Source organism: Archocentrus centrarchus, chromosome 13, assembly GCF_007364275.1.
Source record: "Archocentrus centrarchus isolate MPI-CPG fArcCen1 chromosome 13, fArcCen1, whole genome shotgun sequence".
NCBI classification, from domain to species: Eukaryota; Metazoa; Chordata; class Actinopteri; order Cichliformes; family Cichlidae; genus Archocentrus; species Archocentrus centrarchus.
This window is the reverse complement of record NC_044358.1, coordinates 35958801-36061075: the sequence shown is the minus strand read 5'-3', so window position 1 is coordinate 36061075 and position 102275 is coordinate 35958801. Positions and strand designations below refer to the sequence as shown.

General features: G+C 40.4%; 5 protein-coding genes and 1 pseudogene across 6 annotated transcripts; 3 read left to right on the top strand and 3 right to left on the bottom strand.

Annotated features, from left to right (window-relative positions):
* Positions 1 to 986: 986 nt before the first annotated feature.
* mmp13b (matrix metallopeptidase 13b) lies at positions 987 to 3998 on the bottom strand. The gene is made up of 11 exons (XM_030744004.1): positions 3896 to 3998; positions 3618 to 3728; positions 3236 to 3363; positions 2992 to 3140; positions 2770 to 2895; positions 2512 to 2667; positions 2276 to 2396; positions 1965 to 2098; positions 1721 to 1880; positions 1516 to 1619; positions 987 to 1431 (listed from the first exon to the last, which is right to left on the bottom strand). Exons 1-11 carry the CDS (start codon positions 3995 to 3997, stop codon positions 1331 to 1333), a joined length of 1392 nt encoding a protein of 463 aa, XP_030599864.1. The 5' UTR covers position 3998; the 3' UTR covers positions 987 to 1330.
* Positions 3999 to 15431: 11433 nt separating this feature from the next.
* Positions 15432 to 29538, top strand: mmp20b (matrix metallopeptidase 20b (enamelysin)). The gene is made up of 12 exons (XM_030744301.1): positions 15432 to 15495; positions 23898 to 23972; positions 24069 to 24202; positions 24802 to 25040; positions 25929 to 26077; positions 26378 to 26503; positions 26611 to 26769; positions 26869 to 27019; positions 27253 to 27386; positions 27808 to 27964; positions 28503 to 28606; positions 29167 to 29538. The coding sequence occupies exons 1-12, from the start codon at positions 15432 to 15434 to the stop codon at positions 29265 to 29267; spliced, it is 1593 nt and encodes a 530-aa protein (XP_030600161.1). The 3' UTR covers positions 29268 to 29538.
* Positions 29539 to 29734: 196 nt separating this feature from the next.
* mmp20a (matrix metallopeptidase 20a (enamelysin)) lies at positions 29735 to 37164 on the top strand. The gene is made up of 10 exons (XM_030744006.1): positions 29735 to 29902; positions 30544 to 30794; positions 33657 to 33805; positions 33914 to 34039; positions 34359 to 34520; positions 34640 to 34751; positions 34832 to 34974; positions 35183 to 35339; positions 36283 to 36386; positions 37064 to 37164. The coding sequence occupies exons 1-10, from the start codon at positions 29792 to 29794 to the stop codon at positions 37162 to 37164; spliced, it is 1416 nt and encodes a 471-aa protein (XP_030599866.1). The 5' UTR covers positions 29735 to 29791.
* A 3935-nt stretch (positions 37165 to 41099) lies between these two features.
* tbrg1 (transforming growth factor beta regulator 1) lies at positions 41100 to 47777 on the top strand. Of its 2 annotated transcripts, none has more exons than XM_030745422.1 (15): positions 41100 to 41110; positions 41540 to 41677; positions 42345 to 42402; positions 42511 to 42593; positions 42880 to 42916; positions 43275 to 43337; positions 43823 to 44059; positions 45232 to 45302; positions 45492 to 45733; positions 45825 to 45961; positions 46115 to 46261; positions 46393 to 46490; positions 46651 to 46761; positions 46906 to 47051; positions 47286 to 47777. In XM_030745422.1, the coding sequence occupies exons 2-15, from the start codon at positions 41559 to 41561 to the stop codon at positions 47372 to 47374; spliced, it is 1638 nt and encodes a 545-aa protein (XP_030601282.1). In that variant the 5' UTR covers positions 41100 to 41110; positions 41540 to 41558; the 3' UTR covers positions 47375 to 47777. The 2 variants fall into 2 exon arrangements, with proteins under 2 accessions (XP_030601282.1, XP_030601281.1); XM_030745421.1 differs by lacking the exon at positions 41100 to 41110 and adding an exon at positions 41117 to 41391.
* Positions 47778 to 57268: 9491 nt separating this feature from the next.
* Positions 57269 to 64240, bottom strand: LOC115789919 (sialate O-acetylesterase-like). The gene is made up of 10 exons (XM_030743500.1): positions 64073 to 64240; positions 63479 to 63640; positions 63030 to 63184; positions 62523 to 62661; positions 62040 to 62208; positions 61828 to 61910; positions 61618 to 61751; positions 61269 to 61423; positions 60190 to 60379; positions 57269 to 59043 (listed from the first exon to the last, which is right to left on the bottom strand). Exons 1-10 carry the CDS (start codon positions 64218 to 64220, stop codon positions 58774 to 58776), a joined length of 1605 nt encoding a protein of 534 aa, XP_030599360.1. The 5' UTR covers positions 64221 to 64240; the 3' UTR covers positions 57269 to 58773.
* A 6835-nt stretch (positions 64241 to 71075) lies between these two features.
* LOC115790500 (sialate O-acetylesterase-like) lies at positions 71076 to 76461 on the bottom strand (annotated as a pseudogene).
* Positions 76462 to 102275: the final 25814 nt, after the last annotated feature.

Here is a 102275-nt window from a genome sequence, read left to right as displayed (position 1 = left end):
GCTGGCAATAACAGGCTGGAGGAGGAAGCTGCTGCGTGTAACACACCAGTTTGTTTGATTTACAGCAGCCGATGTTTAGACTGAACATTGTTTGTACTAAAAGAAACCAGAAACCAAATCAGAGTATAATTTTTTTTTTTATTCTACACTGAGGAATGGATTAGGGCACTTTGTGGTTTCGAGACTGAAATCTAAGCAGCAAGTATTGGCATGATTTAGCATATTAATTCTGCATTGCAGTCATTTAATCTGTCCCAAAATTACCCTTGGGATTCTGATCAAATCAACCTTTTTTTTTCTCTCTCTCTCTTTTTTTAAGAGGACCTCAAACCTTTAATAGGAGTGCCCTCTAGTTGAAACTGTAAGTAACTACATGTAAAATTAGTTTCAAAGCTCATGTACAACAGTCAGTGCCAGACAGGCTGCTAAATATTGTTTTCAAGGCATATATAATAAAGTGAAGATGCATGCAGTAAAGGAGCTGCTGAATATTGATGTAATCATTAATGAAGTATTTTTTTAATAATTGCAATTCTGAACCCTGCTTTTCTGAACAGCATTGTCTCTAATATATACAAGCCAGTAACGCTCTGCAAGCTTGACTCATTGCTTGAAGGATCCAGAAAACATTACAGATGCTTGGAAGAGGATTATGAATAAACCTATTAACAGGTTCTTCTGTCTGACTGCATTTTATTGCGCATGGTCGATTTGTTATGTGTAACCATGCAACCTGTGATTGTAACAGATGTCCAGCTGCTTAAGCTTTTGGGCCCACTGATCACACCACATTAACAAAATCTATCAGTAGGAGGAGAGTTTTGAATCAATATGCAAACAAAGTTACCCCCCCCATCCTGTATGCCAAAATAATGATAATAATAATCATAAATAATAATACCAAAACATGACTCATTTCTTAACATCATTAATCCAACTTTATTTTCTCATTGTAATTCAACAAACTTAGAAAAAAAAAATCAACGGAAACACAAAGACTGTTTAGTCAATACTGAGTTCGCAGAGCAGTGAAGAAGCTTAACGAGAACATCCTGATGTCCGACATGAACGTTAAGACAAATATACTCTTGTAAAATAAATATAAGTTAAAAACTCCTATAGAATTTTCCAGCATTCTGTGTCCAGCACTATAGTTAAAATACAAATTTTCCCTCTAAAGCACCCATTTCCCTGCTCATATATTGGGCTGTGTCTTCCTCTGTCTCATTTTGATATGCATTTACATGCAGAGTTTGCATTGTGTGTCTCAAATCATTATAAATCACTTTATATCATTTTAAGCCGCGGCTGCGGCCTGAAGTCTGTCTCATCAGCAGTTGAGGATGGAGTTGGCTCTTAGGATGCGAATAACCTTCTTTGACCTGTAACTGTACTCGTACTGCAGGTGGTCATGGAAGAAATACAATTGTCCTGTAAAACAAAGATAACTGTTAGTACAACAGAACATCTTATCCTGGGATGCTTTTCTATACTGAAAGTGAGACTTCACATTACCATAGTGATAAACAGCAGCGTCGACCTCATCCTCCATTCCGGGAAAGTCGTCCTCAATGGATCGTGGATAACCACTGTCCATGGTTCCTGCTGCTTCATCATAGCTGTGGGTGATACATAACCATTTGTCATCCAATACTGTTGAGTCTGCTCCCCAACAATGCTGCACTGTGACCACTGGTAGCGTTACTGTGTCTCCACATACCTCCAGTATTCTTCATCGGTGAAAAGCAGAGTTTTCCCGGTGTCCTTGATGTTCACGGCTGCATCGATTTTCCTAACACTCTTGGGAAGACCAAGCTTGTGAATGTATTTAGGGTAACCGTCCACAAGGTTGTATCCATTCAAAGCCCACATTTTGATTCCTGGTGAAGCACAGAATAAGTTTAAGGTGTAAATGCACTGTCCTGTCTACTTAAGATATGACCAGAAAGTATTAAAAAACTCACCACTAAATATGATGACCAAATCCTTCTCTGGGTTCTCGTAAGAGGCATCGACTTTATTGGGGAGGGACGGCCATGTGGACTTAATCAGTGTCAGTTGAGGCGCCACCATCTGAGGATGAATACGCCAGTAGTAACTGCAAGAAAAGCGTGAAAATACAGCAATGATGAACATACACGGTGCATTTACAGAGCTTTTATTTTGGCAGAAAAAATGAACTCTTGTTCACGGATTGTGTCTAGTGGTTATAGATTAGATAGCAAGGTTAGATCTGTCCAGAGTGATGAAGAACCTCATCGGGCTCCTGCAGTACCTGTCTTTGAAGATGATGGTTTCTCCTCTGAGCTCTGTGGCAGCATCAAAACTCAACGTCGGGTCGCACCTTTTTGGGGCATCAGGCCTTGGCTTCACTTTCTTTGGGTTTGGGTTTGGACCTGTGATTGATTGACATCTGACATTAATGTTCTGTTCACATGATAAACAAGTCCTCAGTTATCTTGAAGCTACGTTTACAACCAAACTTTAAATCAGATTGGGGTCTCCTCCTACCATAGAGATCTTGAATTCCTTCAATGTCATCTTCAGACAGCAGGTAGCCTGTAGCATAAGTGTAGATGGGGTACATCAGGGCACCTGGGTCTGAGGAATGGGACATCCCCAGGGCGTGACCCAACTCATGAGCTGCCACTACAAACAGGTTGTAAGCTGAAAGAAAAAGATGTTGAATCCAAAATATTGTTGTTTAATAGTAGCAATGATTAGAATAACATTTAGTTATTGCTGAAGTTTCTTGTGCGTAATTCTTACCTGATGAATCTTTGGTCCAGTGCTCATCCTCATCAAAGTGAGTGTCCCCTCCAATGCCTTGGCCTGGAGGGTAGGCATGAGCCAGCAGACCATCAGGGCCATCAAAGGGGTTGTAGTCTCCGTGCTCTTCAGAATAAAGGGTAGACAATGAGACAATGAAATGCACCACTGCAACTCCTAAACTCTTACAATAAATCATAGTTCAGTCCAAGCTTTTTGTACCTCTTGATCCAAAGCTGATCATGATGTCAGCATTGCCTTTGTAAAGCTTCTTAAAAATCAGAGGAGTAACGGCAGACCAAAGGTTGAGAGCGCGGCGGATGGCTTTGTCTACATCTGGCTTCTTCAGGTCTGGAGTGTAATTCAGTATCCTGAAACAACAGGCATATAGAAAGCTGGTGAATAAAATTACTCTCATACAAAAATACCTTTGTCACCTATTAAACTGTATCAACCGAATGCATACCTGAATGTGACGTTGGTATTTGGCCATTTGAGGTTTCGAGGGAAGTGGTTGTACTCGCCGATGTCTGGAACACCACATCTGGCCTGCTTCATCACATCTAAAGTTTTGTCATCTATATTCCCAGTGACCTTTACAAGTAAAAGAGGTGGAAAATGTATATTTCTTATAAATGAATATAAAGAATATTTCATATAAATACATTTATCGCCAGAGTCCCCATTAGGACTTCTCTGCTTCTGCGCAGCTGAAAAGAAGCTGCATTCCCAGATGCTAGTCAGCTTTTCACTGGTAACCCTTTATCTAAATAATATTTTTTTCATTTCTTTGGAAATTGCTGGTGATGTTTTTGAGCAAACATATTCATAACTGTGAATGTAATCACCTCCAGTCTAAAGAATCTCTGCATTTGCTTGATCTTGTGTTGAAAGGAATCGGACGGCGTGCTTCTGCCTTGGAGGCCAGCCGGAGCGCCATAGAAGCGCTGCAGGTATTTCTGTTTGAAACAGAACAAACAAACAAAAATAAATCTTGTTTATGTAATTTTTCCTTGTCAAAGCTTCTTAAAAATCAGAGGAGCAACGTAGACCAAATATTCACATTGGTTGTGACAGGAAAAAAAGCCAGTTGAAAGTTAAATAAAGACCGAATAAGCGCTCTTACCTCAGCTAAAAGCCGGTTGCCAACGTCCTCGGACTCCAGAGGCCGAGCAGAGGACCGAGCGGCCAGCGCCAGCAGCAGCAGCGGGAACAGTACAGCTTTCATTCTTGTTGGCTCACAGTTTTTCACTGGGGTGAAGAGGCTCAGAGAGGTATTTATACTGTTTTGAGACCACTTTTTTTTTTTTTCATCTGGTCTAAGTGATTCATGTGAAAGCACCTACCCACTTCCTCTTCTGCCAGTTGAGAATGTGCTGGGAGTCATAAAAATTACAGGATCTGTGGTCTGAATCTCCTTTGAACTCTGCTTTGATAACACATTTCCTATTTCCTAAATGACCACAAGATATTAGGCAACAGATTCACATGGAAATGTTTGTAAGGTAAAATTGTGCAACCGTCTTGTATTTTCTTCCTCCTAATGTGGGAAATTTTAAAGGGATGCCTTTTAGGCAGAAAATACTGTCAGCTACTTTTTGATAAAGACGTCATATCACTTATTATTCTCTGTGCATCTTCTTCAGTTAGATGACAGGAAAGTGCCTGACTATAAACCACAGGGGATTTTGTGAATTCCGGCCTCATGATCGTCTGTGTCTTATTTTAGCTGCACGTATTTTAGGATACATGACTAACAAACGCATTCAGAGAGAAAGAAAAAAAATATGTGATGAAAACACAAAAATCCAATTTAAAATGTGATTTACATTTCATGTGACTGTATGTGACATAATGTGATTGTGGCATACAAATGTCCTGTATTTGAAATCAGCTCTTTCAGGTAGACAGTACTGTGCAAAAGTCTTGAGCCCCCCCCCACCCCCCCCCCCCCCCCCCCATTTCTTTATATTTTGCTTGGAAAGTGGGAAATGGGAACATGTGTAAACATACATGGAAATGTAGTATATAAGGCAAAAACAGAGTTTGTGCAATTCTAATGAGCTTTAAAGTCAATATTTGGTGTGACCACCTTTATTCTTCAACACAGCCTGAACTCTCTGAGGCAGCTTTCTTCTCACGTCTTTAAGTAGTCTTCAGGAACAGTTCTCCAGGCTTCTTGAAGGACTTTCAAAGCTCTTCTTTGGATGTTGGCTGCCTTTTGTTCTGTTCTCTGTCAAGATGATCCCACACTGCTCCATGACTGATATTGTTTCAGTGTGTGTATTTCTTTCCAGGTCTGCTTTTGCTGCATTGTCAGTGCGTTTGGGGATCACTGCCACGCTGAAAAATGAAGCCACTGCCAATCAGATGCTTTCCAGATGATGTTGAGTGGTGGATCAAATGCTGATGGTACTTTTCTGCCTTCATGATCACATCAATTTTGATAAGAACCCAAACCACAGACTGAAATGCAGCCCTAAACCATGACAGAGCCTGCAGCATGTTTTACGGATGGCAGTAGACACTCACTGTTGACCTCCTCTATGCACATCAACAATGATTTGAACCAAAAATTTCACATTTAGATTTATCACACATCAGACCTATTACCACTGATTTTCAGTGCAGTTCCTGTGTAATTTGGCACACCTCAGCCTTTTCTCCCTGTTTCCCTTCCTTAAAAATGGCTTCTTGCATGCCACCATTTTTGAGGAGGCTTCAGTGAACAGTAGATGGATCAGCTGAAGGTCCACATGCATCACTCGTGTCCTGTTTAGGTCTTTGCTGGATACCCTTTTCCCATTTTTTAAAGTACTTTCAGTTATTGTTCATCTCCTGTAGATAGTGATTTTAGGCCTCCCACTTCTCCTTTTGGCTTTCATTTGTCCAGTTTCCTAAAAAAAATTTTCAGGACACAGTGCATACCATGCCAAAATGGTAAAATTTGGCAAGTTTCAGCTTTTCACACTTTGGGAATCACCTTGTTGTTGCAAAAAAAAAAAAAAGAAGAAAAGAAGCTATTTTATGTCCCTCAAACTGTGCCTTCTTTGACATTTTTGCATAGATCCAACTAAAGAAATGGAAATTAATTCTGTGCTTTTGTGAGAAAGTGGTAGTGGTCAGGTACAAGAACTGGACAGAGAGAAAAAGTGAAAAAAAAAGCCAAGATCTGAAGAAAATCTCAAAAGTTCAGAAACCCTGGAGAACTATCGCTGAAGCCCACTTTAAATATGAAAAGAATGTCTGGCTCCTTGGAAAATAATATAAAGATATAAAGAAAATATAAAGAAATAAAAGCTAGCACAAGACTTTTGCACAGCACTGTAGCTGTCAGAATTACGCGGGACAAATTGACTAATCTGGCCCCAGAGACGCAGATTCTGAGGAACTGTGCCGAGGATTTGGTCACAGCTGAGGTTTAGTCATAACCTGCTCACAACAAAAATATGGCACATTAAATTCAGAATAATTTACTTAATAATTAAGTACAACATTGAGTTAAAATAATATACAAAAAACAAAAACAAGATGACTGAGTTATTGTTACTAAAGACTGCAATAACTCTTTGCTTTAACTATTACAAACCAATCATTCTTAAGTGTGTAATAATCAACTTTGGGTCAATTTGTTCCAGTTTGTTGGTAAAAACAACCACACAACTGCTCCAGATTTATGAGTTTAGTTCAATAATTTCATTAGCATTTTAGTTTCACCCTGAAACAACAGAATTTCTAGCAGCAGTCACCTGAAAGCAGTCACCTTTCATCAGCATACATTTATGCACACACGGACTGCATTTCAGATATAAAATCAATCCTATTTTTGTTCTAGAAACAAACAAATATTTTTAGATTAATCACTTTATTCACTGCTACTCATTCAACGGCATCCTTTAGGTCAGATGCAGCAAATTTGAAGGCCAGTACAGACATGCTGGCAGCCTACAGCTGCTCTACCCTACTGGTGTCTGTGAGCAGTAACAAAGCTCCTTGTGCAACAGTGGAATTCTTCAGGCAAGGAAAGATGACTCCAAGATCACTCAGACTCTAAACTGGGAAACAGCTGTACTATCCAAAATCAAATTATATAAATAATGACAGTCATACTTGGTAGCAACACACTTTTGGAAATTGGCTTGTAATAACAATATTTTGTAAGTTTCAGCAAGTTTTGCATTCAACCTGCTGCATTATTGGAGAAAACCAAATTTTACAGGATCATTTTCTTTAAGAAGTTCAGGTTTTAAAGGATCATTGTGGCAATAGTTTGTGCAACAGTATCTATATTCTGATTTTTTAAAGATTATTAATTATTAATATTAATTACTGATTATTAGCCCCCCCCCCAAAAAAAAATAAATAAAATAAAATAAAAAATAAAATAAAATAAAAAAATCACAAATTACAACATCTGGTTTAGAATTAAAAGTAAACCTAAAAAAAAAAAGGCTCATTAGTAATATCTTGTGTAACGGTAACAATGATAACAAACACTGTGGCCACACACCAACATCCATATTTGGAGTAGCATCATGGTTTTCAGATGGCGGTCGAATGCTCTTGACTCATTTTAGGGGAAGTTAGCAGTCAGGGGGATTTCTGGTGTATTTAAAAAAAAATAACACACACAAACACTCGCATAGACATGTAGACATCACTGACATAACTTTTTTAAAATTAAACGTTTTTCTTTCACATTAAATGACTGAGGAGTCCTGAAAAACCAGCCTGATCGAAGATTTAAATCTGTTTACCTCAACTACACAGAACATTAAATGATATAATGGTTTTCTTACCACAGGAAAAAAAAACCTAAAAAAACCCACCAAACCCTTTGACCTACATTGCAGTATGACAGGGGACTTGTTAACTGGACTGAAAAAACCCTTTAAAGCGCACTGTTGGCCTGCTGCTGTGTGAGCATTTTAGGTACTTTTTAGGTGCTGGAGTATACAAAATCTTAGAGTATCATATTATATTGTTCAGCCCCTTCTAGTCATCCTATACAGGTCACACACTGTTCAGAAATATACAGGGTTCTAGCCAGTGGTTGATCGCCCGGCGCTGCGCCATGATGAGGTCGTCTTGCAACAGGCTGAGATTTTCACTGGATCGCAATTGGACTTAGCAAGCGGGCGCGCACTCCGCACCCTCCTCCCCATCGCTGATACCAGACCGATTTGGTTTCTCTCACTAGATCGCTACACTATAGTATTATTTCACCGCAATTTGCAATCTACCTGCACGGGTGATCTCACCACAGTCCTGTTCACGTTTGGCCACAGAAAGCAAAACGGTGACCAGTGTTAATGCGAGAGCGAAGAAGTCAAAAATGTGAGCACAAATGACAATTTTGAGCTTCCTATTAAACATGAATCCCCAGGAGTTCAGTGTTGCCAACCTGGCGACTTTGTCACTAAATTTAGCAACTTTTCAGACCCCCCTACCCCCCGTGACTTTTTTTTCCAAAAAGTGACAAATTTAGCAACTATTTCCGGTGACTTCAGCTTGATTTATTTGATAGTTTTGCAGTGGAGAGACAGGAAAGCAGGAGGAGCAATGGGGGAAGACACACAGTAAACGGCAACTAGGCCTGGACTTGAACCTGCGCTGTCTGCACCGCCACGTGGCATACATGGTCATCCGCTCAACTGCTGAGTCACCCTGGCGCCCGACTTCAGTGCCTTTTGGATATAGCCCGGAAAGCTGAAATCCTTATTTAATATGGCTACGATTAATGGCCCGCTGGTAAATAGTGCTCCCACCACTTATACTACAGAACAAATCCCACTACGCACTGCAACAGCTGCTATGCAGGTCAAGACCTGTGCACTAACCCGTTTTCCAGCGTTGCCAATGACACATTGATCGGTGGTCAGTGGCAGGTCCACAACAACATTGATCAGCACTTTTTACACTGACATTTAAGCTAGCCTGACCCCCAAAAATGGTCAAATGAAAAGTGGACTTTGGTTGTGGGAGAAGATGCAGAGAGAGACCTGCACAGGTGAGCCGACAGTGCATCACACACCAGGAAATGCTGAGCAGCAAAGTCCTGAAGACAGAAAACGCCATAAGCACCGGAACACAGACAGTGAACTTTATAGGAGTTTTGGTCTTTTCTGCAGGAAATACCTTCTGAATTTGGTGATGTGCCTTATCACACAGGTGCGATGAGGAGCCTGAGGAAATTTGTCAGTTCATGGAAAGTAAGAAAGAAATGGAATAAGAGAGAAAATCTAAACAGCTTGCTGTTCCTTGTTTTCTGGACTTTTTTCTGATATCACATGAAAACAGAAAATTTGTAAATTTTCATCAGCTTGAAATGTTCTCCATTCTCTGGTGTTGTTTTTGAAGAAAAATACTATATTTTATTTAATGTTTTGAGGAAAAAGTTGCTGTATTATGGCCATTCAAATTCATATTGCTGATTAAAATATTTTAAATTTGAGACTGTTCAATAAAGGTTAATCCTGTTTGGCCCACGTCTTAAGACTGTGTTTGCAATTTTGGCCCATTCTGTGATTGAATTTGACACTCCTGGTGTAGACACAGCGCTTGTACCGCATCCCTTCGTACGCTTCAGCATCGCCCAAACCTTGCTTAAGATCAGGGAAGTGGCTGGAAGCTGATCAGCAAAACCATTCAGCACATCATGCGTGTAATTAATGAACCGCTGCTGCTTATAATACAAATAATTAATCCAGTCAATGTTCTCATTGATTGTACACCACCCCCAACAGAAGACAGACTCAAACTCTGCAGCAATCTGATTGTGAGCTTTAAAGTTATCTGGCATGGCTCCATGGGAACCCCAATGGAGGCAACCACTACCTAAGGTGAAGGTCGGATTCTTACACAGAACCACTCTATCAGATCAGTAGCTGCACTACTTTAACCACAGTGGACCCCTTCAAGAACGCAATTTCAACACAGTATCAGTCAAGTTGGAAGTGACATCACCCCATACAGATGTGCAGTCAGCGAGTGGATTACCGTCATCAGGAAGACCTGTTTTCTGACAGGAAAATGCAATAGAAAAAATCGACAAGCAGGCTGTATAGTTAACTAGTTAACTAGCTGAAACCAGGCATTGTCCTTTATCCACATCTGAGCAATGCAGTCCCCAATAATGGTGTCAAAAGAAGGAGTCACACTTCTGCCAGCCCTAGGGAAAGTGAGGATTAATACAGAAGACCAGTCAAACCCCAGCAGACATAAAAATGACAACAACAACAAAACACATGGAAGTAAAACACAATGATCATTTGTTAAGTAAGCTTGTTGTTGAGGATGACGTCAGTGTTCCTTCATGATCCAGTGTTAGTCACACCACTACTAAGTGGATGTAGCTCGTGTACATGTATTCTCAGGAACTTGTATATGTGATATGTCAGTGTGTGTGAGCCGTGTCAGCGTACACTCAACACGCTGTGTAGCAAAAGGTCATTCTTTTGGGCCTGTGTTGTTGTTCGGGAGGATAAAAAGTTGGTGTGCAGTTCTGGAATCCCCCTGCAGTGACTGGCATCAATTCAAATGACTCTCTCAGCAATTATGATTGCAGCATGCATGATGAGCAGCACTTAGAAGGGTCACTACCAGCGCTGGACCTTCAGTGTTTCCTCCTGAGCTCCCAAACAACCAGTCAGTCCCCAGGTTTCAGATCATGCAGAGTGGAAGAGAGGGCATCTTTGACCTGTTGAGAAACTTGTGAAAGAACAGAGGATAAAGTCCTACAATAGGATAACATAGCATGCTCACAATAGTCAGTTAATGGGAGACGTTTAGGTGGTGGGCCCACACCCAGTGCAAGAAGCCATCTAAACAAAATTTCAAAAGGACTAAGACTGCATCACCCTTTTCTCCTCATGCGCAAGTAAGTTAGGACCAGTGGCAGGCCTTTGGTCCAGGGTAGACCTGGGAAGACAGCATCTCTTACCTGCAGTAGGACTGAGTTCAGTGAAATTCATCATGACATGATCAAAGGGCTTTCAAGGAAGTGGATATGCAGCAGGTGGTTTTGTCCTGTCTCCCTCCCCTGCCAGGGGTTAAAAGTGAGTTTTTCTTTCCCACCGTCACCAAGTGATTTCTCAAAGGGGGTCGTTTTGATTGTGTGGGGTTTTCTCTGTATTATTGTAGGGTATTTACAATATAAAGTGCCTTGAGGAAACGGTTGTTGTGATTTCACACAGTACAAATAAAATTAAATTGAACTGACCTGAAATGAAAATAAAATTCTTAGTGTGCAACAGAGAGAATGGTAAGGAGACTATTCAAGTGTTATTTCACATTACCTGAATTATATCTATAGCTGTCACGCAGGGGAAGGAATGGTTTCTCTTTATTGTTTGTTGCATGAGAGGGATTTTAATCTTTTATAGTTATGATTTTTACTCCATTTTCTCATTGAAAAACTTTGTTTTTAGTTTTATTTCCTGTTGATGTCTCATCGTAATGCTGAGTTATTTACACCTGCATGAGTGCCTCTGGGAGGACTCGACTGTTAGCTAATCAGGGCAAGCCCCTTACCAGCCAGGGAATATTAGGGAATATTTGGAGGGATCACAGCAGAATGGGTGGACGCAATCAGCACATACATGCAGCAGGAGGCATGCGTGGGAGCAGACTTATGGGATATGCTGCATACAGGGCTTGAATAGTCAAGCCCTGTATGCATCATGTTCCTGCATGCTGTTTTTTTTTAAACCTTACTTATGGAATGACAGTATTCACAGTCAGTTACATCTCCTGTTTTGCACTGTATGAGTACAAATTTCCCACACAGATGACTATCTCCACAAACTTTTTTGCTTAAGACAGCACAATTGCTCCTCAGCTTCGGGTTGGGGCTGGCCCCCCTTTCTCTACCATTATGCATACTTGGTGGTTTGTCCTTACTTGAACTTCCACCAAAACACATAAAACCCACAATCGCTACCCTTACGAAAATCCACTATGGTTAACTATGGTTTTTATGGAATAACCGTGGTTTTACCATAAAACCATGGTTTTTATGGAATAACCGTGGTTTTACCATAAAACCACGGTTACTCCATAAAAACCATAGCTAACCATAGTGGATTTTCGTAAGGGTAGCTCAGCAGCTGCCAAGATAAAACATGATGACAAACTTGAAATCTAAGCAATCATTAATTATTAATCATTGGGTAAATCGTTCCTCAGAACATACAGAAATGACCAAAATGCCTCTTTATGAAAGCAACTGCCATACCTTTGGGAAACATGGTTGCCATTTATCACAAATCTCACTTTTAAAAGTGAACAGTTAAACAGAAGTAATTCCTCCTTCTTTATGTGCTCTCTCACCTTTTCTCTAATTCCATCAGTACGCTTACTAACTCACACATGTAACATCTGTTACCCGTGACGCAGTGGCGGTCCTAGCCACTGCGATATAATTTTATAATTATATAGATATATCTATATAATTTTCCAGCCTAATGTGTTCACAAGCTGCCCAATCTGGCAACACTGCGCCATCCACCAACATTTGTCTGAACCGTCTAGATTCATATTTGTGTTATTTTTTTCATCAGGATTCGGGTTCACACAAATACTGTGAATTAATGACCATATTTACAGTATTATAAATGAAATGTGCTTTGTGTTCTATCAGTTGTGTTGCATCTAATTTTATTAGTGCATCGAATTTTATTAGATGCACAGATTCATTCTATACAAAACCCCGCAAGGGACATGGGAGAAAAAAAAAAAAAGAGGCAGTTTTTGCGAGATCTCTGTTACAACCTGTCTGTCAGACCATGGCAGAAAGCTACATGCACCACACAGCAGGCAGAGGGCGCCCATTACCCCACAATTGGAATATTGCGGTAGGCGCTGCTGCGATGATCGCAATGCGTTGGGGGGAGGGGGGGCGGTCATGCCGCCCTGGATGAAAAGCCGCCCTGGGCGGCTGCCCATGTCACCCATATCAGAAACCGCCACTGCGTGGACGGGAGAGTCACGGGCTCACCTGGGTGCTGTCAGCCCAGTGGGCTACTCGTTCTTTTCGTTGTTCGGCCGCCGAACGTCTCCCGCGTCCACTAGGTGGCGTCCGCGACCGCCCATTAATTAAAGTGTCACGATGCTGTATGTAATTCCTGCACCATCAATGAAATTGTAATGATCATAGAATGATGATTAACAGTGTACTGCTAATTTCCTGTCACCACTAGGTGGCGTTATTGGTTTAATACAAAGCTGGCAGATGGGTGTGTCCAGAGTCATGGGACAGATTGGACAATGTATGTTTGAGATGTGACAATTTGGTGTCCTGTGGTATATGATTGAAATCATTCAGTAAATAAGAGAAAAAATATCAGGCAAATTTCAGAACGATTGCATGAATGGTTGCACAATATGTGTGACAATGTTGTGGTTTCTCCATAGAGACATGATGTGGACTTTGACAGGGTGGCCATGGCTGCAGTGTGCAAAATGGGGCATGGGTCTGACTGACTTTTTTGATCGCGATGGTGTACAGAATGTCTGTAACCAATCTGATACATTTCCAGGAAACTAAATCTTTTGCTCTCCATATAAACCGAATGCTGTACTTAGGGTGTGGTCACGGCTGCGGCATGCAAAATGGGGCATGGGTCTCACTGACTTTTTTGATCAGGATGATGTCAAGAATGTTAAAACAAATTTTCATGCATTTCAGAGAAGACTGCCATACAAATTTTCATTTGCTTCTGTAGGGGGCGCTATTGCATCTGTAGCCTTGAATCTGTAGTTATGGGTTCAGCCTCTTTACATGAGTGATTACATTTTTAGGCTGATTGGGCAAAGCATGTGCGAAGGAGTGCACAAACAGTTTTGTGGCGAGAGAGAAAAACAAAGTCCAACTTCATCGGCCATGTGTGGCAAGGCCGTTGAATATCCTACAAAACCTACAACAACTTTTGATGCCCTATTTGTCTAGATGATGCTAAGCCATTTTGGTCTCACTAGGTCAAATGCTCTAGGAGGACATGATTCACATAGCAGGCCTGAAAATGGCAAAAATTGACACCTTCAATTGAAAATGGCTGACTTCCTGTTGGGTTTTGGGTATGGGTCCAAGAGACTTTTTTGCACGCCTTAGGATGTTACATGAGCCTGCAAAAATTCAGATATGTAGATAAAATGTAGCTCCAGGGCTATGCAAAAAAACATGGTATTTCATGATATTTCCAGGTCCCACTAGGTGGCGCTCTAGCGTTTAGGGACTTTATGCATATCAATGTGTTCAGGGCAGGAGGCTTATCAGCTTACTGAAGTTTGATGCAGATTAGGCAATGTGGCTTTGAGTAACAGCCATTTTTGTCTTCATGGCGAAACATCGAACTTTGCCATCCCGCCAGGGTCACGCCCTTTAGCAAAAACTCACAGTTTTGAAAACAATGTAAGACCAACTCCTTAAGGCTTTCCAGGGGAATTTTGAGATGGTTCTGCTCAACCACCTTGGAGCTGTACCTCAAAGCTGTAATACATGACATTTCCTGTTCCCACTAGGTGGAGCTGCGACTGTTATTAAATATTGTATATATTGTATGTATATGTAGTGTTCAGGGGTGGACCCTCATCCCACAGAAGAAGTTTGATCCAGATTGGATAATGCAGGTTTGAATGAGAGGCAATCAAAATTTCCTGGGGAATGATCGAAATTCACTGTGGTGTCACGGCCACGCCCTCTGGTGAAAACTCACCATTTTTTAAATTTAAATTCCCCCTGATGTGTAGATAAGACAAACCAAATATGAAGTTGATAACATCCAAAACCTATGAGTTATTAGAGAAAGTATAAGGGCAGGAAATTGCTAAAATCATTCGTTTAATTCAAAATGGCAGACTTCCTGTTGGGTTTAGGGCATTGGACCCTGTGGTCTTTTTTGTTCGTCTGGACATGTTACATATGTGTACCAAATTTCATACATATACGTGAAACACAGCAGAGGGAATTGAACTAAAGGTGGCGCTGTAGAGCCATTTTGAAAGGGCCATGCCTGAAACCATTAAAATACATTTTGGACCTCAAAAAAGCAATTCATTTGCCTAAATAATCAAAAGCAGATACAATAGGGCCGTTGCACAGGTTGTGCTCGGCCCCCAATAATTTTTCGTCACCTTAAGCCCTGCATCAAACAATCTCTACTTGCTTTACTTGAGTAAAACTACTAATGCTACACTGCAAATAAAAGTATGTAAAAGCACAGTGGAAGTAGCAAAAGTATCAAAAAGTGCTTATTGTGCAGGAAAATGGCTGCTGGAATATCTCTTATGTTGCACTTTTCCTGGTACTGTATAATGTTGTGGGTGCAAAAATAAAACAAACCAACCAATACCTTAAAGAGAAAAAAGGAAAACAATGTATACTTTTATTTCTAACCATGTTCTTCTACAAGGGGGGGTGAAATAATAACACATACTGTAATGTCATGGTTTCAAAACTCTGTGCTGTGTTGATTTCTCCAGAATGTGAAAGCGGCTTGCCAGCAACGGACTGCGTACCTGTCCAGGATGTACCCCACCTTTTGCCCTTCGTAGCTGGATCAGGCTCTTATTGAGGATTATTTTATTATGTTCAAGAATTAAATGTTTTCTCTCTCATGCTTTATATTGTGTTTGATCTCTTGACCCTGCACATAGGTGCAGGCATGCGGGACCTCACTAACAGACGGAGTCCTGGTTTCTGTCTTGGTACCTTCGTCTCCAACACCAGTGAGACCTGTTTGCCCAAACTGCTACATTTATCTTTCTGAACTGTGTGTGACCTGTATAGGATGACTGGAAGGGGCTGAACAATGTAATGTGATACTCTAAGATTTTGTATAAGTAAGGTCTTTGAATTCCTCATTGCACTGCAAATTGCATTGCTGCGTGCTCTGTATTGACTGAATTCTTTCTTTCAAGAATACATTTTCTAAAGACATCTCTGGCAGACACAAACATTTCCGCAACAAAATCCTTCTTCTCACATCCAAGGTCTTGGATAATCAGGCCCCATCTTATCTTAGGCCCCGTTAACACGAGAACGTGTTTCAGATTAAAATGGTAGTTTTTGATGCGTTTCAGCCTCCAGTTTACATGAGAATGACGTGAAAACAATACCTTTTGAAAATGGTTCCCAGATTGGAGCGGTTTTTCCTTCCCACTGTCACCAAGTACTTGCTCATAGGGGGACATTTTGACTGTTGGGTTTTCTCTGTAATTATTGTAGAGTCTTTACCTTAAAACATAATGCGCCTGTTTGTTGTGATTTGGCGCTACATAAATAAAATTGAATTGAATGATATCAGCAGAGAGTTTGACAGCGTGGGAAAGTTCAAGTGATGTGAAATAGAGAAGTCGCTCAACATTTGGGCAAGTATGCAGATGAGTAATAACAGATCTTCCTTATTGAACTCACGCCTAAGCTTCATATTCTATATATGAAAAAATAAAAACAAATATTTGCCAAGATATGAATTGTATATGTGCATGTGATTGTTGTGTAGGGTTTGTAGTTCACTTTGCATTATTTTGTGTATTTTAATTTAAAATAGAAAAACATCATGAATTATCAACAGTAATTGTTTACTCTTTAGTACCAGATTTCATCATTATAATTGAAAAAGTCACTGAGATATTAATTTTAAAATTTTGCAGACAAACATTATTGCCTCATACTTACCAACATATGCAGGAGAAATCATCTCCCCTCAGTGATTTTGCTCAACAGATTGTCCTGATGATCCTGTCAACAGAAATCAGAAGTTATGACCTTAAACCTTCCTTTTTAATCAAGGTAAATGGCAAAGTTTTACAAACAACAGAGGAGTTTAGCTATCACCAAAGTATTGCTACAAATGAGGGAGGAACAGGTAGCAATATCAAGAACCACCACAGTGAAGCAAAACAGTGCTGCTCTGGACACCAGAGGGAAAGAAAAATAATGGGGTAGACCAACAGTGTAGGGAGAACTGAAATCATAGGGACACACACGGAGTACCATCAACAGAATAGCCCATAGAAGACAGGAGTGAAGAGCCTTTGTTGCTGCTCTACATGCCAGTGTGCCCAACAGACATTAAGTATTTAAGCAATGCATTTTTTTCTGGAGTTTTGGTTGATATTCTGTCTCTTTCCATTAAAATAAAACTGCCAGTAAAAATTAAAGTTTGTTTATTTCTTTGTAAATGGGCAAACTTACAAGTTCATCAGGGGATCAAATGATTATTTCCCCCACTGTATGGCTATAATTAATAATGTTCTTAAAACTCTGTTTTTATAATTGTAAAAATAATAATATAATCATGATAATCATCATTTATTTATGGAGCACTTCTCAAAATCCACCATGCAAAGTCCTTACCAAGGGCAGCAAATCAGAAATCATTTCAGAAAAACATCAGGTATGAAAGTCATGTCATGAGCTGTGGAGTGTAGGAGAGGTGGGGACCCAGAGGTAGACCCCGAAGCCAAAAATGAATGAATGAAAACATTGATGCAATGTCCAAAAAATACAAAAATCCAATAACTCTACTGTGAAACACACTGGGAACCAATGCAAAGGCTAAAACAATCCAGGCCAGAAACACCAGTAATGACGCTCAGTGTGGGGACGTACAGTGTGGTTAAACTTACAGTTAAACTGTGGAGAGAGAGTGTCAAGGAAATATTTTAATGTTGTCTTTTAATTTTTTAATGATTTGCTAAAAGTAAAGCACTTTGCATTGCTTTTGTATCTACAAAATGCTGTGTAAAAATGTTGTTTTGCTTGGGCTTATTTATAAATGGAATTTTGAACTATTGCTTTCTTTAGCTACTGCACATGTGATTCCCATTTCAGCTGACCTTTTGAAATTTTAATGCATGTTTTGTTTCCAGAGAATTGCAGAATATGGCTCAGGCCCTGCTTGGGAATATTTCAACACCTCCCAACTGAAGCACTGTGAGCAACATCCTGTAAATTTCTTTACTACATGCAAACAAATAACAAATATCCAGCAGCCTGCGTTTGAAGGGCATGCGTCAGACACACGCAGTCTTTCAATGATGTGTTTCAAAATCTATGAAAAAAGGAGAAGTGTGAAGAAACTTCATGCGCAACAGAATTCTACACATAAATAATGCAGAAGCTGGCATGCAAAAATGTAAGCACAATGACATTTTTTGTAGGCTAGATGTTCGTGTGTGTTATGCAGAGACTGAATCCAAACCATGAAAAGTTAATGGTTACATTACAGTGGTACAAACCATTGACCCTCCATAACAATATTGTTGCCAGTGTACTACATGAGCCACAAAACATGTTTTACTTAGTGTTATAAACTGATGCATGGCGTGATCTATTACTGAACTATTTCAACCAACTTGCATATTAGGTCACACTGTCAGCAGAAAATAATGTTATGGGAAGCAGTCATATTTGACACAGCTTAATCAAAGTCCTTAAGAAGCACAGAAGTAAAGAGAAAGGTTAGTTAAAAGAGATACACTGACAGCATTTAGGACACTAAAATAAATAAATAGCCAGTCTCTATGGCTGGGGATTGGTTTGCCAGGGCCTCCACCCGACACACATTATACCTGACCCCTGTAACGCCTCCTGCGGGTGGTGTGCCTACTGGAGGGCGGGCCCACATCTTCTCTTCGGGCTGCTCCTGGCCGGGCACTACAGGCTAATGCCTGGCCACCAGACGCTCTCCCTCAAGCTCCCTCCCCAGGTCTGGTTCCAGGGTGGTGCCCTGGTAACCCTATCCTGGGCAGGGTAAACAGTTCCCTTGGTGACTTTTTCATAGGGGTCTTTGGAGGAGGAGGCCCCGGGGCAGAGCCAGGACATGCTGGAAAGACTATATCTATCAGCTGGTCTTGAAATGCCTTGGGGTCCCCCTGGATGAGCTGGTGGAGGTGGCTGGAGAGAGGGAGGTCTGGGAGAGGGACGTCTGGACTTTTCTGCTTAGGATACTGCCCCATGGGCCCCAGATAAACAGAAGAAAATGAATGAATGGATGGAAAGAAATAATTAGGAGCCTATCCCAGCTGCCATAGGGCGAGAGGCAGGGTACTGTACACCCTGGGCAGGTCACCAGGCTGTCAAAGGGCCAGCGCAGAGAGACAGACAACTATTTGCACTCGCATTCACACCTATGGACAATTTAGGATCACCAATCCTAACTGCATGTTTTTGGACCGTGGGAGGAATCTGGAGTACCCAGAGAGAACATACAAACCCCACACAGAAAGGCCCAGCCAAATGATGGAATCCAGGACCTTCATGCAACAGCATGAACCACTACCCCAACCAAATATACAGGCAAAACAAAATCTAAAACAGAGGAAGTTCTAATGTCCCAGATTACACCTGTGGATCTGAGTGAAGCTCGCAGTGTGAAAACTTTCCGAAAACCCGAACAGATGTGACGTGATCTATGTGTATCTGGCAATTAATGCATGCGTATTTAATGTTCTGGAAGTGAGTGAGAAGAATGTCAAAGATTTTTAGAAATTTACATGCACTGAAAAATTTTCATAAGCTGCAGTGGGAAAGTTACGCGCATCCTGTAGACATGAAAAGAATGCAAAAAATAATTTGAGTGGGAACAAAATGTTTTCTGAACGCTCGCTCATTTAAAGTTCTTGCACGCATTTGCTAAAATTGGGCCAGAGTGGGCCTTGATGGGGTTATTTTAGGAGATCCTGCAGAATGAAAAAGACACAACAGTCTGGAAGGAGTTTATGATGAGATTTGCCTACAGTAGCTCTACTGAGGAAACCAGTTACTCAATTACCCCTTAAATGAGAAGGAAAAGAGACTACGGTAAGTGAGGAGAAGAGACTTACCTCAGACAGACCCAGACCCTTGGCACAGAGACAGAGGCCACTGACAGCTACTGTTAACATTTACATCAAATATAAATATGCATATCAACCCACTGAAACGTGAAAATTATTTTAGTGGAACTGAAAAAAATTTACCGCACCATGAAGTATGAAAATTTCTGAACAAGATTTTTGTTCAGCTACCTAAACTCTACTCCCACAGAGGTCGATTATCTCATCAGTAGTTTTACATCTTCACTGCATATGACTCTGAATACTGTGGCTCCTTTGAAGAAAGCCTCAAATCAGAAGAGCCTGACTCCCTGGTACAAACAACTGTTGAGCTTAAAGCAGATAGCCTGTGAACTGGAGAGGAAATGGCATCTCACTAATTTAGAAGATCTTCATTCAGCCTGGAAAATGAGTTTGTTGCTCTATGAACAGGCTCTCTTGCTATTGATCGCTGATTGAAAAAAAAGAACAACCCCAGGTTTCTTTTCAGCGCTGTATCCGGGCTGACAAAGAGTCAGAGTTCTGTGGAGCTGAGTTTTCCTTTAACTTTAACTAGTAATGAATTCTTGACTTTCTTCATGTCAAACAAAATTTAAACCATTAGAAAAAAATTTATTCATAACCTTCTCACAGATGTAGCTTTGTGTACAGCTACTTTCACTACTGCTGATATTTATTTAGACCTTTTCTCTCTGATTGATCTTTCTGAGTTAACTTCAACAGTCTATTAGATCCCATTCCTACAAGACTGCTCAAAGAAGTCCTACCATTAGTTATTCTTGAAATAGTAGTTGTAAAACAGCTAACTGATCATCTGCAGAGGAACGGTTTATTTGAAGAGTTTCAGTCAGAATTCAGAATTCATCACAGTACAGAAACAGCATTAGTGAAGGTTAACAATGATCTTCTCATGGCCTCTGACAGTGGACTCATCTCTGTGCTTGTCCTGCCTGATCTCAGTACAGCATTTGACACTGATGACCATAATATTTTATTACAGAGATTAGAGCATGCCATAGGTATTAAATGTACTGCACTGTAGTGGTTTGAATCATTTATCTAATAGACTCTAATTTGTTCATGTAAATGGGGAGTCTTCTTCACACACTAAGGTTAATTATGGAGTTCCACAGGGTTCTGCGCTAGGACCAATTTCATTGACACTATACATGCTTCCTTTAGGCAGTATTATTATGAAGCACTGGCTGCTGCTGTGATTTGGTGCTATATAAATAAAAATAAACTAAACCAAACTTAACTGAATTGTTAACTGTCAAATCATTCTTATTTACATAATGCATTTAAAATTACAGAAGCTCACTCAAAGTGCTTTCCAGGCAAGTGCATTTACATTCCTTTTTTTCACTTTGTTTGTTTTTGTGTGCTTTGCTGTGTTAAATAAGGAGGCCCTGAGAGGTCAAATGCTCTGCAACTTAAGAAAACACCAGGAAAATAAAAAAATCTGAAAAAGTGCACAAAAGGTAACAGAAGTTGAAAAAAAAAAAAAAAAATCTCACAAAATGCAACAGAATTGACCACTGGAGAGACATTAATGTGCCAGAACAGCTGCAGAAGTGGCAGAAAACTAAACATGCAAAGGATTGCGCTGAGACACGCTTAAAAGAAGCGAAGGACTCATTGGTGTTGTGAGGGAGGAAAAAGATGCAGGTAGTGTGTTTTAGTTGTTTGATTCGTATACTACTGTAGATATATATTTGCTATTACCTGTGTCTCTCCTGCAGGTTTTTTGTCAAATTATTGTCTCCCCCAAAAACACTTCTATTGTGTTTTTTGAGATTTAGTTTTCTCTACTTCCACTGTGTTTTATTCAACTTCTGTTGTTTTGTTGTTTTGTTTTTCATTGTGTCTTGTGTGCTTCTGGCTGTTAACCAGTAAAATTCAGTCATTTACTTGTTATTGAAATGTATGTTCAGATGAAGCTTACTGACAATACACACATTTCATAAATCCTGGCACACACTTCTCAATCCTACATAAGCTTCCTTTATGAGTTAAAAGTATTGGTGGTGGTGTTGTTGATTGTTGGCCTTGCATTTAATTGACATCAGACCTATTTTTGCAGTATTGCACATCAGTACTCTGAACGCCATAAGGTATTAGGAACATGGATGAATGCACTGAAGGCACACCACAGGGGGGCAGCAGAAACTGTAAGCAAGAGCTTTAAAGTTTTCTCTGGTTGAAATTGACCATCTGGTTTTTACTGGCCCCCTGTGTTTCCATCATGGTGTTAGCACATTGTAAAACAGACATTTTGAAAGTAGGAGCATCAGATTTTCTCTATCATCATCGTCATCATCATCATCATCATCATCATCATCATCAAAAACAAACAAAAATAAAACAACAATAACAAAAAAAGAGCCAAAAACACAATTATACCTTCTCAAATCACAACATAAACAACAAATAAACTACAAAATGATTTATTATATAACATTATCTATGAACGAGACACAGGCACAACGGATTAACATATATTGCTGTATTCAAAATACTACCTGAGTTTTAGACTATTTACAGCCAATTTTTATGTGTAGAATTTTTATGTGGCTAAAAATGATATCAGATCCATTCTGATGACACAAATTTATCTTTGTTGAAATAATTTGCCATTTAGTAACATCCCTCTACACGTCAGATGTTTTCATCTGACGTGTAGAGGGATGTAACGCATCCCATTGCATTTTCATACCAACCCTAGGGGGAGCCAAAGTAAGAGCTATTCTACATATACCGACTTCAAAGATAATGCTTTTGAGTCTCGTTTTTTGAGATTTCTTTGAAGCAATTGAGCAGGAGAATGACTCAGGACCGCATCTTGAAACATGATAATAAATGTTGAAATAATGTAGTTCCGCTGATTTGTAATCATTCTTTCATTTTGCTCTCCTTTCATACTTTTGAATTCAATTCCATTCAGGTTTATTTATATAGCACTGTGGTGGCAGGGTGTGGTTTGGTCCATGGCTGCATGGGTGGGGCAGCGGGTTCAGAGAGGGGCGTCAGGGGGACGGGCTGGTTGCACGTACCCGGCAGAGGATTGATTGCATATACTGTCTTTATACACAGTAGCTGTCAGGCCGAGAGGACGGAGGGAGAGTGAGCTGAGTGGAGGTGGAAGCCTGCCAAGAAAACGGTAGTCAAGGCGAAGTGTGAAAAGAAAAGCACAATAAAAGAGTTTGGTGACAAACATTCACAATATCCAAGTATGTGTTCCAGGACCAACCAAAGGCATTCGTGTCACAAGCACAAAATCTAAATAACAGTTCCCTCAAGGCTCTGTAGCCTGTAAGGTAAAAACCCTACAGTATTCTGGGAAAAACACAATTAAACTATAAGCAAGCACTTTGCAATGGTGAGAAACTCCCATTTAACGGGAAGACGCCTCTGACAGAACCAGACTCAGGGACAAGGCCATCTGCTGTCTGCTGTGACCAACTGGGCGATGAGGGGGGAAAAAAAAGAAACATTCAGATTCTTAAAGTCCTGAATGTACTCTCATCATACCTCCCTAAAAATGACTTCAACACAAATTCTAAACAAATTCTTCTTGTCTTTCTGCAAAACTGTGTGGCCTGTTCTGAAAAAGTCCACTCAAGTTGCCCTACAGTGGAATGCGATTGGTTCCATATAGATCCACAATGAGCAATCAAGTGTAATTGTAGTCTGAAAGTACCGCAGCACCACCCTTTCCAGTCTAAGCACCCCCCCCCCCCCCCCCCCCCCCTTGCCAGTCTAAGCCCCCCCACAGTTAAAGCTCCCTCTCTGAAAGCTCTCTTATTTAAAGTTTTTGCATGCATTTGCTAAAACTGGACCAGGTTGGGCCGTGACGGGGTTACTTTAGGTGACCTTGCAGGATACGTGGGACTGAGCAGATCGAGGTACTCAGCTCATTGTGTTGCATCTGTCTGGAGGGAGTTTAAGATGAGCTTCCTCTACAGAAGCTCTACTGAGGAGATCAGTTATTCTTACTCTATCACTGCTTAGTTTTTAATGCTCTGAGTAACAACATGCTTACACCATAGCAATGGCACTGTGCACATATTGAGGAATGAATTATGTTGCCTCATGTTGTAGTTTCACCATTTTTGTTAGGATTATCTGTGAACCGTCATGTTGTAACTTAAAAACTCCCACTGTACTGTGTCTAAGTCTGATTTCACACATGCACTGAACTGAAATAAGAGTTCGAAATTGAAATCGTCCACTGAACATTTCTTCCATTTGAACCATCATTGGTGAAAATACTTTATGTCACATGACATGCCTCTTTTTGTCCTTAGCCCTTTCCAAACCCACCCCTAATTCCATAGCACTGTCAGAGGCTTTCCTGGGATTTGCAAGTGCTATGAGTCACAGTAACCATTTAAAAGGCTTTCTCATTAACCAGAACCTCCATCTCCATGTGTTTAAACCAGGCCATTACAGTTCACTGCAGTGTTAAGTCTGTGAAGTGTATGTCATGCTGCTCTCCTGCTGTGTTCTGGTCTTGCTTGTGCCTGGTCCATGTTTTACGGCACCCACAGTTACACTGGAAGAAGAGAGCACTCCTACACCAGAACCACATGTTGACTTGAAGCTGGCCACAGTAAGTGCATAATTGCATGATCTGCATTACAAATGTTTGAGAGTGGACTGCATGTGACTTAATGTCTTGAACAATGCAAAGTCATGCTTAATTGATGGTGATTTTACTGCAGGGTTAACAACTTGGGAAGTATCCATTATTTCCTGTGTGTATTTTGAGATATTTTATTTTATTGCATTTGTTTTTGTGTGGGTGGGGGGTGGAAGTAAATAACTGCACTGCTCTCTCGGTCCTTTATGCTGTCATATTACATGCTTTGAAAGATTCTTTTGGCGTCCTCATTTTCACATTCTTCGTCCCATTTTAATTACTTACATCTATTTTTTGTTTTTTTCTTTGAAGCAAACTGCTTGCCTAGTCTTTGTTCCATCTTGTGAATGCCTTTATATGCAAGTGTAATTGATAGTTCATGCTGAAAATAAGGGTGTTTATGCAGAAGTCATGATAGATCAGTCAGACCTTTATAGTAATCTGTAATCGGTAATGCCTGTTGTGATACAAGAATATAGTTTTGCATTAACAAAGTTGTCAAGGACTCATGAATCTACCTGGCTTTTGTGCAAATTGCTCTCTTATGTGGATCTTAAATCTACTCTAAGGACTATCTCCAGCAGTACTACAACCTGAAAAATGATCCTCTGGGACGTATAAAACGGAGTGGACCCTCCTTCACCTCTAAGGTGAAAGACATGCAGATTTTCTTTGGGCTGAATGTGACAGGCACGCTGGACTCAGATACCCTGGAGGTGATGAGGAGCCCTCGATGTGGCGTTCCAGATGTGGAGGAGTACAGTCACATCCAGGGGATGCGGTGGAATAAGAATGTTATCACCTACAGGTATATACTGTGGTCTTTGCTGATGTTTAATGATCAAGCTGCTTTTAAACCTGAAAATGAATGACACAGAGTAGAACTGTCTAACCTAGAAAGAATTTGGGCAAAAAAAAGATTTAAAAAATGATTGGCTGTCTTGACCAACCCTCAGAAATCCATGAAACTCTTTTTAGGAAGACAATAAACCTTTTGGCAGAAAGAGAAAATAGCCATAGTCACAAATTATTATGGCTTTTGGTTTGGGACTTCTGCCTTTGAGAGTTTCTGTGGGCTTGTTATAATGCCAAGCCGACCATACACGCTTGAACTCATGTAACACTGTCTGAGACATGCTTATACATTCCTGTGCAAATGCAATTTGAGGCATGCGTGCTATATTACACACTGAGTAAATGTATAATTAAAGAGTAGCAAAGAAACTATCATTGTTGTTATTTTAAAAAAATGTTAGACTTCATTCAAGTTGGTATCATTTTTTATTTCATTAAACCTAGCAGGAACTGTGGGTTGGCTCCCTTGTAAAAGAGATTTTAAATCTCACTGGGATTTTTCTTGGTAAAATAAAGGGTAAAAAAAAAAAAAAAAACTGAACCCATTCACTCTCTTTAAAACAGTGAGATGGGGTATTGGCTTTGGTGGATAACTGCACTTCTCGAATGTTCCTCTGTTGACTCTCTAAAACCCAGTTAACCCAAAAACTACAAAATATATGAAACTTGGTGAGGAAGTGGAGGGAAAAAAGGGAGAATCCATTAATTTTTGCTCTAGCTCTGGATCACATTCTTAATAAAAAAAAAACTGTGAGGTAGGGCATTGGCATTGGAAGAAGATGCGCTTTCTAGACAGATATATATTGTGCTTGATATTAATCAACAGTTGTTGCTGTTGCAGCATTGGCAGGTACACCAGAGATTTGCCTCGCAGCACCGTGGACTCTTTGATCGAGTCAGCTTTCAGCGTTTGGGCGAGAGCCAGCAGTCTGACGTTTGTCAGGTCAAACACCCACAATGCTGACATCATGGTGGAGTTTGTGACCTATGGTGGGTTTGTAGTTTGTCTTACACAGTACAGCGACAGAATGTAATAGAAAGAAAAGAAATTCTCAACAGATCTCGTCCTACCATCTCATGCAAATAAAACAGAGCAGTGAATGTGCACATGGGAAACTGCAGTAGCAATTTCATTGTTAACCAAGGTAGCGTCCTCATGCACTGGCTGCTAAAATTGTCTGAGTCATTTAGATGAGGTGAAGAGAGGTCTGTAATTTCCTTTTGGCATGAAAGAAAATGGTTTTCCTCTGTGGTTTCTGTTTCATGTTTGCCCTGGATTATACCATTTAGCGCACGGTGACTTGTTCCCATTCGATGGTCCCAGAGGGACCCTGGCTCACGCTTTCGGTCCCGGATCAGGAGTTGGAGGGGACACGCATTTTGATGATTCTGAACACTGGACAGCAGGAGAAGCAGGTGCTGAATCAGATCACACTGGAAATCATTTTGAAAAAAAAAAAGAACATTGAAAGTTAATCACCATCATCTGAATGCACTTTTCTTTTTTTTTTTTTTTGTTTCAGGTTTTAATCTCTTTGTAGTGGCAGCTCATGAGTTCGGCCATGCTTTGGGCCTGAAGCACTCCAGAAACCCAGAGTCACTGATGTATCCAAATTACAAAGCCTTCAACCCAGCCAACCTGTTATCAAGCGAAGATGTAGCCAATATCAAAGCACTTTACAGTAAACACTTGTGATGCATTATTGAGTGATCTTCAAATTCTAATAGTTTTTATGTAAATTAATTCCCCTGATTAATATATCTGTACTCATCTGTATTAGGTCCTGTCAGAGGTCATCTAAATAATGTTTTGACGAACAGCTGGTTGTTTGGATCACTGTTCCCTCGACTCATGCAGGACAAATGTGCAGCAGACCTGACCTTTGATGCAGTGTCCACTCTTGGGGATGCCACTTTCTTCTTTAGAGAAAGGCATGTTGATGAATCCTATTAACGTTAATTTGCTTGAAGACATACTGTAGGTGTCATTAATTGTATTTTAAAGTCTAAAGTTTTGGAGAACTATAATTAGCAATGCGTCCTTACTCTTTGGTAAGGTCACTGCTGCCCCATCAAAAGAAGAAGATGTACAGTAGAAATGTTCAGTGTCAATAAAAATGTGCTTTTTTTTTTGTAAGTTGACTAACAATATTTCCTCCTCTCAGATATCTCTGGATAAAGCATAATCAGCGGGATGACATTAAGGAAGGTCCCATCTCCAACTTTATGCCCAAGATTGAAACCAGCATCGATGCCGCCTTCTGGGTACCTCGCAGATCCACTGCTTACCTTATTCATGGTAACCACACAGCGTCACAACTTTCAGTATTTCTTTATTATAGGTTCTTTTGTGCCCTATGAACTGCTCTCAGATGGCTTTTATCCTACTCATCTGACAGATACTTTAGAATTCAAAGGAATAACTATGTCGTCTTCTGCTCCTCTCTTATGGAGTCCCTTAAGGCTCAATCCTTGGGCAACTTCTGATTTCATTATAAATGTTACCTCTGGGCCATCTGGGTTAATCCCGAATGCAGCCTTCCACGGCCCATCCGTGTGTCTTAATCTGTGTTTTGTTTATAACAAATGTTATAAACTCAGTTTTCTAGGTTAGTGTTTACTTAATCTTTCTCAGTTTCTATGAACAATTGTAAGAACGTACATATTTTTTAATAAACAAATAATCCATATTTGTAAGGATATATTTTTTTCTTGGACAGAATCCATATTCTGGACAGTGAAAGGCTCTCGTGTGAAGGGAAAGGCCAGAAAACTAAGTCACTTTGGGTTTCCAGTGTGGGTTCAGGAGGTTGATGCAGCAGTGCACATCCCCAAAACAAGACGCACCCTCTTCTTTGCGCATGATATTTACTGGAGGTAAGACAACAAACAAATAGCATGCGTCCAGTAACCATCAGGTAAATATATTCCCCACTGCAATTAAAAATTTTGTTTGCACACAGGTTCACACATCACGGCATTTTACTTTGCTGAGTTTGATCATTTAAAGCTATTTGACTCAGCTGTTTTTGCTCAATAGGATTATAGCACCATGCTTTGAGCCATTTCTTTGTTTTTTTCTTTAATAAGATCAGGGAAGAAGAGGCTTAATAAATGCATGTATGTGGGCACTGCAAATTGAATTAAATGAAATTATACTCTTCTCCTCTTCTTCTACCCACAGTGAAGTGCTGTTTATAGACTGTGATATATTAAATGGAAGTATAATGGCATAGCAGGATCAAATGGTAGATGTGGACATTAAAAAGGTTGGGTCAGAGCTGACTAAAGGATTTGTCATTTGGACCTCACAGAGAGAGGAAAAGCCTCACTAAAACAAACGTTTAGTCTAAGCTTTGAATGACAAACACATGATCGTGAGTCACGAGTCCTAACAGGATTACTTTATTTCCAGTTACAGTGAAAACCGAAAGGTTATGGATTTCGGTTACCCAAAGTACATCAGCGAGGGCTTTCCTGGACTCAACAGCACAATAAATGCAGCTATTCACAAAGATGGTGAGAAAATATTACACACTATGCACTATATGCTTTTTTAACATACATATCAGCAGCCCTTAAATCGGGTGATGATCTTGTCTGACTGTTTGGAACATAGCTCTGTCTGTAGCTTGAAGGGCTTTTGCGAGTTGCGTTATTATTAGTAGCAAAGGAATGCTAATTTACATGCAACATCAGCTCTGTGGAGTTCAGTTTGAGCAGAGCATGTAGTTCCCTTCTTAGATTTAAACTGTATAATTTACCACTTAAAACCCTTAGTGTGATATATTGCAATTTTCTGTAATATGTGAGATACTCATGTCAGTCATCACCAACATCATCAACGAACTGTAAAGAAATCTAGACATCATAACATGAAATATTCTCTGTATTACTGTCAGGTCTTTAACTTACAAGCAGCTTTAGGTGACTGTTGAGATTTGGTGCTATATAAATAAAATTAAACTGAAAAAGTAGAAATATAATATGTCAGTTTTTTCACTTACATATTAAAGAGCTGTTTTTTTGTTTTTTCTTGGGGGGTTGTTTTGTTTGGGTTTTTTTTTTTCTCATCTTAGGTTTCATCTACTTCTTTGTGGGACCACAAGTCTACAAATACGACTACACCCAGAAACATGTTGTGGGAGTTGAGAAAGCAAATTCCTGGCTTGGCTGTTGAAATACTTTGTGAAATCCACACAACAAGAATAATACCTGAATATCTTGATTAAAGAAGAAAAAAGGAAACACGGAGTGCTGTACTTCTTAGATTTTAGTGGAATTTTATTTATCATTAGTAATGTTTTGCCACAATAAATAATTTCTGTTTCTGTATTTTAATGTATATCTTTGATGATCAGCTTATGAGGTTTATTTGATTTATAAAATCTCCATGTGGTGTAGACTGACATATACATAAGACAGTGTGAATTAAGTTTGCCTCATACCTGGCTGAGTAGTGAAAAACACAATTTTTCTGTACTATGGAACAAACTATACACATGATTATCACCATTATAGATAGAGAACCCAGACATATGTAGACATTTCATTGTGAGGTTTTAACCACAAAACCTCTTGGGGCAAATATACCCAGCTGTAACAACCAGCATGGAGCACTTTGGGGCCATGTGATTGCCCAACAAGCTCAGGAATACTCCCATATAAAAAATGTGAAGCGTGGTGGAAATGTGCATTTAAAACATGGATTCGTTGTGGATACCCATTTTGGGCTCTCTGATGTTAGTGGAAATCTCATGGACTCTACCCATTGACAGAGATCAGCAGAGGCCTGAGGATATGGAGCTGGCTGAGGTTTGTGAACGCTGGAAGGGCTTGCAGAGGCTTATATAAGAACCATATACATTAGAATCTGTTTCATTAGAAATGCTGGATTTTTTGAGCAGAGACTTTAATGTAAGACCATTGAAAACTGTTACCATGGCTTCAATTGAAACTGTAGAATTGAGAGTGTATTTCGTTTGCTTAAACTAGAAGAACTACAATGCAATGTATGTGTTTTCTTACTACTATTAAACATAAAATTAATGCACCAAATTTTGATTTGAACCAAGTGTGCCACTTTTTTTTCACTTTATACTTTGCTTGAATTTTAAGTGTATTACTTGCCTAATGTATGCATCTGTCAAAACTGAATTCAGCCAACATGTGTTCTTTCCGATTGTGGATTCATTATTAATTACCTGAAGCAAACTACATATTGGAACAATTCTTTTTCAACTCACCTGCTTTCCCTTCTCAGTTGTTACAATGCGTGATCCAATGCAAAACTATCAATGACAGATCTTTTCTGGTAGTAGGGCATTTTATTAGGTGTTTAAAGAATTTTGTATTACACATTGTTCTTTTATATTACAGATATATTTTTTTTTTTTAAAGTTACATTTTAAACACCTTGTCCTAATCCTCTAGATCTAAAATCCTCATCTCAACAGGGCTACCTCAAGAGGTTTTACAGTCTGGATCTGAGAGACCACAGACCTCCAATAAGAAGAGTGAGGTCTGTGTCAGCCATGGAGGTGAAGATCCAAGAAATGCAGAACTTCTTTGGTCTGAGAGAAACAGGAAACCTGGACCCTCACACCCTGAATGTAATGAGAGAAGCGAGGTGTGGTGTTCCAGATGTGGACAACTACAGCTTTTACCCTTATAGGCCTAAATGGAAGAACAACATCATCACATACACGTGAGATCGCATTTCCTATATTTCCCAAATTTCCCAAAAACAAATAGTTGAATACTATAAAAGATGATTTCTGAGGAAAAATATTAACAATCTAATGTACAATCTTACAATATAATGCTATTTTTTTTAAAGTTAAATCAGATTTTATGCTCATTTTCTTACTTGAGTGCACCCACAAAACATCTGACAAAAACACACACACACACACACACACACACACACACACACACACACACACACACACACACACACACACACACACACACACACACACACACACACACACACACACATTTATTAAGTCCCACTACTTTATTTAGCACACAATCAAAATTAAATAGTGAGTAATAGTACGGTAAGATTAAATATACTTTATTTATCCCACATTTCGGAGATTCTTTTGTTACAGCAGTTAATACCACTATTACCACCATTACTACTAATAAGGGATTTAAAATCAGCAAAAACAGCATTAAATCCCAGCTCGCCCTGCGGGCGGTCTTTGTCCTCCAAACTCAGGCTCTCTACCAGAGGCCTGGGAGCTTGAGGGTCCTATGCAGTATCTTAGCTGTTCCCAGGACTGCACTTTTCTGGCCAGAAATCTTGGATGTCATTCCTGGAATCTGCTGGAGCCACTGTCCCAGTTTGGGGGTTACTGCCTCAAGTGTTCCGATTACCACGGGGACCACTGTTATCTTCACCTTCCATATCCTTCCTAGCTCTTCTCTGAGCCCTTGGTATTTATCGAGATTCTTGTGTTCTTTCTTCTTGATGTTGCCATCACTTGATATTGCAACATCTATCACTATGATTTTCTTCCTTTGTTTGTCCACCACTACAATGTCCAGTTGGTTAGCCATCACAAATTTGTCTATTTGTATCTGGAAGTCCCACAGGATCTTAGCTCAGTCATTCTCAACTACCCTTGGGGGCATATCCCATTTTAACCTTGGGACTTCCAGGTCATGCTCTACCAATCCTACCAATATACCATTGGTAGGATTTCTCTATATCACTTCTTCTATCTACCAGTGGTACATGTCATCCGGAAGCCTGTCCTTCCATGATCGTTCCTGTTCTTTCTCCTCTTCTTTCTCTGGTTTCTGCTGCCTGAGGTACTCACTAAGCACATGTTCCTTTGTGGCCATCTTCCTGATGTATTCATGGATCTTTGTTGTTTTATCTAGGACTAGTGGTTCTGACACTCACTAGTCCTCAGCCTTATTTCTTCCACTTAGCGTACAGTCCCAGGGTGCTGAATTTGGGGTGAAACCCTCCATGCATGGTAAGGAGCTTTCTTGTCTTAACATCAGTTGCTTCTATTTCCTCCTTTGGCCAGCTTATTATCCCAGCAGGGTATCTGACAACTGGCAGGGTGTAGGTGTTGATTGTCCAGATCTTGTTCTTCCCATTCAGCTGACTCTTCAGGACTTGCCTTGCTCTCTGCAGGTACTTGGTGGTTGCAGCTTTCCAAGCGGCCTCTTCATGGTTCCCATTTGCCTGTGAAATTCCAAAGTACTTGCAGCTGTCTACACTGTCTGCAATGCTGCCTTCTGGTAGTGCAGTCCCCTCAGTTCTGACTACCTTCCCTCTTTTTGTCACCATCCAACTACACATCTCCAGTCCAAATGACATTCCAATGTCATTGCTGTAGATCCTAGTGGTGTGGAACAGTGAATTGATATCTTGTTACAGCTTGTTATCATCCATGCACAGGAGGTGGCTTATGGTTGCTCCATTTTGTGGTCCGTATCCGTAGCCAGTCTTGTTGATGACCTGGCTGAGGAGATTCAGGCCTATGCAGAACAGCAGTGGGGAAAGAGCATCTCCTTGGTAAATGCTGCACTTGTGCAATTGAATGGAAGTTAGCCTCTAGTGTTGTTCTCCACATTCCCACTGAGTTCTTGATGAAGTCTCTTAGGGTCCTGTTGATTTTGTATAGTTCTAGGCATTCCAGGATCCTTGTTTGTGGCATCGAGTCACAGGCTTTGTTGTAATCAATCCAGGCGGTGCACAGGTTGGTCAGTTTAGTCTTACAGTCTTGAGTGACTGCTCTATCTACCAGTAGCTGGTGTTTTGCTTCCCCATGTATCTCTGCCATTTCCATCCATCCATCCATCCATCCATCCATCCATCCATCCATCCATCCATCCATCCATCCATCCATCCATCCATCCATCCATCCATCCATCCATGCATGGATAAATGTGTTCAAACTTTTGACTGGTACTGTATATAGTAACATGTTAAAAGAAGAGCCAATGCAATTGCAGCAATAAAAAGGTGAATAGCTCAGGTTATCAACAGTTCTGTGCTGACTCACTGGAACAATAAAGCTTAAGTTTCATTTTGTTTATTTCATCATGCTGGGTTTGCTTGTTGTGGATGTATGATTTGGTTTCCAGCATCATTCCTGCAACTGTATGGTGCAATGGGCATGGAAAATAGCTACAAATCTGACAAGAATGTGAATTCTGGATATGTAGGTGAGGATATGGTGATCAAGGCCCTGAATACCATGAGGAATGTTATTTTTATAGATATAAATCTACTGTACGTTAAAGCAATTAAACCATAAAGCAATAAAGTGTGGATGGCAATTACAACAAAAATTCTAAAGAACACTATAATGGCAACATTTAACAATATTATACTGCAAAGCTTTTCTACTTGCCATTTCTACTTTGTACAATAAGAAAATTATTGTGTAAAGTGCTGATGGTAAGACCATATCATGATGCAATTTAAATCGTAGTAAGATTTCTTTTGACCACCAGAGGATACGTTAGCATTTGTAACAACATATGTGGAAATGTATTGCTCCTGATGCCTCATGTTTGTCTGTCTGTCGTTCGTATGTAGGATTGCCAAATACACTCCAGACATGATGAAAGAGGATGTGGAAAAGTCTCTTCGTTCAGCTCTGAAGATGTGGAGCGATGTAGCTCCACTGAAGTTCATTAAAGTCAACCACAGAAAAGCTGATATCGTCTTCTCCTTTTCCCGCAGAAGTAAATCTTAAAACACGTCTGAGGACTTATAATCCATATAATCCTTTATGTAAATTGCAGTTAATAAAAATCAGAGATCACGTAATGTGATGCTGTGTTTTCTTGTAGCTCATGGAGATTTCTTTCCCTTCGATGGACCTGGGGGCGTGTTGGCTCATGCCTTTCAGCCGGGAGAGGGGATAGGTGGAGATGTGCACTTTGATGATGATGAAATGTGGACGGCAGGGACGCAAGGTTTGTCATTCAAACCATGATTGTAATTTGTAAGTGAAAAGATGACACTAGACAGGAATTTGGAATATATTGGAAAAGTTTTTTGGTTTTTTTTGTGCATTAAATACCTAAAAACAGCCACTGTTACTGTAGGCCTACTTGGCTGGTATGGCATTCATCAATAAAGCTGATCACAAGTAAAAATGAAGCTCTCAAACCCACACACAGCAGTGTTCCACCAGTTTGTAACACCCCTACTAACATCCACTGAATGGACTGATAACATCCGAAGCAGGTGTTTGTAATGAACTAATAGAAACTGTTTTTCACTGTGTTTCAGGTTACAGCCTGTTTGGTGTTGCAGCTCATGAGCTTGGCCACTCACTTGGTTTGACTCACTCACAAGACCCCTCTGCTATCATGTACCCCAATTACAAACATCACAGCAATGCACAGTACTCTCTGTCTGAAGATGATGTGATAGGGATCCAAACACTGTATGGTAAAGAACGAATGAAAACACTGGAAACACAAGAAAAATACTTTTATAAAACATTGAAGTAAATCTCTCAGAGCTTGTTATATATTATATGCAATATTTTCTATGTTACTATTTCACAGGCAGGCCCAACAAAAAGCTGGAAACCCAACCGGCTTCAAAACAATGTGACCCCAGCTTTTCTTTTGATGCAGCAACACAGATTCAAAATGAGATCATTTTCTTTAAAAACAGGTGGAATGTATTACCTCTTTTAATTGGAAAACACCTTAAAAACCTTTGACATGCAGCTCACTTCTGTTGTTTCCCCACAGGCACACGTGGATGAGATCAACAAGGACAACTTATTGGAACCGCCTAAGACAAGGCCAGATCACCACATATTTCCCGAGCATCAGATCTCACATTGATGCCGCTTATGACATCCCAGCCAAAGGCGTGGCGTACATGTTCACTGGTAGAGTAATAGGCAGCCTGCAAAGCATCACTTAGGGCATGTCAGCATGACAAGGCTTGATTTCCAGTAGCAGAACACGCAAATTACAGCCTTGTGCAACATAAGTGTTGCAGTTCATGCAAGAGGCTCATTGAGTTTGCAGGGCTTGTGGCACGTTGCTGTTTTTCATAATGTCCCCAAATGCAGTGACATGGCTGTGTTTTTCCAGGTAATAAGTACTGGGTGGTTCAACAGCTTAAGATGAAAAGTCGCTCTGGCTCCATTTACGAGTACGGCTTCTCCTCCAGAGTCAGGCGGGTTGACGCTGCCGTGCATGTCAGCGAATATGGAAAAACAATGTTCTTCGTAGGAGAGTTTTACTACAGGTAACTTTTTAAAGTGCTGCTTTACATTTAGAATTTGTTTTGATCTTTTATTTTAACATGAATAAAGACATGAACAGGAAAACCTGACCTTTAGCTGGAGCTAAACTCTGCCACCTAGTGAACAGTTTTTCTATTATTGCTTAATCTGCTATCACTCATCAAATTGTTTGGTATGTAAAATGTTAGACACTAGCTTAAATAACTCAGTTTCCTAAATTTCAAAGAGATGTCACTGGATTTTGTCCTGTCTAAATCCCAAATACTTTCATCCATCCATTCACTTCCACTTGCGGGGGGGGGGGGGGGGGGGGGCTGGAGCCTATCTCAGCTGTCATAGGGCGAGAGGCAGGGTACACCCTGTACAGTTCGCCAGCCTGTCGCCAGCCTGTCGCAGGGCCAACACAGAGAGACAAACAACCTTTCACACTCACATTCACACCTATGAGCAATTTAGAGTAGCCAATTAACCTAACCCCAGTAAGTGCATGTATTTGGAATGTGGGAGGAAACCGGAGTACCCGGAGGAAACCCACGCAAGCACGGGGAGAACATGCAAACTCCACACAGAGAGAGGGAGAGGCCTGGGCCAAGGTGGAATCGAACCCAGGCCTTCCAGATGGTATTCTAACTGTAAGGCACTAACCACTGCACCACCATGCTGCCCATGGTCTACAAATACTTTCAATTTACCAAAATATAAACCATGAATAGCAACAAATTGTCACATATAACAAGTAGAAACCAACAAACGTTTGGCATGAAATAACTGAGATTTTTGCTCTAAAGCACAGAAAATATGCAGACCCTAAAAAACAAATTATTTCTAAGAAAAAATAATTGGAAAAGCCGAACAAATGAATGTGTGGTGTAGAAAATATGTTATCATTTCCATACTAAATAAAAGGTACTAAAGGTTTTGTATATTTGAATGATCTAATCTCAGGTATGATGAGCACAAGAGGAGAATGGACCCTGGCTTCCCCAGACTCATCCAGACAGATTGGTCCGGAGTCCCCAGAAGGGTTGATGCTGCATTCAAGTTACACGGTAACTCATGAAGTTTAAAAATGTGGTGTTAAGCAGCCAGCTGGAAATAGAATACAACTGAAATAGAAGTTGATTTTTTTGTTTAGCTGAATTTGGTAGATGGGTGGAGTTTACCACACCAAACACACTTTGATACTTAAAACACCATCTACCCTAATTTCAGAGCAACATATTTCACAAGTAGAAACAGAATTCTATTCACAGCCAAATTTGGTTTTCCACGTGCTTCATCATACATTTTAAAATGACACACATGAACACCGAGAAAAGATTTAAAAGCTTAAACTCCATCCAACCACTTTCTTAAACACCTCCTCAACTTACAACCGTGCAGTCACAGCCACACTTCAGCTGTTAACCTAACAAGCAGGTGTTTGAACTGCTTTCATATTTTCATATCTGAAAATCTGAAAAAAGATGAAAAATGTTTACTAAAATACCAAATTTATAAACTAAAAGAATAATTAATATTGTTTAATAATTATCAAAGAATTGGGCTGTGAAATGTATATGAACTATATCTTGATTTTTTTTTTTTTAGAAGGTTGCAAATGGTGTTTATAAAATTTGGTAAACCGTTAATGAATATGCTACAGATCATACATTATTTGGATGCCTGTTATTGTTTGGGCTGAGATAGATCGGCTCACTGTTTTCATATGATTTTATTTTGACAGGTAACATCTTCCTCCTCAGTGGAACAAAATCCTACCAGTATGACTTCAGACAAAAGCAGGTCGTGAATGTAATTCCAGGAAACTCTTGGCTGGGATGTTGATTTAATACAATAGTGAGTGATACAGTGAGAATTCCTTCATTATAAAATTCAAAGGAACTCTGACAATGCTAAAGTAAGATAATCGTGTTGTGTAGGACTGAATTGTTTAGGTTGTATTTAGATTTTTGAAGCCTATGTGTGTACCTGTATGTAAACTATAGCACCGATGTCCTTCCTGATACTTATACTTCTTCATCTATGCGTGAACACACAAAGGACTTGATGTAAAGTGTAAATGTAAAGTGTACATTTTTTTTTCAGTATTTTACACTTTTTCAAACACATGTACTCAAATCTTCTTTCAAAATGTACATTACGTTAAACTACACTTGATAAAGACTTTAGCTTTATCTGCTTCAGGAAACCTGTTTATAAAGCCTACTAGTGAACTCATCAGTGTTTGTTATTAAACTCAGCTCAATAAAACATCATTTTTGTTAAGCGCCTGATGGTTATGTCTCTGTCATCTTTACAAGGAAGGAAACTTGCACATTGTTACTAGCACAAACAATATGCAAATAACCCAAAAAGTGCAGGGAATCAGCTTTTGTTTTGAAACGCTCTTTAAGATTTGTGGAAATGACAGCAAGAGGCAGTTCTAACTGCTATCACTGGATCTCAGTGCACACATCACAGTCCTATTTAACCATCGATGACAGTCACACTACATTAAAGGTTATTGAAGTGAAATTTGTGTAATCTGCCACAGAAAGTTACAAAAAGGAATGAGCTTTTACAGACATGAAACCCAGAAGAAGACTTTAACGAGAGAAGATAAGTCTCATTTAATGGGGATGCTCCTGCCTACAGCAGTTTTGGCACACAGTGCCCAGGCAAAACAAAAAAAAAGTACCAAAGCATCAGAAAATCTGGGATAAAACAATTTAAGTATTTCTCAAAACGAAATCCCCATCAACAAGCAAAACAAGATCTCCACAGCTGTTCCAGCAGAAAGGTAAAACTGATCATAACAGCTTCCCCCACTGTTTTCAGAGGAGCCACTCTACTCCTCTCCTTCCCCTGCTGTGGTGGCTTTTCTTGTCATGTACTGTGCGCGCTTATTGAGATTTTATCTGAACAATATGCACCTCAGGCTGTCGAGGCTGCCCTTTTAAGAGGATAATGGATGGAGAGAAGAAAACATTTTAACAGGATGTCTCTTGCTGATTTTTGGCTAGTTTACCCCTGTATGATGCAGTGTTTACCATGGCTCCAAAGGTTATCCTTGAGGACAAAAACATTACCAGGGTAATACTATGTGATTAAAAAAAAAGAGCTTTACATATTTATTATAAAATAAATCATTGTAATAATATAAAAAAATTATGTAATCATTTTTAAATTCACCTTCCATCTCTATATTTAACTTCCTTGGTTCAGCATTTCCACTGGGATGGCTTAAATGTGAAGCATCACCATTAGCTCTTTTGTCTTACATCTTCACTAATTTGTCAGCATTTTAGTTACATAATTGCAGTCTAGATTGCATAGGTATTTGACTGTGGACTGGCAACACTGATAAAGCTGTTGTAATGACAGTACAATGATTTGAAGGCCACTCAGTAAACTTCAGGTCTGACCCAAGTGGTGCTGCTCTCCAGTCTTCAAGTCACTTTTGTCTACGCGGCACCTTTGAAACCAAGCAGGAGTTGACCAAAGTAGAAATTATCCCACTGGATTTTAAACAGGTGAACAAAGGTACAGCAAGCATCCTAATCCTCTCCAAGGGTGGATGTTAGGAATTAATTTAGGAATTTATGGTGCACACTCACACTTTTTTTAATCTAAAATAAAGTTCAACTGCAATTTCTCTGCCCTCTTTAGCCATAATAGGATACAGCTAGTAGGACACTATGAATTGCACATACTGACATGGAGTGGCACAGCAAAACATTGGGAAACAATTTAAGCTGTTGTGTTTTTTTCTTGATCGTGTCTGAACTGTCATGTTGTGAAATGCTCACGTGCTTTGCCCAGATGCTGCAATTTCAAAATTAGGACCACACAGTTTGTTGAGCCCAGTAAAGGAAGAAGCCTGAGTCACTGTTTTCTACATGGGTATGGATTAAGGATTTTATAGTTTAGTGTTTCATGTGCACACCATACAATAATGATTGAGGCACAAAGTAAAAACAGGTCCAGGAAATGAATTGAGTGCAAATGATACATCTCACAAGAGTAAGAGGCCTTCAAATGTTTGGTTACCAAAATTCCTCCCATGAGTTTTAGTTTTACTGCCAAAGGCTGAAATATCTGTCAGTAAAATTTCTGCTGACACTCCATTCAGTGGCATTTTACACAATGAGTTTCCTTTCTACACAACAACAATATTTCTATGGTTATACTCACTCTGGTGATTTGAAAAAAAAAATGGCTGGTTGTCTTAAAGAGAAAAAAAAATTATAACTGCTTCAAATTGGATTTTAGGGAATGCCGACCATTTTATTGCCATTATGTATTAATGAAAAACAGGCAGTTATTCTGGTGTAATTTGGCTGGGAAATGCTGATTTGTCAGAAAATGAGCTCAGATGTTCTCCTTTCTGACAGTCAGGCATATTTACACATGCAAGACGTCCTTGTAATTGGTGATTCATTTTCAGCACATAGAAACGATCACGCAAACATCAACAGGTCTCGACCACATGAGTCGCAATAAAGATTGGTTAAAGACATTATCTGAAGACTCAGTAGAGAGAACTAGTGTTCATGAACATCTCTACCAGAAGCAGCTGCTGGAACAAAAGTGTGTAAGCAGGTCAAATATGGTAAAAATCTCTAAAAACACAGACCTACAGAAGGTCATGTTATTCAAATTACTGTAGATTTCATTCATTTTTCATGTTAATTTACACCAGCATTTACAGATTTTTCCTTGCTGTAAATAAAATTTACAGTAGCATTATTGCAAACTTTTTTGCAGTAATGTTATTGGCATCCAGCTGCCAGTAAGTTACTGTAAAATTACAGCATCCTGTTTACAATGTAGCTATCAAAAGGATGACAGTTGAAACAATTAAGCAGAAATGCACCATTGTCCAAATCTACAATTTATAGAACAATTTTCCCCTCACAGGGGTAATTTTTTTGTATTGTGTGCTGGAAAAAAAAGAGTAGGATAAGAAAAATGTATTTTTCATCATGGGAATAGTCTGGAGCCTATCCCAGCTGTCATAGGGCGAAAGGCAGGATACACCTACAGTGTCGCCAGCCTATCGCAGGGCTAACACAGAGAGACAGACAACCATTCGCGTTCACATACAGCCTATGGGCAATTAAGAATCACCATTTAAAAAAAAAAAAAAAAAAAAAAAAAAAAAAATAATAATAATAATAATAATAAAAAGAATCGCCAATTAACCAAAGCCCACTAACTGCATGACTTTGGACTGTGGAAGGAAACCGGAGTACCTGGAGAAAACCCACGCAAACCCACGGAGAATATGCACCTTGGCCCGGGCCAAGGTGGATTTAAACCAGACCCTTCTAGCTGTTGCAACTGTGCTAACTTAACCCAAAAAAAAAAAAGGGAGAAAAAAAAGACTTATTGGAAATCGGTAATTTTGCTGCAACATCTTAATGCTCCGTCACACTAGGTCATTTAGGAAGCTGTCATAAATGGAAATGATTATGATCCTTAGGTTATAACTTCTGCTTGAAAGTGATGCTGCCACATCATCCTTTTGTTAATACCCTCGCTGTTGTGGTTATGAGAGATTTAAGTATAAATGAGATCTTTGTGTTGCTGGACAACAAAATTTATTTGTAAAAAGAGTAAAAGCAGAATCTCAACATTTATGCTGTGAAACACTTAAGACGTGCAGTAAATTAAAGTCTTCTTCTTATTAGTATTACTCTTCTTCTTCTTGTTTTTTTGTTAATTTTTTCTTTTAATTTTTCGGATTCTGATTTTATTTTGACAATTCATAAAGGCCACCGGATATCCGGTAAAGTATAGATTCCGTCTTTTTTATCCACCTGTATTTACTGTGTTATAGTAAAACTGTTAGACATTCGCTTTTTCACTCTAATGTCTAATATGTCCGTGGGTTGAACCATACTACCGAAACACTGATTTTGTGTACAGCTGCTAGCGGGTTAGTGTTAGCATTTAGCCGCTCTGTTGTATGTAAACAAAGCGATGAGGACGGCTGAAGGTTCCGGTTGACACGGAAACTATCAGTGAGGAGCACGAAGTGAAATAAGTGTTTGCTGCAGTTTGATTTGGGTAGGTTTTTCTCCTAGCTAGTCCTTACTCCTATGCATGAGGTTATTGTTCAGGAGTCGGTGTTCGTCTTGCGTACAGTCTGAATGAGGCGCGGCCGCAGACTGAAACGCAGCTACATAATAAATGTCTCGTTAACGTTTCTTCGCAGATGCTCCTGTCTGCCTTCCATGGAATCACTCAGCACGTTTGAATCTGAGATGGAGGCTGATGGACAGGGGAGCTACTCTCTGTTTCCTGCTCTTGACAGCATTGCAAGTCTGTCTGGCACCACTGAAACGCTGGAAAGGTGGTTCAGAATAATCAGATTTTGAAAGACGTCTTTCTGCAGTGTTGCTGTCTGCTGTAGCCACTTTCAGTATTAATATATTCAGTTAGGGCACAGCTAAGAGCAGCAGAACCTTCAGATCGTTGACAAATTGAAGGAAAAACTCTTAAGTGTCTTAGTAATGTCTTATACTGCCAGAGCAGCTTCAGTGTGCATTCTTCTAAAATATATTCCCTTATTCAGTGTTTTGAAGATGGATGATAGAGAGTGCTGTCAGACAAATTGGTTTAAACTGATTGACTGTAAGTAGGCTATAGCTGATGTGATTCACATTGTTTTCATACTATTCAGAGCATTTAGTGGCCCCTTGTGTCCTACTGGGGGAGGCACTGTCCGCATAGAAATATATCATTGAAGACATTGTTTTTAAAACTCTTTTAAGGACACAAATGGATCCTGCAACACAACAGAGACACCAGTTCCTCTCACTGTAGGGGTTAAAGGGGAAAGGCTTTTCCTTTATGTTGTCACCTCTCTGCATAAGCATTATAACCTTTAAACATGTAACTGTGTCAAGATAAAGTGGGAAATGGGCATGCTTGCAGAAAATCAAATCAATTTTTTGAACTGCAAATAAATCAAGTAGTTATCTTACACTGGATGCCACTGACTTTTTTCCTGTTTGCAGTGAACCACCCAGTGAAATAGCAGAGAAACCAAACCTGACGTGGCTCGACGCTGCACAGGTATGTGCCACGTATTTATAAAATTTTAGTAACATTCACAGCGATTAGGGGTTTTTTGGTTTTGTAACAAGTTTTTTTTTGTTGTTGTTGTTTCTTTCTCTTACATAGATTGTTTTGGAGGAAGCTGGACGCCCCATGCACATAAAGGAAATTAAACAGAGAATCATCGACAGGGGACTCGTTCAGTCCAAGTACAGCATTCTCCTCAGTTGACACACATTTATCTGTCTAGAGTTTTAGAGCACGTTTAAGTCCTGTCATTAAAAAAATAGCCAGTAAAGAGTATTCAGCATCAATTTGATGATTTTTTTTTTTTAGGTGTTTCAGGTGGACAGTATCAGAACAAATTGATGAAAACTTAAGTCTGTGCAGGATTGCTGCCTTGTCAGGGGTTAGATGATAAGAGAAAGGTGGTACCATTGGTTTAATGATACTATTGTCATTTAGACTTTGCTCACATTTTTTTCTCCTTAACAGTGCAAAATCAAGCCTGGAAGCTGTCATGTACCGTGAGGTAAGGGGGATGCTTGAGACTCAGGCTCACAGCAGCCTCTGCTGTTGAGTACAGTAAATTACACCATTGCTTGTTCAGTGGATATGGTACAAGTGCCATTTGTATTTCTGTTAGTATCTTTTGATTTCCCATCCTGCTTCTTTCACTTTTTTTTTTTAATCATCATTATTTTTAAAAAGAGGCAGACATTTCTGGGCTGTAATGGGAACAAGTGGTGCTCCATGCGTTCTGATGCGTGAGCCTTAAACCTCTTATCTTATAATGGTTGAATGAATCGAAATTGACCCCAAGATTTTGTGACTCAAACCCAGCCTTTCCTGCTCCTTGCATTTGGCCTCAGTCTTGCATTATGTTTCAGACACAAAAAGGCAGCAGGAGGTTCAAGAGGATTGAAAACAGAAACGGAGTCTTTGCACTGCTGGTGAGTCATCTGAGATACTGATGCCACTGTCATACCAAATCTAAATATAGTATAGGATACTACAAATTCACGTTGCTTTGTATGCCATACTGATGGTTATAGATAAATATGAAAATCGTGCTTTTCACACAAGATCTGGGCCCAGGCATAAAATCATATATAAGGAATTAAATTTCCACATTATCACAAATAGTGTAAGTAGTTTTGACTAATGTGCATTAACCCTGTCTGAGTAAAACAAGCTGAGACACGGAGTTCAGTTATTTGTTTTAATTTCTTGTGTTTTAACAACTTGTGCACATTTTTGATTGGTTTAACTTTTATTGTTTGTCATAAAGCACTTTAAGTGGAAGCTGCATCTGTGTTGTCTTTTTTTGTGCACATTTCATCATCCTGAGGGCAGCACGAGCATTAAGTTCAGGCACTCCTGCTACACATGAACAGTCTTCTGTTTTTGTCTCCCCTCCACCTCTGTGTCCTTACAGACTGATGAGGAGCGGCAGCAGGCCCTGCAGGCCTTCACTGCCCAGTCTTTCCTCAGTTCGCCTCAGCAGAATACCATCTCTAGTTCTGGCTCAGGAGTCGCGGCGCCTGCCTTCCCATCTCCCACGAGTTCCTCTGAGCATAAGGCCAAGGTGAAGAGGGGTCCGCGGAAGAACCAGAACGAAAAGTATAGACTCAAGTACCTCAGGCTTCGAAAAGCTGCTCGTGCCATGATATTTGTAAGTAAACTGTGTTTCCATGGAAAAAAAAAATCTTACATCATGCATATACATTCACCAGCAACTTTAATAGGTACACCTATTAAGCTGCTCATTGATGCAAATACCTAATCACCCAATCACATGACAGCAACTCAGTGCATTTAAGCATGTAAACATGGTCAAGATGAGCCACTGAAGTTCAAACGAGCATGAGGAAGAAAGGCTATTTTTGTGACTGAGTGTGGCGTGGTTGCTGGTGTCAGACATGCTGGTCTAAGTATTTCAGAAACTGCTGATCTACTGGGAATTTCCAACACAACCATCTCTAAGGTTTATAGAGAATGTTCTGAAAAAGAGAAAATATGCAGTGAGTGGCAATTCTCTGGGGGAAAATGCCTTGTTGATGCCAGGGGAGAATGGCAAGACTGCTTTGAGCTGATAGGAAGGCAGCAGTAACTCAAATCACCACTTGGTACAGCCAAAGTATGCAGAATAGCCTCTCTGAATGCATAACATGTCAAACTTTGAAGCATGTGGGCTACAGCCACTCCTCTCAGCTAAGACAAGGAAATTGAGGCTACAGTTCACATGGGCTCACCAAAATTGTACAGAAGAAGATTGGAAAAACACTCCCTGGTCTGATGTCTTCATTTCTTTCTGTGGATGGTAGGGCCAGAATTTGATGTAAACAGCATGAAAGCATGGCTCCATCCTGCCTTGGATCAATGGTTCAGGCTGCTGGTGGTGTAATGGTGTGGGGGATATTTTCTTGGCACACTTTGGGCCCCCTGTGATCCGATTGCTGCTTCCAGCAGGATAACACACCATGTCACAAAGCTCACATCACCTTAAACTGGTTTCTTTAACAAGACAATGAGTTCACTGTACTCAGATGGGCTCCACAGTCACCAGATCTCAATCTAACAGAGCACCTCTGGGATGTGGTGGAACGGGAGATTCACATCATGAATCTGCAGCAACTGTGTGATGCTATCATGTCAACATTGACCAAAGTATCTGAGGAATGTTTCCAGAACCTTGTTGAATTAAGGAAGTTCTGAAAGCGAAAGGGTTTCCAACCTGGTACTAGCAAGGTGTACCTATTAAAGTGTCTGGTGAGTGTATGCAATGACAAGAAAAGTATGTCATCTATCCTGCAAAATTACACTGAAGTGTAATTTTACCCACAGGAGAATGCAGCTCTCTGTGATGAAGTTGCCCACATAGAAGAAAAGTTTCTGAGAGCAAAGGAGGAGCGCAGGTGAGTGCAGGTGACTCCTTTACACTAAAGGTGAAACTGGCCAGTTATGCATTTACCAAGGACAAACCTTGATGTGTTACTTTGTCTTGTTTGTACTCTAGATTCTTACAGAGGAGCAATGTGTTTTTTCTTTTCGAAAACACTGAATGGTGTGATTTTGCTGAAATGGTGTTCATGTTTTATTTTCAGGTTCTTACTAAAATCCTTGTTGCAATACCAGTCTCTGTCAGAGGGGGAGCTACTGCCCACACCCAGCTCAAGCTCTCATCCACCTTTGCCACCAGTGGTGTTGTCCTCAGGTCCCTCTGGGGCTTCAGGTCTGTCCATGGCACACAGTGTCTCATCAGCAGTGCCAGCAGGGGAGGAAGGCGCGCTTAAAAAACCCAAAAAGGAAAGGAAGGAGCGGGGGAGGGAGAATGGAAAGGAAGAATGTGAGTGTTGTGATCAAGCAATTTATTCAGATAGAAAGGACATTGCAGTGTTGCTGTATAGTCTTAAATTGTGCTGAAATTGGGTTTTTAGTTCCAAAGAAGATGTCTAAGAAGAGAAAACTCGCAGACGGCTCACGGAAGCTGGTGCAGCCCATCCCTCTCGACTCTTCTGGCCGTCCCGTCTTTCCCATAGTACTGGGAGGTTTGACAGTCTACAGTCTGGGAGAGGTTAGTGTCTGAGTGACAGTAAACATGTGAGCTGAGGTTTAAAGTACCGATCTCTGGTGTAGAGTGGCTCTAAAGACAGGACAAAATGTGGATAAAACCAAGCCTCTCTAAAAGCTGACACTAAGGACTGAATCCATCTTGGCTCCTCTCCAGATCATCACAGACAGAATGCTGTTTCATGATGAGTGTGCCATTTATCCAGTGGGCTTCTGCAGCACGCGCATCTTTGCCAGCATGAAAAACCCCGACCAGCAGTGTCTCTACACCTGCCAAATCAAAGACGGGGGAACTGGTCCACAGGTCAGTTTTGCCAGTTCTGTGTCTTTTGATACACATTTAGAAAAATTCTACATAATATTTAGTCTGTTCACTTCCAGGTGAACACATTAAGATATGTTAAACATTTTTTTTCAAACACCCTTAATCCCCAGTTTGAGATTGTGCCCGAAGAAGATCCTCAGAATGCGATTGTAGCTTCCTCTGCTCTGACGTGCCATGCCAACCTACTGAAGGCCATCGCATCTGTCAGGTAACAGCTTCCCCACAGAAACTTTGACCGATTAGAGTTTTTCTGAATAAATGAACAAAGATGACAAAGGTTTTGTGTTCCAACTGTTTGATCTGCTAATTCAGCTTGAATTCGTTTTTGCCACCTTCAAGTAAAACAAATCCTTCCACGCATCTTTTAGTTCCAAGTCTGTGGCGTCGATTGTTCCATCAGGAGCCGACTTCTTTGGCTTTTCTCATCCCACGATCCAGAATCTCATCCAGAGTTGTCCCGGAGCTCGTAAGTGTAGCAAGTAAGTGCACGCTGCTCTCTGAGGATTTGCGTATATTCTGCTTTTCTAAGTTTAGCCGACTTGCATTCAATCAGCGTTCTTTACATTTCTGTGTAAATTGTTTTGTTGTCTTTTTTTTTTTTTTTTTTAATTGCGTTTATTTAGCTACAGATGGATTCGTTTTGAGGTGTGTCGCCCTGGTGATGGCCAGGTCCCTCACAGCCTATCAGAGGACGATGCCTCGATTAACTTTGAAGCGTTCCAGAGGCACCACGGCTTTGATGAGAACATCAAGACCGAGCATATCACAGGCATGCACTTTCCAAAATTTCACACTGGGTTTACTGTACAGTGAGTCACAGGTGGAGTTAGTGGTTGGGACACACATCAGAAACTGTCTCACCAAAGCTGATGACTCAGCTGGAGTGTCTGTGTCAGAGATGTTAGTATTTGGATTTCAAAGCCGTTTTATTTGTTTTGCCGACGCTGACATGAGCACTCAGCGTGACACTGACAGCGACTCCTCTTTCTTCCTCTTCCCTCAGGACAGACACCACAGTCTCCTAGCTCCTCTCATCAGCACCACCTGACTTCCCCCACCATGAAGCCCTCTACCTCATATTTCAGCTCCTGATAATCTGCACTGGAGCGCCTCTGAAATCGAGGCCATACCTGATCTTAGTTGTTGTGAATATTCCTTCTTATTTGCAAGATGCAGCATTTTTTTCCCCCCACCAGGATTAAGGATTCATAAAGATGAGATAAAGCAAACCTGTCATTATTATTGTCACTGTTATGCAAACCTTGATACTGATATACTGGATATGAATGGTCAGTTAAATTAGCCCTAAACAAGTCAATAACAGCATAAACCCAACACCTGAGGGGTGTACTATGAAGCAAGTTTGGTATAGCTGTGCTTTCTTTACATTGTGGTTTTTTGTCAGCTGTTATTCCTTGGGCTTACTGAAGGCCATAAAAGTGAGCATTGGACGCTTGATTTGGCTCGTCTTTGGTAAAAAAAAAAAAAAAAAAAATGGACTGAGTGCTGCCTACTTTGGCCATGTTGCTGTTTATACCTAAAGTGAAAGCTGCACATTAGAGAAACTCATCAAACTTGGAACACTTAAATAAATGTGATTATTGGTGCTTTCAGGTCTGACAGTGTACCATAATAAAGGTGTTTTGGACCACATCAAATTAACTTTATTGATTAGAGGAAGAACTTTATTGATCCCAGAGGGAAATTCATGTCTGACAAAGCTCATCTGCTATTTGTATGAGAATAGCTGAGATAGCTGTGGGTACGAATGAGTTTTACAGTGGAGAGAGAGAGGGGTCTTCCAGTACTGATTTTTTTTGTTCCATAAAGATGTTATAAAGTGGGTGATCAGAGTTGTTCAGGATGTCTTCTGTGGTGGTAACTGGTTACTCTCCAAGTTGTGGTAAGACAGTTGGACCAATGTCATAGAAGCTTGTAGAGCTAAGCTTCTTTGACATTGGTGTACAGCAGATCGAGGGTTTTGTTATTCTCTTGGTATATGGTTGCACACCAACTGCCAATAGTTCAACATCAGGACACTTCCTCCCCTTGACAGCGATAACAGTGACATGCAGGATTTCACCACCTCTGATTCACAAATAAAGCCAGACCCCCACCTTTCCTCTTGCCACGAGCTTTAGCATCTCTGTGGTATATTTTCTGAGTCTTCACCAATATCTCCAGCTCATCACTTTTGTTAGGCAGAGTTGATATTTCCCCTGATGACTGTTGGCAAAAAGGGCTTATATCTCCTCTTCCAAGCCTTCACCTTTGCACCAGCGTGGCACCACTGAAACAACTCTATCTCAGCTCGAATAGGGCGGTATTTTCCAGATTTGCTCCATTTCAATGAAAAAAGCTCTTGTCTTGAGTAAACTTTTCTTCCCAAAGTATTCATCAGTACTTGACAACAACCAAAATATCCAAAAAAAAAACCCAGTAAAGTTTGAGTAAAGATCAGAGCTACCAGACTTTGCAGCTACCAGTAGAAGCACGATTATTGTCTGTAGTTAAAACAAAAGACCTATAACCTTAATCTTAAGGCTATCTCCTTAATCTGTTCTATCAGCTGCAGTACAGAAGTATAAAATAGATGTTGCAGCAAACCACAACTATTCATTGCTAACTGAATGCATGTAACTTCCTCTGTCAGGTTGTGCTACTGTAATTGGTAACAGCATTGAATGAAGCAATGTACAGTTAAACAGGCTTCATATAATGCATTCCTTCAGTGGAGAATCATTTAGAGCAAATGTGGTGATTTTAAACCAAAATTCTAAACACAACCACCTTTGGTGTGCAACACAAGTTTTAGTAGTGATCTAACCAAGGTATGACCGCCAGTTTTGTGACACTAAAAACTGACCTTAGGCCCAGATCCCTTGCTAACCCATTAATCTTCCTTCAAAGCACACCCCTTTGCTTTCTACAGTATGCATACAAATATCTGTGCTATATGAGTTCCAGCTGACGTTATGTTTCAATTTTATTGCTATAATCTTACTTAATAATTGCAAGTTGCATGAAAAACCATGTGGAAATGGTTGCTATGCTTTCCCATATACAGGTTTTGATACATACTGCCCAAGTATTTAACTGGTACATTTCAGTAAAGACTTTTTCTAGTTATGACAGGAAAATGGTGTTCACACTAAACATAAATATTTCACTCTATTTTGTTCTTGTTTTGAGGAAAAGTGTTGGATTTGAATGCAACACATCAGATAACCCTAGCTGTCATTTATTTGTGCAGATTTTGAGTCAGAATGACTCGTGTTGTAAATGTCAGCTTACAGTATTAAAATAAACATCTGTCATGCTTTTCTACATTCACACAGTCCAGTAATTATCTGCAGTGAATGTTTCAGCATATGTTATACAGAAAAAAAAAAGCATCTATCTGCATTTATGGAGAAAACATTGAAGTACAAATCATTTGTCACACAGGTTTCTAGATACTACTTTATTTTCCCCATGTGGAAATCTGAATTAGACTCCTTGCCATCCAAACAAAATCTATTACATAGCAGCACTGGTCTAATGGCATTACTTTACATTCCAGTGGGATGAGACACTTAATGATGAGACACTTAAGTGAACAAATGAATGCAACTGCCTGACTGTGACAGTGGTAGAAAGGAAGTGAAATGCAGTCAAGATACATATATTATCCAGATACCATTAACTGAGACTCCATGTCCAGCCTTATTTATTACTACCCCAAATGCTTCTGTTACTATTAATTCTATGATAAGCAGACCAATATGACTTCATTTCAAATTAAAAATCTTGAAGACAAACATTTTTAATCAATTCGTCTTCTTGCAGTTTCAGGGTCAGTAGCTTTTCCCAATGCCTCATTTCCCTGAAGAGTGACTGATGATAAAAGGAGGTGCTGGTAAAATCCATCTGGCACTGTAGACTGAGCGGGCTTTACAGTCACAGGGCCAGTCTCTCCACGGGTATCGAACAGTGGCAGATAACTGGGAGTTTGAACCCAGTGGGAGTTATGCCCACGTGGAGCCCAAATTTCCGAGAAACAGACCTTGATTAAAAAGACAAGAAAAGAAGGGATTTTCATCAGACCAAATCTGACTACATCTAAAGGTTCTTAGATAGTTTAACTACAGAAGGTCAACCTGGACAGCCACAGCTCTAGCACCCAGGGTCTATGTATAGGCTACATCCTGCTTGTCTCTGGGATGTATCCTTGAAAGGAAAACCGCAATGCAGGACTTTTTTTTCTGAAAGAGATGTGCTAGTCATTAAAACCACAAGAAGAGTTTGCAAATCAGGATAGTAAACCAAATAGCAGCACAAGACTCTCAAATAAAGAAGCAGGTCACTTTGTGTCGTGTGTATGCTTTCAATAAAGACATCTCATCTTTAACCAAAAGCTTTTAGCTTTTGGTTAAAGAGAAAGTCTGTAAATGTTAAAAGTTATGCCAGAGACACACTGTGTCCTGGCAACATATCTAAAAAAAACAAACAAAAAACAAGAACAAACAAACAAAAAAAAAAAACAGGAAAAATGCTTCAATGATCTACTGGAAGCAAACTTGAGCTGTTTGCTGCAAACAAAACTGTAGCAGTATTATTCAGGCCAAACCTGATAGTAATATATTTAAATAAATTAAGCCAAATCACATGCACTTTCTTCCCCACACTTTTCAAGCGTAGAGTTGGTTTCACACGCAGACAAATCTTGTCATTTAGTGATCTGAATTATTATTTTACCTGTCAGTTCAGTCACCATTTGCTCATTCACGCCCACAGACTGTATGTAAAATATGAACCCAGCCAGTGAAAAGCAGAGCCAATGGGAAGATGCATTCTTCAATACTTTCCCCCCATTTTGATGCTGTAAGTCAATTCCCACCTTCTTACCTAATCCTATCATTAAGCAGATATTAGGCCTCAGAAAGCGATGCTTGTTTATCCAGTCAGGTTACACTTGTCTAAATGTGGTGACGTTCTCTTTTAAAACAGTAATCCACAAACAAGTCGGTGTAACAGACTTGCTTAGATTTGATCCCACTACTTGGTGAAGTTTAACTACTGTACTTATAAGGAGGCCAGAAACATGATGAAAGCATTTTGGAGAATGATGACCTGTGTGCCTTGTGTTTGGTATCTTCTGTTCTGCATGTGCAAAGCCTGGATGCTAGCAACTCAGTGTGTTCTTATTTGGATAAAGAAACCTGCAAAATGGGAATGGGCATAACTGCTGCAATGTGCGCTTATCTCTCTTCTTGTTGTAATTCCTTAACAAACATATCAACATTTTATCCTTGGTGCCTTTAGCTCTTAAAATGTTATGCTGTATGATGCATATTATGGAGTATGAAGTTGATTATGAGGACATACACTGAGAAAACCAGGCAACAACATCACCAGACAAGCCCCGATGTAGAACCCACAAGGGAGGGGAAAAAAGGGAGGCCAAAGAATCCATGGTGAAGAGACCTCCAAAAGATACTGAGAAGTTAGGATACACTTGGCATCAGGTTGAGACAAGGGTTCAAGACCGAGCACTTTGGAGGATCCTTGTTGACGACCTACTCCCCAGGATAGGTGTTAGGTGTAAGTAAGTAAGTATTGCTGCAAGGTAAAAAAAAAAAAAAAGTAACTGGTGCTGACTGGGTTTGACAAAGCATCATATCCACTAACCAAACACTGATTAATTGGTTAAACAATGATGCAAAGCAAGCAATTATGCAGTACTCACAGATCCACATTACTTTTTTTAACTAATTGTTTTGTGTGGGTAAACATAAGCAATAAACACACCAAATTACACTGGATGAGTATGGGACAGGCAATATTGGAACAGCAAGTAAAACCTCATCTTTTGAACTGGAAGAAAACCATAAAAAAACAATTATAGGCCTGTATAGAAAACTCCCAAAGTAATCCATTGGTCTATGGAGAGGACACAGACATTAAACACTGAGGAAAGGCCAAAAAGGGAGCATCTGAATAACCAGCCAGATTTAGAGAGGTCCTTCTGAGCAGCCAATTTTGTTAAATGGACACTGCTGTGGATGTTTAGACTAACCCCACAGCGACACTGGACGTGCAATGTATGCTGACTATGTGTGCAGAGCAGGTGGCAAAGCAGAATGTGTCTTTTTAATGGCTACACCTGCAGTGCACGCTCTGTGCAGGGTTGCATGAGCCACAGACAAAACAACATGGTGAAATTTTCTTTTGGGTTTGTATTTTGCTTTTGGCTCCGGCACACCATTGTAAAAGTTCAAGTTTTTCACTGAGCTAAAAGTACCACTCATCAGCTCCATGATCGTTGCCAAATATGGTCACCTCAGGCTCCAAAAATTGCAACGATGACTGCCAAACTCGAGTCTGGCAATTCCACCACCCACAGAGCAATGGGTGACATCACAGGGAAGTATGTCCCCTTCTTTTAATGAGTCTACGTTCATCCCCAAATGTTACAAATGTGGCTCAGGTGGACGCAAGACTTTGAAAGATGCTGAAAAGGTGAGCAGATGGTTCCTACATGTGCAGTTCCCAACATGATGTATGGAGGAGGAAGTGTGATGGTATGGGGGGTGCTTTGCTGGTGACACCATTGGCGATATATTCAAAATCCAAGGCACACTTAACCAGCATGGCTACCACAGCTTCTGCAGCCATTCCATCTGGTTTGAGCTTAGTGGGACCATCATTTGTTTTTCAACAGCACAATGACCCCAAAAACACTTCCAGGCTATGTAAGGGCTATTTGACCAAGAAAGAGGGTGATGGAGTGTTGCGTCAGATGACCTGGCCTCCACAATAACCTGATCTAAACCCAACTGAGATGATTTAGGATGAGTTGGACTGCAGAGTGATGGCAAAGCAGCCAACAAGTGCTCAGCACCTCTGGGAACTCCTTCAAGACTGTTGAAAAACCATTTCAGGTGTTTACCTCATGAAGCTGACTGAGAGAATGCCAAGAGTGTGCAAAGCTGTATTCAAAGCAAAAACTGCCTACTTTGAAGAATCTAAAATCTAATACATATTTTGGTTTGTTTAACATTTTTAAGTTTACTACTGTATATGAATCCTTATGTGTTCCTTTATAGTCTGGATGACTTCAGTATTGATTTACATTGTAGGAAAAAATAAATAAAAAGATTGAATGATAATATGTGTCCAAACTTTTGACTGCTCCTGTATCATGGTTGATATGTATTTGACCCGAGAGAGTATTATACTGTTAGATAGTGAAACCACTGCTACACCACAGCTTGGATTTAGAGACAGATGCAATATTATATGAATGTTTCTACTATGCAGCATTAACATTTATAACTGGCTCATTTGTAGTTCAGTAATCCAATACAAAACCTTTAAATGTAAACACATTTTTCAACAGCTCTATGAATACATAAAAAAAACAAAAAAAATAACATGACTAAGGAGCAAATTCTGTTGCTGTAAGATCACTGCCTAAATGCCCTCACAACAGTTACATAACAAGCTCTAAAAACAAAAGTGAGGTCCCCGCCATATCTGCTCCTGCCAGGTTCACTTATTTTGACTTCTGTTTCTAATCAGTACACATGTCAGGATAAATTCCCCCCTTTGACAACAACATGCTGTACCTACCGTTTGTCACAGTGACCGGTGAGGTTTGCTGCTTCATTAATTCTGACAAGGAGACGGTAACCTGTGCACCCTCAGGGCCATATCCCCACAGCACAGCTCTCTCTGGAGACTTCTGCAACACCAAGTGGTCTCCACTGTAGGAGGCAAAGCGCAGCTTCCCATCTACACACACCAGCATCAGTTACTGAAGCTGAAGCATTCAACGAGAAATAATTACTTATGCAGAAGAAACTAAATCAAAAGTAGATAAAACGAAAACAAAATCTTTATTAATAATAATAATAATAAATAATAATAATAATAATTAAAGCAACACATTTTCCCGCCATCATAAAATCGCTAATAAAGTCACGAAAAGCTCTGTGAAGAAAAGTCACGACTGTAAAGCTGATCTGATTAGTGTGTAATCAATAACAGCATCGTTCACGTGATCGTCCCAATTGCAAACTTTCAAAGTAAAAGCACGAGCGATTCGTATTCAAGCGTTTGCGCGTAATAAGAAGCAGAAAAGAAAATTAAACCAACAGTGTTAAAGATAACAATACTCACATGCCCATATGTACACTGAGTTGCTGGCTGCTGCAATTTTTTCTCTCGGTCATAGTGACCCTTCCTAAAGCGGTTAATGTTGTAAAAACTTTGGAACTGAATCCACAGGTGACAAGACACCAAAATAAAATACGTACTAAAATGACTCTGACTTCTGTTTTAGTGAAAAAAATAATAAAATAAAAATCTGAGGCCAGGGGTGATTTTAGACTCCAAAAATCTGCATGGAACTGCAAAATATATTTGAGTGCTACAATGCATACGTATTTAAGCTATTGGTTATATGTCTGATGTGTTTTTTAACCTGCTCTAACAAAAGACTTTGGGATAAATAAAATCGTTTCTCCTTTTAATGAAGGTGACAGCCTATTATAAGGTGGCCCTGAGAGCTCAAACGCACCGCAACTTAGGAAAACACTAGCAAATAGAAAAATGCTGCAAAAGCACACAGAACACAACCGTAGTTGAATAAAGCACAACAGAAGCAGAAAAAAGAAAAAAAAAAATAATAATGTGACTGAACAACTGGGAGAGTGACAGAAACCCAAACACGCGGAGACACGCTGAAAAGACGAGGAAGTGTTGTGATGGAGAAAGAGATGCGGGTAATGTGTGTTGTAATCACGTAATACATGTTTGCGAGTTGTTTACCGCATCTGTTCCATCACGTTGTCTCTCCTAATCACCTCCCTCGTGTTTTGTGAGCTTTTTTCTTTTTTTAAACTTATAAATTTATTTTTGTGAGTTTTTGCACCATTTTTTCTGCTTCCGTTGTGTTTTCTGTGGTTTTGCATTTTTCTATTCGCGGTGTTTTCTTAAGTTGCAGTGCATTTGACCTCTCAGGGCCACCATACTATTAAGCTTAATGAGCTTATCAACTTTACTAACAGGTGCAATTAAATTCTCTTTGCATTAACCAGTAACCATTCAACATTACTTTGTATTTGGATTACAAGAACACAATGTTTTGTTGAGAGACTATAGATTATACTGGGCTATAATAATAATAATAATACTGGAATTGTTCATTTATTATTTACTTATTTTTCTCAACAACAAAATGAAACAATTGTGAATTGGAGGAAAAATATCTATCAGCAAGCTCGGGACCATTTTGAAACCCAGTAGCTATGTATCCACTTTGAGTCCCACCTGTGTTTGTGCTAATGAAGCAAATTAGCACGAGTATAATTTCATAATACAAAAAACAAACAAACAACCAACAACAACAACAACAACAACAAAACGCCGTAAAGAGCTTTAAATATCTTGTCCTTTAAAGCTACGAAATTTATTCATTCATTAATTTATTTATTACCACTTCGGGGAGAAGAACCCCATAATAACCTGAGGCACAAAAAAGTAATTGTCACACTGCCAACAGAAGCAGATATCCAGCACTGACCATTCTTTTAGCCATTTTGGTCTCAAGCAGCTAATTATTTATTTGCATGTTTCTTCTGTAAACAAGCGGTTGGTAAAGTGCTGAGACCAAACTATTTAAAAAGTGAAAATAGACCAAATCCACCTGTTGGTGCCTTTATTAACTGTTTATCTAGTTGTATTCATTGAATTTGCATGTTTTGTACTGTGACATCTCTTCCCTGCTTGTCATGTTGTTCTGCCTGGAGTTCCTCATTTGCTGAATCTCTGTGATGGCACTGCATCCTGCAGGTAGCACTAGGCCTTATTCCAGGAAGCAGGTTTACCTAATAACCCTTGAGTTTATTAACCCTGTGATGAGGGAAACTCAGGGCTTTCTGTTTCAGAAAGTGAGTTAACTTCAACTGAGCCAGTTACCATGGTAACAGACTCTCTGACCTTAGCCTGCCACCAGGCAGGTTTTCTTCAGCAGACTCTGACTGACTCTTCCCCTCCTGCTGCACCTGAATCAGCGGACTGACACTCCCATTCATTTTCTCATTCATAAAGCACATAGGGGAGCAAATTAATTTGCAGGTTATGTTTTTACAAGCCCTGAAATCCCAGTTAAATGCTATTTTTTTCTACTTAACACAAGCGCTTTTACAATCCTTCAGTTGTCAATATATAGGCCCAAAGACAGAGACAGTGAGTACTTTATCTTACTGTTCTAATCCAGTCTGTATAAAGCTTTAGTCATAGAAGACACTGATCAGTCAGTTATGAAAAGCAGCCTGCAGACAAAACTGGAAAACTTCAGACCCGCCTACTTTCTGCACAGTTCGAGGGACCTTCCATGAATGTTGGAGCATGTTAGGTTCGCAGCATAAGTTTCCACGGCGATGTACCGTGATGAGAAGCAAACCATCTTCAGTAGTACAGAAAAGTTCTCTCTGTACTGCTTCGTAGTACAGACCTCAGGTCTGCCTCTACCTGCAGATTATACTGATATCAAGTACAGTATGTTGAAATCTTGATTTAGGATGGCTGTTAATGACTGCAGGGTTTGACTAAGCAGGCACTGGAGTATGGAAGGAGAAGTATGTCTCCACGCATGTCTTATTCACTAATGTAAAAGTCACAAAAGACAGAAGGGTTCAATGGAAAAGCATAAATAATTATATATAAAAAAAAAGATACAGATATAGACAGATAGAAGTGCAATGTTTATTTTTGATTTATCATTATGCTTGTAACAAACAACAAAAAAACAAACAAAAAAACCCCCAAAACAACAGCAGTCAGGGACATTAGGCTGAATCACTGAAAATGATCACAATGACTGTTGCTCTGCAATATTGTAAGAAGGCACAAAACATTTGTTTAGACATTCACAATCAGAGAAAAATTAGACAAATACAGCAGATGAGAAAATTATTCTTCAAATGATTTTTTTTTTTATTAGTGGAATTAGTGGAAAAATATATTTTGGAAACAAAACGCCCATAAAGTCTAATTACCCACAAATCCAAATAAACAAACTGCTTGTAAACAGTGCTGAACATGGAAGGCCGATCATGTAATAACACCAGAGTTCTAGAAAAAGAATGAAGAACTATGAAGTCCTTTTATAAACCTCGTCACCCCAACATGTATGCACAACACAGTTACCATCATTATTACACCATTACAGTGATTATGAAACCAAAACAGACTGCCAGGTAAAGTTTCTCAAAACTCCCCCTCAGATCTACAGCACAGTGTGCTGCGGTGAGGTGAATCCTTATGAATGCCATGGTAATTAACATCTATAGACTAAAATAACAGCATGAAAAATGAAGGCAGATGTAAAATTAATTATCCAACCGCTTACCAGGCAGGTGTTTATTTACCAAAGGACTTTACAAATTTGGCTCCAGTGAAGACAAATGAACACAGTGAATTCTGTTGGCATTGCTATTTAAAACAAAATGTTAGTACTAACCAAAGATAGGTGATGTTATAGACAGCAGAATTGGAAAGCTGTTGATTGGGGCATAAAGTAATGTAAAATGTTCAGGTCCTAAATGTGTAGTTAGACTGGGGCCATCATTGATGCCCATTACAAACTGCTTTAATAATCTGTGTCAGTACACGAAACTGAAATGATCCATTTACCACAATGTAAAACCACACCAGCAGCTGTGTGGTTGTTTTCCTTAATCCAAGCCATGAGACGTGTACTGCACAGAGAATATTTTGCTCTTATTTTGTTTTCATTGACTTACTTGTAAAGTTTCACAGACCTGCAAATCCCTTTTCAGCTCCCCTGCTAATTGATGCAACTGTCAAAATTCTAGCACAACCTTGTTGGAGCAGCTGTGAAAGCTTCTAATAAAAAGGTTGTGAAACACGACACTTTGGATATGATTAAAAGGAAATGGAATTCTATTTCTGAACTGACTAGTAAAGGTGTAGCTGAAAGACACTATATTGTGCATAATCCCTTTGCTTCATTAGTGATTTCAAATTTAGTATTTGAGCATGTTTGTCTGCTGTCATAAACTCTCATATGAAAAGAGTAATTACTGCTTATGACTTTGGGCTTTTTTGGCTCATTTGATTTCACACTAGAAGCAAAATTCAATTTCAAACCATGCTGTTGCTGATATATTGCACTGTACTCGTAAAAATTGTGGGACCTTTAAGTGATAATATTTCATGGAAATATGAGCAAAGTTCTACATTTGTCTGATCCCTGAACTATGATCATTTTTAAAGTAAAAGGTCAGATACAGTGTAATAGAAAAATGTAATCGTCTGGAGATTCGTCATTTTATTCTTCAAGTTCCCAGAAAAAATTTTATGCAGCCAAACAGAATTATAAAATTAATAAAGAAGCTGCCCTGAGACCCTGGACAGGTCACCAATCAATACCATGTCCAATTAATCTAATTGACTTTAGAGACAAATTTCTTCTTACAGTTTCAGGTTCGGTAGCTTTTCCAAATGCCTCCTTTCACTGAAGGGCAACTGGTGATAAAAGGAGGTGCAGGTAAAACCCGGCTGGCGCTGTAGACTGGGCAGGCTTTAAAGTCACAGGGCCAGTCTCTCCATGCATATCGAACAGCAGCAACTTGAAGCGACTGACACACAGTGGCAGATATCAGGATGGTTGTTTGATCCCACTGCACAATGGGAGCTTGAACCCAGGGAGACTTAGGCCCACATGGAGCTAAAGTTTCCAAGCAACAGACCTTGATTAAAAAGAAGACAAGAAGTGATTTTGTCTTAGAAGTCATTGCAACAAATGCTGACTACATCTAAAAATTCTTTAATTGTCTCGCTAAACCAGTACAACTTGAACATCCCACAACTACCATAGTGAATAATCTAAAAAGTGACTTAAGCAGGCCCTGCAAAGTGTTCTACGATGTTTCTCATTTACATGCACACCAGTGGTGGCAGAGTTGGTCTGCAAGGTGCCATGAGGACCAATTTAAGGTTCAGTGTCTTAGTCCTCCTGGGGATCCTCGAGTGTGCGCAAGACTTTGCCCAAACCTGTGCTTTGGGAATATTGGGTATCTGGCTGGTTGCTGAGTCATTCGGTACAACCGCAGCGAGAGTTTAGTTCACATTGCCGGCAATAAGTCAAACTCGTTCCTGGTGGGTGTTGGACTTCTTTATGGAATTTCTAGGCAGAGCGAAGTGATGGAAAGCTTCCTCTTTGTTGGCCTCCAAGGTGGAAGCTCAATCAGAAAGTGGCCTCCAGATTCCACTGGAATGGTTCGTAGCCAAGTGTGAAGCGGCAGGAATGAGAATCAGCACTTCAAAGTCTGAGGCCATAGATCTCAGAAAGAAAATGCTGAAGCTGTTGATTTATTGGTCAATTTACATCCCTACCATCATCTATGGTCATGAGTTCTGTGTAGTAACTGAAAGAAAGATCGCAATTAGAAGCGACAGAAATCAGCTGAAGGGTGGCTGGGTTGAGCCTTAGAGATTAGGATGAGGCACTCAGGCATACAGGAGGGACTCGGTGGAGCCACTACTTCTCCATATCGAAAGGAGACAGTTGGAATCTGATTAGGATGCCTCCTGAGCAAGGTTTTATGGGCATGTTCTAGCAGGATGAAGTCCTGGGGTAAGCCCAGGATACGCAGGGCCTGCCCTAGGGTGGGAACGCCTCAGTGTTCTCCCAGATGAGCTGAAGGAGGTGGCTGGAGAGAGGGAGGTCTGGGCTTCTCTGCTTAGGCTGCTGCCCCGCAATTAAGCCCGAGGGTTAGTATTAGGTTAGGATGGATGTCTTGCTTCAGGACCCTTCTGCACATAGAGGGGCTCAAACTGTTAACCCTGCAATTAATGGAAATGCTAACTCCAGCATTTATCACTGCCAGCCTTACCTCAAAGACCTCTTTGGATGGTGTGACAGAGACCGTCTGGTCAAAGGTAATGTTGACATATGTCTCATTACAAGCAACAGGCAACTTGGGGAAAGGTCCAGAGAAGGCCACATCCTTTTCACCATAAGCCACGGCCCTGGCACCCAGTGTCAATCTATAGGCTACATCCTGCTTGTCTCGGGGATGGATCCTGAAACAGAAAGAACATATTAATTAGCTTTAAAAAAAAAAAGTGATGGCATAAGACACCAAGAGAAGATTAAAAACAGCAGCAGAAAGGCAGCATCCTGAGCCTTCCCACAACACAATACAACAAAGGAATCCTGTACAATGTGCAAAATCACATTTGCTAGACATTTTATACCTACTTTTTTGTCACTGTTTTTCTTTGCATGTTTGTTTATTATTTATTTATTTATTCATTCATATGCTTATTTGTGACTTCTGCTGTGTTTGTTTGCCTATAATTTAAGGTGCTACTTTAATTTCCCTGACAGAACCTTCCTAAAGGGATTAATAAAGTTTAATCTAATCTAAATATGGTCACTTCAGGCTCCAATGACTGTCAAACTTGAGCTTGGCAATTTCACCACCCACAAAGCAAATGGGTGTCATCATCGGAGAGTACCTTCCCTTCTTTCACTCAGTCTATGTCCATCCCCAAATATTGCAGTATTGTGGCTCAGGTGGTAAAGCAGTTTGTCAAACCACTAATTACAGGAGCGTTTTGAGGTTAAGTGCCCAGCTCCTCCTGTCCACATGCAGACGTGTCCTTGGCCAAGACACTGAAACCCAATTTCAGGGTGGGTGTGAAGGAGTGAATGAGTGGCAAAAATGGCAAAGCACTACTTGTGAGATTTTTTTTTTTAAGTCCATTTATCAGACCAGGTTTTGGATACATCTGCCATCCTGACATGAGGTCTCAGAGTATTAAAGTTTGGTCATGACATGCTTTCACAGCTGAAGGCAAAACTGAGTAATTGTCTGCATCTTTAAGTGTTACCAAGTGTGACTCACATATGCAGGAGATATTAAAAATAATAATGCATTCATTTGCTAGGGACCCATGTTATCCTTACGTGCCATATGGTGAAGTTGCATCTGGTAAATCCAAAGCCACAGCCATGAAGGTTTTCTTCATCCTGATGTTAGGGACAAATCCAAAGTCTGCTGTTTGGTGCCAGCGGATGTTTGGAAAGCCGTCATCTTTGCTGCCCTTTTCGTATGTTGAAAGCTGCACATGCAGAGAAATCATTCATCACCCTTGCAACACATTGAACAAAGTTATGAAGCTGTCTATGCTACCCTTATTCTAAAAAGACAAGAGTTAACTTTTATTGTGTGCTACACTGATAAATTAAAGGGACACCTAGATCAGAAGTGTTTCTAGTTTACTACTTGTTAGCACTAAACCAATACCTAACACACCTGGACAAATCCAAAGGGGAAGTCAAGAGCCGTCTGCCCCCCTGAGCCCTGGTGAAATGCCATCCTCCAGTCATCAATCATAGCAGGGAAGGAACAGTTGTACTTGTTCTGGTTATAATTTGCATTCGCCTCACCTGAAAATGTGATAAATCCCACAGGTTTGTGTGTGTCATTGACTATACTGAACCTACCAGTGATAAAAAGTCTTACCTTGGTACCAGAGAGCGCCTTTGATGGTCATATTGAGCAGTGGATGGATCATTCCATTCCACAAAATAGAATTCTCTTTGGGACTGAGAGATTACAAGATGCAGAAAACATGCATGGTGCGTGGTCCATGTTTGATGGGTATTAAACACACAATCTTACACAACCTCAATCAGACTGCAGGTTAGCTGGAAAATGTGTGTTTATGTCCTTACCCATTTACAGTTGGCACTTCCTGACACTGCTTCAGGGCTCTTGAAGATGACCAGGCTTCGATTGGTGTGCCACCCCAACAGGACTCCACCAGTCCTATGGGATACTTCAGGTTCTCATACATGTAACGTCCGAAGAGCCAACACACAGCAGAAAAGTCTGCCATCACCTCTGGAAACATGACCGTTCATTAATCAACCAGCATAATGCAAGCAGAAAGTGGTATGCATGCACATATATAGCATCATGTTTAGTATGTATTTGACCTAAGAGAGTATTTATTATACAGTCAGATGGTGAAACATTACAAAAACCGCAGCTTGGATTTAGAGACAGATGCAATATTATATGAATGTTTCTACTATGTGGCATTAACATTTATAACAGGTTCATTTGTACTACAGTAATCCAATAAATAACCTTTAAGTGTAAACACATTTTTCAACAGCTCTATGAACACATAAAAAAGAAAATCCTCGTCTTACTGGCGGTGGGCACAGACCAGGGAATCGCCACTTCAGTCAGATCCTTTAACTCTGTCTCACTTGTGTTCAAGGCTACCATAAATGGCCTCACATGAGGGTACTTAGCAACAAGGGCCAGCTCCTCTGATGAATTGAAAATCTGGAGGAAAGTAAATAAATTTGTAAATACAAATGTTTAAAAAAATGATAAACACATCTTAAACAGGAGCTTTTTTTTTGTGTGTTATATGCTTCAAGGTACTTTGGTATTTGGGCAAATAGGAAGGGGCTGTGGCCTCTCACAGCTGACACCAAGCAAGAGTCACAGCCTGAATGCCATCACTGGATTAACAGGGAGGCAACCACACGCTCTCACACCCACATAACTAAGGCCAATGTAGAATCACCAATTAACCTAACAAGCATGTCTTTACTGTGGGAAGAAGCTGAAGCACTGAGAGGAAACCCACACAGGTGCAAGGCTCCACGATAAAGACAGACAGGTATTATTCACCTGGCTTACCATACCTGATTCATGTTAAACAACATGTTGCTCTGCCCTCCACACAGCCAAATGTCTCCAAACAGCACATCTGTAAGAGTGGCTGAACTGTTTCGAATGTTTGCTGTCACACTGTATGGACCACCAGCTGCAACAGGGTTTAGGGTGACTCGCCAAATGCCTTTAAAAAGAGTCATTGACACACGGACTGTAACAAAGTGACCAAACCGATACATGAAAACTTTTAGCCATGTGTGTAACATTGTAGCATCTATTAAACATGACCAAGGCACAAATTCAGAGACTGAATCTGAGGCAAAACAACTGCTTCTAGGTCAGTGACAGTGGTTACATGACAAAAGTGAGGTCCCTGCCATAGCTGCTCCTGTCAGGTTCACTCATTTTAACTTCTGTTTCCAATCAGTACACATGTCAGGATAAATCCCCCCCTTTGACAACAACATGCTGTACTTACCGTTTGTCACAGTGGCCGGTGAAGTTTGCTGCTTCATTAATCCTGACAAGGAGACTGTAACCTGTGCACCCTCAGGGCCATATCCCCACAGCACAGCTCTCTCTGGAGACTTCTGCAACACCATGTGGTTTCCATAGTAGGAGGCAAAGCGCAGCTTCACATCTACACACACCAACAAGTTTCACTATTCGATTACACTGAAAAACATGCCAGGTCAATGCTGACTGTGTCAGCTCAGGACACTCTGAAACAGAGATTGTTATCTTCAGGAGTTTCACTTCCTGGTTATTAAAAGGTTTTAAAACACACGCTCGCACACACACACACACACACACACACACTGAACCTGTGCAGAAAAATAAAAATCACAATATAATATTACACCCATAAGATATCCACAATGCATATATACATGAATACATATAAACATACTAATAATTGTGTCTTGGGTAGGCAGACGCATTAATGGGCCAGGATAGTACTGTGTTTTTGCTCCTATGATATTCAGCAGCTCAAGGTTTGCTGCTCGGTCGAAAACTGACATAAACTCCGGTGCAATGTATCGCAGTGCGAAAACAAACAATGTATACTCACCATAGGTATGAACAGAAGCAAAAAGTGCAAAAATAACACAAAGTGTAGCAGCCATGACCACAAGACAACCGGCCTTAACAGAAACCGCATTAACCGTCTGGAGAGAGTCACGCGCTTTTAAGTCGGCATATGCAGAGACAGCCCACATAATACACACTTCCTAACTTGAGATTTATGCCTAGGGATCACGCGACGTCATCCAGCAGCGCAAACTTCATGATCCGCGAGCCTTCAAAATAAAAGCATGGCAAATAATTGATTATCTCTGAGATCGATAAAAACTAAAACTGTCAGGAGCAGGTTGTGTTCAGAGTTCCTGTTTCAAATCAGCTGGAAGTGCTACGTTTTCACCAAGTCGCTTATTAGTTTTAAACCCAATATAGAGTTAAGCCGTACCTTACTAAACCCACTGAATAAAGTGCAAACTGTGTCACATTGTCACGGAAATGTGCGTGTATTCATTTTGTGATTTGGGAAATGCATAAAATGTTGTTGTACTTGATTCTAATCTGTTGCAAAGCCTCTTTTACACTGTTGGAATGGCAGCTACTAGAACACAGAATATACACCAAGAAAACCCGATCGATCACATTACTTTCACTTGTATCTGCCGAGAATGTAAAGCGATTTCCCACGTGCTGTGGGACAGTAAGCTTCAATATTTAAATACATTATATACAGCTATAATATGCAGCCCTTTAGAAATAAACAGCAGCACTGGGAGCACACCCAAGAATAAAATTATTTTTACGGCATGGTGCGCTGAATCACATGATTGACGATTTGTTCCGGCATTAATCGTGTCTTTTTTTTTTCTACAACAGTGTTGTACTTTACTATTCTTTATTCTTTACATATGTGACCAATTTCTAGGTACATGCATAAAATTCGGCCGATTAGCGATGTCCACTTCGGACACTGTATATATAGGATGGTGGGGCAACATGGTGGCCTCCACAAACCCGGCACCTGCTCCTATTTATTTTAATGGATTTATTTTACTTTTATGAGAGTGCATCTTTTTTTTTTTTTTTTTTTTTTTTTTGGACAAAGTAATTAAACACTAATCAATATTTCTAAGTGCAACATTCTTTTTTTTTCTTCTATTAAATAAACTAAAAAAAAAAGAATGACTATATAAGAAAGAAATTCTAACGTTGATGAAGTGGTCTTTTGTGAGACCGTATGCTGCCATTATTTAGTTCAGTTTTTGAACTTTACCACCCCATAATACCTCCTTTTAAACAGTTTTCTTCTGTCCTGTCTTTGGGGTGTTCACCTTCCTGCTCTTTTGCCTTTCCTTTCCTGCTCTTTCCTGCTGCACTCTTAATCTCCTCTGCGCTCTCCGCCTGTTTTCTCTCCTGTGATGATTGTGGAAAGAAAACAGTTTGATGTGATGATTAGCTTATTAACACACGTTATTTATCAACTTACTTTATACATTTGGCTCAAACATTTGAACTGTTATTCGACAAATATCAGTATTGCATGCAGTATTTCATGCCATAAGAGCTGACTAGCCATCAAAGTCACTAATGAATGCTGCCTACAGGTCAATATTTGGTGCAGCCACAGATGTACATCAGTCAGAAAGAAAATGGATGGATGCTCATTTTGAGCCAGCACCTTAAGCTTTGATTTAATGAAGGAATGGTTACTGACAGATGTTTCAATGATGAACAAAAAAGTGTGATAATCAACCCCGGTCTACCCTAAATTGGGCCCTATATGTTCCTTCTTTAAAATTCCATCCTGTGTAATGAAATGATAGCTTTTGCAGGTTGCTCTCATTAATATGACCTGTATAAATCAACAGGGTAAGAACACACTGTGGTTAAGAAAAATGCACGCTTTGTAGTCTATCATCTGCACACTGTAGTTTCAACATGGCAGACATCACAGACTAGTGTAAGGTCATTCAGATTCTCAGTGCATCACTCTTCTCTGTTCCTAAGTCCTTATGAATCGTCTGTCCTTGACTGCAATCACATTTTCATCAAGGTCAAGGAAAAGAGTTTAGGAAAAGGAGATAGGAGGTACCTTTGGAACGCACACAGAGTTTGATTAGGAAATCCTGCTAGTGTTGACAGAGTCTGTCACATAAATTATTACAAAAAATACACAAGTGAAATGTTTATTTTTGATTTTATAACTGTTGCAAAATTTTTAATTAATCTTGTAATCAAAAAACAAACAAACAAACAAACACAAAAAAACAGTAGTCAGGGAAATTTGGGCAGAGTCACCTAAAATGATCACAATGACTGCTGCTCTGCAATGTTGAAAGAAGAAACAAAACATTAATTCAGACTTTCACAAGGCATTTCATACCTTGTGAAATTCAGGCCACGATGTATGCCACACCATAATCAAGATGGAAGCCCGATCATGGAATAACACCGCAGTTCTAGAAAAGGAAACCAAAACTATAAAGTCCCTTTTATTTTTTTAAATTCAATTACCCCAACATGTATGCACAACACAGTTACCATCAGTTATTATTACACCACTACAGTGAGTGATTATGAAACCAAACAAGTTGCTATATAAAATTTCTCAAACCTCCCCCTCAGACCCACAGCACAGTGTGCTGCTGTGAGATGAATCCTTATGAATGCCATGGTAATTAACATCTATAGACTAAAACAACAGCATGAACAATGAAAGCAGATGTAAAATTAATTACCCAACCGCTTACCAGCCAGGTGTTTATTTACCAAAGGACTTTACGCATTTGGCTCCAGTGAAGACGAATGAACACACTGTGATCTGTTGGCATTGCTATTTAAAACAAAATGTTAGTACTAACCAAAAATAGGTGATGGTTATAGACAGGAGAATTAGAAAGCTGTTGATTGGGGCATAAAGTAATGTAAAATGTTCAGGTCCTAAATGTGTAATTAGACTGGGGCCATCATTGATGCCCATTACAAACTGCTTTAATAATCTGTGTCAGTACATGAAATTGAAATGATCCATTTACCACAATGTAAAACCACACCAGCAGCTGCGTGTTTGTTTTCCTTAATCCAAACTGTGAGATGTGTACTGCACAGAGAATATTTTGCTCTTATTTTGTTTTCATTGACTTGCTCGTTAAGTTTCACAGGCTTGAGCATTCCTTTTCATCTCCCCTGCTAATTGATGTAACTGTCAAAATTCTAGCACAACCTTGTTGGAGCAGTTGTGAAACAGTTTTTAATAAAAAGGTTGTGAAACATATGGCATGTTGGCATCAGTAATGTAAGAAATAATATTTCTCCATCCACAAGTTCATGGTCTGTTCCTGTTCCAGCTCAGCCTGTTGTTTTAGAAAGATTTTCACCTGTTTCTTTACCTGTACTGGTAAAATATTTAACTCAATGAAAGCATATCTTTCTGTTCTCTTGACATTTTACCTGCATCACTATTCAAAAATGTCTTTCAGTCTATCAGTCCCTGTTTTCTCACTATAATTAACATCTCACTGGTTTCTGGTCAAGTCCCTGCTTATTTTAAGACTGGTGTCATCCACCCACTTAAAAAAATAAAACAAGCTTGACTCTTCTCTTCTTAGCAGTTACAGACCAATCTCAAAATAACTATTTATTGCTAAGATTTTAGAACAGGTTGCAGCTAAGCAGCTTACAGCTGTCTTGGACAAATACAGTATTCTTAATAAATTATAATCTGGTTTTCATAGAGCTCATTCTGCAGAAACAGCTCTTCTTAAAGTGTCCAGTGACATTTAGATGCAGAGCAATGCAGGAGAATGTTCTGGTTTTGCTGATGCTGGACCTTATCCATTTTTTTGATACTGTTGACCATCACATTTTGCTGGATGGGCTGAGATACTGGGTGGGTTTATCTGAATCTGATTTGGAGTGGTTCACATCATATCTATCTGAACGATGTTTTTCTGTGGCTGTTTCTGAGTAAAAGTCTTATTCCACTTCTCTTATCTATGGTGTGCCACAAGGTTCTGTTTTGGGGCCCTTATTATTTCTGCTATATCTTCTCTGTCTATGGCACATTTTAACACCTTCAAGGACATTTGTTATCACTATGCAGATAACATTCAGTTATATATCTCTTTTCAGCCCCAAGACCTTTCTAAGCTACAGATTCTGAATTGGTGCTTAGACTCTATTAAACATTGGATGGCTGAAACCTTTCTTCAACTTAATGAAGAAAAAAAACTGATGTCCTTGTTTGTACCCCTCACAGATTTATGCCTAAGGTAATGGAAACTCTTGGTCCCCTTACCACATTTGCTAAATCTTTTATAATCCATATGTCCACATCAGGTCCCTGAGATCATGTGATCAGGGCCTACTGGCTGTGAGTTATACAAAGCAGAAAACTAAAGAAGACAGAGCTTTTGCAGTGGTAGCCCTCACACTCTGGAACGCTTCCTCTCAGCTTGTGATCTGAGAACTCAGTGGTCTCTTTCAAAAAACAGCTAAAAACTCACCTTTTTAGACTTGCATTTGGTTAACTCTTTTTTTTAATGCTTTGGTATTTTGTTGTAAATTACTTTGTGATGATCTTGAAATGTGCTATAGAAATAAAATTTTACTTACTCACTCTCTTGGATATGAAGAGTGACTAATGATAAAAGGAAGTGCTGGTAAAACCTGACTGGTGCTGTAGACTGGGCTTTAAAGTCACAGGGCCAGTCTCTGCGTGTGTATCAAAAAGCAACGACTTTGGACGACTGCCGCACAGTAGCAGATAACTGGATGGTTGTCCTACCTCACCACATAATGGGAGCTTGAGCCCAGAGGGACTTGCACCACATGGAACATTTCCGAGCAACAGACCTTAATTAAAAAGATAACGACAAGAACAAAAAGTGTTTTTGTCTTAGAAGTCAGCACACCAAATGTTGGCTCCACCTAAAGATTCTTTAGTTGCATAACTATAGCAGTACAACTTGGACAGTCCACAACTACAACAGTAAATAATCTAAAAAGTGACTTAACCAGACTCTGCAAAGTGTTCTACAGTGTTTCTCATTGACATGCACACACAATCTGCACACTAGAGGTGGCAGAGCTGGTGTTGCAGGGTGCCATGCTGGCCTGCCACGAGGACCAACTTAAGGTTCAGTGTCTTGCTGCAGAACACCTCTGTACACGGAGGAATCTGGGGATCAACCTGTTAATACTGCAATCATTGCCAGCTCTACCAGCCTTACTGCAAAGTCCTCCTTGGAGGGTGTGGCAGAGACCACCTGGTTGTAGGTAATGTTGACATATGTCTAAGTGGAAGGAATATCTTTGGGGAAAGGTGACAACCTTTTCATCATAAGCCACAGCCCTGGCACCCAGTGTCAGTCTATAAGCTACATCCTGGGGTGGATCCTAACACAGAAAAAACACATTATTTAACAATTGTTATAAAAAGAAACAACAAGAGTAGATTAAAAGTCAAACTCCAAAAGCAGGTCACAACATGTGCATAGTTTTAATTAAAGAGAAGACTCCAGAAAGCAGTTTTCCTGTTGGTCTTTTAGGTCTTGGTACATAAAGAAGTCTGTTGATGTTAAAGTTATGCCAGGGACAGGCTGTGTCTTGGCAGTGTATCAGAGCAAATGCAGAAACATTTTACTCAGGAGAAACTCGAAAGCAAGAGTAGAAGTTTTTCAACAGGTAGAACTTGAGCTGATTTCTCTAATTAAAACTCTTGCAGCAATATTATTATAAACAACCTGATTGTCACAGTATGTTAAACTAGCACCAATATTCTTACCCATCTGTTTAGAATTAGTTTTACATCCTGGCAAATTTACAAGAATGAGCTGCACATCATGATTTGGATTGTTTTTTAAAACCAATTCCCATCTCCTACCTTGGAAACACTTTTTGTCTTTTACCTTTAGTTCATTCACATGTACAGACTGTATATAAATGCAGTTATAGCTGATCAGTTGGAAGAGTAAAGCCATCAAATACAATGCCTCTGAGGGTCACAGGCTTCTTACTCCACTAGACTTGGCATGCAAAATCATCAACTTCCCTATCAAACATGCAGTTTTTGCCCCAAAAGTGCTTATGACATCGTCAGCTAAATTCAGCACAGTTGTTTTTTTTAAATAATTTCATTATCAGGTACATGTCAGGCTTCAAGAAATGGTAAATGAACTAGTTCTTATATAGCGCTTTTCTGCTCTGTTTTTTTTTTTTTTTTGAGCACTCAAAGCGCTTATGCAACACATTTACCCCATTCATACAAGCACTTCCATGATTAACTAAGCTAAGTGCTTTTATTATCTAACATTCACACTCCAACACTTGTGTCAGAGAGGAACTTGGGGTTAAGTATCTTGCCCAAGGATACACTGGCATGCAGCCTGGAGTAGCCAGGAATCGAGCCGCCAATCTTCCGATCAGTAGGTGACCTGCTCTACCTCCTGAGCTACAGCCACCCCTAAGAAAAGGAAGTATGTTTCCTGAATCAGGCTTTAAGCATCACTCACCTCTTTAAACAGTTACCTCTTTCCTACCAATGCAGAGCTGGTTCTGCCAGTGTGTCTGAGATCCAGCTACAATCTCCCCTGCCACCACCTTGCAGTCTCCTTTCACATTTGATCCCTGTTATCCTTACAGCATGTAGGTCTAACTCGAATCTGATAAACCCAAAGTCACAGGCATGAAGGTTTTCTTCATCCTGACGTTAGGGACAAAATCAAAGTCTGCTGTTTGGTGCCAGCGGATGTTTGGAAAGCTGTCATCTTTGGAGCCCTTCATGCAAGTGGACAGCTGCACATGCAGAGAAATCATTCATCAGTGCTATAAAAAAAGGCACATAGATCAGAAATGTTTCTAGTTTACTACTTGTTAGTTCTAAACCAATACCTAACACACCTGGACAAATCCAAAGGGGAATTCAAGAGTTATCTCCTCTGAGCTCTGGTGAAACAGCATCCTCCAGTCATCCAGCATAGCTGAGAAGGAGCAGTTATACTTCTTTTGGTTATATATTGCATTAAACTCACCTGAAAACATATTTTTCAACAGCTCTACGGATACAAAAAAAAAATGGTGGTGGGTCCAGACCAGGGAATCTCCACTTCAATCAGATCACACTTGTTCCTGGCTGCTGTAAAAGGCCTCACATGAGTGTGCTTAGCAACAAGAGCCAGGTTCTCTAATGGATTAACGTTCTGGTGGAAAGTGAGTAAATTGATAAATAAATATGCTATAAATATTAATAAATATAATATTAATAAAACACAGCTAAATGTCTCCAAACAGCACATCTGTAAGAGTAGCTGAACTGTTTTGAATGTTTTCTGTCACAGTGTATGGACCACCAGCTGCAACAGGGTCTAGGGTGACTCGCCAAATGCCTTTAAAAAGAGTCATTGACACACGGACTGTAAAAAAGAGACCAGATCAATCAGCCATGTGTGCAACATTGTAGCAGTTATAAAACATGATCAAGGCACAAATTCAGAGACTGAATCTGAGGCAAAACAACTGTTTCTAGGTCAGTGGCAGTGGTTACATGACAAAAGTGAGGTCCCTGCCATAGCTGCTCCTGTCAGGTTCACTTAGTTTGACTTCTGTTTCCAATCAGTACACATGTCAGGATAAATCCCTCTTTTGACAACAACGTGCTGTACTTACCGTTTGTCACAGTGACTGGTGAGGTTTGCTGTTTTATTAATCCTGACAAGGAGATGGTAACCTGTGCACCCTCAGGGCCATATCCCCACAGCACAGCTCTCTCTGGAGACTTCTGCAGCACCATGTGGTCTCCATAGTAGGAGGCAAAGCGCAGCTTCCAATCTAGACACACCAAAAAGTTTCGCTATTTGATTACATTGACATGCCACTTTAATGCTGAAGTGGCACGACCTGTGTCAGCCCAGGACACTCTGCAACAGAGACTGGTAGTCTCAGGAGTTTCACTTCCTGGTTATTTAAAGGTTAAAAAACATAGAACTTGTGCAGAAAAGCAAAAATCACAACATAAGAACATGCTCATAATGCATATCCATCTAACATGGTAATTTTGCTGTGGGTAGGCAGCTGCGTTTCATAAACCAAAATTGTCCTGTCTTTTGATTCCTGTCATGGTCAGTGTGCTAAAAATGTAAAAACAACAGGTGTGAACAGAAGATAAAAGTACAAAAACAACAGTGTAGCAGTCATTTTCACTAGACAGCCACTATTTACATAAAGCTCACAGCCTCTGTCAGGAAAAGGAGCAGAGACAGCCCACATGTGCCTTAATTCAGGGACTGCATCCTCCCAAAATGTCATTTCCAGTAACCCCCCCCCCCCTAAAAAAAAAAAGTTTGCCAATGGCTGTTAACCCGGATGGTCCAGCCTACAACCTGCTGTTGCCTAGCAACCACAACACCAGCAGCTATGGAGAGATGAGGCAAAAATCTTTATTTCATCTAATTTTTTTTACTGGAGAGACCGCAGCCATGTGAAAATAAGAGTGCTAAGCTGTGTCACTTTAGCCAAAAGTAATGTTAACATTAGCTAGTAAATAACAGTTAGCTCATGTAGTTCATGAGACTAGTGTCATTTCAGTTTGACAACATAAATACTAGGGCCTACATTAAACATATATTAATATATGAAATATATCTAATTAAAAATTGGTAATTTTTAATTAGATATATTTCATATAAAAATTAAAAATTACCAGTGGTGGAATTTTAACTCAGTTGACTCAAATGCTGAGCTTCAGTAAAAGTTCAACCTTCATTTATTTCCATTTCATATTACTTTAGTCCTTCTTCTGTACTAGACTTAATCTCAGAGACAAACACTGTCTTTTAATGTGAATATATATAAATATACTTTACATGAAAGAGATGAATATGGTTCTTTTAATATATTGCTACTACTACATTTGTCTAAAAGCTTTAGTTACTTATATAGGAAACAGAGTAATTTTGAAAAAATTAAATCACAAGACGTGATCATTTTGATTACCTCTGACAAAAATGAAGAGCAAACTGATATAAATGTTCTCTTAATGGGTGAGAAAATCATGTCATTTCATAACTCTTAAGTCAGAAAAGATATCAGAGCTGTAAACAGGCTGATTTTTGGGTCTAACAGGACAGAGATGCTACAAATACAACCTACTTATAAAATATATGACATCCGACAGTGAGTTTTCTTATACAAAAGTTGGCAACAGTGCTTAAACCGAGTTACACTGTGGCAGCATCATAAGCGCTGTTTTAAGCCATTTTTGTTTACACTTTAGAAAATAAGATTTTGGCAAATTAACTATCAACAGTTATTGTTTTCTGTGTCGCAGCAGAAATACTGACAACTGTCACTGGATTACTTTAATGCTGGATAAATCTTTTAAAACCAGAGGATTCAATGACAAATTCTGAAGCCTCTGCACTCCCTGTCCCATTAATCTGTGCAGCATCACAAACCTCTTATAAAAAAAAAAAAAATCATCAGAACGAGGAGAACACATCATTCTTAAGAAAAAGGAAAATTTTGTGGTCAAGTGAGTAAACAGAATTTTCCAAAATGGGAACAAATATAAAATGTGCTTTTGTTGCTGCCAGATGTCACTCAGTGAAAAACATCTGTACACATCTGGCTGTAGAGCTCAACATTATAGGTTCCTACATGCAGATCACACCACAACCATGACTAAGTTTCGTACTGAAGCACGATCAGGAATCCTAACATCCATCAGCATCTCTGTAGGAAAAAAACAATGCAAAATCTCAAACAAAAACAAAAAATAAATGTATACTTTAGTAATACTTTCCCCACTTTTTCCATATGTCCTGTCATGTTTCCATAAAATATCACATAAAAAGGGTGCCATACACCTTTAAGGCTGTAAACACACCTCGTGAGATCAAGGTGTGTTAATACTGATCAACATCAAGTTTTCTCACTGAATTTTATGATTTTTAACTTGTTTTTTTTAACTTTGTTTTTATTTTTTCTAGAACAAGCTAACAGGTGGTGTGGTGGTGAGCACTGCTGTCTCACAGCAAGAAGGTCCTGGGTTCACATCCACCATCTGGCAGGGGCCTTTGTGGAGGCTCGAGTTTGCATGTTCTCCCCGTGTCTTTCTGGGTACTCTGGTTTCCACCCACAGTCCAAGGACATGCAGTTAGTGGGGTTAGGTAAGTTGGTAATTCTATATTGCCCATAGGTGTGAACAGTTGTGTACCTCTCCATGTTAAGCCCTGTGACAGGCTGGTGACCTGTCCAGGGTGTACCCCACCTCTCACCTGTGGCAGCTGGAATAGGCTTGCAAACCCTGAATTGGATAAGAGGAAGAAGATGGATGGAGCTAACAGGCTGAACAGGCCCTGACAGTCCTGTGACAGATCACGAAGGATAGTTTACAACTACATATCGTCACCTGCTTAGTGGCCCAAGTCATTTTTTCAGGATTTTCAGAAACTGCAAAAAACTGAACCAAACATTGAAAATATGATGATTTAGGCAAAAATAAAACTTTTGCTAAAAAAATGACTTAGTCAATTATTATAAGAGGGTGACAATATGTGCCTGTTGTTTACTGGTGTAACGTCCTCCATATGGCTCGATGTTCAGATTCAAGAATAGGATTTTTTTAGTTTTAGTAGAGGAGATAAATGTTTATGGTAGAATGTCCCATGGAGCTCTGATGTAATAAGCAGGACTGTTTACAAATTACAAGAGCAATACATTTTATGAAACAAGTTAATAATTACTGGTTATGTCATCATTAACATACGTTACGCACCATAAATAAATGAATAAATAAAAACTAGCATGTTTTAAGAACTGAATAAGTCAAATTATTGTGTGCGAGGAAATTATCCATCAAGCACTTTCTAATGAACTGGAATCAGTGAAAAATATGTTGTAAAAGATGCCTTTGGATTAAAACCCCACAGATCAAAAATAAACAACAAAACAATTAACAATGCTTGCATAATTTCTTGGAGTGACTCATCTCCTCAAACACAGACAACTGTCCAAACATGGAAACTAGATCACTTCCGCGCCCACATAATGCTGTCAGTTACATAATACCTATCAAAAATAAGATGAACAAAACAACCCCAAACCACAGATTTTGCTTAAAGGACCGCTCATAGAAATGTTTTTTTTTTACAAAGTTTCCCAAACCTCCCCCTCAGATCCACAGTACAATGTGCTGCTGTGAGGTGAATCCTTATGAATGCCACGGTAATTAACATCTATAGACTAAAACAACAGCATGAAAAATGAAAGCAGGTGTGACATTAATTATCCAACAGCTTACCAGCCAGGTGTTTATTTACCAAAGGAGTTTACGCATTTGGCTCCAGTGAAGACGAATGGACACACTGCGTTCTGCTGGCATGCTATTTAAAACAAAATGTCTGTACTAGCCAAAGATAGGTGATGGTTATAGGCAGGAGAATTGGAAAGTTAGTGGTTGTAGCATTAAGTAATGGGAGAACTGTGAAATGTTCAGGTCATGCTCATTACATGACATTATTATCATATGGCCCCCATTAAATCTGCACCAGCAGCTGTATGGTCGTTTTCCTTAATCCAAACTGTGTTTTCATGGTTTTAATTTATTCATTTAAGTTTAACAAGGCTGCATGTCTGCAACTGTCAGATTGACGCAACTGTCATTTCTTGTCAGAGCCTTCTTAGAGCAGCTGTTCAACAGCATCTTCAAAAGAGGAAGTGGAACAAATGTCACTTTGGCTATGATGCAAAGGAAGCAGAAAGGGAATCATATTTCTCTACTGACTCAAGGTGTAGCCGGAGGCATTTTGTACCTAAAGTATGTAAAATGTGCTGTATAACCCTGCTGTTCCATTAGCAGTCACATTTTTGTATTCAGACCCACCTTGTCTGCTGTCGTAAACACTCATATGAAAATAGACTATTCCCATCCCTTGTCGGGTTTTGTTCGATTTCAAAGTGGGAACGGATGTTATGTGTGCGTTATCTGCAAAATTTTATTTATAATGTAGTTCATGCAGACTCATTGGAGTCCTTTGAGTGAAAAAAGTACTTATGCATATTTGTCTAACTCATTAAATCCAAGCACACGTGAAGAACTTGAAGTATTTACAACCCCATTTCCAAAAAATGGGATGTTTTGTGAACAAATCTAAAGAAGAATGCAATTATTTGCTGATAATTTAAACCATAACTGACAATAAGACAAGATGTTTTTCCTTTATCAAATTTATTAAGCTATTTTTTAGAGCCACTATATTGTATTATCTTCAGCGTTTTATAGTACAACTAACTACAATCAGTGACAACATTTAAACCCAGTTCCCACCACTTAAACGTTTTACTCATGTGGTAGTATAACCCAGACCACTTGCACCACTCCATTTACCTACCTGCTTGTTTGACTTCCTGTCTACCTTTTACTTACCTAACTGCCTTCTCCATCCCCCTAGGTAACCTCTCAAAAACCCTGTGTAATACTTTTTTTTTTGGCTTTACTGACAGTGTGGATATGACAGGAAAGTGGGGGAAGACATGCAGGAAAGGGAAGACATGCAGGAAAGGGCAACAGGCTGGGACTTGAACCCGCGCTGCCTGCTTTCAGCCTCGCGGCAAACATGGTTGCCTGCTCCACCACCGAGCCACCCCGGCGCCCCAACCCTGCATAATACTTACCTGAATATCTGCCTGACCCACTCTCACTCAGCTTGCAATTGGAAACATGTCCGTATTAGAACTCTTAGTGACGGGAACTCCAGCCCAGTGGAAAGAAAAAGGAAATTCTTGTCTAGATAACTTAACTGAAGGTACTTACCTGAGAGCTATCCCAGCCTGAATACTTGTCACCAAAGGTTCTTTATTATTCCTGCTTCCTGAGCTCAGGTCAGTAAAACTGTGAAACTTTGACTGTGTCCTGCGTTTGAGTCTGTGAAACCCTGACAGTATGTATTTAATGTTTTTACTGCTGTAGCAAAGAAATTCCACAAATCGTTATATTGAAATCTTTTTTTGACAGCTTAATTTATATAATTAATATCACTGAAAAAAATATGAGCTCGTGTTGAATTTAATCCTAGAAAAGCATTTCGAAATAATTGTGACAGGTTCGTGTTTACCACTGTGCTGCATCGCCTCTTCTTAAGAAACACTGGAAGTGTTCTGTCGTGGTTCTGGTTCAGCTTTGGAGTTTTTTTGGAAATTAAAGTTTTAATGAATCACTGTCTGACCCACAGAGATCTGGAGATTAAGCTTTTGATTGTAATTTTTTTGGTAGCAATTAACAAAACAATTTTCCCAACGAAAATACAGAATACTTCAAAAGCCATTATTGTATCATCTAGAAAGGATTTAGGACTACTAAAAACACAGAGCTTTGCATCATGTCCCAACAAATCTCATTTCACAGTTTTGACTTGCAGATGGCAGAATAACAGGTATACGAAACATCTGTGCTGCAGTTGCTAAGCAATATCATACATTAATTAGACAAACAGGGCGAGGAAGACAGGAAAAAATATCTCCATTATGGTTGCTACCCATATTCAGAGAGATAAAAACACCTTACCATCCACTTTGCTAATTACAGCCTATACATATTTCCCCAGTTATGAATTAACTAACAGCAACACATAACAGATATCTGGTGCATATATGCGCACCAGTATATAAGACATATTTAAAATAACATGTCATCATCTGCACCTTTAGGTATGTAATTTAACCTACTTATCATGTTTCTGTACAAGCAGAGGAACACAGCATCAAAGTGATGTGACAGTGCATTTCCGTATGAGTAATGCTTCAATATTACCACTTCACTTCAGAGGCCAAGCCGGTACTCAAATTAGATTGCATAAATTGGGTCGAAAATGGCTATCCGTCCTCTAGTGAGCCGTGGAATGGGCTCTGCTCTGTTCCATCACATTTTACAGCTAATTTCATGTGGTGAAATGAGAGATGCAAATATGTTTGGGGTTTCATGCATGAACCAAGATTTATGACTGCTGTCTAGGACCCTTATAGGTCTCTTAACACATCAGCTCCCATCCATCATGTGATAAATCCCTCAAATTACCACCTCTCTTTAAGTCGCTCAGCTGCTATTAGGTGCACGAGAGGAGCCCGAGCATCATCTCTGTGACCCACCTTTCATTGTGTTTTTATATTTTCACATTTAAATAAGAATACATCGGAGACTGGTTTGCCCCATTTATGTCAAAACAAACTCTGCTGGACAATGGATGTTCAGGCTGCCGTAAATGTGTCTTTTAGTACTCAGTGGAAGAGAATGAGCTATAATTCTTTAAAGATCTTACATTTATTTATTCTGTACAGAGCATCATGTTTTGCTTTCAGTGGGGTTTTTTTTTTTTTTGTCAGGTGACCTCCTGAGGTGTTGTCATTGCTATCACAAAAGGAACTCTTTTCACTGTATGATAAAGGTCAGCGTATGCAAATTTCATAATAGTATCACGGTCAGTTCTTCCTATGTGCGCCTCATAAATTTGCCTCATAAAGTGACCCAGTGATGTGGTTTTGGGTTATTTATTTAGCTTATAAGTACAATTTCCATGAGTTGCTGTGCTGCAAAAATGTGTTCGCGTGGGAATAATGGCCATGAGCAAAATTCTGCAAAAACTTCCTTCTAGTAGTTTTATGAGTATGTGTGTAGACCTGCCACCTCCACTTTTCCACACTGTGGCCAATATTAAATTGGCCTTTCAGCTCTGCTGCCTTTGACCTAATGGACAGTCCAACATAGAGGAAACCTCTTTCGCTTATTAACTGTGTCATAGTCGTGGCAATCCATTTTTTCTCCTTCTCTCTTTCTGTCTCTCTCTTGCCTCTTGCCATCTCTTTTCTCTCAGGTGGAGTTGTGGGCCGACTGTTCTTGCTGGGCCCGGCTACTGGCGCGTCTTCTGATTTTGCTGGGCTTCAGCTGTCACACCTGTTTCTCATCTCATCATTATTGAGCAGTATTTAGAGACTGGCATGTGCTCCTACTCCATGCCAGGTTGTTGTTGCCTCTGTGGTGGCAATTGGTAGTGATGGCCAGATGAAGCTTCTTGAAGCCCTGAAGCCTTCCAGACCAAATGATTCACAGAAAGGTTAATTTCTTGAGGCTTCGTGTGCTCACAAACTCCCCTGCTGTTAGAAAACAGCCAAACAGGCAGAGTTATTACAAATCATTTTGTAATAAGTGCAGTATTTGTGGTACAAGCCCTCTTGCAACAGTGTGTGCATGGTAATAATGACTGCCAAAAATGATAATTCATCTTTATATATGTGCTTCATGGTGTTGTGGTCAGCCTTTGGTTCTTCTGTTCATTCAAATGCATACAAATTCTGTGTGTGTTTTGTGCATATTGGTGTGCATCACATCAATTCACTGAAATAAGATGTTAAGTTTCAAAAGCTTGTGAAAAAATTATTTTTGGCAGTATCTGAATACATCATGTAATATGACAGGGGACATCTGCATTTAAAACTACCGCAGAGGGTTAAGAAGGCAGAAGACAGTTAATGTTCTTGTATAACAGTTGTGGGAGGATTTCATTCATTTTTATTTAGAAACAAAATTTGTTTGACAGTTCTGGGATTCAGATGATTCCTGTTCTTGGAGACTGCTTTTCCTGCTTTGGAGAAAGCTCTTTTTCACATGGCACTGATGAAGCTGGGGGTGCACAAGAATGCCAACAGCAAGTTTATATAAATTTAGATAGATACACTTTTGCTTCTCCCAGTACTGAAAGGGGGTAGTTGTCCAGCCAATGCTTGGTTCTGCCAAATATCGCTGTGCTTCCACTGCAGCGTCACATTATGCATTCTTCTGGCCTCCTTCACTGTAGCACACCACAGTTTGTTTCCTGAAAAGCATAAATAGAAATTGTAAACAAGGGTTATAATTAATCCAAATTTCACATTAAACCAATGATCAGATAATCACCAGGTCTTTCAACTTCAGCATCTTGTGATGATGTTGATCCTGCAGCTGGTGATGGTTGGATATCATCATGTTTGCACACTCAGCGTTGAGTTGCATTACTGCTTCATTTGCCTTTGTTAGGCTAAAGAAACCCATTACTTTGAATCGTGGGTTCAATAGTGTTGCGAGGGAAATTACTCATGTTCTGCAGGTTGTAGCTTTTCCCTCAGGAGCCTGATTAGTTACTCTCCCAGTTCTCTTGCCAGTGGTGTTGTTGCCTTTACCGACACTTCTTGGAGCATCCATTCAACCATTTTCATTAATGGTACAACATTTGAGCCAGACACCCGCTCTTTCCTCTGATATTTCCACAGTGGCTTCATTAAATGGTCACAGGATCGGCAGGCACCCAGTAACAATACTGTATTCATCAAAGGTAAGAGCAGGGGTTTAAAACTGCCCCCACAGGTTACCACTGATCCACCGGTCGCTGTAGCATCCCAAATGTACTGTTCCATTGGGTTTGCGTCTCTTGAATGAGTTTAAGCTTTGGTTTTCTCCTCTGCTCCTCACTCAGTGTCCTGCTTTTCTCATCTGAGTTTAAGGACAGTAATGAGACAAGAGTCAGTCAACTTTAAGATACTGATGTAATGATTCTGAGGGATGGCTTAGCAATGCCAGTGGAAATAAAAGGGCCTTCAAACAGTTCAACATTGATGATGATGTGAATGCAGCACTATGGACAATCCCTACTTCGACCATCAGTGAAACGACAGTGGTGTTCCTTGCCATAAGATGAACAGCCACAAAGAGCAGTACCCTCCATGGAAAAGATGGCTACACTGTGAAACCCGATGAGTTGTTCAACTCAAATTATTTGAGGAAACGGATTGCCTTGACTCATTTAACTTCATTAACTCAAACATTTAAAGCATGAAAAAGTTATGAGAAAAAGTGCAGCATATTATGAGAAAAAGTAACTCAGATATTTTGTGTTAAAGCAGCTTGGATGAATAAAGCCAAAAATGCTCTGATATGATTAAAAGGAAACATAATATGACTACCATTTTTTTTCGGGGGGGGGGGGGGGGGGGGGGTGCTTTATTTGACAGTCTGCGGAGAAGAGAGACAGGGAAGTCACGCAGGACGGGATGCAAACCTGCGCCATCGGCACCACCACGTGGCATGCGTGGTCACCCGCTCTTCCACTGAGCCACCCAGGTGCTCATGAGTGCCTCTTTTTTTAAAATCTACAAATGTACTTATATAAACATTATTTGTTAAAATAGTGAATTTTCTGTGAATCAACTTATTTAATAGTTACAATTCAATTAATTATTCTATCTTTTTGATATGACCAACATCAAATCTTTGCACTTTCGGAGATCATTAACAATTATATGCATACATATTTGGTATGTGATTATTTACAAACTGAAACTGAAAAAAAAAATGGAAAGATTAAGTGGTGTTTACATTTTTTGTAATGATATAAGGTAAACTCGAAGAAAATGAGTCACCGGAAGTATATTACCACAACTTAAAATACTCAAAAATTTAAGTGTACTGAAAACAACTTAGTTATAACTTCATTTTTAATTCTATTTAATTTATGGGAATGAGTGGCTCCAACTTTTTTAGCAGATTAAGTTAAATGAACTTACTATTTTTATCAATACTTTTGATTAATACTATATACTGTTAGGTTTTACAGTATATCGGCTAAGATCAAGGCAGCATGGAGGGAGGTTAGCCAGCTATCAAAGCTGCAGAAGTGATAAGGGGTGCCTAAGAAGTACAGCAGGCTGTCCATACCTGAGGCTGACCACTTGAAGAGGTATTACCAGATACAAAGAAGCCAGGAGAATAAACCAGATGTTCTCCACTATCAGAACTCTCTGTGTCAGGGGAATATGAGATATGAGACCAGCACCCCCACCAAGGCTGGAGAAGGAGCAATACTGGAAGAGCATATGGGAGAAGGGTGCAACTAGGGATGGGAATCGAGAACCGGTTCTTGTAGAACTACAAGAACTACAAGCTACAATCACTATAATAAGAATTTAGGCTTGCAGAAACCTGTTAATTTTAAGGTCTTCTGTGTTGCAGCCCTACACTGGACTGTGTTTAGAAATAAATACAGTTATTTCCATATGAGCAGTTACCTGCTGCTTCAAATACCTCTCCAGCTCACAGCCCCCTACACAGATCTAAATTGGTTCTTGCCTTCATGAGGAGATAAAGTACTGTAGCATTACTTAGTAATTCTTGTGTTGTTGCAGGAAATATGTTTACTAATCAGGGAGTAAGTGCACAAGTGAGTCTGACACTGGCAGTTACTGCTGAAACTTAGCCTGTCCTGCATTTAATACAGCTAACTGAAAAACAGCTGGAGGTAGGCTGGGGAAAAAGATATAGAGGGTAATTCTGAGAGCACATAACTATACAAAAACTAAACAGAGTAGCCGGGGAAAGAGTGGGCTTCAACCTTTTTTGCCATATTGCAAACAGGGATATCCATGCACAGAATACTACACCCCTGTATTGTATACACTGACTAAGCAAAGGGCAAAATCAAAATGACATAAAAGTAGAACTCAAGTATGACCTTTTCTATTTCACTGGCAAGGTAATAGATCATAAGCCAAAGTCCACACTGATGCAAGCCTCAGAGGAAAAATCCTGACTGACTGCCAGTTTAATAAATGGGCCTATCTGCTCATTACTTACAGCGTTTTTTTCCCTTTGATGTAAGCAGTAAGTACATTTACCACAGTAATTCTGCAAGCACAGGTGAAAATTAAATTTCAGTTTATATTTCTATGTTTAAAAAAAGAAAAAGCTGTAGCATAAACAAAGAACTTTTTAAATTCTGGTAAAAATCAAATTCATTTTCTTTAAAATTAGCAGATATTTGTTGTCCTAGTGTCTTTCTGATTATGGCTTTAAATGCTGATACAAACTGCCCCCTAAATTCTCTCCCTAACAATGTTTTATGGAGCTTTTGCAACATAAAATATCCCAAAGCAATAATTTGATTATGAACTCATCCATCAGTGGGTCCACATCGATGCTGATTTACTAACAAGTGAAACCGTGTTGCTTATCATGGAAGAGATTCTTCCAGATGTTTACATTTATTGGCTCAAAGTAAGATTTTTAATTTTTTAGAAATATCAAGATTTAAAACTTGGATGATAAAAGAAGCTCACCAAATGTCAAATGGAAGTTTGTCCTGAAACTTGCTGGTGTACTGATACCATAATGAATGGTGCATTAGGCTGTGAGCGTGACTACATAGTGACACGTACATTCGCTGATGTTGTGTTTCCAAATGCTGTGTGTGGTGTTACAATTTATGATGCATAAAAATTCAATGAAAGGAAGCTAATCAGTGATACAATTTAAAGGAAATTATACACACACACACACACACATATATATATATATATATATATATATATATATATATATATATATATATATATATATATATATATATATATATATATATATATATATATGTAGTGTGCTGCCAAGCAACCATACCTCCTCTCCCTTATGAAAGTATAAGACAATAACTCTTTTGTATTAACAGCAGGATTGTACACTAGCATGCATAGACTTTATACCCAGCTAAAATTATGATCTTGCAATTAGCTCTAGGTTGACATTTACTGTCATTTCATGCTCTGTAGAGGGCAATATGAAAATATTTATTGAGCAATACACTTTGGCAAAAGACCATGTCGGACTTAAAGATGCAAGAGTGCGTATAAACCTGCCATTAATAGTGTTTATTGTTTTGCTTTATTCAAATGACAAGATTTCTATCCCTGGAATTTTTTTGCTTCTCTTGTGTGGGTGGTGTAACACATCAACATGTTTTGTTTTAATCCTTTGCCTCTATTTAAAAGCCAACTTTTTAAACTTGTGTGTGCCAGTCTATTCCTGGCTGCTGCAAATCCTACAATCATGTATCAGTTCCTTTTTTTTTTACAAAAATGTTTCCTCTGTTCCATTGTCATTAACAGGCTGCAGGCTTTAAGACCCTTGCATTTGCATTTTTTTTTTGCCCCTTCTCTTCTCTTAGGTATTAAGGAGCTTTATGATAAATAGCAAGCAGACGGGGGGAATCAGCATAATAAATAACTGCAAAGCCAACTCAAGCTGCTGCTACCTATAAAAAGTTCTCTTTGTTTTCATTTTGACATATGGGGCTATTACAGTAGAGACATCCGATGGATGCTGAACATGGTCCAGATCAGCAGGTGGCACTCTCATGACAGTAAAATAGAGTAGCCATCACCCTCCACAGGATGATTAATTTAGGTGGAGGAAATGTGCTGCACTGAGGAGCTGACATTTTTGCCTTTTAGTTTATCTTAAGCTTTTCAGAGAGGATGGCTTCAATCACTGGGATTATAACAAATGGGTTTCAAAGATAAGCCGCATCTGACCAACACAAAGAGATTTCGATTTAAAAAAAATTTTTTTGTGTGAATTTATGGACAAAGGACAAGTGGAAATTCTTAAATGGTCAACTTATTTGCACATGAGTTGATGCATATAGTTTGTATCGTTAAATAAATGGTGCAACAGATCAAATTTTTGCACATGAACTTCTGCAAAATATACAGTTGGGGACAAATTAATGTTTATGAAGCAGCTTCCATCAAACTTGACAGCTATCAGGATTTAGACCTCCATTTTTAATCAACTTTGCCAGTAGACAATAATAGATAAAAAAAAAAAAGTTTATGTTTATGAGGATTAGGTCTTGCAGTTATCTGAATATGTACGGCAGAGTAAAAGCTGCAGTCCCTTCTGCTGCTTTTTTCATTACAGAGTGGGTTTCAGCACACCTGCATGCTTTACAAAACCACGTCCCCGCTCCTGTTGGACTGACAATTATAAAATCTGTTTCACAAATTTACAAATCCCTCACAGGTGAAACGGAGAAGCTGTTGCAGCTTATCAGTTGTAATCATGTATCTACATTATTTAGGCTTATTGACCTGTCAGGTGAGCAGAGTTTGCAGTTTACAGAGAAAATAAAATTATGCCACAATTCCCAACCGCCTGCTGTAGTCCGGAAAAGAACTGAGATCAGCAGGAATAATTACTTTCAGCTCAAACCCTTGATGAATTAAAGGCAATAAAGTCCCAAAATGGCAGAGGCCACGCACTGGATGAAATTAACTGAGTAGTTCCAATTTTCTCTTGGATCCAGGTTCCCTCTGTTAAGACTCAGGGTCATTTACTCCTGACCCAGTTTCTTCTTGGTGGAATGCTCAAGAGACTATGAGGCAATTTCCCCTCATATCCCATCAAATACGAATGAGGTGTGAGGTGTTAACAGTGTTGCAGGAAGAGAAAACACTCTGGGTTGACTCACTCTGACATATCTCAAGATTAATAAAGTCTGCCCACATGTACTGTAGTTATGAACAAAACACAATTTTTTAAAATATGGTCAAACTTGTCAGCATGACAAGGCTTGAAAATACATAATTTCAAAAAGTGATTCAAATTTAATAATAAGCAACATTGTGGAGATGCACATTTTTCAAAGCAGTGTGGTGAAAAACTGTCTCCTTTAATTTACAAAGTGAAAAATTATCTCCCTGAACACATTTTTTTTAAACTGCATACCAATTTCTGGTGAGATGAAATGACCGCAACAGTACAACAGTAATACCAATACTGTAGCTTTATCTAAGAGAATGAACAAATGAACTGTATCTCCTGAGAAAAGGCATCTAACCGAGGCATCCGAGTTTTTCAGGTTTCACTTGCTACCTGCAAGCTTCAATATTGGCAGCCAACATAGTGTCATAGCAATTCATCAAATATTAAAGAAATATAAAATAGATTTGTGTTCATGGACATTAATTTTTGTGTGTGAGCATGAAGACTTATTTGTTTGTCTTTTGTGAATAACTATAATTCCATTATTAAAAGCTTGTTGAATGACAGCACCAGTGTGGCATCTCATATGTTGGGTTCCTCAGACATTAATTTAATTTAGGGACTGTAACTATTTTGAGTTTGGAACTGGATTTGGTGTTCTTGTGCCAACCTTTTTATGTGAATGTTATGGCATATATTAAAGACAGCAATCTATCTATATATATATCTATATCTATATCTATCTATCTATCTATCTATCTATCTATCTATCTATCTATCTATCTATCTATCTATCTATCTATCTATCTATCTATCTATCTATCTATCTATCTATCTATCTATCTATCTATCTATCTATCTATCTATATATATATATATATATATATATATATATATATATATATATATATATATATATATATATAAAAGAGCCTGGCTTGTCTGGCAGAAGCTGCTTGTCTGGCAGCTTTTGCAATCAGAATCAGAATCTGAATGCAATCTTTAATTGATAAGAATAAGGGGACACAAGTTGAAAAATATAGTGGATCACCAACTGCTGCTCCACACACACACACACACACACACACACACAGACACACACACAAAAAAAACAGCACCTGAAAGAAAAAAACAATGTATATACTTGAAAGATACAGTCTTGTTGTGTTAGCAATAAGTACAATAAGTAATACTATTGTACATTTCTGTTTATAGATGTAAACTATACTTTGATTCACACAAGGTACTAGTATGTTGACATTTTAAGTAATAGTTTTACACTTAAGTTCCATTTTCACTTAGCTTAGTTCATCCAATAAAAACTACGAGTACTCGGTTTGTGCACTAAGAATAACTGAATGGGTTGAGAAAACACTACAGTAACTACCATCTACTGATATTTAGTCTGGATTGTTCTAAACTGAAAGTCATTACATTTATTTTTATTATGTCAATTTTGTTTCTGAGTGCAACCTTGCTAGTCCTAGTCCACTGTATTTTTTATTTGTTTAAATAGATTAAAAGCTAATTCTCTTAATTTTTTTTTTTTTTTACCATTGTCAATACTCTAATTTCTTAATGACTTGAATCATGTCTCCATGTATTTTAAGTATAATTGACATGAATGCCTTTTTGATTATTGGCACTGGTTTGAAGTAAAAACTTCCTGGGTGAAATTCCCTGGGTGGTGTTTTTTTCTTGTTTTCACCAGCTCAACCTTCAAAATGCATCACCACAGGAGCATAGGCACTGCAACTAGCTGACAAAAAATGGCTTGGTTTGCAGTTAACATAATAATAGCCCACCTAAGAAGATTTAGCATGTGCATAGGATTCTATTATTGGTATGGTACTTAGCAGTAATTAGCAGGTATCTGTGTCTTTGCAATGCACCCACACACTCTATGCATGCACTGTGCATACCAAGCTTGGCCCTAATAACTTTGCATTGTCCACTCCTCCACATAGCGAGTTATTCATTTTGCAGTGCTGAAATAGAAAGAGCTGTCAGCGGCTCAAATATGCAAGTTCAAAAACCAGGGGATGATGTCAAGGTGGCTGTTTTTGTCTGTCTTTTATATACAGTCTATGCCACTGTTGAGACAAAACATTTTTGGCATTTGTTTGTTTGTTTTGTTTTGTTTTGTTTTGTTTTGTTTTGTTTTGTTTTGTTTTGTTTTGTTTTGTTTTGTTTTGTTTTGTTTTGTTTTGTTCTGATGAATGGATCAGTGGGGTTTTATGGGGCTGTTTTGATATATTTTGCACCACAATATAAAATAAACCAGTAACACCTCTGTTCCTTTATCATCTGTGGGGCATAAAGAAAAGCACTTTTCTTCTAGCCTGATGAACACTAAGCCCAGTGCAAGTATAGAAACTGATTTTATTATTTTCTGGCTTGTGAGCTGTGTGCTTTGCACTGGGGGTACACGCATTTACTCTTGCAGTATATTTAACATACTGTTATGTGTTGCTGGAAATCATATAGGAACAAAGTAAAAAAATCTACAAGCAAAAACAAAACAAATAAACAAGCTGTGAAATCTGAAGGAAGGTAATATGTTGTGTTTGGCTTTATTCCTTTTTTTTCCCAGTTAAGTTACATCTGAATGATTGCTTAAGATCAAAACACATAATAAAATATGATGAGAAATTGCTAAATTTTATACTGAACTGCTGTACACAATATCAAAACACATATCATGAGAAATTGCCCAGGATTAATATTTATACAGGACACTCCTGCAATATACAGTTTGCATGCAGTGCCAGTGCAGGAAATATTGTGATATATATCAAAGTGAAGATCAGGAGGTCAGGGTAGTGGAGTCAGATATAACAGTTTTATCTCTGACATTTGAGGCTGGATTTGTGTCCAATTTTATGTCAAGACTTGGTCAGTTGACTTGATTTGGCATTTTTAATGATTAACCTTGACACCAGCACTGACATATACAACTTTTCAGTCTCTTGCTAAAGTGTGAGCTGAAGTCTCACATTAGTATTCAGCAGTATAAATATATAAATCTCAGCCTCTTATACATATGTAGACAAAATAATTTAATTAATTTTAACTTAAACGATGATGTTTAATCTTTTACTAAGATTTCCTATAGTAAGCAGGTTTAATTGCACCACGTTTCATAGCTCTTGCTCAAGCTGTAACATCAGGTAGAAATAATCAAAGACCACCCATCTGATTTTGATCAGTATTTTTTGCTTCAGTTGTACATTTGAGTTGCTCTTGGAATACACTGCTCCTATTGAAATTGGAATTTGAAAGCGTGGAATGCCCTTCAGGTCCTCGCGACCTCCAATATTTGTGAAAGTAGCTCTTACAAATATTTTCGAGGCCAGGGTGACGGATGGCTCAACAAAGAACAGGACTTAAGGGATTTAGCATTGAACACAAGAGGCAGCTCTTTGTTTCCTGTTTGAAACCAAGAGAGGACTCATACATATTTTAAAGTATGGCCGCGACCTTTAGCTGATCTTAACCATGTGTTTAGAAATGTCTACTAAATAACAATGAGTAACAATTTTAATCCAAATCACAGCGTTTTTCTCATGTTGACCAAAACCACGAGCTTCCCCTAAATTTTAACCAAGACCTTCTTTTTTTATTACATTTATTCACATCATGAAGCACAAAGCCCTGCTTACTGGGAAATTAAAGAAAGAAGAAGAAAAAATGCTCCCTTTTGTTGTTGTGATTTTAATTTGAATAATTTCTTGGAAATTTCAGTTGTGTGAGCTCCATTTAACTCTGACCTTGGCTTGGGATATGTACAAATGACAGACATTTCAGTATATCGTACTTATCTTACATGATGCAGCTTGTGCAGATGGAACCAGAAATATTTTATTTGCTCACTTACAATTAGAGACATGGCAACAATTTCCTACCTGAAACATTTTGAGTTACGTGTTATTGATTTGATTTATAGTCTTCAGTTTGTTATTTGCTTTACGCAACATTGTCATACTACAGTACATTACTACTAATGTACACCATAATTTTAACTAATACTAATCTAGTTATCACATTAATCATCTTGTGAGGGACCAATGCATTTTCCTTACAAATGTGGCACCATTTAAGGAGAAATAAACAGGCTTTCCAACAGTATAAGATTTATTGCCATAAAGCAGTGTTACAACAAAGAAATAATTGACCAAACACAAATTTCCTTACTTTTTTGAACTAAGTTTATTTACTATTACCATGTTTTCTGCCTCCTGCTGATCAAGAAAAAGCCACTGTGTACAAAATAAAAAGGGTAACAACATGAACAAGAATGACTTGTTTTCTATATTGTATTAAAAGACGCAGTCCAGGATACAATGTTTAATAAAATAAGTTATTCATCTGTGAGAGTTTTTTCTTTCATCTGAATTTGTAAGGCAGATCTATTCAGTGGATGTACGTGTCATTTAGTGCAACACCACACTGCTGAGTTTTACTGTTCAGTAAAGACCATTATTTGAGTAGCTGCCATTAGTGGAGCCTATTCAAGCTCATGCTATCAGTGGCTGATAAGTAGATTAGTGGAGGGGTTGGGGGAGACGGCGAGAGTGGGTGCTTGCTTAGATAATGTGCCAGCGTCTCTTAGCAGTGTGAGCCGCCAAGGCTGATAATGAAAGGCGGCTACTAACCAAAAGGTTCCAAATCAATTTACAGATTTGGGCACATTTAGGAGAGGGTAGTGAAAAGGCAAATGGAACCATTACTGTGTGTGTAAATGAGAACATGTTCTACTTGACAGTCTTCTGACATTCAGGCACATCAGACACTTACTACACTGCTCAAAAAATAAAATAAAACTAAAGGAACACTTTGAAAACACATCAGATTTCAATGGGAAAAAAATCCTGCTGGATATCTATGCTGATATGGACTGGGTAATGTGTTAGGAATGAAAGGATGCTACATCATTTGATGGAAACCAAAATTATGAACCGACACAGAGCTGAATTTAAAGACACCCTGAAAATCAAAGTTAAAGAATGATGCAGCAGGCTAGGTCGTTTTGCTGAAATTTCATTGGAGCAACTCATAATGGTATTTAGCAGTTTGTATGGCCCCCCACATGCTTGTATGCATTCCTGAGAACCTCGGGGTATGCTCCTAATGGGACAAAAGATGATGTCCTGGAGGATCTCCTCCCAGATCTGGACCAGAACATCACTGAGCTCCTGAACAATCTGAGGCGCAACCTGGCAGAATCAGATGATAGCTAATGGCAGTCACAATGCCGTTGCCTAGCCTTTAGAGGTCTGTGTGTCCCTCCATGGATATGCCTCCCCAGACCATCACTGACTCACCCCCAAACCAGTCGTGCTGAACAATGTTTACAGGTAGCATAATGTTCTCCACAGCTTCTCCAGATCCCTTCACGTCTGTCACATGTTCAGGATGAACCTGCTCTCATCTGTGAAAAGCACAGAGCAGCAGTGGTGGACCTGCCAATTCTGGTATTCTATGGAAAATGCTAATGAGACTCCACGGTGCCAGGCACTGAGCACAGGGCCCACTAGAGGACGTCGGGCCCTCATTGCTGGAGGTCACCTTGTAGGGCTCTGGCAGTGTTCATCCTGTTCCACCTTGCACAAAGGAATGGATATCGGTCCTGTTGATGGGTTAAGAACCTTTTAAAGCCTTGTCCAGCTCTTCTGGAGTAAATGCCTGTCTCCTGGAATCTCCTCCTTGAGACTGTGCTGGGAGATACTGCAAAGCTTCTGGCAATGGCACATATCGATGTGCCATCCTGGAGGAGTTGGACTACCTGTGCAACCTCTGTAGGATCCAGGTGTCCTGCCACCAGTAATGACACTGACCCTAGCCAAATGCAAAACTAATGAAAAAAAGTAGGAAAAGATGAGGAGGGAAAATGTCAGTGGCTCCACCTGTAAAGCCATTCCTGTTTTAGGGGTTGTCTCACCAGCGCAACATCCCAGAAGTTTAATTCACTGTCATGGCCGGGGAGGAAACGGACGAGGAAGGACTCACATGAAGGACTCCAGAAGCAAACATAACTAAAAAGGGGATTTATTTCAACGGGGGAAACACAAATACAAAAACCTTGGAAGGGAGGCACAGGGAGACGAAGGGCAGGCACCGGGAACACAGGAACATGCGGGCACAAAACATCAACGACGCGACAACAGGCATGGAAAACACAGGACTTAAATACACAAGGGGCTAATGAGGGAAGAGGAAACAGGTGGGAACACAGGTGAGGCAAATGAAACTAATCACACGGGGGGGAAGCAAAACTAGACACGAAGCACAGGGAAATCATACTGACAGAATAAAACAGGAAGTGATAAACCAAGGAACACGCAGACGAGTCACAACACTGGGAACATGACAACATACTGGGGAGGACACACTCAGGAAATAAATTAACACAAAACGCTGGGCCAACGGCCCAGGACATGACAGTACCCCCCCCTCAAAGGCCGGCTCCCGACGGCCAAAACCAGAAACAAAACCAGACAAGGGCGGGAGGCGGGGGACCAGGAGGGAGGGCCCGAAACAAAAACAAAGACAGGGAGCAAAACAGAAATCACAGGGCGTGAACAAAACAAAGCAAACCCGGACAGGAAGAAAACAAAAACACAGGACCAGAACAAAAGGCGACGGCACAAGGCCGGAGACAGTCCAACAGGGGGCATCAAAATGAGGCAGAGCAGAGGCAACACAGTCCAAACAAGAACAAAAACACGGGGACGAGAAGCAAAAAAAAAACAACCGGATGAAACAAAAAGCGACGGCACAAGGCCGGAGAGCTCCAATGTCCAAAACAGGGGGCCGAAACAAGGAACAGTCCAGGAGCTATGACAAAACAAAAAACAGCAGGGGAAAAAACAGTCCACAGTTCAGGGGAGTCAGTGGGAAATCCAAAAACAAAAAACACACAGTTCAGGAGGCCGCAGAGGCCAAGGGGCCACAAAGCAAAATCCCAACGAGGGAGGCCGACCGCGCTCCCAGCGGCGGCGGCGACGAGGACGAGAAGGAATCACTGGAGGCCGACCGCGCTCCCAGCGGCGGCGGCGACGAGGACGAGAAGGAATCACTGGAGGCCGACCGCGCTCCCAGCGGCGGCGGCGACGACGAGGAGGAGTCACTGGAGGCCGACCGCGCTCCCAGCGGCGGCGGCGACGACGAGGGGGAGTCACTGGAGGCCGACCGCGCTCCCAGCGGCGGCGGCGACGACGAGGAGGAGTCACTGGAGGCCGACCGCGCTCCCAGCGGCGGCGGCGACGACGAGGAGGAGTCACTGGAGGCCGACCGCGCTCCCAGCGGCGGCGGCGACGACGAGGAGGAGTCACTGGAGGCCGACCGCGCTCCCAGCGGCGGCGGCGACGACGAGGAGGAGTCACTGGAGGCCGACCGCGGGGCGTGCGGCGGCGGCGACGAGGAGCAGACACTGGAGGCCGACCGCGGGGCATGCGGCGGCGGAGAAGGGCGACCCCGGGCTCTGGTGGGGAACCCTCGGGTGACGTGGAGCGCTCGGACTGAGCGGAGACCCCCATCGGCTCGGACTGAGCGGGACCCTCGTGCGCGGAGCGCTCGGACTGAGCGGAGACCCCCATCGGCTCGGACTGAGCGGGACCCTCTGGCGCGGAGCGCTCGGACCGAGCGGGACCCCCTGGCTCGGACTGAGCGGGACCCTCTGGCGCGGAGCGCTCGGACTGAGCGGAGACCCCCATCGGCTCGGACTGAGCGGGACCCTCTGGCGCGGAGCGCTCGGACTGAGCGGAGACCCCCATCGGCTCGGACTGAGCGGGACCCCCTGGCGCGGAGCGCTCGGACTGAGCGGGACCCTCTGGCGCGGAGCGCTCGGACTGAGCGGAGACCCCCATCGGCTCGGACTGAGCGGAGACCCCCATCGGCTTGGAGTGAGCTGAGCCCATGGGCTGAACGGGGCCTACATAGTGAGGCACCGGATGCGTAGGCTGGGACCGCGGGACAGGGCACACTGCTGCTTTATTGAGCAGCAGGGGCTGCTCGAGGAATAGCCGAGGTGCAGGGGACTGCGTGGAAGCAGGCCGGGAGACGACTGGCTGCGTGGAAGCAGGCCGGGAGACGACTGGCTGCGTGGAAGCAGGCCGGGAGACGACTGGCTGCGTGGAAGCAGGCCGGGAGACGACTGGCTGCGTGGAAGCAGGCCGGGAGACGACTGGCTGCGTGGAAGCAGGCCGGGAGACGACTGGCTGCGTGGAAGCAGGCCGGGAGACGACTGGCTGCGTGGAAGCAGGCCGGGAGACGACTGGCTGCGCGGAAGCAGGCCGGGAGACGACTGGCTGCGCGGAAGCAGGCCGGGAGACGACTGGCTGCGCGGAAGCAGGCCGGGAGACGACTGGCTGCGCGGAAGCAGGCCGGGAGACGACTGGCTGCGCGGAAGCAGGCCGGGAGACGACTGGCTGCGCGGAAGCAGGCCGGGAGCTAGGGAGATCTGGCTGCGCGGAAACAGACCGAGAGCTAGGGAGATCTGGCTGCGCGGAAACAGACCGAGAGCTAGGGAGATCTGGCTGCGCGGAAACAGACCGAGAGCTAGGGAGATCTGGCTGCGCGGAAACAGACCGAGAGCTAGGGAGATCTGGCTGCGTGGAAGCAGACCGAGAGCTAGGGAGATCTGGCTGCGTGGAAGCAGACCGAGAGCTAGGGAGATCTGGCTGCGTGGAAACAGACCGAGAGCTAGGGAGATCTGGCTGCGTGGAAACAGACCGAGAGCTAGGGAGATCTGGCTGCGTGGAAACAGACCGAGAGCTAGCTGACACTGGGGCCTGAGAGGGGGCTGAGGGAACTGACTGAGAGGGCACTGAAACAGCTGACACTGGGGACCGAGGAAGAGTTACTGGAGCTGACTGAAGGCGAGGGAGAGCGACTGGAGCTAGAGCTGACTGAGACCCTGCTGCTGCAGCTAACACAGAAAACCGATGCGAAGGCTTGGACCTGGTTGCCCCCACCCGCGGAACAGGAACGGGTGCAGAGGTCAGCCCGTCCGTGGCTGCCCCCACCCGCGGAACAGGAACGGGTGCAGCGGTCAGCCCGTCCGTGGCTGCCCCCACCCGCGGAACAGGAACGGGTGCAGAGGTCAGCCCGTCCGTGGCTGCCCCCACCCGCGGAACAGGTACGGGTGCAGAGGTCAGCCCGTCCGTGGCTGCCCCCACCCGCGGAACAGGTACGGGTGCAGAGGTCAGCCCGTCCGTGGCTGCCCCCACCCGCGGAACAGGTACGGGTGCAGAGGTCAGCCCGTCCGTGGCTGCCCCCACCCGCGGAACAGGTACGGGTGCAGGGGGAGCAGAGAGAGCTGGAGCTAACTGAGGGGTCTGAGACTGCGACTGAGGAGGAGCTGGAGCTACAGCTGACTGGGAACACTGCGACTGAGGAGGAGCTGGAGCTACAGCTGACTGGGAACACTGCGACTGAGGAGGAGCTGGAGCTACAGCTGACTGGGAACACTGCGACTGAGGAGGAGCAGGAGCTACAGCTGACTGGGAACACTGCGACTGAGGAGGAGCTGGAGCTACAGCTGACTGGGAACACTGCGACTGAGGAGGAGCTGGAGCTACAGCTGACTGGGAACACTGCGACTGAGGAGGAACTGACACTGGAGGAACTGACACTGGAGGAACTGACACTGGAGGAACTGACACTGGAGGAACTGACAGAGTGCTAGGGTGAACAGACATTAGGGAAACCGACTGAAGGCTAGAGGGGCCTGAGTACGTCAAAACTGGCCGCGTGGAAGCAGGCCGGGAGACAGAAAGAGCAGACTGCGAGCTAGAGAGAGCAGACTGCGAGCAGACTGACTGCGAGGAGACTGACTGCGAGGAGACTGACTGCGAGCTAGGGAGAGGAGCTGACTGCGTGGAAGCAGCCTGAGGCACAGCTGACTGGGGAGACTGAGACACAGCTGACACCGGGCACTGAGAATGCGCTGACACTGGGGACTGAGAATGAGCTGACACTGGGGACTGAGAATGAGCTGACACTGGGGACTGCTGTAGGTGAAGGGTGGAGGTTAAGAAATCCTGCACTAACCCATGCAGAGAGCCAAATAACCAAGGGTAATCATCGACTAGCCCTTGCAGCTGGGCCGTGAGCTGTTGCTGTTCCTGCTCACATGGGTCAGCCAGAAGGTCCATAACCAGTGAATCCACCCAACGGATAATGGTCTGCTTTGCCACCTCAGGGAGGGGAAAGGCAGGGGGGTGACGGGAATAATTGTCCGCAGGCATAGTAGCGTTGAAGCCAGTGTTACTCACGGAAACGGAGGATTGGGTGTGAAATGGTGAAGCGGTCCGCGGCGTTATACCGCTCGGGTCTCGGGGTGCCTTCCGCCGTTGCTGCCGGGAACTCCCTCTCCTCCGCGGCTGCCGAGGAAGGGAGGGATCAGCGAAAGGGGAGGCAGGTGAGTGATGATGACGGGGACTGTTCAAAGACGCCGGGCCCCCCAGCGCTAGACGAGTGCCGTCGAAAAAATTGGAGCCGGAGGGGGTTTTGTAATGGTCGCGTCGTTCTGTCATGGCCGGGGAGGAAACGGACGAGGAAGGACTCACATGAAGGACTCCAGAAGCAAACATAACTAAAAAGGGGATTTATTTCAACGGGGGAAACACAAATACAAAAACCTTGGAAGGGAGGCACAGGGAGACGAAGGGCAGGCACCGGGAACACAGGAACATGCGGGCACAAAACATCAACGACGCGACAACAGGCATGGAAAACACAGGACTTAAATACACAAGGGGCTAATGAGGGAAGAGGAAACAGGTGGGAACACAGGTGAGGCAAATGAAACTAATCACACGGGGGGGAAGCAAAACTAGACACGAAGCACAGGGAAATCATACTGACAGAATAAAACAGGAAGTGATAAACCAAGGAACACGCAGACGAGTCACAACACTGGGAACATGACAACATACTGGGGAGGACACACTCAGGAAATAAATTAACACAAAACGCTGGGCCAACGGCCCAGGACATGACATTCACTTGATGTTATACTCTGATTAAAAACTACTCCCTTAATTTTTTAGAGCAGTGTAGATTTACATCTGATACTACAGTACCAGTCAAAAGTTTGGACCCACTCACCTATATATGTGTTCATTTTTAACATCTGGAAGATGTTGGCTACTGGCAATCTCAATGAATGATGATGTCAGGGATCGACTATGATTAAAGCTGGTCAATCAAGGTGATTTTCTTTTTCCAGTTTCCTCACTGCTGCATTACATTCCTATTATCATTATTCTGAGACTTACAACAACTTAAATCTGCCAAGCTGTATATACAACACAGATGTGTCTGGGTATGCACATGGGTTCATGTCCAGACTTCTACTCACTTTGAAGTTTGTGTGTGTGTGTGTGTGTGTGTGTGTGTGTGTGTGTGTGTGTGTGTGTGTGTGTGTGTGTGTGTGTGTGTGTGTGTGGGTGAGTGGCTGCACTGATCCATTGTAATAATCAATAAATGAGAGAAAAGAGGACTTTTCTTACCTCCTGGATTGATTTTTAAATCAGTGTAATGTGATTTGCAGATATGCTTCTTTGTCTCAATGCCTTAAATTTTGTTTCCACAGGACATTTTTGTCACTGAAAAAGTGAGGAGCTCAGGAGAGACAGGTGAGATATTTCACAAAAAAACAAAAACAAAAACAAATCAAACTAGGTGATATAATAGGTCTAAGTGGTAGTAGTAGTAGTGTAGTAATTCATAGGTGATTGAAAAACCCTCACCCCTAAATATCATTGGCATGGTTTTAGTTAGTTAACTAAACCCAGGGTATAGTTAACTAATTATCTACTATTTTACCAAAAATGATTCACAATGATTGACAATGAGGAATGATGGAGGATGTCTTTTTTAGAACCGTTGCTTTAGCAAAATAAGCAATACAATGAAAACATCTACACACAAAACTGTAATACTGGCAAATTTCACTTAAATTATTAAAACTGAAAAATAATTATTCTGCAGAAGAATGTTCCCAATATATGTTCCCCAAAACATATATTAAAATAATTAAAAATCACAGCTGAATTAAAAGGCTGAAAGTCCTGGTTGAGTCTGCACCTGTTCAGCTTCCCTGTTTTATTACACTGGATTTGACATCTCCATCACAAAGGCTTTCCTTTCCACCGCGCTCCAGCTTCTTTACATCACACATGTTGGCTAAGGTGGTCAGTAAGAGAAAACTTATCTGTTATGACGATAAATCACAGACGCGTGTATATTTGCTAATAGTAGCTCTGTTTCCGCACAAAGCTTGGCTCTCATAGCTGATCTCAGAGTTTTGAAAGCAAAGCCGGCGGCAGCTCACCTTGTACACTAATCTGCCGTCACCTGTCACCTATCAGAGACCAGAGGTTTATCCACAATGCGCATGTGCAAACAACCAGAAAAAAAAGCTGATGGCCTCTCAGCTTGACAAGCTCCAGCCATTGTTAATGGAGGACAGAAACGCCTGTGAAATGTAGACACGCTACAATTTCCATGTGGGACCCAAGGTAAATGTGCTTCCAGCGACAATAGCCAGTCGCAGCTACAAAATAGCAGTAATGTAAAGGATGGATGTAAACAACACTGTTTGAGATGGAAGGAGATAGACTGTTTTTACTTTGGTACGTTTTAGATGATGTCTAGTTTTTGATTACATTTGATTTGATTAGGCAAGCAGTGCTTGCCTTGCTTGTCCTGATGAAACACAACTACTAAATATTAATTTTACAGATGTTTAGAAAGTGAAACACACTGAATATTAGTTTTGTTGTTTTCTTTGTGTGTCTACAGATCAGAACTGGAAATTGAAGTATAAATTTCTGTCCTGTCTCATTTTCTGGAATCACAATATTTCACTGATACTTCCTTAAACTTGTGGGGTCAGTATTATGAAAGGGTGCCTTGTGTATATAACCAATTTTTTTTGTCTCACAATGAGCCTTTCCATTGTTTGCAAGCTAATGTTTTTCTATCACAAATTACTAAACCCATCTGACAGGTTTTTAACTGATAGACAATGATGACACATTTAAGTGTTGCGTAATCTGTGGCAGCCAGCTTTAATTTAGCATATTTTCTCAGAAGTTGGACATTTTGACAGGTTGACATATGCTGCTGTCTAAGACACTGAAAAAAATAAATTGCATGGATGGCTCATTTAATCACTCTGAAAATAACATTCAGAAAAACGATTTGCTTTTCCACCGAGTGAAATGTGCCAAAAATGCATTTTTTTCCTGCCCTAAGCATGTTTATATGGAAATGGAGCACTGTGGATTTCAGGAAATCCTGCCTCAAGCACAGAATTATGTGTGTTATTGTTGATCGGAGATAACTGATGGTGGTGGCAACACTGAGAAAATTATCATCATTTGCCCATACAAAGCCCCGAAAGGTGGGAAGCCTTTTGTGATATCCTAGTTTAATTGATGGGAGGAAGTCTTTTAATTTATCGAGGCAGTGCTTTTTGTTGTCTTGTTAAATCTTGGCAATGCTTGTAAATTTATGAGCAATTGGCAAGGGAACCTCTATCAGAACTGTGCCTGAGGTGATAAGACAACAGTTTGTTTTAAAATAATTGCAATTCCCTAATGAAGAAAACATTAAAAGATAAACAAAACAACAACAAAAAAACCCCTGAAAAAGATAGAAATTTGTCCTGTAAAAATACTTAAAATTTAATTTATTGTACCTGTTTTTGGCTCATTGTCCTCGTGCAGCAGAGATTTAGTCGACCCACATCTTCAGAATACTGCGTTCGCCGTGAGAATAATGAAGACTGTCGTCACAGAAAATAGACTTTGTCCTGCGGCAAGACTCATATGAAAGAAAGAACTGATATATGCTCTCTAGCTGTAAGGCCACAGGCTTCACTGAAGCTTCAACCAGAGCCTGTTGAAGCCTAAAGAGGCGAACGAGCTGTACCTCTTTTGCTGTAATAACCAGCTGTTGTTGATCGAACCACAGTGCCCGGAGGAGTGCGCGGGCAGATGCTTTGGTGACACGGAGAATGAGAAACGCTGCCTGCCAGCATCTGTATCAGCACAAAATGTATGCATGATATGCAGCTTCACACACACATGCGCCTCTCAGCTGGGAGAGTAATTGTCCACCAGATCAAATGAATGTCAACAAATACTACAGAGGTTGATCAAAAAGCACCTCTAGTTATCCACAGTAGAGTACAAGGACCAGGCTGTTGTGAACCACTGCTGGATACCATGATGTGGGAGTTAGAGCTTGGTTTGATGTTGATCAGAAGGTGCTTAATGTGAATGAGTGGAAGAGCTGCATGTTGGAAAATGTTTTTAAAACTTGAAATTATCTGTGTAATGTCATATTCTCCACATATTCTCTCTATTGCACATTAATTGTTGAGGAATTGCATCCAAATTTACATAAATGTAGTTAGACATTAACATTATAAATGATTATTTTCAATACGTTGGTGAGAATCCTTTGAAGGCAATGACTTCCTGAAGTCTGGCACCCATTGACGTCATTATAGAAGATGCTAAACAAGGCCTTTGCGGCAACCGTCTATTCAGTTATTGTTTGTTCATGGATCTTTCTGCCTTACACTAAAATCACACTTGAAAAAACAGTGGTTGGAGACAGCAGAAGGACCAGAATGGTTGTTTAAAGAAAGAGACCAGGTCTGCAACCAATCCCAGACAGTTGCTGTCCTCAAAGTGACTTTGGTGCATCAAGGTTTGGTGCAATAAGATAGTGACAGACTATCTGCCAGCAGGTTGCAAGCTGAACTGATTGTGTGGAGACAGGTAACCTCCCACCAGTTGACCTGTGCACTTGTTTTGCAATTGTAAGTGGTTTCCCAGAAGCTGAGGGTGTTGTACACTCAACCTCTCTGCAACCACTTGGTTGCCCAGAATTTTTTGCAACTACTTGCAATCAGTCTGACAAAAAATAAATAAATAATGCAATCACTGGGCAACCACAAAGTTTTCCTAGTCGCAAGGAGGGTACCATCCTGTTTTTCCTATAGTGTTGTTTTTTCTTCAGAAGATAAAATGCATACTAGATCTGGTTGAAATCAGGAGACTGACTCACCCATTGGAAAATATTACATTACTTCATCAATACATACAGTAACCCAGTGCTTCAGAAACACATGATTATTTGTTTTGTTTTGTTTTTTCTTTTGCAAAATCTAGTCTGTTATTTATGTTCTTGAGGCTGATAAAATGATTTTTTTTGTATTTCCTTGTGCTGTACTCTGTGTATCTGCTCTTGTAAAGTCTTTATGGTAGACTTTAATAATTGTGTGTTGTAAAGGAGTTTTTCTTTACTGTGGAAAGGAGCCTGCAACCATCCCTGTTTTGATTATTGCTGGAAACTTTTTAACATTTAAAGGGAAATGCCTCACTTGTTATTATGTCCAGAACCTTTAACTGTTTTTCATAGAGGCATTGTCCTTGTGCTTGGGCCAACAGGTAGTTACATTTCTGGGGAGGTGCATCACAGGCTATGACTTAGGGTGTGTTCAGGGGTTCTGGCCCATTCAGTTAATGAAATCTGATAAGTAGTTTAATACAAAATCCTATATGCAAGTTCATTTGCCTTGTTGCAGCCTGGCAGTCTTTCCAGCTGATGCTATGGAGACACTTACCACATTATCCTGCCTGCACACATTCTTCATCTCTTGCATGCATTCATGCTGCAAATGTCAATAAAGTTGCAGTAGCGGCGCGTCAGCATTTAGCTAGCGCTTCAGAAGGCACGTGAACATAAACAGTGTAACTTTTTCTTAGGTCTTTTTAAATGCAACATTTCAAACAGCTCCTCAAATTTCACCAAACAAACAAACAGTTTCTGAGCAGTTTGTCATTCAGTCCATTTGCAGTCCACAGTTGTTTACAGCTGCTGGGTTTTCCAGGGAGAAAAACATTTTAATGTGTGATAATTTCACTATCTGAGATGGAGAAAAATCTAAGAAAGAGAGGACTGGGGAGGAAAATGTTTTCAAAGGTACAGACTGATTCCAAAGTGACATTTGATAAAATGGACCCTTAAAGATGAGCTTTTTTCCCTTAAAAAATGAAATCATCATTAAAAAAGTGCATTTTACATTTGTTTGAGTTTTCTTTGTCTAATATTAAAAATGATTTGAAGAGCTGAATCATTTAAGTGTGAGAAATATGCCAAAAAAAAAAAAAAGAAATCAGGAATAGGGCAAATACTTTTTCATAGCACCGTTTCATGAGAGGGACAGAGAGAATTTTCTCGGCAAAGATGGTTCTAGAAATATATCTTTCAGGGCAAAAAGATTTTAAAACCCTATTACTGGACAGTCAGCGACATTTTGACTGGATATTCTGTACACGCAGTTTTTACATCCCATTTAACACTGAAATGAAAGTAAATTTTGATAATCCTTCATTATAACTGCCCAAATAAGTGCCCTGATGTGTTTCACTATGGCTGCTGACTAGCAGGACTTGCTTCTAGACGAGCCATCAGTTTGAATTTAAGCTGCTGAGTTTTTTTTAGTAACACATTTATACTAGCTGGTTAGGATAGTTCATGTAACATCTGCTTATATTTGTAGAATGTAGTTGACCAGATATGCAAAGAGCAGTGAACCACAAAGAAAATCTTCTGGCACTCACAATAAGAATTATTACATGACTTAATTGTGAGTCATCTCCCTTGTAGCCCCGTTACACCAGAACTTAGGGTTCCTCCGCCTGCAAAATCCCATGTTAGGCACTAGGTATGTGTAGTGCATGCTGTTTCGATGGGTTAGATTCAATCCAGAACTATAAATTAAAAATAAATGTTTTGGTATGCAGCTAAATTACAAAAAAAAAAAAAAAAATCAGTGTTGTCAATTTTATGGACCTAACACTATAACCTGCTTATATGAAGGTTAGCACTCACT

What these genes read in the sequence shown, in the direction of transcription:
- mmp13b (XM_030744004.1), bottom strand. Translation starts at nt 3,997, where the DNA reads ATGAAAGCTGTACTGTTCCCGCTGCTGCTGCTGGCGCTGGCCGCTCGG. An exon ending in ACCATCATCTTCAAAGACAG is followed by an intron (nt 2,099 to 2,275) that starts GTACTGCAGGAG and finishes CTTTTCTTGCAG; the next exon opens with TTACTACTGGCGTATTCATC. An exon ending in CGCTGCTGTTTATCACTATG is followed by an intron (nt 1,432 to 1,515) that starts GTAATGTGAAGT and finishes TTTGTTTTACAG; the next exon opens with GACAATTGTATTTCTTCCAT.
- mmp20b (XM_030744301.1), top strand. Translation starts at nt 15,432, where the DNA reads ATGCGGGACCTCACTAACAGACGGAGTCCTGGTTTCTGTCTTGGTACC. An exon ending in TACCTTCGTCTCCAACACCA is followed by an intron (nt 15,496 to 23,897) that starts GTGAGACCTGTT and finishes TTTTGTCCTTAG; the next exon opens with CCCTTTCCAAACCCACCCCT. An exon ending in CACTGCTTACCTTATTCATG is followed by an intron (nt 27,387 to 27,807) that starts GTAACCACACAG and finishes TTTCTTGGACAG; the next exon opens with AATCCATATTCTGGACAGTG.
- mmp20a (XM_030744006.1), top strand. Translation starts at nt 29,792, where the DNA reads ATGGATTCGTTGTGGATACCCATTTTGGGCTCTCTGATGTTAGTGGAA. An exon ending in ATCATTTTCTTTAAAAACAG is followed by an intron (nt 34,752 to 34,831) that starts GTGGAATGTATT and finishes GTTTCCCCACAG; the next exon opens with GCACACGTGGATGAGATCAA. An exon ending in TGCTGCATTCAAGTTACACG is followed by an intron (nt 36,387 to 37,063) that starts GTAACTCATGAA and finishes TTATTTTGACAG; the next exon opens with GTAACATCTTCCTCCTCAGT.
- tbrg1 (XM_030745422.1), top strand. Translation starts at nt 41,559, where the DNA reads ATGGAATCACTCAGCACGTTTGAATCTGAGATGGAGGCTGATGGACAG. An exon ending in CTGCTCGTGCCATGATATTT is followed by an intron (nt 44,060 to 45,231) that starts GTAAGTAAACTG and finishes TTTTACCCACAG; the next exon opens with GAGAATGCAGCTCTCTGTGA. An exon ending in GGAGAATGGAAAGGAAGAAT is followed by an intron (nt 45,734 to 45,824) that starts GTGAGTGTTGTG and finishes TTGGGTTTTTAG; the next exon opens with TTCCAAAGAAGATGTCTAAG.
- LOC115789919 (XM_030743500.1), bottom strand. Translation starts at nt 64,220, where the DNA reads ATGTGGGCTGTCTCTGCATATGCCGACTTAAAAGCGCGTGACTCTCTC. An exon ending in TGTTGTTTAACATGAATCAG is followed by an intron (nt 62,662 to 63,029) that starts GTATGGTAAGCC and finishes ACTTTCCTCCAG; the next exon opens with ATTTTCAATTCATCAGAGGA. An exon ending in CTGGTCTGTGCCCACCGCCA is followed by an intron (nt 62,209 to 62,522) that starts GTAAGACGAGGA and finishes TCATGTTTCCAG; the next exon opens with AGGTGATGGCAGACTTTTCT.